General features: G+C 38.8%; 2 protein-coding genes across 5 annotated transcripts; one reads left to right on the top strand and one right to left on the bottom strand.

The window, feature by feature from the left end:
- Positions 1–28,288: 28,288 nt before the first annotated feature.
- Positions 28,289–95,663, bottom strand: PDHX (pyruvate dehydrogenase complex component X). Of its 2 annotated transcripts, none has more exons than XM_032841046.1 (11): positions 95,645–95,663; positions 78,204–78,284; positions 65,838–65,938; positions 60,025–60,224; positions 57,159–57,257; positions 48,663–48,837; positions 46,933–47,080; positions 39,425–39,483; positions 36,001–36,159; positions 32,017–32,081; positions 28,289–29,419 (listed from the first exon to the last, which is right to left on the bottom strand). In XM_032841046.1, the coding sequence occupies exons 2-11, from the start codon at positions 78,262–78,264 to the stop codon at positions 29,161–29,163; spliced, it is 1,326 nt and encodes a 441-aa protein (XP_032696937.1). In that variant the 5' UTR covers positions 78,265–78,284; positions 95,645–95,663; the 3' UTR covers positions 28,289–29,160. The 2 variants fall into 2 exon arrangements, with proteins under 2 accessions (XP_032696937.1, XP_032696936.1); XM_032841045.1 differs by lacking the exon at positions 95,645–95,663 and adding an exon at positions 95,201–95,409.
- APIP (APAF1 interacting protein) lies at positions 95,553–115,058 on the top strand. 3 transcript variants are annotated; one of them, XM_032841047.1, is made up of 7 exons: positions 95,553–95,786; positions 105,142–105,242; positions 109,384–109,432; positions 110,521–110,638; positions 110,988–111,123; positions 113,962–114,129; positions 114,737–115,058. In XM_032841047.1, exons 1-7 carry the CDS (start codon positions 95,730–95,732, stop codon positions 114,834–114,836), a joined length of 729 nt encoding a protein of 242 aa, XP_032696938.1. In that variant the 5' UTR covers positions 95,553–95,729; the 3' UTR covers positions 114,837–115,058. The 3 variants fall into 3 exon arrangements, with proteins under 3 accessions (XP_032696938.1, XP_032696939.1, XP_032696940.1); XM_032841048.1 differs by lacking the exon at positions 95,553–95,786 and adding an exon at positions 96,581–96,674; XM_032841049.1 differs by lacking the exon at positions 95,553–95,786 and having other exon boundaries at positions 105,140–105,242; positions 109,235–109,432.
- Positions 115,059–144,179: the final 29,121 nt, after the last annotated feature.

The following is a 144,179-nucleotide window of genomic DNA, read 5'->3' as shown; positions in this document are numbered from 1 at the left end:
GCTTTGGAGGATAAGAATGAATATATATATATATATATACACACACATACACACACACACGTGTGTATATATATATATAGTAAGTATATATTATATATTATATATATATGTCTATATATGTCTTTATATGTAATATATTTTATATATATGTATTTTTCCCTTTCCTCCCCCTTTCATTTCCCTCCAGTTTCTGGTCTCTTCCAATTTGGTTAGTGTATATTTTTCTGTGGTCGTTGCTACCCTTTTAGTATTTTGTTCTCTCATTCATCTATTCTTATCTGGATAAAATGACAAGGCACATAAACTCACCTCAAAATAAACTAAAAAACAAAAAACAACAGACAGTACTGATGGCTAGACACCTAATCAATATGGACATTAGTAAGATGTCAGAACCAGAGTTCAGAATGATGATTATCAAGGTGCTAGATGGGCTCAAGAAAAGCATGGAAAATATAGAGAATCCCTTTCTGGAGAAATAAAAGAACTAAAATCTAACCAAGTTAAAATTACAAAAAGCTAGTGATGAGATGCAATAAAAAAATGGAGGCTCTTACTGCTAGGATAAATGAAGCAGAAGAGAGAATTAGTGATATACAAGACCAAATGATGGAGAATAAAGAAGCTGAGAAAAAAAGAGGCAAACAACTACTGGACTACAAAGGGGAGAATTTGAGAGATAAGTGATACCCTAAGATGAAACAATATTAGAATAATTGGGATCCCAGAAGAAGAAGAAAGAGGGAGGGGGGCAGAAGGTATGTTGGAGCAAATCATAGCAGAGAATTACCCTAATTTACCATGCTAATGGACATCAAAAGAAAGCTGGGGTGGCAATCCTTATATCAGATAAATTAGATTTTAAACCAAAGACTACAATAAAAGATGAAGAAGGACACTACATCATACTTAAAGGGTCTGTCCAACACGAAGCTCTAACAATTTTAAATATCTATGCCCCTAACATGGGAGCAGCCAACTACATAAACCGATTAATAAAAAAACAAAGAAACACACTGACAATAATATAATAATAGTAGGAGACTTTAACACCTCCCTCACTGAAATGGACAGATCATCTAAGCAAAAGATCAACAAGGAAATAAAGGCTTTAAACGACACACTGGATCAGATGGACATCACAGATATATTCAGAACATTCCATCCCAAAGCAACAGAATACACCTTCTTCTCTAGTGCATATGGAACATTCTCTAGAATAGATCACTTCCTGGGTCACAAATCAGATCTCAACTGGTACCAAAAGACTGGGATCATTCCCTGCATATTTTCAGGCCATAATGCTATGAAACTAGAACTCAACCACAAGAAGAAAATTGGAAAGAACTCAAATACATGGAGGCTAAAGAGCATCCTAATAAAGAATGAATGGGTCAACCAGGAAATTAAAGAAGAATTGAAAAAATTCATGGAAACAAATGAAAATGAAAACACAACTGTTCAAAATCTGTGGGACACAGCAAAGGTGGTCCTGAGAGGAAAGCATATAGAAATACAAGCCTTTCTCAAGAAACAAGAAAGGTCTCAAATACACAACCTAACCCTATACCTAAAGGAGCTGGAGAAAGAACCGCAAAGAAAGCCTAAACCCAGCAGAAGAGAAATAATAAAGATCACAGCAGAAATCAATGAAATAGATACCAAAAAAAAAAACCTGGTAGAACAAATCAACGAAACTAGGAGTTGGTTCTTTGAAAGAATTAATAAGACTGATAAACCTCTGGCCAGACTTATCAAAAAGGAAAGGGAAAGGACCCAAATTAATAAAATCATGAATGAAAGAGGAAAGATCACAACCAACACCAAAGAAATACAAAAATTATAAGAACATATTATGAGCAACTATACACCAGCAAATGTGACAATCTGGAAGAAATGGATGCATTCCTGGAGACATATAAACTACCACAACTGAACCAGGAAGAAATAGAAAACCTGAACAGACCCGTAACCAGTAAGGAGATTGAAGCAGTCATCAAAAATCTCCCAGGCCCAGACGGCTTCCCAGGGGAATTCTACCAAACATTTAAAGAAGAATGAATACCTATTCTCCTGAAACTGTTCCAAAAAATAGAAATGGAAGGAAAACTTCCAAACTCATTGTATGAGGCCAGCACTACCTTGATCCCAAAACCAGACAAAGACCCCATCCAAAAGCAGAATTACAGACAATATACTTGATGAACATGGGTGTAAAAATTCTCACCAAAATTCTAGCCAATAGGATCCAACAGTACATTAAAAGGATTATTCACCACAACCAAGTGGGATTTATTCCAGGGTTGCAAGTTTGGTTCAACACCTGCAAATCAATCAATGTGATACAATACGTTAATAAAAGAAAGAGCAAGAAACATATACTCTCGATGGATGCTGAAAAAGCATTTGGGAAAGTATAGTATACTTTCTTGATCAAAACTCTTCACAGTGTAGGGATAGAGGGTACATACCTCAATATCATCAAAGCCATCTATGAAAAACCCACAGCGAATATCATTTTCAATGGAGAAAAACTGAGAGCTTTTCTGCTAAGGTCAGGAACACGGCAGGGCTGTCCACTCTTACCACTGCTATTCAACATAGTATTAGAAGTCCTAGTCTCAGCAATCAGACAGCAAAAAGAAATTAAAGGCATCTGAATCGGCAAAGAAGAAGTCAAACTCTCACTCTTTGCAGATGATATTATACTTTCTGTAGAAAACCCAAATGACTCCACTCCTAAACTGCTGGAAGTCATAGAGGAATACAGTAAAGTGTTAGGATATAAAATCAATGCACAGAAATCAGTTGCATTTCTATACACCAAGAGCAAGACAGAAGAAAGAGAAGTTAAGGAGTTGATCCCATTTACAATTACTCCTAAAACCATAAGATACCTAGGAATAAACCTAACTGAAGAGGCAAAGAATCTGTACTCAGAAAATTATAAAGTACTCATGAAAGAAATCGAGGATGACACAAAGAAATGGAAAAAATATTCTATGCCCACGGATTGGAAGAACAAATACTGTGAAAATGTCTATGCTACCTAAAGCAATCTACACATTTAATGCAATCCCTATTCTTTTCAAGGCAATGGAACATATAATCCTAAAATTTATATGGAACCAGAAAAGATCCCAAATAGCCAGAGGAATGTTGAAATAGAAAACCAAAGTTGGTGGCATCACAATTCCAGACTTCAATCTCTACTACAAAGCTATCATCATCAAGACAGTAGGGTACTGGCAAAAAAACAGACATATAGGTCAATGGAACAGAATACAGTGCACAGAAATTGACCCTCAACTTTATGGTCAACTAATCTTTGACAAAGCAGGAAAGAATGTCCAATGGAAAAAAGACAGTTTTTTCAACAAATGGTGTTGGGAAAATTGGACAGCAGATGCAGAAGAATGAAACTCAACCATTTCCTTACACCACAGACAAAAATAGACTAAAAATGGATGAAGAACCTCAATGTGAGACAGGAATCCATCAAAATCCTTGAGGAGAACACAAGCAGCAACCTCTTCGACCTCAGTTGCAGCAACCTCTTCCTAGAAACATCACCAAAGGCAAGGGAAACAAGGGAAAAAATGAACTGTTGGGACTTCATCAAGATCAAAAGCTTTTGCACAGCAAAGGAAACAGTCATCAAAACCAAAAGACAACAGAATGGGAGAAGATATTTGTAAACGATGTATCAGATAAAGGGCTAGTTTCCAAAATCTATAAAGAACTTATCAATCTCAACACCCAAAGAACAGATAATCCAATAAAGTAATGGGCAGAAGACATGAACAGACTTTTCTGCAAAGAAGACATCCAGATGGCCAACGGACACATGAAAATGTGCTCTACATTACTTGGCATCACAGAAATACAAATCAAAACCACGGTGAGGTACCACCTCACACCAATCAGAATGGCAAAATTAACAAGTCAGGAAATGATAGGTGTTGGCAGGGATGCAGAAATAGGGGAACCCTCCTACACTGCTGGTGGGAACCCAAGCTGGTGCAGCCACTCTGGAAAACAGTATGGAGGTTCCTCAAAAAGTTGAAAATAGAGCTACCCTATGACCCAGCAATCACACTATTGGGTATTTATCCTAAAGATACAAATGTAGTGATCAAAGTGGCACATGCACCCAAATGTTTATAGCAGCAATGTCCACAATAGCCAAACTATGAAAAGAACCTAGATGTTCATCAACAGATGAATGGATAAAGAAGATATAATGGAATACTATGCAGCCATCAAAAACCTGAAACCTTGCCATTTGCAATGACATGGATGGAACTAAAGGGTATTATGCTAAATGAAATAAGTCAATCAGAGAAAGACAATTATCATATGATCTCTGATATGAGGAATTTGAGACGTAGGGTAGGGGGTCATGGCAGGTAGGGAGGGAATAAATGAAACAAGATAGGACCGGGGAGAGAGACAAATCATAAGAGATGCTTAATCTCAGGAAACAAACTGAGGGTTGCTGGGGGTGGTGGGGGGAGGGATAGGATAGCTGGTTTATGGACTTTGGGGGAGGGTATTGCTATGGTGCTGCTGTGAATTGTGTAAGTCTGATGATTCAAAGACCTGTACCCCTGAAGCAAATAATACATTATATGTTAATAATAATAGTAATAAAACTCTTAAAACAAAACACAGGGGGAAAGCTTTTAAGACATTGAATTTGGCAATGATTTCCTGAATGTGACACTAAAGTCACAGACGACATAAGGAAAAGTAAGTAAGTGGGACTACATCAAAGGAAACACTCAACAGAGTAAGAAGGCAACCCAAAGAATGGGATAAAATATTTGCAAGTTATATAACTGATAAGGGGTTAAGATGGAAAATATACAAAGAATGCCTACAACTCAAAAACAGAGACAAACAATACAATTAAAAAGAGGCAGAGGAGGGGCGCCTGGGTGGCTTGGTGGGGTAGGCCGCTGCCTTCGGCTCAGGTCATGATCTCGGAGTCCTGGGATCAAGCCCCACATCGGGCTCTCTGCTCAGCAGGGAGTCTGCTTCCTCCTCTCTCTCTGCCTGCCTCTCTGCCTGCTTGTGATCTCTCTGTCAAATAAATAAATAAAATCTTTAAAAAAAAAAAAGAGGCAGAGGACAGGAAAGAAGAGATTTCTCTAAAGAAGATGTACAAATGCCCAATAAGCACATGAGAAGATGCTCAGCATCTTTGATCATTAGGGAAATGCCAGTCAAAACTACAATGAGATAATGCTTCATATCCATTAGGATGCTACTATTAAAAAAAAAAAAAGATGACAAGCGTTGGCAAGGATATGGAAACATTGCAACTCTGCACTGTTGGTGGAAATGCAAAGTGGTGCTACCACCGATGAAAACACTATTGCAATTCCTCAAAAAATTCAAAATAGGGGGTGCCTGGGTGGCTCAGTCGGTTAAGTGGCTGCCTTCAGCTTGGGTCATGATCCCAGGATCCTGGGATCGAGCCCCACGTTGGGCTCTCTGCTCGGCGGGGAGTCTGCTTCTCCCTCTCCTTCTGCCTACTGCTCTGCCTACTTGTACTCTCTATCTCCCTGTCAAATAAATAAATAAAATCTTAAAAAAATATATTTAAAAAAATTCAAAATAGAATTACCATATGATCTAGCATTTTCACTTCTGGGTATATACCCCAAAGAACTCAAAGCAGAGAATCAAAGAACTATCTGTACACCCACATTCATAGCAACATTATTCACAAGAGTCAAAAGGTGAAAGCAATGTGTCCATGGAGAGATGAACTGATAAACAAAATATAACAAATGCTTATACAATGGAATATAACTCAGCCTTAAAAAAGGAAGGAAATCCTGACACATGCTCCAACACGGATGAACCTTCAGGAAATAAGGTAAGTGAAGTAAGCAAGTCACAAAAGGACAAATACTGTAGGATTCCACCCACAGGAGGTACCGAGGGTAGTCAAACTCATAGAGACAGAAAGTAAGATGGTGGTTGCAAAGGGCTAGGGGTGGGGAGGGAAAAATGGACAGCTATCTAATCAGCACAGTGTTTCAGTTTTAGATAACGGAAAGAGTCCTGGAGATGGATGGTGATGGGTCGAGATGGATGGAGATGGATGGAGATAGAGGGTGGCGATGTGGCAGAGCACCCTCAATGTGCTTAATGCCACTGAGCTGTACGCTTAAAAATGGTGATATGGTCAACTGTCTGTTATGTGCCTCTTACCACAATTTGAAAAATTATCCAAGTATGCTCCACAGAAAAGTAATTCAAGAGGCAGAGGTTAAATAAAAGATCAACATAAAGTATTTCTACCCAAGTGGGAAAAAAATGTTTGTTTTTATTAAAAAGCATTAAAAATTTTTTTGAAAATTTACAATATGGCACAAGAAACAAGTGTTCAATTTTAGAAAATTTAAAAACATAGGCAAACAAAATAAGAAAATACATAAAAGATCTGTGGTTTGACATCCAAAGGTAGCTGCATCTAACTTTTTTGTATGTCTCCTTTACATATGATGTGTGTGTGTGTATATGTATGTGTATATAAAATATACCAATGAGAGTTGTTATCTGTGTGTACAGATGCAGCTGAACAGACAATGTGGAGTCTTTTCTGTCTTGCAAATGAAAGCTGCTTAATCTCCCAACATTTTATTATGGACATTTTTTAAAATTTATTTATTTGAGAGAGAGATAGAGTAAGAGAGAGAACCTAAGAGCGGGTGTGGGGGGCAGAGGGAGAAGTAGACTCCCTGCTGAGCAAGAAGCCTAATGTGGGGCTCGATCCCAGGACCATGAGATCATGACCTGAGCTGAAGGCAGACACTTAACCAACTGAGCCACCCAGGCACCCCTGAACATTTTCAAACAAATAAGAAGTTGAAATAATTTCATAGTGACCACTGTATATCCACCACTTAATTCTTCCATTAACATTTTATTATGCTTTTTTTCACATATATATCTATTCTCTCCATCCATCAATCAACCTTATTTTGAAAGTTGCAGATGCCAACTTCTATTCTATTACCGCCAAATACTTCTTTGTGCATATTATTGTTTTGATATATAATTTATATGCAATGAACTGCACAAATCTTAAATGTGCATTCACTGAGATTTGACAAATACATATAGCCATTTAATCCAGACTTATCAAGCTATAGTTCATGACCATCACTCGAGAAAGTTCCCTCCTGCCCTTTCTCAGCCACCACTGCCCTCACTCCCCAAAGGAAGCTCATGCTCAGATTTCTTTCCACCATAGGTTAGTTTTATCTGTTGCAGAATTTCATGCAAGTGGAATCAGGCTTCTACACAATATAACTAATATGTCTTATTCAAGAGCTCAGATAGAGGGGGTGAGGGACAATTTAATTCCTCTGGTCTCCAGTGAAGGTGGGACACCCATTTGATGCTGCTGCCATTCCTGCTGGCTACTTGATGTAGCAGCTAGCTGTGCCCGGGACTTACCACAGTCTATGAGATGGATGACAGTGCCAGGCCACCATTCACTGGGGTCAGAGGAAAATGGAAATCATAGGTTAGGTATTTACAAATTATGTGTGGGAAATAGCGGCTGCCCAATTCTACTGGAGAACATCTATGGAGTAGTCATAACGGCCTTGTGCAGTGATTTTATCATTCATTATACAGTATAAATCTACAACCATTTATTTTATTGTTTGGCAATACTTTAATTTTGCAATAAATTCTTTTTTAAAGATTTATTTGAGAGAAAGAGTGTGTGTGTGAGAGAGAGAGAGAGAGAGAGAGCATGAGCAGGAGGAAGAGCAAAGGGAGAGGGAGAAGCAGACTCCCCACTGAGCAGGGCGCCTCATGCAGGACTTGATCCCAGGACCCTGGGATCATGACCTGAGCTGAAGGCAGATGCTTAATGCACTGAGCCACCCAGGTGCCCCTGCAATAAATTCTTCAGGTAACAAGAAGTAATAATTTTTTAACTAAACTGAAAGTGTATATTTAGTGAAAAATTAAATACTAAAATTCTGGGTCTCAAGATAATTGATGATGATAAGGTGCACAAAATACGTTTGGCATCTACTCTCCATGAAGAGTGTCACAGCGAAATCACCAACCACTTGGAAATGGGAAGATACAACCTCTGCTGAAGCCCCAGCTACTACATAATCCTAAGTGGGATTTAAAGAAGAATGTGCCCATGTGGAGAGATAAAAGGCTACTCCTCATCTACACTGCATGTGCAACAACATTGGCTGAGATGTGCCAGCTGCTCTGAAGTCCAGGGGTAGGAATTTGAACTTCACTTATGATTTTCATGGGCTGAGAGTCAAATCAAAGCCCAAACTACTGTGTCACACTGAACTTGGAAGGAAGCATAAGTAAGATATGCCCTGCATTGAACAAAAGCTGCTGGAATCTGGAAGACTCTTCTCCTAAACAAGGATTGCCTTTGAGGTTCACTCCAAAGACCGAACCACCACTGGGCACAGCCGGTCTCATAATTTTGAGTATGTAAAGCACTGCGTTTCCAGTCCATGGGGACTAATGCAATCTGTGAAAACAGTACACCCACAAGGTTTTGGCAAGGAGCTTAAAACTTAACAAGATCTCTTTTCTACTAGATGCATTGTTGGCTAATTGCTCTCAGCCATTACCTGGAAGAGACACACGGGAAGAAGCCTGTGGAGGCACACAAAGAACCAGGTGATTTAATTTTTTCTCACATTTCTCTTTCCTTGGTAGTTAATCAGCCAACACTCCTTTCTCTACCTCATCTCTTTGTTGAGGCCTTATCAGCAAATATCTGGTCCAATTTGTGTAAAACTACCTGATTAATTCATAATGCAGAAGAGCTTATCAGCTTGCTTCTATCTCCCTTTGCCCAAGAATGATTAGCAATGAAGTATTTCAAACACAGAAGAATAGGTCAATAAAATCACCTAGCTTTAACAGATGTTAATACACCACTGTACCTGCTTATTATATTTAATGAAGCTCTTCAGTCATTGCTGCCCTATTTACAAGAATGTTTGGCCTTTTGCTATAACGTGTCATATGAACACATCCTTATGTGAAAGTCAGTCAGATTTCTCTGAAGTACTTGCCTCGCTGTCAGCCCTGTGGTCTTTGCTGTTCCAGTATGGCCCCCTCTCATCTCAGGGATGAGACCAGGTGGTGTAGTGGTTGCAGCATGGCTTTAGGGCCACACAGATCTGATTCCCAATCCCGGCAACCAGATTTCTAATCTGGTGGGCAGATGTCTGTACTTAGTTTCACATTTATAAGATGGGACTAATACTACCTATGTTGTAGAGATGCTGTGAGGTGATGTGAGTAAAGCATGGGAAGAGTACCTAGAACAGGGTAAGTGGCTGTTACCAGCTTGTGTATCTGTTGTATGTGCCAAGCAGCCCCATTCTTCTTGGGTCCATCTCTAACTGAGGTGGTATTTACCAGGAACCAGCCAACCACCATCCAGATAATTAACAACTTCTTATTTGTGGACTAATGGACACCAGCTTTCCACATGAGCCTGGATTTAGCCAATAAGATGGTGGTCCTTTTTTTTCCTTTTCCTTTTTTTTTTTTTTTTTTTTTTAGCAGCTGGAGGTGACTTTGCCCCAGTGGTATGATCTCAAAAATATAATGGAATTTTTTCAAAGATTTTATTTATTTATTTATTTATTTGACAGACAGAGATCACAAGTAGGCAGAGGCAGGCAGAGAGAGAGGAGGAAGCAGGCTCCCTACAGGGCAGAGAGCTCGACATGGGGCTCGATCTCAGGACCCTGGGATCATGTCCTGAGCTGAAGGCAGAGGCTTTAATCCACTGAGCCACCCAGGTGCCCCCAAAATATAATGGAATTTTATAGAGTTTTATAGCACTTGCCTTTGTCAAAATTAGACCACGTAATAAAGGAGCAGTTGGTTATAATCATGAAGCAAGTACCCTCGCGACCATGGGCATTATTTATTTCTGTGAGCATCTTCTCATCTTTTCCTTAGTGTATCTATTATTGTCATTAAAGCGAAATGGCTTTAAAAGACTACATAGTTTGGGTGCTGGGTGGCTCAGCTGGTTAAGCGACAGCCTTCAGCTCAGGTCGTGATCTTGGAGTCCTAGGATCAAGTCCCGCAACTGGCTCTCTGCTTAGCGGGGAGTCTGCTTCTCCCTCTGACCCTCCCCGCTTTCATGTTCTCTCACTCTCTCTCTCTCATTCTCTCGAGTAAATAAAGTCTTTAAGAAAATAAAAGACTACATTGTTTAACATAGTGGTTCTCAACCATAGCTGAGCCTCAAAATCATCAGTTTTTTTTTTTAATCGTTCTATCTATCTATCTATCTATCCACCTATCTATCTATCCACCCCAAGGCCCCCACCTAAAACATACTGGGAGTCTCTGAGAATGAAATCTTCATCTCCTGGATGAAGTGGAAGGGATTAATGTTCCACCCAGGTGAGGATGTTACAAACCCAGGGTTGAGAATCACACTGGGTTAACTACTTGAAGTGGTACCTATTTAAAGGGTAATTGAAAATTTTGGAATAAATCAGGATTTTTTTTTTTTTAAATCTGCAAGCAAGATGCTGCTATTCCAAGTCTTCTGTTGCAAATGACATCTTCCACAGGAACGAAGCATACATATGGTCCATCCAAGAACAATGTAAATCAAAACACATGTCCACAGCTGGAGCAAAAGTCTTAGGGCCACTAACTGGATTCCATTGGAATGAGTCTGCGTGACACCATGTCAAAGTAATTGTGCACAATTCCCCTAAAGAAAGCTACATGAAGGATAGCCAAAGCACAAAAAAAGTTGGATTTAACTCGATTAAAAAAAAAAAGGATAACGCACACACTATCTTTCGCAAACAAAAGCACAACAAATGTCAGAAAGTGATATAAGACCACATCATTTTCCAGACTTATATTGACCAGTGCTTCAAATAGTCACCTTCCCTCCCTCCTTTCCTTATTCCAAATAGCTGTCTGCTCTCTCAAGTAATTGGGCGGAGAAGTGCATCTAAAGATGGAGGCCATTAGGAAATCATGCTTCCCTTTATTTATTAGTTTCCATGGCAAAAACAAAATAAAAGACAATTGTGTTTCAAAGCAACAACAGTAAAAGAAGCAACATCTCGCTCAGGCAGACAAATGTCAGAAGGAAAGTAAAAGCTACATTACCCTCCATGCCTTTCCCCAAACCATGATTTCTAATGGCATGATTTCTAATGGCACTGGCTGCAGGTAGACACTAAATCCAGACACTAAGAAACTACTCCTGGAAGCTACTAACTTTTGTATTTTCCTTGGGGATTCTGTTGCTAAGCTTCTCTTTCATTTGACTCCCAGAAATCTCAGGGGCTTTCCAGGCCACCTAATTCAAAGTAATCAGGAACCAGAGTAGGGTCAGGATGCTGGCTAACTTCTTTCAACAAACAGGGACCTAGAATGCGGGCTACTGAGGTATTTCACAGCTCTGTCCCTCAAGACACAGTCAGCAGGTAAAATGCCCCAGAAGATTGGGTTTTGTAGTACCCGAAGCAGGGAACTCCATGGCTAGATCCCTCTTCCTCTGAGCAGCCAAGGCCACCACATTCAGACACAGTGGTCTACTCCTGCACTGCAACCTCATTCTTATGGGTCCCCTGTGCCTCAAATTCAAGTGCCTGGTCCAGATCAACTGCAGCAGTTTGCTTTCCTTTTCTAATAAAGTCTCCAGTATCAAATCATTAGTTTCCTCAACCACCCAACACAATGACAGTATTCTCCTTGATTAGCCTCCATGGTCCCCTGTTAGAAGAGTGTGATATCAGGCACAGGTAGAATGGTGAAATCAGTAGTTTCTAAACCCCTCCCCTCCTTTTTTTTTTTTTTTTTTTTTTAAAGGGAGGAAATTCCCTCAGTGGATAATCCACTTAGAGCAAAAAATGATTCTCACCCTTGGGCTTGCCCCTACATTCATTCATGTTGGTACTTTTTATTTAAGTTTTTATAGTAGGTAGGTTCCCCTCTGCCTAAAAACCCAAGGGAAAAAACCCAATTCTTTAATTTACTCACACCCCGCTGCTATGCTTTCTCAGGCTACTCATTTCCTTACCCAGCTTCATCTTCAGCTTCAAGAAGCTGGAGTTGGAGGAAAGGGGGAGGCAGGTGAATTGGAGGTTGTCCTGACCTCAGAGGGAGAGGACCCTGGTCATCAACACCAGGGCTGCCCTAGGCTATTTCAAAATGTCAGCAGGCTCAATTCCAGAAGAAAACACCATTTGCTTCCCAACAGGCTGAGGCTCAGTGGGGCATAAAGAATAAATTAAGTAAATTAACCAACAAAATTTGGCAATTGCCACTTCCTGAGAACTTGAGAAAGAAACGGTAAGAGGTATCCTCAACCTTCAGGGCCATGAGGAGACTGTCTTGATGTAGTAAAAATAAAGGAATGATGTACTCTACAGATTTGGAGAGGTCCTCCTCTCTGGTCCTGGGGGTGCCCATGTCCCTGGCTCTAGGAGACCTTCCAACCCGCAACACTGACAGCTCAGAAAAGGAGTGTTGCTCTTGCCCCACTTACCACTCAGGGCTGTGGACTGCTTTTATTCTAGCGGTGATTTTAAATGCTTCTCTTCCTGCCATGGCTATTGTACACTGTGCCCCATCTCGATCTGTATATCCAGGTTTGATTACATGGACATGAATTCTGAGCATCGTCAAGGAGCCACAGATGGGGGAAGGAGGAAGAGGCAGTAAAGGGGGGCCAGAATGCCTACTTTGGTTGACAAGGATAGTCATGATCTTGGGGTGGGCTGGGGGGATTTTGTGTAGACAATATGTGAGACAGGACCATAAAATAAAGGCACCCATGTCACTGGCTGGCTGGAGAAGCCAACTTCACTACTGGGCCACCACACTGTATATGTTCATGAACTATACTGTATATGCACATGAACCACAGGTCTTTTTTTAAGCTCTCGCTGGCAAATCCACTTTTAGCTCCTCCTAGGCAGGCTTCCTTGGTCACTACTGAGCCATCAGTTATCTCCAAAGCAAAGTTCCCTGGCCCTCGAGGTATGGATCTCTGATCACTTGCTATTTGTAATATTGCCCCCTGAAATCTGTCTCCTTCTGAGCTCACAATGCTTGGATTTTGGCATTATATTCTTAAACTCTTAAGTCCCCCACATTATGGCCATTCAGAAAGTCTAACTAGTTCTTTTAGTAAATGGCCAATTTAGTTGATGGAAATCTGTTCCTTTCATTGCCTAGGACCTGTGGATAGCAAGTTCTTAGTCTCTCCCTAATAGCCATTTGACTTCGGGGAAAGACTTGCCTTTTCTCTGGATTTTAGTTTTCTCCTCTTAACAAATGAGAAGCTGGCTAGATAGTATCAGTCATATTTCCATCAGCTGTATATTCTATGCTTTGTAACCCTGAGATTGAAGATTGGAGAATTCACTCATTCCCTAGGAGCGTAAAAAATAATAGTGCCTAACACACACTTACCATGTATTAAGTCATTTAATTCTCTGTAGAATCCTGTAAGTATTATGACTCCTCTATTTGTTGGGTGAGGAAAAGGCCTAAAGAGGTTGAGCAGCTTAAATTGTGTCATGAAGTAGCAGTACAATGGGGTACGAACTCAGTCTGGCTCTAAGGTATGTTCTAGAAACCGTCAGATACAGGGGAATAGGCAGATTTAAGGATCGATCTTCCTTGATGTTTCTGTCATTAGGTGGGAATCATATTTATCTGCCAGTTGGTAGCAGTTACAAGGAGCCAAGAGCAGAGCTAGTCAGCGTCCTCTCTGGCACCTGCTGGATTTTCCTGCATTATTTAGGGCACACATTACCATAGACAAACACAAGCACTTTGTGGCAGTGGTGTAAATTAGGATGATTCTGCCAAGCGAAAGCCTAGAATCATGAAGATAAAATGACCAGCTTGGGATCTCTGCCACCTACTGAACTGTCAGTGTACTGATGCCATTTGGGGTAGAAAATATTCAGAAGACCCTGGATGAGGAGGGAACACAAGAGACCAGGCAAAGAGAGCCACTCCAAAGACTAGTTTAGGGAAATAAGTTGTGTGTCCAGGGGTCTGGAAACACAGCCACTCTGAGGTTCTGACTGCCCTATTCTGATGTCCTAGCTGTCCTCCTCAAAAGCAAGGAGCCTTAGCACCTTTCACGGAGGTCAACCCCAGTCAAGGGAGATCTTTGCACAGGAAAGACAACAGGCTCATTCATTTTAAAAATAGGTCCATTAAGAACCCCAAACTCAACAAGACTATCTACCAGGAGAGTTCTTGCCAGTTCACTATAGAAAGGTAGTAATGAAAATTATAAGGCTATCTTGATTCTAAACTCATTGCCAGTAGGGCCCAAGGTCTTGAATTGGGCCTCTTCTCAATGCTTATTTAAACATTGCTGAGTGTTGAGTGTTGAATGTTATTTAGTTCTGTGCCCTTCAGGTCTTTTCCATCTTTAATCCTCTTGGAGCAGGGTGGGGCTGAGCTGGGAACTAGTGTTAAGTCAGCTTGCAACCATCCTTGTGCAATCCAGCACATCCACAAGCTAACAACGCCTCTTGGGGGAAACCAACACAATGGTGCTGTTTGATACAGCTTCTGGCTGCTCATGGTCACTGATAGGTCTATGGCCAACTGGGAAAGAATTCTATACATTTTTTTTTAAAGATTCTATTTATTTATTTGACAGAGAGTGAGCACAAGTAGGCAGACACACAGACGGGGGTGGGGGGTGGGAAGCAGGCTCCCCGCTGAGCAGAGAGCTCGATGCAGGGCTCCATCCCAGGCCCCTGAGATCATGACCTGAGCCAAAGGCAGAGGCTTATCCCACTGAGCCACCCAGGCACCCCAAGAGTTCTATACATTGATATTTTCTTTGACTTTATCTACCAAATGGCTATGTGGCATACAGGCTATCATGCGGAGTGAAATCCCTTTCTTTCCCTGGAGCTAAAATCACACTATTATAAGAAGCTATGTATTCTTGCCTCCATGTCATGATTTACCTACTGTACTTTGTAACCCAGAACTATGAATCATCCTTCCTAACTTTTCAGCTAACAAAACATGTTCCTTTAGATACAATCTCTTCTTTATCTAGATTTATTTGTTCTGAATCCTGATGCATTCTTAGGGCATTATTTCTCACTGAAGGCAGCCCTCCCTCAGTGTTTGTTTAATGATAATTTTTATTTCAAGTTCTTCATGAGTAGTAGGCTTGTCCTTTCTCAAGGCTTTATATTCCTAGGACTCTCTGAGTCAGTTGTCAGATTTCTGGCATCTGTCAAGAACAGGCAAGGGGGCCGTATTTCCTTGCCTCTCTTTCATGGGTCACTGAACAGTGCTAAAATTCTGAATTCCTTGGGAACAGAACTCAGAAGAGTTTCATTTATTCCCCCCTTCTCTTATTCATTAGTTTTAATTTAATTTCTAAGCAATGGAACAGATCATTTATTTATTCCAACACGATTGAAGAACCATCACGTGTCAGGGACTTTGCTGGGGACACAGAGATGGTCCACTCTCAGGAAGCTCACAATATGGCGAACACGATCAGGTCATGATTAGAAAAGCAGGATGTGCTCCAAGGTCTGCAAGGCATTTATAGGTGTGCAGATCCCAGAAAATCCATCCAAAAGCCAAGAGGTGCAGCTTGACCTGAACTTTGAAGGACAAGTAGCAGTCCTTTTGGAAGTGTCCAAGCAATGGGTAGATTGATATGGATGCAGCAGAGGGACAGAATTAAGGGACTGACTGGAGAGTCACAGCCAGAGCACGAAGGGCTTTGTCCTTTGGGCTAAGAAATTTGAACTTTATCTTAAAAAAGAGAAGGAACTATCAAAGGGGAGAGGCAGCAGAACTGTAACATAGAATGGTATTAGGTATGAAAGAATGAGAGCTCTAAGTTCAAAAAAGTTAGTTAAGAGTCTGTGTCCCCATGTACTTGATCTGACACTGCTCCTTGGCCCCCGGGATGGCATACAGAGCATGTGGAGACTAGTCCGGGCTCAGTGCCAGTTCATGGTGCCAGTCTGCCTCTCCAGGAGATTTACAACCATGACCTTCTTCCCACTCTGAGAGAGCTGTGCTTGTTCTGTCCTCGGCCCTGTACAGTGATCGTCTGGGAAGCCTCACTGGAGCATGGCCTGTTTGCAGAAGGCCACGAAATAAGGAATCCAGACAGTGGACAGCAGTGCTAATGGCACTTGGGGACAGGAAGAGAATGTGTGTGCAGAGGCAGAGACAGTCAGCAAATACAAGGAGGCAGGGGAAGAGGTGGGGAACGTGGGGAAAGGGCCAGAAGATCCACTGGTTCCCTTCCAGGAGAGTGCTGCTGCACAGAATATGAACCCATTTCCAAGTAGGAGAAGCTAAAGTACAAAGAGAGAGAGCCTGAGCTGTCTCCGCACAAAGGTGAAGCAGGAGCAAATGAATAAAACAAATCACATGGGTTTGCTTGCTTCATTTGCCAATCCCTGTTCTCCAGACCCAAAGCAATCTGCCTGTCACATCAGGTTAAATATTCTCCCTGGGAAATCATGCAGTCACAGAGCTTAAGGAAGCCCACAAATGGAAATGTCATTACTTAAAAAAAAAAAAAAAAAAAAGGCCCAAGTGCTGCCCTAATCACCTCCTGTTGCTGTTCCTGTCTGTAGCAGTCCGCGCGTGCTAATGCACTCCAGGCTCACGAGGGGCCTTGGGAAATGCTCAAGGGAACAACCAGATGCCTAATGATCCCTGGAAAATTCTTCTCACGTTTTTCTCTGGACACTGACTTTTTACATTTTCCTTGAGAAATTCTGGGTACGGCTAATGAACATAAATGTGATGGGTGCGCAGAACTTAGTTTAATCTGGTTTCGTGAACGCTGGCTCCCTGTCCACAGCCAGCCATGGTTTTTTTCTTCTCACTTATATGCTTTATGATGGATTTATGATGGATTTAAAAGAAAAGCTTAAAACTTTCACTCGAGCTGAGGTTCCTCAATTTTCATTTGTAAGTTCATTGGCCAGGATGGGACAAGAGCGATTTCAAGATTGCTGGCCCCGTGACTCAGTGTAGCAAAGAAGAAAGTGTTTTGTGTTGTTACTGTCCTCAAATATACCCTTTCTGCTTGGACGTCACCCCCAGTTCCTCTCCTTTGGGCCACATTTCCTATTTCACAGCTATAAAAAGACATGTTCTGGATACTGTCCGATGAAGGCAAGTTTCCTAAATGTAATGAAATAGGCGCACGTCTACAAAACATACGTGAACAAGGGTTTTGTGAGCATATTTAAAACTATGTGAAGGGTATTTTCTAGGGAACTTTCTGTGGATCTTTCCAAAAAAACAAAAAGCCCTATGGAAAAATATCCATCTCTACTTCATGTGAATTTCAGGTTTGCATGGACTAATTTCAAAAAACTGAAGGCCACCCATCTTTCTCCTTTATCAAGCAAGCTCCACATCGACACGAGAGCCAATCATTCTTGGCTGTTAAGCTTTGTTAAACAAAGATATTTGCAATGTGGAGTACTGAAACAGAAAACTTCCCCATGAGTCAGTAGCCAACCCCAGCAAAAGACCTCACGGTTCCAACTAACCAGCCCACAACCTTTCGTATCCAGTTCCGCTTTTTCAGTGGTTTCTACAGTCGAATTTCTAGTTAGGAACTGAAAAACTGGGTTGGTTTCGACTTCCGTAGGATAGATAGTGGTGCTAGCCACGATACACTGGGAGTTCCAGGATCTCAAACACGTGCATACTTCCCCACCTGAGGCCCCTACTCTAACCTCTGCCCCATGGGGTTCCAAAGGGATACCACATATGAGCAGAGAAGAAGGCCAGGCAAGAGAGACATCTTGTTTGTGGGACTCCTGGCTCGAACCCTGGGCAGCTCACTTGGAGAACAAGCACTCTCCCAAAGGAATAGATTCCAGTTCTCCTTAAGCATCTTAATCACCTGGGGAGGTCTGGGTTTTGTGGTTTTAAGTCTCGCCCTGGACTGATCTTCAGGGGTAGGGCCCTGGATTCTGTATTTTAAAAGCCATGTTGGCGTATGTCTCCCCTGTTCCCACCACCACAGGCATGAAGGAAGGACAGGTCAGAGTTGGAAGGTGGAAAGCCAGGGGTGTGGGGAAGCTGCCTTCTACCAGCTTGGGAGAGCTGTTAAAAACAGCAGACTGTTTCAAGAGATTTTGCAAGCCCTTACTAAATGTTAAATTATATAAGCTTAACTATTAAATAATTATCAAAACCAAAAATAATATCCACAGCTCATCACCTCCTACTCATTTCCTATTATCTATGTTCTTGAGGTTTTTCACATCTATTGTATCTGTACTAATGGTGGGAAATGCTACATAATGGTGCACAGCCACGTGCCTCTTCCCTGCTCTACGTTCAATGACATCACATTGGTAGCTTGAGATCAGAGCATTTATATAACAGGTGAAAGCTAGATATCAGGGCTTGACTTATTGTTATGTCCAGGCTTAAGATGGAAAGTGTAAATAATGCAGATTAAACTTAAAAGATATGTCACAGGCAGAAGGTGTCTGGGTAGCACAAAGTGACTGACTCTTGGTTTTGGTCTAGGTTGTGATCTCAGGGTGGTGATACCGAGCTCCTGTCCCACCCCATACTCAGCAGGACATCTGCTTCAGATTCTCTCTTCCCCTCCCTCTGCCCCTCCCACTAGTGTGCACTTCCTCTCTCTCTCTCTAAAATAAATAAATCTTAAAAAAACAAATGTCACACACAAACAAACTGAGGGTTGATGGGGGAAGGGGAGCTGGGAGAGGGGGGTGGGGTTATGGACATTGGGGAAGGTATGTGCTATGGTGAGTGCTGTGAAGTGTGTAAACCTGGCGATTCACAGACTGTAAACCCTGGGGATAAAAATATATGTTTATAAAAAATAAAATTAAAAAAAGTCACATCTATAGCTGGTATATTGTGAATAGTACAAAATTTGAGGAAATGTTCTTCTGGTATCTAAAAATGGTCCGATTTCAGTAAAGAAGTGACTCTCTTCACTGATAAACTAGTGAAATTCCAACATATGTCTGTTGTGCTTTCATCTTAGTCTTTCATGTAAAGGAAAATACCAACCAACATTCATGCTGGGAATCATACTTATTCATCAATTGCAACCACAGCTTGGCTACAGATAAAAGAGTCCATAAAATCAACGAACGCATTCTGTGAGAATCAATGAGCTATATAAATTTACAATAAAGCGGACTGTGTATTCTATTATTATTTTTGAACTGTGTATTTTATTGCACTGTATTATTAATGTATTTATACACTATTCTATTTAACAGTACTACATATTCTATTCAATTTGTTAATTGTATATTTAATTATTTGTACCTTAGTAAAATTTATAATAGACTTACACTGGGTTATATGTAACTATACGTTTTCTCCCAGAGAGCCATTGTTAAACATTTCCCAGTATACCGCTGCCTAAGCCAAGAACAAAAACAGGTTGAACAGCTTCCTTGGCTTCTATCCTATAGGTCCACACCCTTATCTCAGCCGTTTAGTTTACCACCCTCTCATGTCAAGAAAAACACCAAGAACTGTACAAGAACACAAATCAAAAGGTAAAGAGATTTTCCTGAAGACTCAAAGTAGCTAATTTAATCTGCCTAATCCAACGCTTCCTAGGAAGGCTGCCTTCCAAGGAGGGACAGCTTTGGGCTGGTCTGACTACACTTGCCACTGGAAAAAAACAAGCAAGGAACCTAACAGATGGAAGTTTGGGCACTATAGCCTAATAAATATCTTCCCCCTTAAAGCCATATCAGATGGTTCCTTGGGAGCAGAAGTAAGGGGACTACAAAGTCATCCAAGTAGGGAACAAGAGGAATTTGAATCTTCCCATCATCTATGGTACACATTTGGGGTACATAACAAAAGGATCAGTGAGGATTTCCACTTGTCACCAACCGGAGTACACAGGCACACCATAGCTTCTTCCATATTTAAACTGTCATTGCTTGTGATTTAAAAATGTCTTTCTAGGGGCCCCTGGGTGGCTCAGTTGGTTAGGCGGCTGCCTTCGGCTCAGGTCATGATCCTGGAGTCCCGGGATTGGGTACCGCATTGGGCTCCCTGCTCGGCGGGGAGTCTGCTTCTCCCGCTGACCTCTCTCCTCTCATGCTCTCTCTCTCTCTCTCAAATAAATAAATAAAATCTTTAAAAAATAATAAAAAATAAATAATAAATAAAAATGTCTTTCTAAACGTGGAATAAAACCCAATTACCAAACCAAGATGTACAGAAATTTTAAAAGTTCTGTTACTAGGGGCATCTGGGTGGCTCAGTCAGTTGAGCATCTGACTCTTGATTTCAGCTCAGGTCATGATCTTAGGGTCATGGATTGAGCCTCGTGTCTGGCTCCACATCAGGCTCTGTGTTGGGCATGGAGTCTGCTTGAGAGTCTCTCTTTTCTCCCCACCCCCCGCCCCTCCCACCTTCATACATGCTCTTTCTCTCAAAAAAAAAAAAAAAAAAAAAGAATTCTGTTACTTGGTAGTTTTATAACTACCAACATATAGTACATCTTTAGTCTCAGACGTAGTGTTTAACAATTTATCAGTTGCTTCTGAACATCTTGTATATGGTACTGCGGATGTAAATACAGAGACCTTTTTCGACCTTCAAACAGAAGAGGACTCTGCTACCAGATACATATCTATCCACCAGAAAGGGAGACTGGTCTCAGAACTCATCCTCTAGAGAGCATAATATTATGGGTGAGTCTTGCAGAATGTTAACATTTTTACTTCAGTATTTTCTTGAAACCTAGGCACAGAACTGCTCCAACCAGATTCCCCAGGCCCTTAAAAAAAAGGAATGTTTGTTGAAGGTCAGACCACACATTTGGGAATTGGGAGGAGGTAAGACGTGAGAAATCCAACCAGTCAAGAATGCTATAACATGTCTGCCTATGTTTTGAACTAACAGCCTTGAAGGCGATCATAAGTATGAGGGGTGCTGTGATAATACTTCAAACAAAAACATATCCAAGACACTTGCAAAATAATCTGGGAAAAATCAAGAGGCTTCTACTTACCTGGTATCTGGCATCTTATCTGGTATCTGCATTGAAAGAACACATACTTTCAAGTGCAAAGACATTTATTTATTTATTTAAAAAAAAGATTAAATAGTTCTTTTTCCGTAACTTGTTATCTCAGAGAAAAACTGAAGAACTCTGGTCATCACTCAAAAACTTGCCCTGTAAATAAGAAGGTGGAGGTGTCTTCCTGTTTGACCAATTACTAATCCACATCAGCTACCATCCCTTCATGAATCAGAAGATTAAAGGAACACATCACTCATTAATATACAAATCTAGAGGGCACTAAACATCAGAGTACTGTGGCTTTAGCTAGACTCATTTGTATGATATTCCTGTAGGAGATGCTACTGAGTTCAATAAGCTGTCTTCACTATTATCAACACAGAGGCATTTCCGCAACTCGTGTTTTTGTCATGTGCTAAGCTCCAGGATATCCTAATAGATGGATGTTTTTTTAAAAAAGGACTCTTTTGCAAGGCTCTGGGGCCAGACTGCCCGCCTTGACTCCTATCATCACTTCTTGCTAGCTGTCTGCTCTCAGACATGTTACCTAATGTGTCTTCTGTGAAGTACTGATAGGACCAATTCCTATCTCAGGTGGTTGTGAAGATTTAATGAGTTAATAATAGTTAACTTAAGCATTTGGGAGAATGTATGGAACACATTAAGTTACCTATTTGAATCATATTATTATATTTTCATGGTCAGCATATGTGTAGTTGGAAGAATGGAAAAAAGATCTGCACCTACTTAAAGAGTATTAAGTAAATAACTAGAAAAATTACATTAAAATATCCACCTGGAAAATAAAAGTCCTGTAGAGGATTTCCCAAGTAAAAGAATCTCTGGGTTTTACTGATATGTTTCTTTTATCAGTTTTTCCATTTTTAAAACATTTTACGAAGCTATTCTTCCCAATATTTCTCAAAGTCATGAGGATTCCTTCAGGAAATGAGGACACACACATACCAAAGCCCTATCCCCTAAAGAATACTGAGTTTCCAATTTGCCCAATTCATAGGCTCATATATTTTCTGCATAAAGGAATAATGGCTTCTGAAAAATGGCCAATATTGAAATTTTTAAAAGGAGAGTTTGAGTCTGCTTTCAGGAACAAATATATCCATAAAACTTAAAATATTTTCATTCTTCTGAAGTTATATCAAAGCATTAAAAGTGTAAGAGAATACCGGGAAACTTAGTTTTGATTAGCATTTAATTAACAGGTTGAGATAAAATACACTTATTACTTTGCCACTAATTAATAGATGATTCGCTGCCAAAACGAAAATGCCCACAGACTGCATAGTATTAAGTAATGGAATCAAGTTAACTGGGGGAGAGGGAGGGAGGGGGCTTATGGTGCTAGTGGGGAAATGAAGTTGGCTTCAGAACCCACTAATTTGATACTCAGCATCAAAGATACTGAATGGTAGAAATAAAGCTTGATATTCACTTGCACCTATCGTTTTGCTCAGCTAGCTGGAGAGCCCAAAGATGATCATGATTCTCTAAAAATAAATTTAACAGATGGTCCCCTTTGAGATGTGAAACAAGGAGCCTGAAGATACCTGAAGAAGTACGTGTCCTGGCTGGTGACTTACTCCGTTATCAGAAGGCATCTGCACATACATCTTCAAAAAAGCAGAGGCTGGGCAAGAGGTAAGGGAACGGAGGTCATATTAAAATATATTTCAATTAAACAGCACATGAGTGCTTATTCCTAAACTAACCTTTCTTTAGGCATAACGACCTTGGCAAGAACATATTGTAGATAAAGGGGTGTAAAGCTTTCTCTGCCCATGAACTGCCCCCATGGAGTAGCTTTCCTTCCAACTAACTTTCTAAGCAATGTTGGAGTTAACATTACTAGAACAATATGCACAGGTACCTGGGTCAGAGTCATACGAAAATGGACTGCTGACACCCATACATTAGGCATATAAAAGGGGCTAAATATTTAGCTACTGAAATTAGAGAAGTCAGAGACAAAAAGGACATGGGTTAAAACCAGTAAAAACCTGCTTCATATGTTACCTCCTCTACAAAGTCTACCTCTCAACCCAGCCCCTATGCACATACTTTGAATCCAGAAGCAACCAAGTTGCCCATCATTCATCTGGTTTAAGCTGATTGAGCGGAAAGGCCATCAGCTGTAAATCCCGAGTGCTGATGCACAGATGCTCACTGCTACTGAATGAATACTGAATTTCACACTTTACTTCTGTTTCACACTTTAGTAACTGTCTTGCCTAGGAAATAGGAGAACTTATTTGAAATGAAGCAACAATATTTTCAATATTACCTCTCTTTAAGGTAATTTCTACCCACAAAGCAGGTCTACATAGACTGCTATGCCTGCCTAGGCTGTCTTTATTATTCAGTATGATTTCAAGTAATGACATCGCATTTTATTTCCCAGCCTTTCTGGTTGGGATGATTGTGCCAGTTATTAATTCATTGTCTCTCAGCTTCAAACTTACCCTTCAGTGCCTGGTCAAAAACAACAAATGCAATTCTTGTAAGCGTTTCTCCTTTTACAGCAGGAACAATGTTAGGCTTTCTCAGAAGACGCATGAAGGAACGAGTGGGTGTCTTTGCCCCTGACGTATGTCCAGAATGGCCCTCCCAACACCGTGTCCCCATGGCCGTCTCAACATTTACATACCACGTGCTCCAGGCCTCCCACCCACTGTGGTGCTCCGACCCCCTCAGTGGATCAGCCCAGTGGCTAAGGCTTATCTGTGCCCCAGAGGGCCACTTCCTATTTCCCTGGCGCATGTGGACAGATCTGGCCTTGACAACCCAATGGACTCTGCCCAACAATGAACTGCAACCAGGGGTCCCTGACTGATAAGGTCAATACACAAGACTGGACCCTGACGGAGATGGCTGTTAACACAGAAGTCTGGAGCCTCCAGAGGAAAAATGGGTAACTACTTTTGCTTTTGAACTTGGACTAGATTCCAAGGTATTTATTAAAAGTGAAATGCTCTATATATCATGTTTTTATCTCCAGAGGAACTAAGTTCCTAGTTTCTCAAGTTTCTATTTTTCTAAGCCTTCCATTCAGAGAGAGGATATAATACTTAAGGTTGGCATTTCAGGTTAACAGGAGTTGTCCATATTAAAACAAAAATCCCTCAGCACTTTGTGGATACAATCACCAGAAAGACTCCAGGAGAACTACTATAGAAAAACTGTGAACTGATTTTAGAGCGGTCCTGTAGCAAACACATCAGTGTTAGGGCTGAGGAACGGGACCTTCAGTTACTCCAGGTGGAAAATGCTATGTGTTAATGCGGAGCTGTCTCAGCAACAGTACTACACCCTACAGACTCTGTCCTGTGCTGCGGCCGGCTTGAATTTGGGCGCTGCACGGACCTGGGTTCAAATCCCAGTTGTGGCACCTGAGCTGTGTGCCTCTGGCCGAATGACATCCTCTCTGAGTCTGTTGCATTGCGCTGCCTGGCAAGGATGATGCTCAAGTCAGATATATTCACCTTAGAGAATTGAGAAAAGATTAAACAAGATCAGCAACCACCATGGTTAATTTTCCCTCCTGTTTTCTCATTTTCTAGGTAAGAATCCTGAGGTAATACTGAGGTAGGAAACGAAGTTTCTACCAAGAGCACAGTAATTTATAGATAAAGCTGAAAGCAGGCTAAAACTTTCTTGATTTAAGTGTGCAAACTTGGGCAACAAATTATGTACTAAAGACCAGTAATTCTGTTGAGGACAGTAATGTATCAAGTGCTATCCTATACCTTCCTTTACCAGACAGACTGTGGATGAACCACTGAAAAGAAGTATAGAATAAGTGCAATTTATGTGATTAAACATTGAACAACTTACATTTATAGAGTACTCTATGTTTTATGAAGTGCTATGACTAATATTTCACCTGATCACAACAGCCTTCTCTTCAGAAGACTGCTTTTTGGGATTGCCTGGGTAGCTCAGTCGGTTAAACATCTGCCTTTGGCTCAGGTCATGGGTCCTGGGATCGAGTTCCACATCGGGCTCTTTGCTCAGTGGGGAGCCTGCTTCTCCCTCTGCCTTCTGTTCCCCCTTCTTGTGCTCACATACTCTCTCTCTCTCTGACAAATAAATAAATAACACCTTAAAAATAAAATAAAAAAAATAAAAGATTGATTTTTAGTGATAAAAATTCTTTCATAATAAAGATTTAATAAATCAAGAAATTTCAGAAAGAATAAATTTTATGTGTGAGTAAAGACAAACCATGACTAATTCATGATTTTATGAATAATTTCTCAACTTTTAAAAAAAGTCCAGGTTTCCTTTAGTTGTATATGTCATATGTAGTAGAGGGTAAGTTAGAGGTTTTTTGTTTTTTTTTTTTTTAAGATTTTATTTATTTATTTGACAGACAGAGATCACAAGTAGACAGAGAGGCAGGCAGAGAGAGAGGGGGAAGCAAGCTCCCCGTGGAGCAGAGAGCCCGATGTGGGACTCGATCCCAGGACCCCGGGATCATGACCTGAACTGAAGGCAGAGGCTTTAACCCACTGAGCCACCCAGGCGCCCAAGTTAGAGGTTTTAAAGTATCTGCTTTCCTGGGAAGAAGAGGCAGCTTGAACTTGTTGCAAAAAATACAGATGAGTGATAAAAAGTGAAAGTAAGCTTTACATACAATCAAAGAAATAAAAGACTGCTACTAACAGAGTCTAATCATCATTTTTCAAAACACATCTTGATGCCTTATAATTTCATTCAATATTACAAGTGTAGACAAACCACACCTTTCCTCCAACACTGCACCTACCCCCATCTGATGAAACCAATGGAAGCACTAGAAAATACAATGTAAAAGTCCACAAAACTATTTAAACTTATTTTATTGGAAGACCGCTGTTTTTTCCATTTATAAAAAGTTTAGATGGAGATATACCAACTGCTGTAACCTTTGAGACTGGCGATGTGGGCCATGGGGGACTGTGTTCTGGCCTGGGAAATTACATCATTCTTGCTACATCAAACACACCCACCCCATATATTCATAATATACCACAGCAAACTGACATGTACAATATTCTTCGTTCTCTCCCTTCTTTAAAGTCCCCTGACCTAGTGCAGAATCTAGTCAACTCACACTCTCATTAATGCAAAAGCTTCCTGATGGTTCCTGCTGCCTACATCCTCGCACTGTTTTGACCTGCCTTGCACATTGTGGCCAGACTAACCTTACAGCAATTCTGCACTTTTACTTCCTTCTTCAAAAATCAACAGAAGTTTCCCATTAATAAGGTCATATTTAAATTAATGGTTAATTCTTACCTGCAACATACTTGGTTCTTTTACTGATTCTTCACGTCACCTGAGACAAAGTCCATCGTGAGGCAGTGTGTAATGAGGACATATTTCCCTTGAGCACGAAGATTTAAATGCCATGTTAATTTTTCTCCCACACTCTAACTACAATCCATTAACTTACAGCACCACCTATCTTTCAATTAAAAGGCTAGAAAACAAGGTTTACTTTTAACACTATTCTCAAATGTGTGGCCTATATAAATTACTGGGAATTAAGTCCAAAATGCAAAAAAGAAAAAAAATTCTAAAAATAAGTTTCATTTGACACCATTTGTAAGGTACCTATTCCAGTCCATATAAAAGACTTATATATGTTTCAAACAAAGAAGTTGAGCAAGCAATATACTGATGCCACAAAATAGTGAACAAACTCTATCTGTTAATGTCAACTAGAAATTTCAGTTGGAGAAGCAGAACCATTTGACTTATGTCACCTTTTCCTTAGAAGTCTTCCCAATATTTTACCTTTTCCCTGTTTAAATGAGAAAAAAGACCAAATATAAAATTTCATTTTTATATTGTGTGATAACTATCAGCAGTACAAATAAATATTATCTATATATACACACCGTATTTATTTATAAATATATAAAAATAAATACATAAAATGGGGGAGGGAGACTGCCCACGCAGTGCATAGTTTGCTCTCTGCAGCAACCCAAGCCAAGTTTACCATATCTCTTTCTCAAATCAGTGCTATGGCAATTTCTTTACATAATCAGTATAAATATTTGAGAAAATGCTTTTGGTCAGAATCAAAAACCATTTGTACCAAAAGCTGAGAGGTCAACCCATGAAAAATCAAAATGTCTTAAATGTACATGTCATTTCTCCTGTGCAGTTTGCAACTTTATAAGGCAGGCTGTGGTGGGTATCAGCGCCCATTTCACTGACAGGAAAACAGAGGCACTACTGTTGATGCACAACACAACTCGAAGCCAAGGCCTGTTTATGGCTACCCCGCGTTCTGTTCCTCGGATATAAAAACTACGAAAAAACACTGGGGTGCCTGGGTGGCTCAGTTGGTTAAGTGTCCGACTCTTGATTTTGGCTCAGGTCATTATCTCAGGGTCATGAGATCAAGCCCCATGTCAGGTTCTGTGCTCAGCTTGGAGTCTGCTTAGGATTCTTTCTCTCCTCCCTCTGCCCCTCCTTCCTGCTCATACCCTCTAAAAAATAAACAGAATCTTTTTTAAAAATTAGGAAAACACAAATAATTTCAGTTAAAACCAAAAGCATGTAACGTATAAAAGTTATTTTGAAAATAGCACTTGGTTATAATTTTCAGTGTAACTGTTAACTAACATAACAAAAGTTTGGAAGACTACTTTGGAAAAACAGCTTGTTGAAACTGAATAACAAAGTTAAGCATATTCTTAACAGCTGATATACTGGGGCTCTAATTGTTTTAGAAGCTCTTTGTTTCAGGCCTAAGTCATACCACACACTTTATACCACATGGGTCTTTTTTTTCTGGCGATTGCTGGCAGCAGATACCAACACAAGCCTTTCTGGGACTGGTTAATTAAATTACCACCCAATTTCAGTACAGTTAACTTGCCAACTGTAGCAAAGTTGTTAAAAGAGAGAACTAAGCTCTTCTAATTTTTACAATAATTAGTGAAAATTTCATACTGTTGATGGAGTTAAAAGGAGAGCTCTTGCCTACTTCATAAGTTTTCCCTTCCACTCTCTTTCAAAGTTTCACATTCCTTGTCCATTGTTTTCCTAATGTCATATGAAGTTTAAATTCTTTCTCTCCTCCTGTAGAACTTCTTATAAGTTGCTCCAAGCAAATTACTAACCTACTTGAAGGTTTCACTAAACTTCTGTGTCCTAACATTTAAAATACAATAGAAATTTTTATATTTTCTCACATTTTATTGCACAATACAATTGATTAAAACGCACTAAAAAACCCCAACATTTTGTGTTTAAAGTCACACAAATTTAAAATGTTTGGTACGAAATAGCATAATTTATTATATTGCAACTTAATATGAAGGTGAATAGTTTATTTCAGAAAATTTAGATATTTTACCTATAGTTTATTACTGAAACAAATTTTTTGGTCTCTCTCTCTCGCTCTTATTTTTGACTTTTTAATTCTTCCTCTTTATAAGTTCACAGTGTCAGAGAAGTGAAAAATAAGACTGACAGAAACCACTCTAAGACCTATGGCTTTATATACATAAAAAATTCAATAATGTTGCCATAACCCCTAATATAATGTGATCCTTACTTACTATTATCTAGAATAAACTGTACATATTAAATTGTTCAAGTAACAGCAGTGCTTATAAAAAATGAGGTCCCACTAATTAAATTGATGGGCTTCTCTTTGAAGATCATGTCTAATTTCAACATTAATTAGTTCTAACAATTTTTCAATTTTACAATTTATCATACATTCTCCAATAGTCTAAAATGCTCAAATAAGCCAAACATTTAATTTAATTTACATTAGGTTTAACTCCACTTTAGTACAGCACCGGAGGTTAAAAAGGGATCTAACCAAATGTTCTCTTTCATTAGTTACAGTTTGTTATTTATTTCTACACCATTAAACCCAAACTGAAAATGAAGACAACTCGGGCCAAACTCATTCACCTTGAATAAATAAACAACTAACCCACTTCACGCTTATACAGCTATTCGTTTTCCTACAGTGTAAGTTCTGGTAACAGCTATACGATAAACTAAGCCAAAGACCAACTTCGTATCTTGGAGGACTATGCCAGTCGGATAGGATTCTCCAGGTTTGCTTTAAAATTTTCAAGAAACCTGGTAGCCAATTCATCATCCACCACTCGGCTGTCACTTGACATGGTGACTGTTAGAAGCTGGTGCTGCTGCAGCCTGGGATTCCCTTCTTCGTCCTGCTCCAGCTTGAGCACAGGTCGGAATCTCCCAACAGCCAGAATGCAGGCCTGAGGAGGGTTGATCACCGCAGTAAATTCGTCGATGCCAAACATGCCCAAGTTGGAAATACTAGGGGAAAACAAAAGATCTGAGAGTGGCATGTCCTCTATCAAAGAACCCTTTCCCAGAAGTGTATGTTTTGGCCCTACTGAAAAACTGTGACACAGAACCTTATAGCAAGTTATTCAAAGACCAAAGACAAAGATGCCAGGTACAATGGTATCAAAAAAACAACACACATATAAATAGTGTATCTAATATAAACATTCATTCAACATGGACTGGAAGTCCTTGGCAGAGGATTAGGACAAGAAAAAGAAATAATAAAATATAAGAAGAAAAGGAATAAAGAAATAATAGTCATTATTCACAGATTAATGGACTGCATACAGGAAATTTAAGACTCTACAGATAAACTGATAGGATTTATAAGTGAATTTAGCTAAGTCACTAGATAAAAAGGTCAATATAAAAATCCATCTTTTATATATACAGGTTGCTGTAGTTAGAAAATGAAATTATAAAACAAATACCATTTATAGTAGTAGCAAAAACCAAGTATGAAGAATCACATCTAATGAAACAAATTTAAGACCTCTGTATAGAAGCCTATAAAATGGAACTCAAAGAAACCAAAGAACTAAATAAACAATGGTTTATACTATGTACACTGCCTGGAAGACTCAATGCTGTAAAGACTGAATCCTCAAACTGATCAAAAGATTTAATGCAATCCCAATCAAAACTCCGGCAAAGTTTCTTGATTTTGGCTCAGGTCATGATCTCGGGGTTGTGGGATCTGGAGCCCTATGTCGGACTCCGGTACTCCGCACAACGTCTGCCTGAGGTTCTCTCTCTCCCTCTGCCCTTCTCCCCACTCATGCTCCCTGCTCTCTCCATAAATAAATAAATAAAATCTTACACACACACACACACACACACACACGCACACACAAAACTCCAGCAAGGTTTCTGTGTGTCTGTATATGGAAAGTGGTAAGTTGATTCTGAAATTCATTTGGAAAAACAAAGAGCCATAAAAGACAGTCTTGAGTGTGAACTAAACGAGAAGATTTTCCTGACCAGATATTAAAAGTTATAGCTTAGTGGTACTGAGCAAGGGATGGATAAATAGGTCAATTGAAAATTGAAAACAGAACATAGAACAGACCAAACATACATAGTCACTTTCTCAGTGCTATGCAGTAAGCTTTTCAATAAGTGATGCTAGGTCAACGTCATATCCATATGGGGGAAAAAAGAATCTTGACCTTTATCTTCCCACCACACACAAAATCCAGTTTTAGATGGATGGTGATCAACATGTGAAAAGTTATAAAGCTTCTAGGAAATAACACAGAAAAATTACTTCATGATTCTGGGACAGGCAATAATTCCACACATAAAACAAATAGTACCAGCTGTTAAAAAAATACTAATAAATAGAATTTCATTATGATTCAGAACTTGGGTTCATTAAAAACACCATAAACAAAGTTCCAAAGGCAAGGGACAGAGTGGGAAAAGATATCCGAAATAATATGTATGCATATAAAGGTCTGTGTGTCTGGAAATAAGAATCCCTACATATCATTTTTAAAAATGGACACAAGACATCAACAGGTTCTTTATCTGATAAGTTACCAGATATTCAAAAGGTTACTAAATGAAAACAGTATCCAACATCATTAACTTGAATTTCCCTGACCACAAAGAGTACCACTACACACCCCAACAACTGTTACAATTTAAAAAACCCAACATTACTAAGTACTGGTGAGAATATGAAGCAATGAGAATTCTGATACACTGTTGCTAGAAGTATAAATTTGTATAACCATTATGGAAAACTGACAGTATCCATTAACGCTTTTAATTCAGGTCTTTCACTTGCAAGTCTATATAACAAACATATTCTCCATAAGATGCTAATAATAGGAATGTTCACAGTGCCATTATTTGTTAACAGCATCAAACTGTAAACAAAAACAAATGTCCAACAGTAATACGGCATACGTATACAATATACTATAAAATACCATATACTGCAATAATAAACAACTGTTTCATACTGCAACATGGTTAATCTCACCGACATTAATACTGAGTAAAAGAAGTCAGATACTAAGGAATATATATTATTTATATCAAGAAAAAGGTAGCAAAAGAAATCTATGGTGATGATTTTCCGGAGAGTGGTTACCTTAGCAAGGGGGATACTTAGGAAGGGGGAAAGGGAAGCTTCTGGGATGCTGGTTATGGTCTATATCCTGCTTTGGTTGGTTACACAGGTTTCTCCACTTCTTGAAACATTCATACTGTACTCAGTATATTACACCATGTATAAGTGACACTTAAAAATAAAAATAGAGCTGATGATAACTAAAGGCTCTACGTGTTAATATTTTCCTTCGAAGTACCTTTAAATAAGAGATCACAAGTAGAAAAAGTTGAGGTTTATAAATCTATTATATTTATGAATATATTTTTTAAAGCTTCAGAACCTAGAAGTCATTCTGAAAATACCGGAATGGGTTAACTAGCTAATCCTAGTGGGTTCCTACGAGCCCTGACAGGTCGCTTCAATTAAAAAAAGTGTTTCAAAAATGACACAGACTCCTAGATACCTGTTTGATGCTACTGATAACTAAGAGTTTAAATATTACCTAAAAGATCCTCCTTGGTACTCTTCAGGTAACAGTTTTCCATCTCTTGCTTTCTTCGACAGGACCTGGGAAAGAAAACACAAATACAGCAAGATGACCAACACTACGTTACAGGCTGATGTTGTCACTTAAAATATCTGTAGAGGGTTCACACTCATCTCTCCCATGCCTTGATTTGACTTCACTTTCTCTAATACAATAAAAAAATGAACAAGTTAGAGAGCAGATCGTCTTAAGAAGCTAAAGCTGTAAATTGATACTCTACAAAAACTGCTTTCCTTTAAAAATTCTTCCAGTATTAGAATTACTCCGTACATCATCACTATGCAGAATGCTTCAGTGTTTTCTATAGAAACAGTGAAATTTATTGTGTCTATAATTTTTTTTCTTATAAGACATAGTATCACAAGAAGCCATTCTTGTCCACCTGATTGCTTTTAAATAATTGTTCAGTGGCAACAATCCCACAACCGGTGTATTAGTTTTCATCTTTTAGTGTTTTGCTTCTTTTTCACATATAACATATACATAACTACAGACAGTTGTAAACATTCTAAAGACGCTACGTCCGCCACAACTCAGTCACGTCCCCAGTGTTTTAATTTGGTTCGCTGGTTTTTCAATTATTTCATATAAATTTTCAGAAGTGGAATTACAAAGCCCTAGAACATAAACATTTTCTTGGTTCTTAAATTTTACAGCTGAGGCATTTCCTGAATGAGGTAGTCCAATTTGCACTGCCACGAGAAATAGAAGAATGTAGTAATTTTTTATCACTTTAGCAAAACTGATTTCTAAAACTGATAGAGAGAAAGACAGACACTCTGAGAGTGACCTTAAGTAGTTAAATTTTCCTTTACTTGCATTTGCAATTAATCACACTTACGTTAACTTTTATTTTTTAATGCTTCAAAAACAAAGGAACGGAGATTGAGTCATTACATATGAAAAATTAATAATGAACTAATTCATGAGTGGAAGAGAAAAATTAAACTATTGTCATTTTGGGAGATGAAATCAATCTGATGCTTAATTTTCTGTACTATACAGCCAACATAAGTACAATGATAATCACCGTTGAGAACTATTCAATTTTAAACCAGAGAGGACTTAATTTTTGAAAAACGAAAACATTCTTTAAAAGTCTAAAAATGATCTCAACGTATCACTGTGACCTTCTGACAGTTGAGACAGATGTAGTTATCTGGATGCAGTTATTTATAAAACTACTTGGATCCAAAATGAAAACTGAAAAGATGAATTTAGACTTGTGTGGTCCTTGGACTATCAGAAATAGCAGGACAATCTACAAATGTGTTTTTTCTGCCTTAAGCAATGTGACTGCTCACATGATATAAACAGACATGTATCATATGAACTCTGAAAGGCATTTCTTTAAAGGCACATGATCTCAACAATCCTGCTGAGTTACCAGGCTAAAAACAAATAACACAGACATTCTTTAAAAAATGGGATTGCAAGCCCACATTAAAAGAAAAAAAAAAAAGAAAGAAAGAAAAGAAAAGAAAGGAAAAAACAAACAAACAAAACTCTGTAGACCCTAAACACATCAGCAGGATATTCCTACCAATGAATTCTAAAAGCTTAGAATAAGAATAATTCTGAGGAGGATCACTGGTTTTGAAAATTGCTAATTCTCACTGGGATTTCCCAGCAATGCAAACTTAAAATCAAAGCATATGCTATCGGAAGCCTCCAGCTGAAAGGATGTAATACAAGATGACCATCAAATACACATTCTTTATTAATTCGTTTAAAAAATTTACTGTGCAAATAGAGGAAAACTTGGCCTCTGTCTTTTAAGACTGTTATAATTAATGAAGAATTAAGAATAACAGGGGTTCTAAGGCTTGTTACTATTACTTTTTATTTAGGGACTAGAAACTTGAACTCAGCTGAGACATGCCTTTGGCACCACACAATGACATCCTTGAGGCTTATGATGGTCAGGAAGTAAAAACTTAGTGCAAGTATTCTTAACCTGGGTCCACATATGGAGTTTCAGAGACCCACAAACTCCTTAAAAAATTAATCTTAGTAACATTTTTTATTGAAAATTTAAAAAATAAATTCACTGAGCATCTATGATCTTCCTTCCACGTACTCTTGCAGAATTGGTTATACGGCAAGAACAAGGCCCTCAAGGTCAGACAGAAGGGAACAGAGAAGGACCAACAAGGTAACTTCAAAGACTGACCAACTGCATAAAGACAGTAAAAAAACAGGGTAAGGCCAGGAAGCTACTTTAGCTATGGAAGCCACAGAAGACCTCAGAAAGTAGCACCTGAACTGAGAAATACCCAGATTTAAATAAATCCTCCCTTCTACTGTTTTTTAGATGGATTACCTTGGGCAAACTTACTAAAGGCTTTACTAAAACTCCACCTTCTCAACTTCAAATGGGGAAATTAAGGTTTCAACTATAACACGGGGCTAAAAGAATTAAATAAAGTGTTTAGCCTAATGGTTGGTATATCCCAGGAACAAGAAAGAGTGGAGGGTTAAACACCAGCAGTAGGGTGGGAGAGAGAAGCAGAGAGAATGGGAAGCACGGGGTAGCCAGAGCACAGGATTGCTGGGAATTAGAGGAAATCCTCAACGACCACCAGAGGCCCTGGAACATTCCAAAGGGTTAAGACTGCCCTTCCCATCACTCAGAGGCTGCTCACACTGCCTCCTTACCACCTCAACCTAGGTTCTTCCAGAATATAAGGAACAGACTATGCATTATCATATTAAAATTAATAAATTGGTGAAAATCAAAGAAATCATCTTGAAATGGTTAATTTAAAAATTTTATATATGAAATATGCAAATATTAAAAATAAGAAAAATACATATTTAAGAAAATTCTAACTCTATAGTCAAATGTGATCTCATTTGAATTTCACAAAAACACTAAAATACATGAATTCTCATTGTTATTGAAAACTTTTGATGAACAAAAGGCATATAACTATCTTATTAACCAATCTAATTACTTGACTTTTGAATCAGTCAAATCAATACCACCACCCAATTAAGAAAAAGTTACATTTTTATCTATAAAAACACACTGAAAATCTTTTCAAAGAGGAGTGAAGATCTAAAAATGTCTACTTCACTAAGGTCACCCTTAATTATATCTAACCTGAAAATTCAACAGTATGCTTTTAAAAGTAGATTAATTTGTGTTCATGTATTTTGGGCAAGTTCATTGATATGTGTATATACTGTCAGCTCTCCAAAGAAATCTTATCTTCTACTTTTAATTCCTCCTTATAACTTTTCATCCACTATATATACAACTGGTCTTTGGTAAATGAAAGAGAAAAGAATCACTTATCTAAATGAATCTGAAATTTTCAGTTCCAACTCTGTAAGAGCGGATACTTCTGTCAAAAAAGTACCTTTGGAAATTATAGTGTTTGTCAGAGCTGACCTACTGTCTGGTTCCTGCCGATTCAATGGAATATTTTGGGGGAAATCGGACTCCTCCATATTGGGAGCTATAAAAACTGCTTTTAAAGAAACTCGGGAAAAATTCTGTACTTTTGCTTCTATAATATTAAGAACTTTAGTGGTCTCAATTCTAGAGAGGAAATGAATGAAATCAAATTTGAAGAATAAAAAGCTGTGAACAGTGAGGTCTCTCCATTACCACCTTCATAGGAATATGGTTTCAGCTTTAACTTTAAAACCATCTAAAATATCCTTGTTAGAGTTGAATTCTAGACTTTGGGAAATAAAGCATTCACCTATAACTTGAATACAGTTGATCCTCATTTATCTGAATGTTTTTTTTCTGAACTCTTGAAGGTTAAATGTTCTTAAAGTGGGTCATACCTAGGTTAAAACTTAAAAAACCTTCATATATGACTGATTATCATTTGGAAATACATCACAGTGTGACTAGATGATGCCACAACTTCACCAGAAAGTAAATACTAACATTCCAAAAGCATAGTATTTCTTAAGACATACCTTTACAGAGTCAGCGATCTCCTGTATACCCTTAGCAGCAGCATCTTTTATGATTGGTGTAATTAAACCTTTATCTGTTGCCACAGCCACTGAAATATCAATAAAGGGCAGTTGCTTTGGGCCCTCTCCATCCCAGCTTACATTAACATCCGGCATTTGCTAGGAAACAAACAGAAAAAACATGTCATTCTAAAGACGCAGATTTATTTGTTTGTTTGTTTGTTTTAAAAAGCAGCTTTAGACCAAGGTGGTTACAGAGAAATAGCATTATTACACATTTCTGAAAGTGAGCATAGGTAGACAGAAGCAAATAAATGAAGATTTGGTTAACAATGGTTCGTTGTTAAAAAGCTTCTATGTTTGGGAAGAATAGGCACACCATGTTTTTTGAAGCAAGGCTGAGGAAACGCTGATGTACATGTTTTGATCTCTTTACAATAAATAATGGTTAAAAAAAGGTCTCCCTTTGTTCAACCTGATTGCTAAAAAGCATTCAACATTTGTTATACTTCCTGTCTCGTATGCTGACCGAGATGGCCTTGAGGAGAAGAGGGGAGGGAACGGGGTAACAATTCAACCACATTATTCCTTTGGGAAGGTAGAAAGCCCAAGTTTCTAGTATAGCAATGGGAGATCCATCTGGCCCTTACTAAGTGACTTCCCTCTTGAAGAAAGACTTCCTAGGCTTCATGAACATATGATAAATGTATGAGCATGCTTGTATGGAACACACACAAAACTACACCGAGGATGAAAAGAGCAGAAGAAATCGGTAAACGCCTGGAGACGGTATGTACTGATACCGTTGCCAAAGATTGTAGAAAAAATGATGGCGAAAAACAGAAAGCACAAACTAATTTCTCTTCTCAAAAATTCTTTGCTTTGATAACAGCCTACCTAACTGTACACTGACACTCCCTGGAGATGCATTCCCCACCGTACTCCGGCTTCTCATCATCCTGCTATGCTCGCTCTCATTGCAGGTTTTGTTTTTGTTTTTTTTGGGAGAGCACACACACGAGTCAGGGGCGGGGGTGAAGGCAGAGGGAGAGACTCTTAAGCGGGCTCCACACCCAGTATAGAGTCCGACATGGGGCTCAATCTCACAACCTGAGGTCATGATTGGAGCCAAAATCAAGAGTCTTGACGCTCAGCCAACTGAGCCACCCAGGCCCTCCTCCACTGCACTGCTTTTAGCTGCTCTGTGCACGGAGCTCTCCATCTCTCAAGGCTCAGCTGGTTCATTCAAAGTACTCAAAGCTCATTTATGTCAGAATAATAAACAGTGGAGTCCCAAACCCCGAGAAGATTTTAAGTTCTTCACGGAGAGTACTATAGTAAAAGAGGAAAAAAAACCCTTCCAAGTGAGGAATATCTGGCAAATAAATGTAATTTCAGAGCTATGCAACAAAAACCTATGGAATCTGGCCTCAGTTGTGGTCAGAGGAACATTCATACTCTTAAAACCTCTTTTTCATATTCAAAATTATAATTACACATTCCCATTTCCTAAAAAAATATTTTCAACCAAAGTCTAAAATAATTCCGATCTAAAGCTGAAGGAAATAATGGAAGGAATACATAAGGCAACAATACAAATGGAATGAGAACACAAATACGCAATAATAAGAGCAAGACAGAGTTGAGAACAATGTGAGCGCTGAGGATTATTATATTAAAATATTGTAAGAAGCATATTTAAATGACTCTGGGCTAGCAAGTTTTTGGGAATCCAGATGAAATGAGTGATTTTTCTGGGAATATGTGTTTCCAAAATTGATTCAAGAAAAAGCTGAAAATTAAAAGCTCAATAATTATGGGGAAAAAATGAGACTGTTGTCAAGGATCCCTCCTCAAAACAGAACTAGGCTTCAGATATTTTTACTGGTGGATTCTATGAAGCTTCAAGAAATAAAAACCTTTATAATACTGAAATATGCACAGAGAAAGGGAAGGGAGGAAGTACCCAAATTCACTTTAAGAAGACACTGATTTTAAAAAAGAAAAGCACAAAACGTAAATTATAATTGCTTACAGCTCCTGATACAAAATTATGAAATGAAATGTAATAACCACTAGAGATTTACTTAGGGAGGGCAAGAATGATTCATAATTAGAAAATCATTAATATAATTCAAAATATTATTTGCTCAAAAGACAAAAGCCATATGAACACTTAGATATGAAAGGCTAAGAAAATGCAGGACTTTAAAATTCTCTATTACTGCACTGTTCAAGAAATAATAAATTCCTTATAAATATATATATATTAAATATAGCATCTAACATGCAGTGATCCAGAAAAATAGCCTAGTCATAGAGAGAAAGGACAGAAAATGGAGAAGAGCAAGAAGGCAGGAAGCCCGGGTTTCAGATCCAAATCCAACTCTAGACTCCTATCTAACCCTGCTCCTCTCCCACTTTCCCCTCGTCAGCATGCGGGACTCCATCCCTCCTACTGCTTGGGCCAAAGTCCTGGCACCCCACAGCCAACCCATCAGCATATCGTTTTGGCTCTACCTCTGAAATGTATCCTAAATCTTGCCTTCACTCCAGCTTCACCACTAGCTGCTGTCTTAGCCCAAACCACTGTCGCCATCCCTGGCCTCCCAGGAGAGCGCACTGCTGCCCCCTGGCCTCCTGCAGGCTGTGTTCCACAAACCACCAGAACAGTCCCTCCTTTTTCTTTTTCAAGTTTAAGTAGGATGTCAATCCTTTCTCTAAACCCTCCAAAGGCTCCCCTCTCCTTCGTAATAAAATCCCTAGTCCTTATCATGGCCTCCAAGGCTTTACCAGCTTCTGGCAGCACAACTCCTCCCTCTTTCTTCTGTTTAATCCCATCAGCTACTTCCTCTCCTCCAGAAACAGTATCCCCTGCTGGCCGCCAGGTCTGAAAGGCAGTGGCCCCTCCCCCCAGCCTTCCTCGGGCACACTCTTCTGATAGCTCTCTCTTCCAGGCCTTGACTCAGTTACCACTGTGACAGAGAGGCCTATCTTGCCTGTGTGCACCATGACACCCTGACTTATTCTGCAGCGGGGTCTGCTTTCTCCTCCTCCACAACACTTTCACTATCTGACAAATACTGGTCTCTCCCAACTACAAAAAGCTCCAGGAAAACAGAGAACATGTCCACTTTTGTTCACTACCGTTTCTCTAAATGCCTATAATGTACTCAGCACGCAACAGGGGATCAGTTAGTATTTGCTGAATAAATGGTCTTTATTCTGCTATAGTTAGTTATAACCCCTTTGATTCTCAGTTTCGTGTATAAAACTGAGGGAGTAAGATTAAATGGTATAATATTTTTAGCAATGAAATTACATAATTTTCGTGACTTAAAAATGACAGTTCTATTTATCATATAAAAATCCCAAGACATGAGACCATTGTAGAAGCCAAAATGACTTAGGGTCTGCTACTTACTTTAAGGGTAATGGCTGCTGCCTTGATGATAAAATCATTCACTGATACTTTAATGTCATCTGAAAGAAAAACAAGCATATCAAAATTAGCATTCATAATGAAACTTTAACAATGGCCATTATGATTTCCAACTTGTTCATTAACGAATTATAGTGAAAAATATTGTAGGTTTTTGTTTGCTTAGTCAGTTAAGAGCCCCCTCATTAGGGGTGCCTGTGTGGCTCAGTTACGTGTCTGCTTTCCGCTCAGGTCATGATCTCAGGGTCCTGGGATGGAGCCCCACATTGGGATCCCTGTTCAACGGGAAGCCTGCTTCTCCCACTCCCCCAGCTTGTGTTCCCTCTCCTGCTGTATCTCTGTCAAATAAATAAATAGAATCTTTAAAAAAAAAAGTCCCCTGATTAGAAAAAATTTTACGAGATTCTGCATAAGTAATATTAACCATAAATGTAAAAGATTACTTCTGTATTACAAGTCTTTTAAACTGCTCAGATATACACGAGAACTTGACACATTATAACCAATTAGAAAGAAAAGAACCACTTCTATGTCTCTAAAAACACAAATGGTCTCTACGGTGATTCAATTGTCTTCTCACCCTTTCCAAATGTCTTTATTCTGCATATGCTTTATAATACACTGATTATAGTAGAACAGTGGTAACATACAGTCATTTTAAAGATATCTGTATCTATCTATGTATCTACCTATATCTAGAGAGAGATTTTTTACTAATGAAGTGTGTACCAAAAAAATTTAAGACCACCGAGCTGTTTTTTCACTTAACAAAACAGGATATATAGCAAAAGCCAAAGATGAAGCAATGTTGGCACAGATCCTAGTGCAATGAACAAGACAAAGTTTTCTGTCTACTTGAATGGTGATTCCATCTGAATCAATTTCCTTCCAGTATACATAATTATTTCAAGATAAAGCTAAGGTACCCTCCCTTCCCACAGAGCTGATCATAATGAAAGCATCTGATACACACTTCTGCTTTTCCCAATGGGTAGGAAAGTGTTGAAAAATGTAAACTACACTTGATTTTCTATTGCAAAAGCTTCTAGAAAAAGAATTTTTAAGATCAAGATCTAGTCAATGGTATGTGGCAAGATACACAAATCCTGTTACTATAGTATCATGGAATTTTACATGAACAATAGCTCATTACAAAGGCATGCTGGGGATTTTAGAAAGACATTAGATGAATTACCATAAACCCAAATACTGCCAAACAGTCATGGTAACCACCACCTGCTCATCTAATTCATAGCTCTTTTAATTCAGATTTCCAGAGATATAAATATTTTTGTTTGCTTGTTTAAAACCCTTTTAGGAGTAGAAAGAGAAGTAGTTTCCCAGAGCTTACAGAATTTTAATGATAACATAAAAAAGACATGGCCTGCATAAATTCAAATATGTGGACATATTTTATGACCTCATTATGCCTACCTCTTGTGTCTCCCTCAACCTCCCTCGTACTTTATCTATATCTATAGGTAACTACAGTGAAGACTTCCCAAACCACCTCCCAGTTAATGATTCCCTATCTACTGCTGGAGTCCCCATGCTCACCTAAATTCTCTGCCCTCATCATATCCAACATTTTGTACTTTGGAGCTGATCACTTTCTTCATTGTGGAACACTTTTTCTTACTGTCTTCTATGTCACTATACCCTCCTGGGTTTTCTTTCACTCTACCACTCACTCATTTTCTGTCCCTTCCTCTTAATGGTGGCATATTCCCAAGAAAGAACCTTCTGTTCCAAGGTTTTGATACCATCCATATGCTGATTATTCCTCCAAATGCTACCTCTTATCCTCATGCATCAGGAGCTTGACTTATATGTCCAATTTCTCACATGACATTTCTAACAGGCATTGGAAATCAAAAGAGTACAAAGGAGATTTTTTTCAAGATCTTTTACTTTCAACTCTTTATTATGGAAATTTCCAAATAGTAAGGAGACTGTTGGTGACATGATTGAGAAGAATAGGAAGTAGTTTCTAAGGGAATATTAAATATTTTCATTTGCAAATCATTACAAAACATTATAAACATACTTATCGAATGTTACATAACTATATAAGAAAGAAGATTGCAGACAAATAATGTGGGCTCTTTGAAGACCCCCTAGAAACTTCCTAGCTACAAGGACATACCAAACTTGAATCATTAAAAGATACTAAACTAATCCATCTCTCCACTGAAATAGTACTGTTTCCTGCCTCATGAAAGGAAGAAAACAGAAAAATTATTCCCTCAATGATCTCTATATCATGACTAAAGCAAGTATGCTTAAATTCTGTAAGGGGAGCTTCTAGGATTAACAATTTGAATATTGTTAATTTTCTGTGAGGCAAGCTTTCCATTCATTTCCTTTAACTTTTAAAAGCTCTCAGGTTGTCTTCATGTGACTTCTTCAACGTCTGTATTTAAATTGAAATATCAGTCCTGTTGTCACTTAAGATGTAGACAGCCACAAAAGAATGTTTTTCCCACCCTAATAGGGTAGGGGAAAAAAGCAGGAGAAGCTACAAAATTGTAACTTCTCTTGAGTCTGTTAGGGAGCCGAGGTTACAAAACCAACAAGTGACTGAACATCAAGGGTGATGATTCCCCTCTGAAGAAGGATAAACACATGACAGTGTACAGGAGTATGGGACAAAGTATGGGACAAAGCATGGAACAATGCCCATGAACAGATGGGGATATCAGCAGAGAGATGGAAACTCTAAAAAACATTCAAATGGACAGTTAGGGGGAAAAAATACGCAATCAAAGATAAATCATTTTTTGTTAGGCTTCACAGACTAAACATAGCTGAGAAAAGAGTCAGTGACACTGAAATTAGGTCAACGAAAATTATTCAAACAGAAACACAAAGAAAAAAAAAAGGATGAACCAAAAAAGAACAGGGGATCTAAGAGCTTTGGACAATTCAAACAGTTGAACATTTATAATCAAGAGTTCCAAAAAGAAAACACATGGAGCAGAAGATACAGTAAAAACTAATGGCTCGGAGTTTTCCGAAATTAATGAAAGACAACAAATCACAAATCCAAGAAGCTGAGAGAAACCCAAACAGGATAAACGCTGTTTGTTTGTTTGTTTGTTTGTTTTTGAGAGAGAGAGAGAACACATGGAAGCAAGTGCACAAGCCAGTGGGGAAGGGCAGAAGGAGAGAGAGAATCCCAAGCAGGCTCCATGCTCAGTATAGAGCTGGACTTGGGGCTTGATCTCAAGACACTGAGATCATGACCTGAGCTGAAATCAAGAGTCAGATGCTCAACCTACTGATGCACCCAGGTGCCCCTCATTTTTAAAATTCTTTAAAACAGCTAATTTGCTAAAGAAAAAAAAAATCAAACATATATGCTGGTGCTTACACCATAAGTAGACATAAAACATGATAACAAGAACACGAAGGACAGAAGGAGGAAAATGTAATGTCCTGTTGTAAAGTTCTTACATTATACATGAAGGGATGTGATAAAAATGTGAAGGTAAATCATGATGAGTTAAAGAATTATATTGTAAACCTTAAGGAAACCACCACAAGAGAAAGAGAGAAAGTAAGACAGAAATAAAGTGGAATCAAAATTAAAAAATAATCAAACTAAAAAAGGCAAGAAAATAGGGAAAAAATTGAAGAGATGGGACAAATAAAAACAAAGGACAAATGGTACAAAGGATAATAGTACAAAGCAAAGAAAGGATGAAATTATTAAATGTGAATGGTCTAAATATTTAATTAAAAGACAGTACAGGATTAGACAAAAACAAAGAAAAATTATATGTTATCTGCAAGGAGTCAATTTAAATGTAAAGACACAGGTAAGTTAGGAGTAAAAAGATGTAAGATATAAAAACATTAAGCAAAGAAAGTTGGAGTAATTGTAGCAATACCAGATAAGGAAGGCTTTGGGGTAAAAAAGATTACACCAGGAGTGGACAGGGATATTCCACAACAGATCTATTCATCAGGAACACACCAAAACCCTAACGGTGTGATGTGCCCCAAAACAGATCTCCCAAATGATGTAAAAACTGACAACACTCAAAGGGGAATTAGACAAATCCACTGGGGGTTTCAACACTCTTCTAAGAATTGATAGAACAGATAGGAAGTCAGTAAGGATATAAAAGACATGAACACTACTACCAGCCAACTTCACCTGACATTCAAAGAACACTCCTGAAAAGTAGAACACACACTCTTTTCAGGCGACCTGGGTGACTCAGTTGGTTATGCACTGACTCAATTTCAGTGCCGGTCATAATCTCAGGGTCGTGAGTTCAAACTCCATGTTGGGCTTTGCACTCAGTGCACAGTCCGCTTCAGATTCTTTCTCTTTCTCTCTCTCTCCCTTTCCCCGTCTCCCTGCTTGTCGGTACTCTCTCTCAAAATAAATAAGATCTTAAAAAAAAAAAAAAAAAAAAGTAGAGGGGTGCCTAGGTGGCTCAGTTGGTTAAGCATCTGCTCTCGGCTCAGGTCATGATCCCAGGGTTCTGGGTTTGAGCCCCGAATAGGGCTCCCTGCTCCAGGGAGCCCGCTTCTCGCTCTCCTTCTGCCCTTCTCCCTGACTCACGTTCTCTCGTTCTTGCTCTGTTTTCTCTCTCTCAAATAAACAAATAAGTAAATAATCTTAAAAATAAAAAGTAGAGCACACATTCTTTTCGACTACACATAAAACATTCATCAAGATAGACCATATTACGATTATAAAATCTCAAAAAATTTAAAAAGATTTCAATCATAAATACAGTGTTCTCTAAGCAAAATGGAGCCAAGCAAGAAATCACATAAAAGAAAGGCTGAAAAGTCCCCAAATATTTGGAAATTATACTTACACCTCTAAATGATTCATGGATCAAAAAAGATATCACAAGGAAAAATGGCAAACATCTTGAACTGAATGAAAAGAAAAATAAAACACATCAAATTTTGTGGCATTCATCTAAAGTACTGCCAAGAGGGACCCTGAAAGCCTTACATGCTTATGTTAGGAATAAGGTTTATTATATCATATTGATATCCGCTTTCCCCTTAAGAAACCAGAAAACCAAAGAGCAAATTAAACCGAAAGCAAACAGAAAAAAGGAATAAAGGTTAAGAGCAGAAATCAATGAGAAGAAAATTATAAAAACAATAGAGAAAGTTAATGAAATCAAATGCAGATTATTTGAACAGATCAATAAAACTGAGCAATTTCCAGCCAGATTGATCAAGAAAGTAAGAAGATACAAATTACTAACATTGAAAACGAGGACCTTACTTCAGATGATATAGACATAGAAGTATAATAAGGTACTGTTATGAACAGCTTTATGTCAATACTGCAGACCCCCTTATTATGGTTCTGCTTTCCACAGTTTTAGTCATTCATGGTCAACAGCAGCCGAGAAGCAGATGATCCTCCTGACTTACGACCAGCTGGCCAGCAGTAGCCTAATGCTATGTCACAATGCCTACGACATGTGATCTCATCACACGGGCACGTAATCTCACAGAATCATGAAAACAGTGAGTACAATACAATATTTAGAGACGGAGAGACCACATTCACTTAACTTTTACTACAGCATATCATTAAAATTGTTCTATTTTATTATTGTTGTTAATCTCTCACTGTGTCTAACTTTTAAGTATGTAAGCAGAGGAGGAAACAGAGTATATACAGGGTTTTGTACCATCAGGGGTTACAGGCCTCCACTGGGGGTCCTGGACTGTACTCCCTGCGGATGAGGGGAGACTACTGTAAATTTCATTACTTAGATAACATAAACAAATTCCTTGGAAGACAAAAACTACTAAAGCTCATTCAAGAAGAAACAGATAACTTACACCTATTTTTAAAAATTCATAGTTAAAAATCTCCCCACAAAGAAAATCACTGGCCTAGAGAGCTTCAATGGTGAAATCTACCGAACAGTTAAAAAGAAAATAAACCAATTCTACCCAAACTCTTCCAGAAAATAAAAGAGAAGGGAACATTTCCAAATTCATTCTGGGAGACCTGGTAAGAAATACAGAAAAAAAAGTCTTCAGGGGGTGCCTGGGTGGTTTAGTCATTAAGCATCTGCCTTCTGCTCAGTTCATGATCCCAGAATCCTGGGATCAAGCCCCACATCAGGCTCCCTGCTCAGCGGGAAGCCAGCTTCTCCCTTTCCCACTCTCCCTGCTTGTGTTCCCTCTCTTGCTGTGTCTCTGTCAAATAAATAAAAAAAATCTTAAACAAAATTCTTTAAGAAAAGAAAACTACAGGTTTTCTCATGTACACAGATATAATGATTCTCAGCAAAATTTTATTTTTTAAAAAGGATTTTTATTTATTTATTTGAGAGAGAGAAAGAAAAAGTGAGCATAGGCAGGGGGAGTGGGAGCAGGAGCAGCAGGCTCCCCACTGAGCCGGGAACCAACTGAGCCACCTGGGTGCCCCAATTCTTAGCAAACTTTTAGAAAATGAGATCAAGAAATAGGTGAGAAAATTAATGATTATTGAGTTTTATATGGGGAATACAAGGTTAATTCAACATCTGGAAATTAACCAATATAACTGACCAAAATAACAGAGTGAAAAAGAAAGATTATTTCAAAAGATGCACAAAAGTGACAAAATTCAACATCCACTTATGCTTAAAATTCTCAGCAAATTAGGAATATAAATTTCCTCAACCTAAAATAAGGAATCTACAGAAACCTACAACTGACATTAAAGAATGAATGTTTTTCCTAAGATCAAGAACAAGGCGGGGCACCTGGGTGGCTCAGTGGGTTAAGCTTCTGCCTTCAGCTCAGGTCATGATCTCAGGGTCCTGGGATCGAGCCCCACATCGGGCTCTCTGCTTAGCAGGGAGCCTGCTTCCTCCTCTCTCTCTCTGCCTGCCTCTCTGCCTACTTGTGATCTCTGTCAAATAAATAAATAAAATATTTAAAAAAAAAAAAAAAGAACAAGGCAAAAAGTCTGCTTTCACCATTGACATTCATTAATGTACCAGAGGTCTTAGTCAGTACAATAAACTAAGAAAATGAAATAAAAGCCATACCGATTGGAAAGAAAGAAAACATCAGTTCGTGCTAAAAATTTGTATGTCTCCCAGCAACCTTAGTTTTAACTGACTGCTGGGAGATACATTGCAAATCTCATAACCTGGAAGTTCACTTTGAAGAAGAAATAAAAAATTAAAACTTGTATAAAGCACAGGAATATCTAAGATCTATGTAAAATCTAAAGCATTCTTCAATCAGTTGGGATTTTATACTTTCTAAAATGTTAATAAGTACTGCTTTGTTCAGATATCATACCAAAAAGCATGATTTACTCAATACTATGGAACCAGTTTGTTTCTCATAGGAAAAGTGAGCCAATTCTTTTCTCTAGCACTAAAGTACACCCAGATGATGAAACTGAAATAAAAAGTTATACGATGTACCTTTATAAAGTAAAGGACTTCACGACAGTTAGCACATGTATTGTATTAAGTAAATGTAACTTTACTAACCTCTGACCAGACTTTGTCTAGCTTTTAAAACAGCTCCAAGGTCACAGTCAGCAGTAGCGTATGAATGAGGTACAGTACTCTTAGATTCAGTTAACCTCTTGGCAATAACTCTTCGAATATTGCTAGCAGGGATTTCAGTGAATGTGCCCTGCAAAGAAATTGCAATCTGTCCATTAAACCATAAATATGGAAATGGAAAAAACAAACTCCATAATTAAAATCTAGTCTCAGTGACTTAGCTTTCAGTAATAATTAAAGATTACTATAGGAAAAGTACAAGCATAAATTCGTAGTATACGGAGGAATATAAGAAAGCCAAAGAGTTTTAATTTTATAGTACATGACTGTAGAAAATAGTGCAATTCATGTTCTGGTTATAAATGGATCATCTTATGTTACTATGTTTAAGATGATCAAAAAGAAATCTCCCAAGTCGTGAATAATTCTCCCGTGGGTGTCTGTGTGAAACAGAGACAGAGAGATAGACACACACACATACCACCTGTAAGCAGCTTCTGTTACAAATATCACTTCTTAATAAACTCAAAGCATACAATAATTCAACAAACCAACAACAGACAAATCTTACTTATAAATGGCATGCAGTAGAAAAAGGGAATTCAATATACTGGATAATCTGCCAAACTATTTCTACTTTGGTTTGTTAATTTAAAAAGAAACTACATGAGTATCATATTTCCTAAAAATTCACAAAATAAAGTATAGGTGAGATAATAAAATCTTCCTGTAACTCTACTGTAGCTTTTCCTCTCTGTTCCTTGAAGCTTTACCAAAAACAGGATGGACCTTAAACCACATGTGATTCCTTCCTTGCCCTTCACGCCATTCTGGGACCAGATCAAAATCACTTCAGAATAATAACTACGCAGCTAAAAATACACCTGATTTTCAAAACTAAACATTTTAGGTTGGCAGAGAACTTGTCTAAACAGAATAAATGCTCTCTATATACCATAAAAATTTCAAAGTCAGGTTTATCTTCTTAATTTGAATAATCTACTTCTTAAAAATAGAAGATTTGATTACACATAAATGTTTTGTATGTGCTGTCATGAATCATGAATTTACACTAAAGAATTTTGTTCCCATGAAATTTATACTGTTTGCAACTATTCTGTAATTTACTGGGATATCCTTTTCCAGAAGAAAGAGGAGGATACATTTGTGTGTTTAGTTCCAAAGTGCCCATTCAGTTTTTCACAAACCTGATTATCCTGCATTTCTTCTGACTGGAAGCAAATGACATGAAAGACACTAAGAGAAGGAGGTAAAAAGAGGCAAAAATGGAATATTTTGACAATAAAAAAGGGTTGTTACACTGCCTGTATCTGAAAAAGAATGTCTAGCAGTGCAGTCTCTAGCAGTGTCTAGCAGTGAGACCATCCATTCTCTCAGTCAGAATCAAACAGCCACAGAAGAGGGCTAGTGGCAGCTACACATTAATAGTGCCACACCCAAGAAAAGCTACATGAAAAGTATCATATATGGCACACATTATATGGCAATGAATTTGGAAGTCAGCACCATACAAACAAATCGGGTTTGCGCTAGGAGTGTGCAAAACAAAACATCTGCAGTATTTCCTCTTTATCACTTTCAGGTACTAGTAAAATGGATTGGTAGAATCGCTTGTAAAAGAGATAGTAATGGCTCTTGTTTTCTTTCTCACTGAAATCTGGAAAAAACCAAGTCTACTCAAATGGTATTACCGCTGCATTAGGTTGTCCAGGAGTTGAGAGTGGTGGGATCATTGGCCGTGGATACGGTGGCGTGGCTGGGGCCTGTGTGGGTAGAGGCACTGTGGGAGTGGCTGGAGGGGCTGGGGTGGGCCTGGATTCAGTAATCTTGCCCGTTTCTTTCAACTGGACCAGTTTGAGAGCATCCCTTAAGATAAGAGACACAGAACAGGATTAGCAACAAGGAACAGAGTGTTTAGAAAGCAGACATGAGCTGTGGAGAGAAGGTACTGAACTAGAGAGATGTCAAGGCCAAAATAATGCAAAATGAATGGCTTGAGTTAAGCAAGCAAATCTTATCTGGTCTACTGATTCATATAATTCACCTGCTACAATATTTGGACATTTTCAAAAACCAAACAACCATTCAAATTTATCAAAGTACTGGGAGTAGGTATCTTTAAGAAGGAAATTAATCTTTTTTTGAGGGGGGCTATCATCTGATAGATGAACAATTCATAAATTAAACCATACTCTTCTTCTTTATACTTGTCAAATAACTTTCACATGGCATTTAGAAAACGTCAAATTTATCACAACTTTTATTAGGATATTTACTAAATTATTAGATTTTCTAGTGCAGATTACCTTGTTTATAGCCAGGATATCACACCATTTTGTATTGCTCAATATGTTGTCAGCACCATCTAATGAAATAAGCCTAACCCAGAGCATCATTCAGAATGAAAGATAACTAAACTAGTAGTAGACTTAACTTGCATTAAAGGTATCTTTGGTTTTTAAAGGGATTTAATTAGATTGCTATATATATATATATATATATATATGTATGTGTGTGTGTGTGTGTGTATCAAGCTTTCAATCTATGCTAAGTTATAGTGGGTATGAAGTAATACATTCTCTTAAACAAAATGGCTTTTACAAAAATTATAATATTTGACAATTCAAAAGAACCCTTTCCAAAAACAAAATTTTACAGATTAAAAACGTTTTTAATCTAAGAAAAATTTTAAAAAGGTATTACATAATCTAAAAACAACATCACGGTGACACAATTTAAAGGCAAATTACATTCCTTAAACTTCTCAAACACAGTTAACTTATTATTGTTTATCAAAAGAATTATGAGGGGGAAAACCTAGCAAGCTGGGCATATTTGAAATGACAATCAACCTCCCCTAAACAAAACCTTTTACTTAATATCTTATGGCAACATGGTAGGCAGAATTCTGAGATGGACAGCTCCAATATTCTTGTATACATAGAATTTTACCTGGTGTACACAGCCCACATAATCCCTTATGAGTATGGGTGGGCTTGAGTATGATGGATAGGCTCCTGATTAGGTTACATTACAAGACAAAGGTGATGGACTTTGTAGACATAATTAAGGTCCTCAATCAGCTGGCATTAAGTTCATCAAAAAGCAAAAAGTAAAATTACCCTGGCGGGATCAGACATATCAGATAAGCCCTTTAAAAGGAACGAGGGGGGCGCCTGGGTGGCTCAGTGGGTTAGGCCGCTGCCTTCGGCTCGGGTCATGATCTCGGAGTCCTGGGATCGAGCCCCGCATCGGGCTCTCTGCTCGGCAGGGAGCCTGCTTCCTCCTCTCTCTCTGCCTGCCTCTCTGCCTGCTTGTGATCTCTCTATCAAATAAATAAATAAAATCTTTAAAAAAAAAAAAATAAATAAAAGGAACGAGGAATTCCTGGAAGAAGAGACCTGAATGGAGAAAGATTCTCCCGCTGGCGCTGGAGGAGTGTACGGGCATTTGTGGAGATAAGTACATGGTAAGGACCTGAAGGAGGCCTCTAGGAACTGGGACCAGTCCTTGGCTAAGACCCAACCAGCGGCCAGAGTGTAAAAGACTGGATTCTGATAGTTAGACTGAGTTCTGATAGATAGAACTGAATTCTGCCAACAACCATGTGCCTAAAAGAAGACTCCAATAGATGAGACCCTAGCCCTGGCCAAAACCTTGATTTTATCCTTGTGACCAGAAGCTGAGAACCCAGCCATCCTGGGCCCCAATTTCTGACCTACAGAATTGTTAGATAAACAGGTGCTGTTTTAAGCTGGTAAGTGTGTAGTAATTTGTTATGCAGTAATAGAAAGTTGACCCAGGCAGGCATGTTTCAACCGGGGGCACATTATTAGAGGAATCCCCCCATGTGTACTCATACCATTTTTAGGAAGGAGAGTCCATGCTTTATACCTGGTCCAAAAAGGGGCACATGGAGTTAACACTAAGTACAACTAACTTATTTGTTTCAAAATTAATAGCTGACATTTAACAAGAGAGGTCAGATTGACAAAGAACTCTTAAACGTTTTACCATCCTGGATCCCTAATAAGCATTGAAAGGGGAGTAAAAGTGAGAAAATAATCCTATTATGCTTGTATTGTGCTTATGTATCTTACATGAGCCCTGTAAGGGAGGTATTATTACTCCCAATCCACTGGTGACTAAGCAGGCTCAGAGAGGTTAAATTCCAAGTATAAGTTAGTATTTCTCAAGCACCTACTCTACTCTAGGTGTTGAGGATACAGGGTTTAAACAAGACACTTTATTCTACAGGAGAGTCTATATTAATCAGGCAAACAAACGACAGATAATGACACACTATGAAGAAAATAAAGCAGAATAACAACATGAGTGACAGGTGAGAGGAGGGGTTCTTTGAAAATAGGATGGATGGTCAGGGAAGACCCGAGGACATGGTATTTGTGTGGAATGATTTGAAGGAGCAAGACGCAAGAAGACCTAGGAAAGCATGTATCTAGACAGGGAAAATACAGCTGCTTCTAACAATAGAAGGCAGGCCAGTGTGGAAAGAGCAGTGCAGAAGAAGGAGAAGGGTCAAAGATGAAGCCAGGACTGGCATCAAACTCAGGTGTGGCCAACTCCAGAGCCTGTGCATTTTCTACTACTTTTCTCATACCTGTGCACACAGCATGCAAATATAAACCAAGGCAGAGTCAGAACAATTTTTTTTTCACATGAACAGACTGGGATAGAATGCAGTACATCTCAGATTAACAGTAAGTCTGAGATTGAGCGACAAAATGTGATTTACCTCATCTAAAGCCAAATGTAGGATCTCCTGACCACGGCCTCCAACCCATCACACAAAAATCAGCATAGGCATAATTGGAGGCAGTGCTGGTTCTCAGAGCATGTGCCACAACACAGTGATGGGAACGCAAAGAATGAGGGCAAAGAGGAGGTACGTAGCCTAGGAGGGAATGACCTTATGTACTGCTAAGGCTTTTGACAATTTTGGAAGTCAACTTTTAATTTACTCATATTCACAACTGAAAGCACCATTTTCCAGTTAATTATAACATTTACATGTGAAATAAATGGCTGCTAATAACATTTCTGGGGATTTATGCCATAAGCTAAAACCCTAGCCAGATAAACAAAAATATGAGCACTGAGAGGCAACTGGGTGACTCAGTGAACTGGGCAACCAACTCTTGATTTCGGCTCAGGTCATGATCTCAGGGTGGTGGGATGGAGCCCCATGTTGGGTTCCACGCTCAGCAGAGAATCTGATCGACGATTCTCTCCCTCTGCCACCTCCCCACCTGCTTGCTTGAGTGCTCTTTAAAATAAAATAAATAAAATCCTTAAAAAATAAGCATTGATATATAAAAAATAGCATTGATATATTCTGTTGATTCAGAAAAAAAATGCCTTCAACAAAAGGTATCTAGCTTTTAAGAGCTCTTACATGTCATAGCCTAACATTACTAGTCTCTTTCCATTATATAAGGTAATTAAATACATCTAACAAAACCTATTACTAATCTGGGTTTTAAATCAAATTAAAGTTTAGCGTAAGAATGACATGCCTAAAACACACCCATTTCTTTTTTTTTTTTAGATTTATTTATTTATTTGACAGACAGAGATCATAAGTAGGCAGAGAGGCAGGCAGCGAGAGAAGGGGAGGGAAGCAGGCTCCCTGCTGAGCAGAGAGCTCCATGGGGGGGCTCGATCCCAGGACCCTGGGATCATGACCTGAGCTGAAGGCAGAGGCTTTAACCCACTGAGCCACCGAGGCACCCCCGCCCCCACCCCATTTCTTTATATGGGGATCACCAATTTACTCTCAGGCATGAGTTAAAAATAAACAATAATAACAGTTCTCTGAATAAGTCTATTTAAGAAAAGATTGGTCACACTAAACTGACACATTTTTATTTCACTAACAGCATAACTACTATTTGTCAAGATATAGGCAATTTGGCTTCATTCTTGTAGTAATTAAGATTCCTGGGTATAAAGGCTCTTGGTAAAGAATAAAAGTAAGGAGAAGTCAATAATCATAACCAAGTAAACAGGAAATCAATTCTGGCCACTGCTTCACAGTAAACTTTCACTGCTGATTTTACATTTACATACATCATAAAGTATAAATGTTCATTATTGTTTAGTAACAGCCAACAATTTAGTTTCTATAATGCAGAGAATGCTTTTAATGATTTCTGTCCATGAAATAATGAATAAGATTCTACATGAAGAATTAGGTGGGCACTGAAAGTTGTAAAAATTAGGGGAAAAACAAATATGCCACACACTTCTGTACAAAGGCAGAAGAAACCCTGGTAGTTCATTCAGGGTAGAACCTTTTCTATGAGGATCCCTTAGAGAGTAATTCATTTGGGTGGGCTATGACTTAGTTTTAAAAAGAAACACCACTGAAAACATGCTATACACTTCCCTGTCACACCTATCAGAGTTTTTCATGCTATGATATGAATACAAACATTAGCTACAGCTATGACTTAAGACATAGATATACGAAAGATACTAGGTTACAGGCAAGGAACTTAAATGTATTCTAATTGTGGACCCCGCACTAGCTTTCCTAAAATAATCACATACAAAGGCAAAGTCAAGTCTGTATGCCTTTGTGCAACATACATTCTAAGCAATATGTTTCAGCAATATGTTTGCTCTGCTGCAACATTTAAAATAGCAACCGTAACACTGAGTTTACTTCATAAACACAATGGATCAGAGGCACTTCCACAGCAGTTGGAACTGATTTTTCTATTCTGCTTGCATTTTTAGTTGACAGTGGAAGAAGCAAAAATGTCCCTCCAAATTTCAAGAATTTGTGCTGAGGTATTTTGGGGGAAGCTTAGCCTACGATTTTTCAGTCTTATCAGAAGATGATTTTTCTGTAGGTGACAGCAAGCCAAAGTTTTTTCCGAAGTCCACCTTAATATTAAACTTAAAACACAGGCATCTTCAGCAGTATACAAAGCAAAAATCCTAAATAATGCATGCCTTCAGGATCAATTTTTCTCATGAAATCTTTTGTAATGTGTCAGATTTTGAAGACCAAAGGCTGACTCTTTCCTGGTGCAAAGTTAAAGAATAAGAACAGGAAAGAAAACTGGAAATTAGGAGGAGAAAGATGGCAAAAATATTAAAAAATATAACTCTACTTTAATAGTGCTTCCTTTGGGTATACAGCAAGACAGTACCATTTTGTTTTCCTTAATAAATATTACATTACTATTATAACTTCAATTCAGGTTTTAAAAAAAAGCGCTATTTGTTCGTCATATATATATATAGGAAACACATGTGGAAAGAGAAGGATGAAAGGAAGAAAGGGCTATCGCATTCCTCTGCTGTCACACCACTGCACTGCCTTCTAAAATATCACCTAATAACCGACTTCAAGATCTTTCTCGGATTATACCTTAACTTTTTATCCAACTCCTAGATATCCTCCAACGCAAGAAAAGTTGCCTTCTAAATGTTTACCTCCTGATTATTTCAATTATAACTACTGCTCTACTACCTACCAAACCTCCCTCTTGAGTCCCGAAATATTGCCTGCAAATAACCTTCACCTCACTGATCCCTATGCCTGTGGGCTTGTCTGCTCTGATGACAGGCTTCAGAGGTAACACATCACTCACTCCACCAAGACAAACAGTTTCCCAAAGCCCTTACTTGCACTTATGGAGCCAAAATTTCATTATCAGGACCAAAATCCCAAATTCATTCCTTGATTTGCTGCTATCCTGGTCTAGGCTCCCCATCTGATCCTTTACGAAAGTTTCTGGATTCTGTCCTTATAACACTGTCTAGATCAATAATCTCCCTTCTACTTCTTTTACCTACATTCAAGCATTTTTTATCTTTCACCTGAATTACTTTATAAGCCTATTAATTTATCTCCTAACCTCAAGGTTTTTTCTGTTACAATGTATCTTCTACAAATCTGTGGAATTAATCCAAGGTACAGCTATGATTACTATGATTACTTTACCAAAGATTTCACCAAATCTTGATCAATGATTAATGAATTAAATACAGACTCTCGGTCCTATCCCTCAGAAATACACGTAAGTCTACTTGGTTACAAAAAAAGTTGCTTTATCCCATTTTTATGGAAAGCTTACTAAAACACAGACTGGTAGATTAATAAAATCAAGGGACAAATAATAGGATGGATATGGGAGAAAAACTAGGCTTAACTGGCTATGAAGATACTTAATTTTAATATTTTATGGCTAAGTGAAACTTTTTAACTCCTTTAAAACTTCACAGTCTAGGATACTACTTTTCAGTCATGGGTCAGGACAGCTGATTTACGCCGCATGTAGTATGGCAGAACTCATGGTATGCATTTAAGAGAACCGCATACACATGTCTGATGAACATATCAATACAGCTGTAACACAGGTAAATGAGGCTACCTAAGAATCAAGCCTGGATTGCTCACCATAAAAGAAATGCCCCCAAATAAACCAATGTTTTATTTTTCTTTTGAAGATTTTTTATTTATTTATTTGAGAGACAGAGAATGAGTATGAGTAGGGGTAAGGGGCAGAGGGAGAGGAACCAGCAGACTCCCCACTGAGCAGGAAGCACTATGCAATGCTGGATTCCATCTCAGGACCCTAAGATCATGACCTGAGCCGAAGGCAAACACTTAACCCACTGAGCCACCACCTTAGGCGCCCTAAATCAATGCCTTAATGAAGAGTAAAATAATCTAGTGAAAAAAAAAAGTAATGTCCCTTGGTCCAGCACTGCCACTTAATTTCATAACTTTTCTCAACTTAAGAAATGTTAGCTGATATTACTGAACACTTTTTATCAATAGTAAATGGGGAATAAGCATACTGCTTTAAAATGTTAACTCAATTTGAGTTACTACCACCAATAGAAATGTAACAGAGGGGCACCTGGGTGGTGCAGATGGTTTAGGCATCCAACTCTTGGTTTCAGCTTAAGTCATGATCTCAGGGTGATGATCTCAGCGTCTCAGCGATCTCAGCGATCTCAGCGTTGCTCTGGGCTCTGCGCTCAGTGCAGAGTCTGCTTAAGACTTTCTCTTCTTCTCCCTCTGCCCCCTCCTCACACTCTCTCTTTCTAAAATAACACACACCACTATAGCAATTTTACATCGATCATATGTCTAAAGGAGTAATCTTTGTCTTCACTGCTAGACTAAGTTTCAATAGAGCAGGGACCATCTGCTCTCATACACTTTTTTTTTTTTTTAAGATTTTATTTATTCATCTGACAGAGATCACAAGTAGGCAGAGAGGCAGGCAGCGAGAGATGAAGGGAAGCAGGCTCCCCACTGAGCAGAGAGCCTGATGCGGGGCTTGATCCCAGGACCCTGGGATCATGACCTGTGCCGAAGGCACCCACTGAACCACCCAGGCACCCCTGTTCTCATACATTCTTAAAAGAAACAAAATGTAAACAAATAGAAAAACGTATCAGTATTCTTGAATAGGAAGACTCAGGATCATCAAGACATCAATCCCTCCCCAAGTTAATTGTAAAATGTGATACAATCCCAATAAAAACACCATCATTCCCCTGTACCATCAGGGCAAATTAATTGTTTAAAATTCATTTGGAAAGATAATAAAGTACGAATAAACCAAGAAAAGTAGTCTATTGAAAAAGAACAAGGAAAAACTCTATCAAATTTTAAACCTTACTATAAAGTATTTATAATTAAGAGTGTGGTACTGAACAAATTAGGTGCAACTCATGGACAGTGGAATTGAAAAGAAAATCCAAAAAGAGCCAACCACATATGGAAATCACTTTGATCATACAAGTGACTAAAATCCAAACAGGTAAGAATGAAACTGTTTTTAAAAGGATATTTCCAGGTTTTAAAAATTTAAATGTGATTTAAGCTTATTTCAAACAAATGTAAAACAATATAAAGTTTCATCACTCTGCACTCTATAATTTTCTGCATTTATCACTATTTCTAAGGATCTGGCTTAGTTACTGAATCAGAACCATTTTTCACTAATGCTGTAATTACTCTGAAATAAGTCTTGCATAGAATACAAGTCTGCACTCACAAAAGCAATTGAAAATACAAAAGAACAGTGTATGTCCTTTTAAATCCTAACACTGAATAAACTCTTCTTTAAATACTTCCAGAAAAAGATGATCATGATAACTAATGGAATTGGTTATTAGAAAAAGCACAAACATACTCTTTGGTGAATATCCCCCACGGGCCAGTGGCTGTCCCCTGGCAGGCATCCAGGGCATGTTTTTCCAGAATATTACGGGCAGCTGGACTTAAACGGAACCTAAGAAGAAAATGTGATGATTAAGAAAACCAATAAACACTCATAATTTGAACCAAATATACCTAAACATCAACAGTTTTACTGATAATTAGAAAAATAAAAATTTATAATAAAGTTAAAATGATTCCCATAGTCACAGTCAAATAAACTAATCCCTACTAATTTGGTTTATTTTACCACCCAAACATTTTCATACAAATTTAATTAGTTACTATTTCAAAATATTCTTTTAATAAGAGTATATATTCAAAAGGAGAGAGCTTCTATTTTGACTAATAACTTTTCACATGGCCCCTCATCAAACACATCAATAAGGAACTAACTACACTGCTCCTTCATTTTTTTCTGTGTGGTAAAAATTTACAGAAAATTTACAATTTACATACAATTGAGTGGCATTAAGTACAATTACCCTGTTGTGCAACCATCGCCACCATCCATTTCCAGAATTTTCATTCTCTCAAACTGAAACTCTGTACCTGGTAAATAGTAACTCCCCGTTCCTGCCCCACCCCCTTGCCCCAAGCAGCTGTCATTCTACTGTCTTTACTAATTTGACTAGTCTAGGTAACTCATAAAAGTGGAATCATACAGTATTTGTTCTTTCGTAATTGGCTTATTTTACTTTAATGTCTTTAAGGTTCATCCACATCATCGTATGTTTGTCAGTATTTCCTTCCTTTTCAAAGCTGAGTAACATTAACATTCCATTGTATGTATATAGCACATTTTGGACACCAGGGTTGTTCTCACCTTCTGGCCTCTGTGCATAAGGCTGCTATCCACAGCTGTACAATTATCAACGTGAGTTCCTGCTTTCAATTCTTTTGAGTGTGTACCCAGAGAAGGAATTGCTGGGTCATATGGTAATTCTATTCTTAGTTTTCTGAGGAACTGCTGTACTGTTTTCCACAGTGACTGCACCATTTCACACTCCCACCAACAGTGCCCAAGGGTTCATCCTCTATATTCCCATCAATACATTATTACTATTTTTAACAGGAGCTAATCCAGTAAATGTGGAGTGGTAGCTCACTGTGGCACTGACTGGCAATTCCCTCATGACTAGTGACACTGAGCATCTTTTTGCATGTTTATTGGCCATTCACGCATCTTCTTTGGATGAAATGTACATTTGAGTACTTTGCCTATTCTAATTGGGTTGTTCGTTTTGTGTTGCTGAATTTTATCACTCATGTATTTTTAAAAGTCATTATTATTTACATGAAAGCATTTTTATTTCACATATACTCCAGGAGAGTAAGTGGCAAAAACTTATGTTGATTGTTAGACACGGAAACAGATACACCAAGCAGTGACACAACTACTAAGTATCTACTTTTCAGGTAAGACGTTTAGATAAAGCAGCAAACACAAAAGACTATACAGTCAGATAAAGAAAATGAGTCAAAGGGGCTAAGTCCCGAACTTTATAACCAAGAAATGGAGAAGAACAAATGTTGTGCTTGCTGTATTTCAGAGAAATAGCTCTCAGTGATATGGGCGCAGTGCTATCAACCTTCAGATTTTTTAAAAGAAATTGAAATTTTAGATTTCTTAATGTAAGATTAACTACAACTCATTCAAAAATTTATTTAAAAAAAAAATCACTGTGTGGGCCAACACTGAGACTCTGAGGTCTGAGGAGGTTTTTTTTGTTTGTTTTGTTTTGTTTTTTTAAGTAGGCTCCACACTGGATGGGGCTTCAATTCAGGAGGCCTGAACTCACCACCCTGGCACCAAAACCTGAACTGAGATCAAGAGCCTGATGCTTAACGACTGAGCCACCCAGGTGCCCCAGGTCTGCTGGTTTTTCTATACCTCGGGGCTGCACATTCATTAAGTCTCTAGTGATGGATCTTCACAGAATGATGGAGGAAACGCCATGATCTCTGCCTAAGGAGAAGAGCAATTAAGTACCTCCCTGATTCTACCTTCTGATTTCCATGATAAATGAAAGAGAAAATAAAGGGAAATTAAAGCAACACAGGGAGAAATGCTGTGTGGGGGGATGGAAATTTACAACTCAGCACTTCAAAATCACTGACAAGAACTGATACTGGTAATTTAAGGAAAAACATTTTAAAATGCTGAAGGATCTGTGTTTTAAGTTCAAAAGCGGTTCTTAAGAGGACCTTTCTTAAGAACTTTTTCTTATAAAGAAAAAGTAATCTTGTACAGAGAATATTCAATAAATGAACCTGTTAAATTTTTCCGAATCCATCAATTAAAGCTGTGTAAGGCTGAAGTGAAATGGTGCTTACTAAGTCTGTGTGTTATACAGGGCCAAAACTGGGCTCCAGTCTGTCAGATATTCAAATGCAGTATAGTTGTAAAGGAATGCATGTTAGGATGCCAATTCCACTTTACGTTAGTTATACATTTAGAACTGGAATTCCCATTACGGTAACTAGAATTCCATGGACAGAAACACAGTATGAAGCCTGGGGTACTGAATTCCATCTTATAATCCTAAAACCTACTTCAAGTTCAACATGGACACAGACTATCTGCTTTGTTCTCCACCAGGTGCGCAGGGTTTTCATACTACCTGGAAAGTGACAGGTATTCAATAACTATTTCTTTGTTGAATGAATAATGAGAGTAAAAGAATCATCCTAGGCCTCAGTCACCTAAGAGAAAAAGGGAAGATCACCTACTTCCTATGTAAGGCGCAGAAATGTTTTAAATATGACAAAAATTAAATATCCTAAAAGCTGCTGTAATTTTTTTTTTTAAACATCAGCATCCAAATAAACATACTCACTGCAGTTTTTCCAGTGTGTGTTCCTTTTCGACAGGAGGAGAAATTTGTGGTTCGGGTGGAGGACAAGGCACTGATGGTTTTGAAGCTGGTGATGGAGGACCTATATCTTTGGGGATTTCAACATGTTTCCAATCTTCTCCTTCTTCAACTAGCAAACCAATTAGTGAACCTAGTCGTATATTTTTAGATCCTTCTTCAACCTGTATTTTAAAAAGAAAATAATTGCAGAGATGGAAAGGCTATGATCATATGAAGTAGTTTAGGTAATTCTGTACTGATTAGAAAGATCTCTTAATTTGAGCTAAAATCTGCTTCTAAGTCAGCCTGCCTCCTCCTTCCACCCAACACTGTCCTTTCTTACTGCTCCCCAGTATAACTTCCTTCACCGCTCTTCCCATCCCAGTTATTAATGTTACATCCTGGAAAAAAAAAAAAAAAAAACACTAGAATTTCTCCTCTGACAGCTTTCAAATATGTAAGAGTAATCATTACCATCTTCCTTTTGATGTCAAGCTGTACAAATCCAAACCAGAAGACTGTGGTTTACTTCAACTATTTTTTTCTTTCCCAGATAGCTTCTTGTTACAATAGCTTAGGAATCCCAAGAGCTCACAATGAATTAAGTACCCTAAATCAGTCCTATTACTAACATGAATCTAATGTAAAATGTATTCTATAAACTTAGTCTCTGGAAAAAAGCATATCCCATCATAGAAACAGAATAGGTTAACTACTCTGGTTAATGCTGGTTTCTGTCTTTCCTTACACTTAATTTTTCCCAAACGTATCTATTTACAAAACCTGAGAAATAAAATAAAATCCCATGAATTTTTACAAGTACATCAGAAACACGGTGGTGTCTCAGCTAAATCAATCCTTCATAGCTAATGTCAAAAGGATAAGTAAGATTGAATTCTAAAAAAACTTATATGTATTTCAAACATTTCAACACATTAACTTATAAAGAAAGGGCTGATTTTTATTTACTTAGTAAGAGAAGTTCCTAGGGAAACTTCAGATGACAATGTTTTTAAAGTTCAGTACTGGAAGAAAATGTCATTCTTTTAACATTTTTATTATTCTCTTTCAATTACATTAAATAACGTTCATTACAGATGTAATTTAATGAATAATAGAATGAGAGGCTGTAGGCTGTTCACTAATATAGTAATTATAACTAAGAACCTAACTCTAAAATGGGCTTGACGTTTCTGATTAACATTAAATTTGATGCTTATTAGTATGTACGCTATTCTAAAAATAAATAAGGCATAAACCATGGGATTTTGGAAGCTTTTTAAGTTTACTAATTACTGATGGAGAACAGAAATAATGCTTCGGTGAAGCAAAAAACATATATATAAGAAAAGAGTATAGAATATAGGGGTATCTAATGAATTTCAAGCTGTGAAAAAATAATAAACAGCTCAAGAACAATTTGTTTAGCTATCTGTCAACACACTAAAATATAAAGTTTTAGTTCTGTGTACTACTTGGAGTTTTTGTACTATTATGTCAAAAAGATGAGTTAATATGATGTTAAATACAAATTTTAAAACAAAAACCAAACTCAACACGGGTCAGGAATGAACTTCAGAGGAGTGCCCTTTGGTAAGCGTTGGAAAGTCTCACCTCAAGGCCCACCCCAACTCCCCAGGCTGGCGGGACTGGGGAGTGGACAGCAACATGGGACAGTAGGTGGGAAGCCTGGGGCACCTACTTCTCCAAACACCCATACATGGGCTGAACTCCATCCCAAGGGACAGACGCCTAGGATGGAGCCTCTTTCTTTACAAGAGACATTCCATTAGGCTGACACGAATCACCTGCAAATGTGCTAAAGCCGGCCCAAGCTCACCAGCGTCCCCGAGGATGTGAGATGGGGAAGTCGAGAGACAAGATCTGTACAGCAGAAATTCCCAACAGAGAAATTATTTGAAGGAGTTCACTCCATTAAAGGTGGTGGTAAAAACTGTGTTTTGATGTGAAGTTAAAAAATAATCAGTAAGTTAAATATTTTCTTCTGTAAAATCGAATAGTGTGAGAGATGCTGAGCGCAGAAGGAGTGTGCACTGTGGAGAGGGGAGAGAAGCAGTCATATGACTGACTGATCGGGTCTGAAACCTTAGTAGGTATTTTCCATCATGGCTTCAACCATCGTATAGTTTGAAACTGTCTATATCCTTTAAGATAAACATTTTAACTTACATGCACAATGAATTTCGGTCTCAAAGGAAAATACATAAGAAACACTGAAGCTGAAAACAAATCAATGACAAGTTAAAAATGGAGAGGGGGAGAAAAAACACTCATTAAGTCCTTGACTAACAGTTTGGCAGTCAAGTGCCAGGCACTGTTCTAGCACTGTGTCAACTCATTTAACTCTCCTAACAACCTTAGGAGGTAAGTGATGTTAATATTCAAGTAGAGATAAGGAAACTGAAGCACAGAAAGGTTAAAACGACTTGTTCAAAATCGTAAGACCAGTAGGTATCCAAGCCAAAATTCAAATGTAATCTGACATTACAGGTAGCATTTAACACGCCAAGTACCAAATCCATAAACTGCATTCACAGGACCAAAATTATCATACAGCAGTTCAAGATCATGCTCCTACTTTAAAAAACAAGCTTAACAGAGAGGAAGATATAGACCGGATTACAATTCAGTTAGCTTTTAATTCAGAGGGAACACAGACTCATCTACCACTTTAATATGTCATTTATCCATTTCAACATGAAAAAATTAGAACTGAGACTCTCATTTAGTAGAATTTGCTTTGAACTTTGAGGTTATTTTCTCAATTAAAAATGCTATTGTCTACAGAGAAGAATCAATTGAAGGTCTCACAATGTCCAATTTCAATCATAAACTTTCAAACAATGAAATGCAACTTTGAAGTTGACTCAGGCAATTTAATGAAAAATAAAGGGTGAAAGGGACCTAATAATAAAATCATACTGAAAAAATACATTAAAAAAAAAGAAAAAAATAGATTCTTTAGAAAAACACCAGTGACACAGTATTAGAGTGAGATGCAGCTAAGAAACTGAAGAACATGAATAGTACCAAAAATATTCTTTGTTACTTTTTAATTTTAGGATGATCAACAAAAAGAAGCATTTCTTTTCCTTTTTAAGTAAACTCTCCCGACATGGGGCTTGAACTCATGACCCAGAGATCAAGAGTTGCATGCTCCACCAACTCAGCCAGCCTGGCGTCCCTAAAAGAAGGACTTTTTAAAATTTTGCTTTAATATTCGTGGATTTTAGTTTTCAGAAAGAATTCTGTTCTTGAAAATGATTTTGAAAAATAATGGTCTATCAATGTTATAAAAATCAATGAATGTTTTGACAGTCAATACATTAAAATGTCAAAAAATTATGTACATTTAAATAATCTTAAGATCATACAACCTTTTCATCCCCAAAAGTATCCTGGCTTGTAATAAATTATATAATAACCTTAAAATGTTAGAAGCCAAACAGGACAATCTTTAATAAATTCTTCAAATAGGAGTTCCTGGGTGGCTCAGTCAGTTATGCACCTGACTCTTGATTTTAGCTCAGGTCATGATCTCAGGGTTGTGAGATGGAGCCCCATATTAGGCTCCACACTAGGCATGGAGCCTGCTGAAGATTCTCTCCCTCTCCATCTGCCCTCCCCCACCCACCCTCTAAAACAAACAAACAAACAAAAAACCAAATATGTCATCCTAATATTCTACTTTATTAACATCACTTAAAATGCCTGCTGAATTAATTTAAGACTAAGCTTATGAACTGATACATGTGTAAAAATTTAAGGTTTTCTGTACAATTTACTAGTAATTAAGTAAGAATTTAACAACTTTCTCATTAGCTGAACTAAACTGGAAATAAATCCTAAAATTATCTACACTGACAGCAATTATTCTTTATTAACATTATTAAAAGCTTCTAAGCTTTTTTCTGAATCTAACTGAAACATAATAAATATTATTTCATATAAAATGAAAATCGGATGCAAAACTTACGAATGAGAACAAAGATATGAAACTGGGCAGGGGGAGGGGAAGAATACAAAATCCTTTCAAACACTAGGCAAACAAATCTCTATGAAGAACATGATAGTTAAAATTCCTAATGGTTTAAAAAATGTGTGCAAGCTAAAAACTAGAGCTTTCTATCATCACTTGCCTTTTAATTAATCTCCAACTCCTTGATTCTGAAAGTAAAGATCTCGTATAAGTATTCTAATTAAAATCAGTTTATATGTACTCATATGAGAACTGTTCCACAATGAAAGACAAAGGTGCAACCTGCATGGAGGTGGGAGGGCTGAGAGTAGAGAGGGGTGAAAGACTAAAAACCCCAGGGATATCACCTAGTATCACTTTGATTTTTTTTCTCCATAAAACTGTTACATTCTGACATGCATATACTCCCATTCCTATTATTCAAAACGCATGTGGAATAATAATAAAGCCATAAAGCCCTAAAATACACATACAATCTTTTCTTTGGCAAGGAAGTAGCCATTTGTGCAGCTAAAGCCCTTATTAATCATACCCTCCCCTCAGCCCCCTACCTTTTTAGAGCATTAGGGCCCAGATGAACAGGCACTACTGACCTCTGACACTGCTAGCAATTTGAAATGCATTACTAAGCAGCTAAGTGGGAAAAGCTATCAATTCTGGAAGCCTTTCATAGTCAAACAATCCAGAGCCAGGGCCAAGAACACAGCTTGCCAAAAGCATACACAATAAAATGTAGCTGGGTTTATTACATATGGTAATTCAAACAATCTTTCCCTTTTCTAAAACGCTGCATAAATTAGTTGAAGAAACTATTCTTGGTATGAATATTTATATTTTCCTCATTAATTTTAGCTTTTCATTCATATTTCCTCCAAGGAAGTATTTTCAACACTGTTAATAATGTAGATGACAAGTAAAGGAAGTTTGATAATTAGAATGTAAAAAGCAGCATATAAATGATGAAAAGAGGGAAAAGGATTTTCTAGTAAGAAACACAAGTGAAAAACCATTTCTAGATCTACATCTAATTAGATTATATAACATCTGGGTGAAATGTACAAAGGAAGGTGCTGTATCCATTCCCAAAACAGAGGAGAGCCGGTATCTCAGAATTAAAAACGTATCAACAATGGACTTCGAGCAGATGTGCAAACCAAACTACAGAGGCATGAATGGATATTTACTGTTCAGTTGCAAACAACCAATACAAATTATTAGATAAACATACAGATTGACATAGGGGCTAATGGTCACCAAGAGCTGAGTGAGTAATTACAATAATAATGAAAGTAGCAATATTTATTGATGCTTGGTGGGTGACAAGTCTTGTAATGAGTATATATGTATTATCTCAATCTCTACTACTGCTCCATGGTGCATATATTATTATTAGCTCTACTTTATTATGAAGAAAAAGGCACAGAGAGGTTAAAGAATTTGCCAATCACGGGGCACCCGGGTGCCTCAGTCAGTTGAGCGTCTGACTTTTGGTTTCAGCTCAGGTCATGATGTCAGGTTTGTGAGATCAAGCCCCAGGCTGGGTTCCACGCTCAGCATGGAATCTGTTTGAGATTCTCTGTCTCCCTCTGCTCCTCCCCCTGCTTGTGCTTTCTCTTTCTCTCCCTCAAATAAACAAAATTTTTAAAAATAAATTTAAAAAATACAATTAAAAATGATAAAAACATACTATGTAGATACAGATAATACAACACTACAGATACAGTGGTAAAAATAAAGGGAACTTCACACTTAAGAGATCTTCATCCCGTTGAAGACAATCAAAATAAAAACTTACCACTATTTTGGCCAAGATGCCATCATCACTTGCATCTAAGGTAACCACAGCCTTGTCAGTCTCTATTTCACATAAGGCATCTCCAGCACTCACAGCTTCACCTACAAAACAAGACTGGGTTTGTTTTGTTTTTTAAAATACGAATGTTAATTATGTGGGCTGGAGTGTGTGCTAAGAGCATAAAACATGAATAATGAATACCAAAATATCTGGTAGCTAGCTCTGGGCTGTAGAACTACAAGTAATTTTCACTGTGTATGTGAGTGGGTTTGCATGTGTGTATGGTTTGTTGTATTTTCCAAAAGCTCTATAATAGACATAAACTACATTTGTTATAATAAAAATAGCAATTACAAAAGATTATTAACAGATATTAAAAATGAAATCACATTTTAGAAACAATAGCAATGAATGCATAGACTCTTCAAACAAATCAATTCCAGACCTATTCCTTTCTTTTTAATATATTTTGACTATTATTCCACGAGGAGAAAAGTTTTACAATTAATACCACTTCTGGGTTAACACTGTAGCATAAATTCAGAAACCCTGTTGGCACTGCAGAGCATAAATAAATAAAGCATATTAAACAAAAAGAGACGTCAAAGACACAACTGAGGTCAAATAAGAAACATTTCTGTACAACAGAAACAATATGGAAACTCAAAAATGTTGAGCAAGACCTGACTTGCTGTTTCTGGATCTAGAAGCAGGTGAGGGTGGAGGGGCTAGGGAGGGGGAAAGGTTAGCAGGGAGAATGCAGTGGTTTCCTTTGGAATAAAGAAAACAAAAAGTGATTTGCTGCAGACATGGTTGCAGATGAGAATGTCCCCTTAAAGCTTGGGGTGGGTCAGTTTTTCTACTCATAGTAGAAGCCAATAAAGGGGGCAATCAAGACCTGTAGAGTAGGATTATGGCTTTAATCAGAACTGTAGGTCTAGGAAGGTAGGGAATAAAACACTACCTCAATACCAGGATCTGAGCCAAGCCACTCTCTGGCTCCATTACTGCAACTACTGATATCTCCAGTATCAACAGCAAAATTCCTAGACTGGGGGTGGGGAAAGGAAGAGTGGGGGGCAGGTGGAAAGACACTGAAACACAAACAAAGAGTCTTTTTAAAGAAAAAGGAAGGAAGGAAGGAAGGAAAGATAGTTCCAAAACATTTTAAGAAATTTAATGCTAAGAAAGAAAACCACAAAACCAATAATGGAAACAGAAATTTATTTCAGATGTAATTCATTCAGTGCAACCTGCCAGAGATTTTTAAGTAAGTATTCTGAGGATGTTCAGAAATACAAATGAAGGTAAAAGATCCATCACGAGAACAAGAGATAAAAAACAATGTATAGAAACGAAACAAAATGACATCACATATGAAGGAAAAACCTAATTAGAAATCTTGGAAATGAAAAATACAGTCATTGACATAAAGAGAAAAAATCAATGGGATGTATTCTAGACTGGACATAGTAAAGTGAATTAGTAAATTGAAGGCAGCATTAAGGAACTACCTGGAATTTACTACATGCAGAGAAGAAGATTAAAAATAGAAGAAAGCAGTAAGAGACACAGATTGAGGCTGCAATGTTTGTCTAATGGATTTTCCAAGAGAAGACTGGAGGGAATAATGGAAAAGCAATACACGAGAAGATAATTGCTGAGAATTTTCTACAATGGAAAATACATATCCTCAACATGAAAGAGCTCTGAATGAGTTTAGAGCATTGTAAACTACACTGTATTGACTAGGAAGGTGCACTGGGAGCCTTGTAGCTTGCTGGCAATATTATGAATCTTGACTAGGTGGTGGTAACCTGGTTATACATGCATGTAAAAATTAATTGAGTTCATATTTCCTAAAATTTATACCTCATTAAAAAAATTAAGCAGAAAAAAGTATTAGACTGTATGAATCCACAGTACATACACTGCAGTGAAATGCCATACAATAATTCTATACAATAAAAACAACCTTAAAATCTATCAGAGGAAAATTAAGCCAGATTACGTCAATGGAAATGACAGAGAGCATACTTCTCAGAAGCTGTAATAAAGATCAGAAGACAATGGAGTAATATCTTCAAAAAGCTGAGGAAAACTAACTTTCTAGAATGTTATACGCAACCAAACCATCATTCAAGAATAAAGGAAAAGTGGGGCGCCTCGGTGGCTCAGCCAGTTATGTGTCTCACTCTAGATTTCGGCAGGTCATAATCTCAGGGTTGTGGGCTGTGCTATTGAGCCCTGTGTCAGGCTCTGCTCTGAGTGTGGAGCCTGCTTAATATTCTCTGTCTCTCTCTCTCTCTCTCTCCTCCTCTGCCCTTACCCCATTCTCTCTTTCATTAAAAAAAAAAAAGAGAGAGAGACTAAAGGAAAAGGGTTCTTTAGACATAAAAGGCTAAGAAATACCACCTATTGATGAGCTATTAAAAAATGCAGTTCATCAAGAAGAAAAATGGACACAGGAGGGGACCAATGGACTACATGAAACAAGTTACTACAGAAATTGATAGAATGGTAACTATGAATCATTTAAAAGCTAATTTCCGAGGGTTTAAAAAATGTAAAACTCAAACTCTTACAAACAGTGAGCTGGATAAGAAAATATTTAGTTGATGGTTAAAGCATGCAAAGAACTTTTGATATAAATAGGCAGGAAAAATGCTAAATAACTCTAGATTTTATTACCAAGACTTAAATATGCATCCAAAATACTTAATGATGTACACCCTCAAGTAGAAATATAATCTACAGCATTCCGCAAAGCAGAGGAAAAATGAAATAAAAACTATCACCCAACTGAAGACAGACACGTGGAAAAGAAAAAAAATTAAAAATACACCGAAATTGTAGAAATAAGTCCAAATGTATCAGTAATTGTAATAAATAGATTAAAACAGCCTACTAAAAGCAGCAGCAATTACCAAAATGAATACAAAAAAATAAAATCTGGATAAACGTGGCTTACAGAGACAGACCTAAAACAAAACCAGAATAAAAATATAGGTACAGAAAAACATGTAATAGGCAAGTACACTCCTTCCCACACATACCAAAAAACAGCTAATACAGCAGTATTCATAGGCAAACTCAATAAAAGAACATGAAGAAAAATCGAAAACATTACAATAAATATGCTCTGGAAGGAAGTTCACTGTACAGAAACTACACTGTATACCAAGATGGTCACATAGATGGTTCTATTATCTTCGGTTAAAAGAGTTTGGAACTGCCTATATAAACTATTTTAATGGAATCAACATTATCTGTTAGATGATATTTATGAAACACCTAAAAGGAGATTATTGGCCTAACCCCCAAAGAGATTTTTCTACTCAAAAAATATTTATTAAAAATGCTTTAGGGTGGGCGCCTGGGTGGCTCAGTGGGTTAAGCCTCTGCCTTCGGCTCAAGTCATGATCCCACGGTCCTAGGTTGAGCACCGCATCGGGCTCTCTGCTCAGCAGGGAGCCTGCTTCCTCCTCTCTGCCTGCCTCTGCCTACTTGTGATCTCGTCTGTCAAATAATAAATAAATAAAATTTTAAAAAAATTCTGTAGGGCACTGAGGATACAGCAGTGGTGGGGGGAGGTTAAGATTCTAACCTCAAGCTTGCTTACTATCTAGTGACAATTAACTGGAGATTATGGTGGGATTAGGTCAAGTTAGGATGCTATAGGAACATCCAGGAGGGATATCTAATTTAGTTTTTGCAAGGTGAAAAGCTTCCTAAAAAAAGAATATTTATTTACTTACAGAATTATGTGTATTATATACATACTATTTATACATATAGATAATCTGAGCCTGAAAAGATGAGAAGACAATCAAGTAAAGCAGTGATCCAAGCAGAAGGCACAACATACCCAAAGCCCAGGAAGCAAAAGAGAACAGGAAACTTTGGAGGAGCTGGCTAATAGTACCTGAGAGAAGCAATGAGAGGTTAGGCTGGTGAGGTAAGCACAAATCAGACCCAAACGGAACCCTGTATGTCACACAGAGAAAGCAGATTATATCATCTTATACACTTCACAGATGTTTTCATAGTTAAAATAGATTGTATTTCAAAAAGAAAAAAAAAATCATACCCTTATGATTCTGCAGTAACCATGGAAAAAACAATTGAACTAGGCAACGTAGCAATTAAATACATCTTCTAGACACCTAGAAATTCTCCCCATAAGAAAACAGTAGAATGTTTTATCAATTATGCTCACCTACTGCAAATTCCAAACACCCTTTAAGAACCACAGATAAACACACACACACACACACACACACACAGAAACAAACCATTGATCAGCCATCAATCAATCTAGATGACTTTGTTCCTATTCCAAAACTCCCACAACAGTTGTAATTAATTTGAAATGAATCACAAATTGCATTCTAAAATGTCATGTTGCTACTGTTACTTTCTGTTTTCAATTGAGTTTTTCTCTGTTTACCTTGCTATGAGCTTCCTCACAATATGAATAGGATACATCTTAAGTGTTTTACATTCTACCTCATTACCCTGGACTCTAGTTAGGGTTTCATACATAATGAGCTTGCGATTAAAACACCTGAAGAAAAAAAAAACTGCAGTAATTTCACAAATCCTCATGTCATCATAAAGTATACACCAAACTATCATTTATATTTCATTTGGTTCTAACATTTGATTTGCGGCATGCTCCTAACAGTTAATAGCTCAGGTAGCCTATTTCCTTTTTATGGTGTTTTAACTGTATATACACCTAATTCATGTTAACATACATGTAGCTGCTATATGAGAATGGCAAGAGAGAGAAAATGGAAAGAAACATAGAGAAGGATCAATCCTTTACACAGTGAACTTTCCCCAGAAACCACAGCAAAGTCTGAAATGTCGCGTTACTATATAAGGGCACATTATCCCTAATTTTATGAAACTAAGGTACTAGCTATCAATAAGCGAACATAACGTAAATACCAAAAGAAAATTTTGAGACTAATAAAAAGCCATGATGATTCTAAATATCCTCAGTTTTGGCCTCGATTAACAAGTTAGTGCTATAATTGAGAAAAGCTGCGGAGCAGAGTAGTTACACGGAACTTTTCCAACTCAGACACAGGTCTGATTCCGCGCTCTGACACGTACAAGTAATCTTGACCAAATTACTTAAGGTCTCTCTCAGGAAGGTTTTGAAAGCCTCACTGTTAAAAAAAAGATCATGGAACTGGAAATGTTAGGTTAACTCTTCATATACATCTTCAAACACTCCACAACATCTTTAGATAAAAACATTTGGTATGTTATTGAGAACCATTAAGAACCAGGACTCATTCTCACTCCCTATCCCATACTGTCCTTTCAAACAGATCATCCAACGCCCATTAGTATATAAGGCATCATACTAAGCACTGGTTATCAACATGAGAAGACATGGTTCTGTCCACAAAGAGTTTGTAGTCCAAAGGAGAAGGCCGAGAAGCCGACAGAACATCATGGATGGTGCGAGGTGATAGACGGCTCCTCAGCTGCCATGTTGCAGGAGATGGCAGCTTTGCAGTGTCCCCGCCCCATCTCCTCGTGGCGCATGTCAGCAGCCGAGGTGGAGCGGGCCCGGAGCGAGAGTGCGGGCCCCAGGAGGGGCCAGAGCAGAGGCCCGCCCGGGGGCCGCTCCCCAGCACCGAAGCCAGCATCATCGTTGGATCCTCTGTCCAGATGGGCAGCTGCCGGAGCTGAGGCCTGGAGTTCCAGAGGTTTCCCTTTCTCTTTTTAAATTCTGGGTATGAAGTATAGTCTTGATCAAACACAACGGTCATGCTTAAGAAGTAAATAACAGCCTGTGACTTTAACAAAATAATTTTGTCCTGCCAAAAATTAAGAATAAAAGTCTTTCTTCAAAAGGTGTAAAGGTGTATATGGTTGTGGTAATGGGGGAGAAGCTAGCTTTTATCTTAAGACCAAGTAAATCACATCTCCGTAAGAAAAAAACCTCTTCTCAGTACTAAGCTGAAGCATAATGACAGCTATGATTTGAGAAAAATAATTCAATGGTTTACACAACAAATACTAGTTGAGTATGTAAATGACATTGTACAAGACAGTATGGTAAAAAAAATAATAAAATCGGACAAACCAGCTTCAAGAAGTTCTTAATGTGACCAAAGAGTACAAACAAGCAGGCCATGGCCATCCCACCCAATCAGGGCTTACAGCAATGTGGGAAGACAAAGGAGGGGCCTCTAGTCAGTGTTTGTCAACCCTGTTCACCTCATCACACACACACAAAATATTATTTGCATGACCAAAGACCCCAGACAACTATGCTCCTAGGCTATCTGAGGCCCTGCCCTGAGAGCTAAAGGCAGGAATAGCAGTTACCAGAAGGAAATGGCTGGGCCAAGTCAACCTCCCTTACATCCTCCTGACCCTTTACATGTTATTATGTTGCCTTTCAAGTGCTCAACACACAGGTAGCCAGGGGTCACCCACTATATGGGACGGGGCAGACACAGAACATTTCCATCGCCATACAAAGTTCTATTAAAGCGGCAATCAGTAACTGCATCCACCAATTCTAAAATCCTGACATGATAGCAACATTAACAATAAATGTAGAAGAGCACAGAAGGAGTGCTGTTCAACACTGAAAGGAAGACATTGCTGACAAGTGCTATGGCATGGATGAACCCCAACATCATGCTAAACGGAAGAAGCCAGTCACAAAAGACAACACCTTATAGGAGTCTATTACATGAAATGCCCAGGAAAGGCAAAACTGTAGAGCCAGAAAGCAGATCACACTACGGATGGGAGAAAGAAGTGACTGCAGTCAGGCACCCGAGGTCTTGCAGGTGACAGAAATGTTCTGAGAAACTGGACGGTGATGTCGCACAACTCTTTCTACCTAACTAAAAACCATGGAATTGTGCACTTAAAATGAGCAAAATCTATGGTATGTAAACTATACCTCAATAAAGCTGCTAAAATGTAACAGACTGAAAAAAATGGTGAAGCTATTTATGAAACACATGTTTCAACAGTTTTCCATTCTAGTACCACAAACATGGATACAAATCCCCAGAAATAACAGACATGGGAGCTCTTCTTCAGTAGAATTCAGAGACCCATGTGACTCCCCAATGGTACCTTGTGATTACACTTTCAAATGGGAAGAACTCCTTCAACGCAGTTTTACTTCAGAATTATACACTCCACATAATGAGATGTTGTCTAAAGACTTATACCAAAGCTATTTGAGAGTCGCAGTTTCCAGTCACATGACAAGAGCAATGTCCACATAACATGACAGTCTCTGAGGGCAGCAGCAGCAGCCAACATCACTGAGGAAGCCCGCGCTATGTTCCAGACACCGTGACTAAGGAAGAATTTTGTGGGACTACCTCCACCAACTTTTCTTCCAGTATTTCATGGTATGCCCTGAAATACCCAAGAGAGAAAACAGTGCTTTTCATACCCTCAAATATTCTCTCACAAAAGGGCGGACACACGAATATTTTCTTCCTTTTGTTATTTTAACAGATTTGATTTCAATTGATGAAAAAATAAGCTATATCCATGCTCATTAAACTGAAAATATCTGAAGCACATTTTTCCCTCCAAATAACAAACTTATAAAAAAAGATGTGGAATTAGAGTTCCGTTTACCTTTCAAGAGATTCTGACATTGTACATGTTACCTATCACTTTTGAAGTATCTTCTCCACCAATTTTAAAATGCATATTCTTTACTTAATCCCAGACTAAAATTGTTATAACATTCATTAGAAAACTGCTTTGTTAACATTCACTAGATCAACAAAAATGGGAAAAATTTATATATTACTGTATATTTCCAAGACTGACAAAACAAAGTGAAATTGAGTTATCATAGAATTCTAAAGCTAGGAATATTACCTTAGATTTTAACTAGTTCGACTCCTGGATATTTCATGGCAAAGTGGGAACCCCAAAAGACAAACTGTGATTCCCAAGCCCAAGTTCCTTTCATTGAACCTTTATCACCTTAGCTGAAAACACACACCCTCCCAACACCCCTCAAAGCATCAGTAATAGTAGTTGTGAATTAAAGGATCTCAAAGTTTCAAGAAATCATTAAAAGTTTCTAAGGCTGAACTGCTATCCATTAAAGGTTATCAGATCATTAGCCTTAAAAATAAACTAGATTTATAATTAGGTAAACACTATTCTTTTTTTTGGAAAAAAAAATTCAATCCTCTTAACATTTGAAGGTCTAAACTCATTTTTTCAAATAACAGTGACCATGCATTAAAAAGATCTCAAGATCAAATTTTTTTAAAACACAGCTAATAAGACAAAATGGTATACATAAAGTTTGATTCAAGAACTGAAATGTTTTTAATACAGAATGACTGAACCAAGTTATCATAAATGTATCAAGCCCCACACATACTCAAACGTATAGTCACATGTGTACTGTACATAAATGTTAATGAAAAGTAAGATGGTGAATTACTAAAGACTAAAGATTAAGATAACCCTCAATTATTTATAGTATATTAGTATGCTTAAAAGATCATTAAAGAAAGAAGACGGTGAATTACTAAAGACTAAAGATTAAGATTACTCTCAATTATTTATAGTATATTAGTAAAGGAACATTTCTCTTCAGTTGGCAGAACACAATTTGAAGAGCAACCTTCAGGGAAACATGTTCCAGGGGCTTATAGCATATCCTGGCTTGTCCTATGTGAAAATAGCACATTGTCATCAAAAGGAAAAAAGAACAGAATGATGAGACCATGTGTCTCCTGGCTCTTCATCATACTCTCTGTATTCTAATGGATGTGAATAAGTTATCAGGTTGCCAGTGAGCTGGAAGCCTGAAAGATAAATGTGGTCCAAAGAATCCTTCTTATCTACTTGCCTCAAAATGTGAAAAAATTTAATCTTTTTATAATAACTCTAAAAGGCTGTTCTGTGTCTGAATCATTATGTAATGACAGCAACACTCTGTCATACTGAATGTGGAAACAGCCAAAGCTCTGTAATTCATCAGGAAAAAGACACCTAAAAATAGATTCCAATTGATTACATTATTTATAAAGGTGAAACTTCCTTAGATACTGGTAATTATTTTAAAAGATAGCAGCCATGCAGAGCCAATTGCTCAGAGTACTTCCTAATGAAGTGCTGGCTCTTTCATTTATGTGATCTATGTCCTCCTCAAATTCTAGAAAATTCTCTGCCACTTTTGCCTTGAATATTACCTTTTCCTCATTCAATTTTTTCTCCTCCTAGAATTACTGCTATTGGATTACTGGGTGATTTTCATTTTATTCCTCATGTCTCAACTTCTAGTTCATATTTTCTACTGCTTTATCTCTCTGGGTTGCATGCAAACTTATTTTCTCAGGTTGAACTTCTGAACTTCTTTGCTCAGTTACACTTTAACCCAACCTTAAGTTTTTTGTTTTCTAATTTTAGAGACAGTATTTTTCATTCTTAGAAGTTCTGTTTGTCCTCTTCAAATCTGCTTGAACTTTTTGGAAAATGTCTCTTTTCAGATTTTTTTTTTCTTTTCAGATTTCCAATTCCTTCTCTTACATGTGTAGTCATTTCAAACAGTTTTATGTATCTAGTAATTCTAATTAACTGAAGTTCTTGTAGGTCTGGACCTGCTGCTTATTATGCCTCATGCCCTTTGCTCCTAAAAGACTGCTTCCATGCATATTATTAAATTAAAGACTGTGAACTCTTCATAAGTGGCACTTTATCTAGTAATCTTGTACGGCTTGGACTGGACACTGTGTCTTTCCAAAATAATGGCTTCTGCCAGGTAATCCAGAAAGATTATCAGCCCAGAACGACTTTACCTCCGCTTGTGGGTTCCCAGAAAATGCAAGAATTATAAATGTGGACCTCACAGCCTCATGAGGCAGGATACGAAAGCAAATTTTCAAGGGAGTAAGCATTCTTTATTCCATAGAGATCTCAAGTCAAATAAATGAATTCACCTGTTATCTATGATATGGCATTAAATTCCATCCATATAATACTGATGACGCTCAAATTTCTATCTCTAAGTCAGTCTTCACTCATGAACTGCAAATCCTACAACCAATCATCTATTCAATACCTTGGCTTCAATGTCTAATAAGCATCTCAAATTTACCATATCAAAGCCTAAACCTAACTTCTTGATTTCCCCTCCTCCTGCTCTCTCCTTCTTCCCTCAAAAACACCTGTGCCCAATCTCATTTATTCTTTCCACCTCCGGCCACCATAGGGCACATGGCTCCTATTCCTACTCACAACTGTGGGTGCTGCTAGCATTTGATGATTCCCCTTTCTTGTATTTAAGCACCATCTACCATTAAGAAATTTGCTTTATAATTTTCTACTTAGTAGTGAGCAGAAGCCTTACCCCATTGCTTAGATGGTTATAGTGACTGAAAGTCCTCAGGGTTGACCTTTCCAATGTGAGTGGGAAAAGGGGGCTATTAAATGACTTAGAGTTTGCTCTTGACACTAGATTGCCGTTAGGGCCTCTCCATTCCGTGTAATGCCACAAACAAGGCTCAAGAAAGCACACAGAAACCACTTCCTATAAAATAACCATGAGTGTGGCTATATCTTGGCTTTAGGATAAAGACCCTCACAGACTGATGACTAGTATTTAATATCCTTCCTATAATCTATATGACCTCACACACACTATGCCCTTAATGCAGCCTGAACTACTTACTATTGCCAAAACATATGTCATGATATCTCACTTCCAACACTTTGCCAAAATGTTAACATTACCCAGGATGGCCTTTCATACCTTTTTTTTTAAAAAAAAAAACAAAAACAAAACCCCTACAAGGGCCAGGTCAAACAGTACCTCATCTCCAAAGCTTAGATCCCTGTCACATTTCCTGCTTTTGGCTTATTCTTCCCCTGCCAATATATTTACTAATCAACCACTTACTGTGTTGCTGGGTGTGTTCCAATTACATGCTAGTCATAGAAGGAAAAGGAGACATATCAAGACATTCCCCACTGAGCAATAGAATTAAGTAGTGTTTCCAACCAGATGTGGTATCTAGCACAGCAAGAACCAGTCATAGCCATCTGCACAGCCTCACTGTACCACACCTCCTAACCTCCATATTGGTCTAATATCTAGTCCCAAATTCCTGCTGTGAGGTCCATTTTGTAATCTATCTTGGTGCATTACCTAGCACCCCAGTCTCCCTCAAAGAACTGAGGCCTCCTCCTAAACTCTCAAGCTTATTTGGCTACCGTTCAGACGTAAATACTTGTAGCCTTCTTCCCAATCCCCACATCTGTCATCATTGGCAAAAGTGAAACCATGAATGGCTCTATCTCCTGGAATCACAGGATAACTGTCAGACTGAATTCTCATCTACTGCCAAAACTCTCAATGTTATTTTATAAGTGCTAGACTGGACTACTCAATACCAGCATTTGCCTGGATAACATCTGTGTCCACCAAGTCACATACAAGTCCTTGCCAGGGCTAGTCTCTGGAATCAGAAAAGGCATCCCAAGTCATGTCATACTAAGCTTTCCTCTTTCAGTTTTTAACACTTGTTTCATCATTTTTCAAGCTGAAGCATAATAACGGCTGTGCGAACTCATATGGTCCATTTCTCTGCATATCTAACAACCTCTTTCCTTCACAAAAGTTAAACATGTTGCAGAATGAGTAAAGCAGAGGGAAACACAGCTACATCAAGTGCGGAAGGAAGCTGTCCCAGTCAATACCTGCACCGGGGAAGGTTACTCTATTGCCACACGTGGCAATGACCAGAGGCAGTGGATGGGGAGAAAGCATCAACCAGAAATACAAAGTCTCCTTCTCCAGATGCCTTCACATTAATCATTACTTTGTCCCTCTGTATGATGGAGGCATAGTAATACATTTCACAATCTAGTAGGGCTAGAATCCTCTACTGCTCTTGAGAGTTTTCTCTATTATTCTTATTTGTTCTTGCCAATGAAGTTTATAATCAACTTGCTTAGCTTCAGGAAACACACACACACACACACACACACACACACACACACAAACACACACAGATAGCATCGTCATAAAATCACAAATTAACTTAAGGGGATCAACAAATTTATGATGCTGACACTAAAAACTAAGTATAAAAACTAAAATTCAGAAAAACATGTCTCAAAATATTTAACCATTCTCTGCTTATGAAAAGATAATAGGTTGAACCCAGAAAACATTCCCTACATTATACATTACCATGGGAAAAGTTTATTTAAACAAACTTAAAATAACTAGCGGAGGATGTGATTTATTTAACATGTGTTGGATAATATAGCGGATTAGAAAAGAACCCAAAACAACGAAATAACAAGGGCATTAGTAGTGTACTTGCTCACCTTCCTTTTTCAGCCATTTCACAATGTTTCCTTCTTCCATTGTAGGAGACAGCGAAGGCATCAGTATCTTAATGGGATCAGCTGAAAATGAAAAAGGAAAGATTAGCCACAAAAAAATACTGCACCTCATGAGGCATCAATGAAAAGTTCAAATATGCTAAAATCAAACTCAATTTGAGAAAGAAAATACTCTAAAACCTAAAAGACTCCCAAGTGGTCAAACTAAGTGTCTAGTAAACAGTATGGAAACATAAAGCTGTCATTTTTTTAACAACATAAAACTCTTATTGGAATACTTCCAATTCCTTTTTCATAGTTCCCCAGTCATGTATATTTTCAAGCCAGATGCATGCAAGATTTAAAAAAAAAAAAAAAAAAGCTAATTTATGTTTCATCTCCTTCACATTCATCACCATAAAAAAATATTTACAAGTAAAATGACCAAAGGAAAAGACAAATAAGAAAGAAAGAAAAAAAAAATACTAGGGTTCTGACAACCTACAATAAAGTAATCAAATTAGACTTTTAAGAAATTGATTATAGGGGTGCTTGGGTGGCTCAGTAGGTTAAAGCCACTGCATTCAGCTCGGGTCATGATCTCAGGGTCCTGGGATGGAGCCCTGCATCAGACTCTCTGCTCATCAGGGAGCCTGCTTCCCTCTCTCCCTTTGCCTGCCTCTCTGTCTACTTGTGATCTGTCAAATAAATAAATAAAATCTTTAAAAAAAAAAAAAGAAACTGATTATATTTTTTATTTTCCTCTACAATTACACTATTCAAGAATCAAAGGTTCTTGCTGGTAAGCATGAAAAGAAAAGATTTGCTTTGTCAAAGAGGACCAGGAAAGAACCTGCATGGTTAAATTAATCTCAGACTGTGTTCCATACAACATTTCAATTAGGGATCCAAAAAGGTAGACTCAACCTAGGGTGACCCCTCAGGGAAACAAAGCTACTTTCTCCTTGGATATCAAAAAGGACACACTCTTCTGTATTTGTCCAGATGTGCTTCCCAATAGTCATCCAGCGTCAAGGACCATACCCGAGGAGTACCCAGCTGGTACATTAAATTCATAATCCTAGATGAATATATATATTCATATATATATTAATGGGTATATATGAATATATTGAATATATATTCATGTATATGAAAATTCAAATCCTATAAAGCAGTTAATAGCATATACCAACTCCTAGCAGTAGCCTTGGTAAGAAATTACATTCCCTGAAACCTTCCACAGAACCTATCCTCTCAGATCATTCACTCTCTGACCCCCAAAAGCAAAACACTATAAAAGCACATCTAATACATTTCAAATGTGAAAGAGTACAGGATAGGGTTTCTTTTTTTCCATTGACATTTTAGGGTTAAAAACAAGGGATCTGAACACTAATGTTAAAGGAGGTAAAATATTTCTTTCAGGAAAATGAACTAATTCACTGTGACTTCAAGCACAGAGTTCCTACAGCTTCATGGTAAAGGAGTTTCATATCGGAAGCATTTAGAGAGAAACTTCTATCTTCTCTCTCCACCAAGCACACACACCTGCCTCAGCCTCTTCCTCATTTTCTCAAGAAATGGTGCCTCAGTCAGTCAGTAAAGTGTCAGCCTTCAACTCAGATCATGATCCCTGGATCCTGGGAATCCCTGTTCAGCGGGGAGTCTGCTTCTCCCTCTGTCCCTAACCCCCAACCTGTGCATGCTCGCTCTCTCTAGCTTGCTCACTCTCTCTTGCTCTCTCAGGTAAGTAGATTAAATCTTAAAAAAACAAAAAACAAAAAACAAAAAACGGGGTACCTGGGTGACTCAATGGGTTAAAGCCTCTGCCTTTGGCTCAGATCATGATCCCAGGGTCCTGGGATCAAGCCCCCTGTTGGGCTCTCTGCTCAGCGGGGAGCCTGCTTTCTCCTCTCTCTCTGCCTGCCTCTCTGCCCACTTGTGAACTTTGTCTGTCAAATAAATAAATAAAATCTTCAAAAAAATAAATAATAAATAAAAAGAGAGAGAGAGAGAGAGAATTGCCTGCCATAAGGAACATGCATCTCCCCTTCAACTCTTTCACTTGCAAGGTGTAACTGGCCCTGCCTTTCAATGGCAGATAGCAGGCCTACCTCTCTTTGGGTCATCAGGCCCCACTGGGTGTGAGGAGCAATCCAGGTATCTGTGTTTGCTTTATACACAGGAACACTCCTCAAACAAAAGCCCAAAGTCTCAATATGGGGTTACACTGGGAAGCCCAACTTGCAAAAGGCCACAGATAGAAGTCACATCCTCTAATCCAATAAAACCACCACACTGAAACTGGTACTTTGATCTCCATCTGACTTTTCTGCCTCTCTCTCAATAGGTACCAAACTCAAAGAAGGACAGAAAAGCAGAATTTTTCACTCTTCTAATACCCCAACCATGGTGGGGCCCAAACTAAACTCTAAGTCAATGCACCCATTTCATCCACCAGACAACTACAAACCACTGCTTAAGGGATTTGAATTCCTCCTGCCTAACTCTCAAGGCTATACTCGACTACACTACACAGATAATTCTCATCATTAATTGATGATCCTTACAAACACAGATCATCAATTAATCACTGGTTATTCATAGTCTACTCACCCAGAAATCCAAACACAGCAAATCAGACATCTCAAATCCATGTGAACATATCTTCGGTCAAATTTCCCAACAAGCCCTTTCCCTACCTTGGGCTTAAAAAAATTCCTGTATCAAAAAACCATTTTTACTACTGACACTGAATATTTTAAATGTAGAAGAAAGCAGGTAATCATTAAGTGCATTATATCTTGAAAATAAGGGAGGAAAAACAGCCACAACTGACTATCCTAATTCCTGATAAATCCTTATTATATATTATTAATGTATTATTATTAACACATGTATTTATTATTAAAATGTGATTTATTGTTAAAACACATTTATCACAGAAGAGACTGGCAAACGCGGGTCATCAACTCCTGTGTACTACATTTCTCTAAAACTTTTACCACCACAGTTTCATTTAATTTCCCAGCTCTGTCTAGTTAAGATTCAAACCACGAATGTAATACAGCTTAAAAACATCTGCACATTTTTTTCTTTAGTAAAATAAGTCCTCGTGGACTAAAATAGACATATTAAGATACTGAATGGGTGGAAAAGAATGCAAACTACTACACCCGACCTTAGCGCAGTGCCGTCTATAGAACACACCAGAGCACCAGATTTTTAAGTGAATTAGAATTCAGGGACATGCACTTAGAGAAAACACAACACACACAAGGCAAACTTAACATTAGCAAATGTTAAGGCAAACAACATTAGTGGTACATCTCCAAATCCAAACTGTAACAAGCCTATGCTTAATTCCAAGTGCTCGAAGCTGATAAACTAACCCTATTTAAAAACAATAAAATGAGCTTTCTTATCCCTTATATTACATTGCACGTGCCTCTTTCATTTTCTCATGGCTTGATGTAGAAAACAAATAAAAACAGTTGCCTTCAAAATGTTTGGAGAGTCTAAGCCTCCAGTTTTAATTTTTTTAAGTTCACAGTGACAAATGGGGTTTTTAAAAAAAAAAGCAAATAAAAAATTTACCTTCTAATAGCACCATGGTAAGAGATCAGCCTCTTCTTGAAAAACACAGCTTCCAAAAAAGGCCCAATATATTGCTTCCTTCAAAAAGTTCAAGGCTGGTATTATGAGACAGACTATTTCATAATCACATACATATGAAATTTATATCAAATAGAGTTCCATTTCAAAGCAACAAAATAAATGGACTTCAGTGATTCTACGTCCAGATTCCAATTTCTGACAAACACTAAATCAAGTTTCCAAAACAAAATCTTGCTCGGTTCCAGTTGCCAAGATAGAATTCATATTTATTTTATGATTCTATCTCTTATTATAATCTCTCACCTATGAGACATTCACATTTCCATTATTCCTGACATTAAGGACTATATTATGAAACTTTTGTATTTATTAAGTATTATTTTCCAAATTACCACATCACAGACTCAAAAATTTTCATACTTTAAAAATAAAAAGAACATAATCATTCTTCATGCAGCCACCCTTCAAGGATGAATTGAAATTGCTTCTCTGAATAATGACCGTAAAATAGAAAAATTCTGTAATAGTTCACTATCCGGACTCTGAAATGAAGGTGACAAAAACCAAAGAAAGACATTTTGGACATCTCTCTTATTTGGTAGTACCTCCTGATTGATTACACTAGTTTACTACAGAAATAAAACGTGCAATGTATTTTCTGATTAATCCAGCCAATCTACCCTTAATACCAGAAAATCACTTCAAAACATAAACATCAATTTACTCATAATGGTACATATTTCACTCTAGTATATTCTCTTTTGACTGGAACATTATATATATCTTTTCCAAATGTATTTTTCCAGTGGAAAATAAGTATACAAGCACATCGGCTTTGAATGACAGGCTGCACATTATTAATATCTGCCCTTTACGGCTGTTGTCAATTTTATTCAGATAGTTTGGGATTTTTTCTAGACTTCTTGGAATTTTGGCCTATACTTAATATTTTTAATTTCATTAGATAAACTAAATATAGCTTCCCTTTTCATCCCAGTAAGCAGTGCATCCCACTACCTTCTTCCCGTCAAGTTGAGGAGGCCTTGAAATGAGCACCAACTATATTTCCTACGAGTAACTGGGCACAACTATGAATAAGAATAAAGGAAATGTGTTTTCTTCTCCAAGGGTAATATCAGTTATTTCAACTAATACTCAAAAATACACCCAAATTTTAGTTAGAGTTTAACTCCTTGGTAGTTATTTTAGCCTTAGCCTTTTACTCCTTTCTAGCAAACTAACAAGTTATAGCTAATCGCTTATAAAGTCTGTACTTCTGCAGTTAAAAACATATGTAAAAAGTTTTAAGATGACTACAGCAATGTACATTTCCAGTTTATATTTAAAATCTAATGATTTTTAAAAGTAGAGTCTCAAAAATCACTAGAACTGTCCTAATCTTTTTTTCCTTCGACAGAATGACACAATAAATTAAAATTTTTTGCTTAGTGTATTGTTGTTTTACTTGTCCTATCAAGCACACAAGCAATCTACCAATCACTGAATTTTATAAGCTTCTCTAAGCAATTCCTGCATTTCCTCAAATCTGCTCTTCTAATCTTTCTGCAGAATAATTCTGTCTTCAACTTTAAATATGGTATACTAATCTAATTCTACTTCTTGTTCCCTAAAGAACTTCTTTTATGCTAAGAACAAAACACTCATACTTCACATAAAATTGATTATATCAAACCTTTAAACTAATGTTCTATACATCACTTCAAAGAGATCTCCAGATTAAAATAACAACAACAACAATATATGCAAACTCTTAAAATATAAAAGCAGACCAAATTGCTTTGTGGTTAATATGAAGCAGATCTGAGTTCCATTACTGCGCCTAAGGAAATTAAGGAAAAATAGCAGTTTACATATGATAACGCTTCAGCATCAGGCTCTAGTCCATTTATAGTACCATAATGCAAATACATAAAAAATCGTGAAGATAGACCAAGTGAAGAAGTAAATTATCCAATACTTTCTTAATGTGCCTCCCTGTTCTTCACATTAATCTGCTTCTTCTCTAATAGCGAGAGATGCTGCCCATTTAATCACCTCTCTTTCTAATGCAGGAACTCATTACATATAATTAGCCTTTAAAATATCTGTTAAAAATAAAACAATTCTGCCATCTGCAGGCTGGATGAAATAAAGCACAATGAAGAAGTACAGGTAATTTAAAAATCAACACCAGGGCACAAAACAGTATTAACACTGAGCTTTGAATAAAGGAGGCTAAAGCAAATTTTTTTAAAAAATGAGTGCTTGTCCTATATATCATCTTTATTCAAACAGTGATTTTGGTGTACTACCAGTGTAAGAATAAACTGAAAAGGCCAAAGGACAATAGAAGATGCACGAATAACTTGTAAAAATGGCATTTACAGGTCTTGCCATGGTAAAAGATGGCCCACAAACACTATGTATGGCATAACCCATTTCCTACCCGCTTAGCTTGTACACACACACAGACTGAAAGGATATACTCCAAAATGGCAGAAGTGGTTCTCTGGTTGGTGATACTACATAAGCACTTTTTATTTCTTTTGTTTCTTATAATCTACATTTTAGCAGTTTTCTCCCATTACGTTTATTCAATCTTACTCCCTGCCCAATACTAATCTAACCTAAGTAAAGAAAAAAAAAAAAGGTAGTTTTGTTTTTGTTATTTTTAGATACAAACCCACAAGGACAGAGAGAAAGGAAGGAATAACAGCACACAACTTTGGAAGTAGGAAAGTAAATGGATGAGTAATAACTGACTGAAGAGATTCTAGAAAGCTGAATCCTAAGCGAGAAGTGAGGAAAGCCAGGCTAATCACCTGTTCATACAACAGAATCCCCCAAAGGCCCAGGAACTGGCAGTCCTGAGGATCTTTGGAGCTGGGGAATGGGGGTGGGCGTTTGGGTAAATGCTATTTGAGATGCGGATACGTGGATCCCCTCGATCCCCTTCTGCAGTCCAGTGCTAGGTAACAGCTCACCCTCCTTCAACAGAACACTGGGACACTGGAGACTGTTTCTCTGAAGAAGGTAAAAGACCTTTAGAATGGAGGTTCTCTAAACCTTTAGAATGGAGGTTCAACTAACACATCTGGAGGCATGCAGAAACTGCAAAAAATAAATTAACTGAGAAATTATCTGATATGACTGACAATAAAGTCACGCTGAGAAGCTATTAGATGGCGTGGGATGAATCAGCAATAGTGACAGAGGAAACTAGAGTAAAAATTTAAAAGGCAATAATGTCAGGAAAAGAAAAAAGTCAGAAAGGTAACGATCATAATTTGGGACAATATGGAGTTGTGTGTAACATTTATTGGGTGTAAATACTAAATATGGATTTAACCAAGAATTGCAAAAATAATTACATTGGTGGAACAAAAGCCTAGGGGATGGCCCTGTCCAGCACTCATCCAAAGATAATATGTAAAACAGAAATAGGAAGATGAGCAAATGCTGAAACGAAGCTAAGAGATGAAACTTGGTGCTTATAAGAAAGAAAATGGGGAAGCACTGATAATAAGCATTATCAGTGCTTATTAGAAAGAAGTAGGGAGAGATCCACTGTATTGCTATAAACCTCTTAGTACTCTTTGAGTACTAAGTACTAAACTATAGGCATCTATTACTGTGTTAAGGTAAATATTTTATTATTTAATAAAATGGTTCGTTAATTTTATAAAAATCCTAGTAAGCAGCAGCATACCGTGGTGATTCAGAGAACAGGCACTGGAACCAAACTGCCTAGGTTCAATTACAGATCCACTACTTACAAGTCACTCAATCACTCTGTGCCTCAGTCACCTCTTCTGTAAAATACAGACTTTGTAAGGATTAAAGGAGAAGTGGGGCGAAAAGTCAGTCAGTCTCAAAAACATTCGCTACTTATTACTAATAGGTAGCACAGAAATGGTTAACAGGGAGGACTCTGCGGACATCCAGAATTAGCTAGATGTATCACAATATCCTGCCTTACGCCTCCTTCCTCAAGTAATAGAAGATGGAATCACAGTTCCTTTCACATCCCTGGCCTAAAGGTGAAGGTTTCCTTTCTACTCTCTCCTTTACCTAATCTGGCCTTTGTTCTCACAGTTACAGTCTACTAATTCTTGACCTCTATTTTAACTGAAGTGCACATCTGAAAACCAAACTCTCATTAAAATCATCAGTAAATGTTTTATTTTCAGTGGTGCTGCCCATAACATTCTCTACCAAAAGCTAATGAGCCAATTAGGCCCTCAGTAAGTGCCTCTTGAGCTCCTGTTATCCTGGCCCTGGACCAATACAAGACCAGAATCTTGACCTCAAAAGGATTATGGTTTAATTGGGCAGTCGAGATACATATACCTAAGTACTAGAGGATCTAGTACCACTTCACTTCATACGCATTAGAACGGCTATTATCAAAAACCGAGAAAACAAGTGTTGGCAAGATGAGGAAATTGGAATCGTTGTGCATTGCTTGTGGGAAAGTAAAATGGTGTGGCTGCGAGGGAAAAATAAAATGATTCCTCAAAGAATTAAACACACAATTACCATTTCATCCAGGCCTCCTATGTCTAGGTATACACCCGAAAGAAGGGAAAGCAGGAGCTGGAACATATCCGTACACCCATGTTTATAGCAGCATCATTCGCATTAGCCAAAAGGTGGAAGCAACCCCAGCGTCCAACAACAGATGAACGGATAAACAAAATGTGGTAGAGACATACACTAAAACATGACTCAGCCTTAAAAAGGAATGAAATTTGAATACCCGCAAGGAAACAGACGAAACCTAAGCCATTATGCTAAGTGAAATAAGCTAAACACAAAAAGACCAATGTTGTAGGATTCTGCCCTTGGGAGATACTCAGAACAGGCAAACTCACAGTGACAGAAAGTAGAATGGTGGTCACCTGGGGCTGGGGAGAGAGGGGAAAGGGGATGTATCAAGGAACACGGGGTTTCAGTTTGGGATGATGAGAAAGTTCTAGACATGGATGGTGGTGATGGTTTCACAACAATGTAGATGTATATTTAATGCCATGGAACTGAATGCATAAAAATAATTAAAATGGTGAATTTTACATATTTTTACCACAATTTTTTTAACTTAAAAAAATGTATGCCAGGCAAAGAAGAAAAGGTGAGGGAATGAGCAGATATTTCAGATGAGGGGAACATCATTTGCAAAGAAGGTGGGAATTACAGCTTAGTTTGGCTGGAGTGCAAAATATAATGAAAATGAAAAATAAGCATGTGAATTAAAAAAGTATGTTGGGACTATTACCTTATGGTTGTCTACAGTACCTTAGAGTACTATTGTAACTTAACTTTAATACCTCATTAATGGGTTTGATGTTATTTAAACACCAATGGAAAACCCTGAAAAAAAATTCTGAGCAAGAGAAATAACCACAGTTAAAAACAGCTTGGTTACAGTTCCACATAAACGGCTTATGTTCACAAATTTGTATCATTTACAGAAAAAAAAATAAAACTGCATATGCTTGGAGATGGTAGCAACTACAAATGTTGCAGAAAATTTAAAATAATAGAATTTTAAGTACAAAGTGAAGCTACCCATGAATTTGTCACCTATTCTCCTTTATCCATTTAGACCATTTGACGTGAGACACTGAAAAGGCACCCAGAATCTTCCATTAGATCTTCCAAATGTTTGGCCTTCATTCTAGCAGTGGTAGAAAGAAATGAGAGGCATTTCTGAAGATAGGGCCTTGTATACCAGAGTCAGGACTTTAGACCTCATTCTGAGTTTAAAGAGAAGTGCTGGAGGTTTTCAGCAGAGAACTGACATGATCTGATTTATAATTTAAAAGAACTCTGGGGGCGCCTAGGTGGCTCAGCTGTTTAAGCATCCAACTCTTGATCTCAGCTCAGATTTTGAACTTAGGGTCATGAGTTCTCAGGTCATGAGTAGGCCCAGCGTGAAGCCTACTTTGAAAAAAGGTTGGGGGCACCTGGGTGGCTCAGTCAGTTAAGCATCTGCCTTCAGCTCAGGACATGATCCCAGGGTCCCAGGATGGAGCCCCACACTGGGCTCCCGGCTCAGTGGGGAGCCTGCTTCTCCCACTCTCTCTGCAGCTCTGCCTTCTTGTGCTCTTTCTCTCTGTCAAATAAATAAATAAAATCTCTAAAAAAAGAAAGACAGAAAGAAAGAGGGAAAGGAAGCAGCCTGGAAAGAGTATGGAGAACAGTCTATACTGGACCAAGAGTGATGGTAGGGCTATGTCCTGGGACACTCCCCCAATAATTCAGAGTAGAGATAGTGGTAGCCTGGACCAGGCTAGCTGGAGAGGAGTGGCCAGGTTACATACAAAAGCTAGAGCCAACAGGAATTTCTGATAGACTGGATGTGCCATACGAAAGTCAGGAGTCAGGGATGACTCTAATCATGAGTACAAGTGAAATAACAAAAATGAAAATTAGATGCCATGGCTCCAAAAAGAAAATCTTTCTTCATATAAAAAGTGCCCCAAGAGCCCTATAAACTACATAGATTTGGTTTCTATTCAGCTGTTCAAATGCCTATAGAAAAACAGGAACATCAGGTCAGTTATATAGACCCTGTGCTTACCCCCTTGTGCCTGGCCCTGGCCTTGGGCCACAATCCAGGGAAACTGCACTTGGCTTCTTCCAAGTCTAACAACTAGTTCTTTTCCTCCCTCGTAGCATGAGAACCACCATATTTATAAACAATACAGTACCTGGTAGTCTCAGTGTTCACCTGAAGTGTAAAGTGTAATGACTGACAGGGGTCAGTCAGGAGGGCACGGGAGAGATCTCCCATTCGCCCCTCTAGATCTACTTGTCAGCTTTGCCCATACCATTGTGTGTTTCATTAGGCTTCCCTGGGCGCAGGCTTCCGCTTGGGTTCAGCCAAGGGGCAGCATAAGCAGGAGATGAAGGGAGAAAGGAGAGCAAGGTCAGGGTATTTATTTCCCCAGCTCCCGCCCTACCGGGTCACGTGGGCTGGTTGGCTCCTTTAACTTAAGGACTGCACACCTACCACAGATCCTCCCCTCAGGGATCCTCCCCTCAGGCTTCATCCCTTCTAGTCTGGCAACTGCTCTCTCCCCAAGCCTCTCCATGCTAAGGAGTGGGGAGAGCATCTCGCTTTAAATAGCCCCTTAGTATAGCACCATCTCTAAACCCTGAATTCACAGAAATCACTTAGTAAACTCTCCTCAAATCAGCCATTTTTAGATTGCTATCTAGTCCCTGCCGGGACCCTACATAAAGATTTAGGAGGCTGGCACTCAAGTAATGAGAAAAATTTCAAACCACAGGGAAGGTCACCCCATTTGAATAGTATGAATCAAGATTTCCAAATTACTCGCTTTCTATAAAGGTATTCTCTAGCCATTTGTTTATAATGGGAACTCCTATAAAAAACATATATTTCCTGTTCTCCGAGAGGGTAAATATCCTTGCAAAGTAGCACCATTCTCTACAGGAAATGACAGACTTGTTTATGGAAATAGGCTGGAGACTAGGTAGTGTTTATAGATAAATTACAGGGAGATCCATGGGCTTCCAGGAAGCACACAGAAAATTTTGAATGTACACATTTGTCTCAAAAAGTGGTAGAGCTTTATCATTTTTCAAATAGATTTGCACCCCCCTAAAAACCAAGACTAGGAGATTCCCAAGGACGCTCTCCTGAATTATACATAAGTCAACCTTAATTCTCCCCTAAAATTTTTCATGTAATACAAGAATGCCCTTGATTGCAGCAAAGTATTGAGTAGATCACTAGCTAGAGTAAATGTACTGCCTACCAAGTACAAAAATAAAATAAAATTAAATTAAATTAAATCAAATCACCATTGCCCCCATTTTGTTTAAGGGCTTTGCTGATTCTTTCATACACGTAGTATCCAATGGTGTATCTGTAAGGAAGATGGCCAGAACTGTAGTCAGTCAGTCCGTGGCTGCAGAACTACCTCCCCTGAACAGGAAAAACCAAACGCCACACAAGCGGTTTCAGCTTGCAACACTGGTCTTGCAATTAAATTATAAAATTAAAATTCTACTTGAATCTATTTATTTTGCAATCTTGGAACGGGACAAAAGAAATCACCACTCACACGAGTCTCGCAAAAAAAGGAACACGTGTAAGTTTGGGCATTTATGCATTTTACTGTAAAAGGCAAATGAAATGAAGCCAGAGACAAAAAGAAACACTTAAGAGTATAGGTGACCCTTGAACAGAGTACAGGAAACCCTTGAGTTTGAACTCTGTAGGCCTACTTATACACAGGTTTTTAAAAAGTAAGTATACTGGGAAATTTTTTGGAGATTTGCAAAAATTTGAAAAATCACACAGATGAATCATGTAGATAGAAATACCAAAACATTTTTTTAAAAAATATTTATTTATTTGAGAGAGAGAGAGAGAGAGAGAATGAGAGAGAGAGAGCATGAGAGGAGAGAGGTCAGGGGGAGAAGCAGACTCCCTGCCGAGCAGGGAGCCTGATGCAGGACTCAGTCTCTGGTCTCCAGGATCACGACCTGATCCGAAGGCAGTCGCTAAACCAACTGAGCCACCCAGGTGCCCAAATACCAAAACATTTGAAGAAAAAGTTACGTATATAAGAATATAGTATATAATACATATAACACACAAAATATGTGTTCATCCACTGTTTATGTTATTGGTAAGGCTTTTGTCAACAGTGGGCTATTAGTACTTAAGTTGGGGCAGTCAAAAATTATACATGAATTTTCAACTGTATGGGGGGGGGTCAATGCCTCTAATCCCCATGTTGTTCAAGGATCAACTGTACATCAATTATCAATTAGAAACTTAGAAATGGGAGGACATTAACATACACTCTTAACTCTCTTAAAATGGTTCTGCCACCCTTTATATACAGTCTAGACTTGTAACTGTTAGACTGTATGATTATCAGGACTATTGCTGAAATACTATTTCACAGTGTAGCTATTACTAAAATATGTCTCACTTTATTAAAAAAAAAAAAAGGATAGGTGTTCACACAGAATACACACCTGGTAAACACAGCTTCAGCGTGCAGGCACTGCTCTGCTGATGGCTAAGGCCAAGCCACCACAGACACTGAGGTAGGCTGTGGTTACGGAAACAGGCTTTGGTGTCAGGCAGAGCTGGGCTGAAATCATTCTATCCCCAGAGCACAGCATTAACTGCTGTGAGGACTAAATGAGTTAAGTCATGTCAAGTGCTGAGAAGGGTACATGGTACATAGTAAGCTATCGGTGCTACTTGTTATACTCAAACCCACTCCCCCAACTTCTTTCCTGCTGGAAGAGACCAAATTTTATTCACTTGTATGCCTTTCTTGTGAACATATGCTCTGAGTAAAGGACCCCACTGCTCGGTGTCTCAGTCCCTTCAGACTGCTATAACAAAATACCTGGGACTGGTGGCTTACTAGCAACATTTATTTTTTCACAGCCCTGGAGGCTGGGAAGTGCAAGATCATGATGCTGACAGATGTGTGACGGCTGACGAGGGTCCACTTCCCAATCCATAGACAGTGCTAAGCACGGGGCATAGGTCATGACTCATAAAAATGCTGCCAACAAACACCACTTAAGGAAACCAAAACTCCCAAGTGTGACTTCCATGGACTTTAAGATCCTGGTTGATGTATGAGTGTGGAAATTATTCAGGAAGTGTACTTAATTCATATAGTTTATATATTACCAAATAGTTGCTTTGCTTTATGAAACTACAATTTCTACCAAGCTCAGTGAAAAATGAGGCAATACCATGTAATTCATGCTTTGTAAAACAAATAGTTCAAGGACTGCCACGTGCATTCACCACGGCAAAACAAAAAAAAATCTGTATGTGAAAAGTCAGGAGACAAATTTGGGCTCAGTATTAGGGAAAAAAAATACACCCCAAGATTTCCAAATAACTTAAAGCTACCCAATTAACAGTTAGCTACTGGAGTAGCAGAATAATACCCTTGCCTCTCTCCCACCTTCCTTCCCTCCTCGATGTCCCACATCCCAACATCCAGAACCTGTGAATATGTTAAGGAGAAATTAAGGTTGAAGGAGGAAAGAAGGTTGCTGAAGAGTTGGCCTTGAGATAGGGAAAGAATCCTGGTGGGACCAATGTAATCACCAGGATCCTTATACAGGAGAGGAGGAGGAACTAGGAAACAAAGATGGCTTTCTTGGGATATAGTGTTCTCTCTCTTATGGATGACATTCAGGCTGAGTTAGACATGTTGTTCAAGGTACACAGTGGAGTGGGTAAAATGTCATGATGCTTCAGATGAGGATTGTCTAAGTGAGTTTCCAGAGGCAGGAGTCCTTAAACAGGGTCTAAAGAAAACCCCTAAGAGAAGATATTTGCAAATGACATATCAGATAAAGGACTAGTATCCAAAATCTATAAAGAACCTACCAAACTCAGCAACCAAAGAACAAATAATCCAATCAAGAAATGGACAGAAAACATGAGCAGATATTTCTCCAAAGGAGACATTCAAGTGGCCAACAGACGCATGAAAAACTGCTCCACAACACTTGGCATCAGGGAAACAACAAATAACATAAAAACCATAGTGAGATACCACCTCACCCCAGTCAGAATGTATAAAATTAACAAGTCGGGAAATGACAGATGTTGGTAAGGATGCGAAGAAAGGGGAACCCTCCTATCCTGTTGGTGGGAATGCAAGCTGGTGTAGCCACTCTGGAAAACAGAATGGAGGTTCCTCAAAAAGCTGAAAATAGAGCTACCTTACAAGCCAGCAATTGCCCTATTGGGTATTTACCCCAAAGATACAAATGTAGTGATCTGAAGAGGCACCTGCATTCCAATGATTATAGCAGCAATGTCCACAAGAGCCAAACTATGGAAAGAGCCCAGATGTCCATCAACAGATGAATGATAAAGAAGATACGGTGTATACATACACACACACACACACACACACACACACAGGAATATTATGCAGCCATCAAAAAACCCCCTGAAATCTTGCCATTTGCAATGGCAATGACATGGATGGAACTAGAGGGTATTATGCTAAGCAAAATAAGTCAATCAGAGAAAAACAATTATCATCTGATTTCACTGATATGTGGCATTTAAAAAACAAAACAGAGGATCACAGGGGAAGAGAGGAAAGAATAAAACAAAACGAGACGAGAGGGGGACACAAATCATAAGAGACCCTTAATGGTAGAAAACAAACCGAGGGCTGCTGGAGGGGAGGGGAATGGACAAATGGGGTAACTGGGCAATGGACATTAAGGAGGGCATGTGATATAATGAGCACTGGGTATTATATTAAGACTGATGAATCACAGGTCTGTACCTCTGAAACCAGTAATACATTGTATGCTAATTAATTGAATTTAAATTTAAAAATGTTTAAAAAATAAATATAGGAGAACTGTAAGAGGCAGAAAAGAAAAAAGAAGACCCCTGAAACTGCATGCACTTTTTTGTCCCTTTTTCTGTAGAGTAGGTCTAAAGCTTTCAAAGATTCTCTAAAGAATCTGTTTTACAAACAAGGTTAAGAACATTCTTCCTAATGCAAGCTGGTGCAGCCACTCTGGAAAACAATATGGAGGTTCCTCAAAAAGTTAAAAATAGAACTACCCTATTACCCAGCAATTGCACTACTGTGTACTTACCCAAAGGATAAAAAAAATACAGATTCTAAGGGGTACATGCATACTGTTGTTTATAGTGGCAATATCCACAATAGCCAAAATATGGAAAGAGCCCAAATGTCCAATGACTGATGGATAAAGAAGATGTGGTTTATATACACTATGGAATATTACTCAGCCATCAAAAAGAAAGAAATCTTGTCATTTCCAACAATGTGGATGGAGCTAGAGTATATTATGATAAATGAAATAAATCAGTAAGAGAAAGATAAGTTCCATATTATTTCACTCATATGTGGAATTTAAGAATTAAAACAGATGAATACACAGGAAGGAAAAAAAAAAAGAGAGAAAGGGAAACTAACCATAATTGACTCTAACCTATAGAAAACAAACTCAGGGTTGATGGAAGGAGATGGGTGGGGGATAGGCTCAGTGGGTGACAGGTATTAAGGGCAATTGTGACGATGATCACTGAGTGTTATATGTAAGTGATGAATCACTAAATTCCACTCCTGAAACCAATATTACACTGTATGTTAATTAGCTAAAATTTAAATAAGAATTAAAAAAAAAAAACCAACACTCTTCCTAAATTATTTCCAACACTGAGCTTTTACTGTTTCATGATTTTTGAAGGTAGTGAGTGTCAAAGTGCAGCCCATCAAACACTAACATAAAACACAATTCACCAAAGGTAGTTTGTAAAATGAAGATGGCTGAGCTCCACCCCAGATGGAATATCTGGGGGCTATAGGAAAGTTTAATATTTAACAAAATGAGGAAAGGGAAAACAGGGAATTCTATACACAGTTAAAGTACTACTACTCCAAGAGGTATTTTATTAAATATTAAGCCGAAGAAACTGAAATAAATTGTTCTCGTTACCAAATCTTAAAATCTCAGTGCACTCATCTTGTGACTCTTCGTAACTTACTTTTTTTCTGAGTCTCAGGTAGCTCAGAATATTTAAGCACTGCCTACTGCACCTAGTTTCATACCGTGGAGTGCCAGGATGACTGGCAGGTAATACATCACACACACAAAATGTTAGCCATATCCCCCCCACCCCCGTAAAGAAAAAACAATGCCTGGCATACTATATTGCATCCTGTTAAATACTAAAAGAATTGCGTGAACAGTGTTAATGTCATTACTTAACGCCAGTTTTTTTTCTAATAACTTCTTGGTATGATTCCCCTCCTAAATTGCCACTCTTTTAAGCGCATATTTTGCTTAAAATATTCTTGTGCACCAAGTCTGTGATGCCGTAGGTATGTCTTCTGCGAGTCGTCGCGCGGGGCAACCCGAGGGGCCTGGAAGAAAAGACCTCCCCATAGAGATGGGCCCAGAGAATGAATACGAACTGCTACCAGAGGCTTTTGAATTTCAGCAACCTTGGGCAGCTTGACAGCTCTAGGGGAACCTGAGATATAACTGAGAAGTGGCCTGAAGAAAAGCGTTTAGGACCTGTCGCTGCGCGTCACAAATAACCCAAATTCCAAGGCAAGGTCACAGAGAAGCCATACCAACCAGGGGCCCAGGAAAGGAGTCAGGTTCTTCCAGCTCCCAAGAAAACCCTCCGCGGCATACACTAGGCCAAGTCGGCGGACCCCTCCCCAAGAAAAGGTCTCAAGAACAGAGAGCCCCGGGCACCTTCAGACCCAGATGGGCCCTGAATCAAAAAGCCCCTGGCCCAGGCCCATTACTCAGCTACACACAGAAGCTGAGCGACCCCGACCACTCACCCCGCAGCCGCTGCGTACTGTGAAGCCATCTCCAACTAGCTCCGCGCCCGACAGACCACCCGGAAGCGCCGTTCACCAGCTCTAGTCTTCGGCACCCGCCGAAGGCCAAGAGATAGCGCAGCACCCGATGGTCACAGCCTAGCCTCCAGGAGGCCGCCATCTTCCCGGCCTTGTCACGGGCTGCCCGCAGCACAGCCTGATGGCCCCGTCAGCAAGACGGGCCCCGCCTCCTGTCATGTTGGCCACGCCCCCGAACTCCCTGGGCATCTCAGAGGCAAGAAGCCCTCCTTAGTCCCGCCTCCAACCTCGTTCGCCCCACCTCCCGGCCAGGAGGCCGCACCTCCGGATCTCGCGTCTGCGAGGCCCTCCGAGACCCGCTTTCCGCCTGGTCCGCCCAGCCCTCGGGCTGCCCTCAGCGCCGCCCGTTTGCAGTTGCGGCCTCACCACAGACGGGTCTTGCTTAACCCAGACTGAGCGCGGGTTCCGAAGCCCGCGAGGATAGGAGGTCGTGGTTCTCCTCATCCGGGCCATGTCGGGCTGTCACGCTCCTGAGGGAGACTGCGGCTCGCGGCGCTGCGGCGCGCAGGTAGGGGCGGGGCCACGCTGCGGTATTAGCCCAGAGGTGAGGCGCTGGTGGCACGCGGCGGCGGGAGCGCGGAACGCAGACCCGCGGGGCCTGGGACCAGTGCGGACGCGACCACGCTCTCCGCCACTTCGGCTCCCCGGGCCGACCCGAGGCCATGGCCCCCCGCGGTCCCTGCTCCCGGAGCTGGGCTCCGACGGCGGGCACCGGGCGCCAGACACCTTAAAGGGAAAATAATGGAGGAGAGCGTCGGGTGTCTTGAGTGTGTTTTGAAACAACTTTGGGGACTTACAGGCCAGACAAGGCAACGGGAAACACTGGAGTGCAGATGGAGTAAGACTGTTTGCTCGCGAGCTTATTTTCTGCGCCCTTGGCGACCAGCCCGACGTTTGGCAGGCAGTGGGCGCACTGGAAACGGTGGCCAAATCGCGGCTGTGCTCCAGGAGCCAGCGCTTTCCCTCTCTGCCTGCCTCAGTTTAGAGTGATTAGGGATGATCGCAGAAGCTTGCTTCCTTGAGCAGGAGTCATAGGAAAATCCACCCTCGGGCTGCATCTGCTTTTTGTTCACTGGGTATACTCCCAACAGTTTTATGGAACACCTACGTGCTTAGGGATACGGCAGTGATTAAGACAAATGGCCTGGGGTCTGGAGGAAAACTAGACGGATAAATAATTGCAATACACCCTGCTTCAGAGGCAGGGAAAGAGCCTCCCTAAAATTAGCCTCCTTTTTCCCCATGTTATTCTTTTTTAGGACTGAAGGTTCCAATTAAAAAGTAATAACACGTGGGAGATTTTATTGCGAAATACTTGTCAATCTCGTATGAATAAGTAACTCCCCAGATGAGCAGAAACGACTGTGAGGATGGAATGCTGGACAGGGAAAATTGGGTGAGAAGGGGGTAAGACGTTGGATACAGGTCAGATGGCCAGGCAGGTGTGTGTGGAAAGTGAGGAAAGCAACCTGTTAGAATCGTTGCTAAGATGTTTCAATAACACATATGTTAATGCCAGTAGATAAATCTTGGTGAAATATAATCTAAATGAGCATCAGGGAGAACCTTTATCAAGGGGGATGAGAATAAACGAGAATTCTCAAACCAAACCTGGCAAGTTTAGTTCACTTCATTGCTCATAAAAAATTTGAGCCGACCTTTCAAAATGGAGAACTCTTCAGGCTTCTCTTAAAACCTTAGAACATCTGACGGCTCGGGATCTAGAGCGAGCTGATCAGTGAGTACCACCTAAATGTGCTCTCCAGGTTACCATAGCTCCATACTCAACAGATTTGGATATGCACTTCAGTAAACCACTTCCTGTAAGTCTGGTTCAGGCTGTGGGCCACCAGTTTGTAACCTGTGACATAGGACTTTTCTTAATGTAGATGTGATCTTAAACCAGTGTTCTTTGAGCAAAGCGCTGTGGTAGGTATATTGATATATCAAGAGCATGTTCCCTGCCCTCAGGGAGCTATGCGTAGCTCGGAAGTAAACCAGGAACTACTTGTATTTTTTAATTATACTTTACCTATCACAGTGTCCTGTATGTGTTCACCCTGAATAATTCTTGTTCTTTGATATTACGATAACACAAGGTTCTTCAATACCCTTCCCCCTGTTTTCCTTGACCTCATCAGATCTCCACCCTCCCCTCTCCTTCCCTGCCCAACCACTGCCCCTTTAGTCCATACTTTTTTGGGTGAAGGATTTTTCTTTCTTTACTCATACAGGTCTCTCTGTGTAGCCTCTATCATAGGATCCTCCATCCCATATTATAAATGATTGCCTTTACTTAAATGCCTTCCACTCAGAACTCCCAAGGGATAGACGATACACATTTGTTTCTCTACAACTATTACTGTGTCCTACTGCAGCTAGCTCCTGATCCCCTCATGATAGTCCCCTGAGGGGCTTCCCTTCACATTACCTTAAGTGACTATCCCAAAACCTCACCATCTCACCTCGTCCTCTCCTCTAAGCCTGTTTTGAGGAGGACTTTGCCTCCAAAATCACAAAGAAAATGAAGCTATTATGTGTGAACTTCTTCAGTTTCTTCCTGTTCCCACCTACATTATAATGTAAAGGTTAAGAACAAGACATCCACGTTATAATGTAAGGGTTAAGAATAAGACATCCAGAATCTGACCGCCTGTGCAATCTTGGTTCTGCCAGTTGCCATCCGAGTGCTCTTGGACATTAATCTTTTTAGCATAATACAGTTATTAGGAGTAAGTTAAATTGTGCATACAAAGCCTTTGGTATGTGGTATAAAATAAATATTCAGTGAATGTTAACTATTTTTGTTATTAATTATATTATTACATATTTTCCTGCATCTTCCTTCCTCCTCCTGTCTAAGGTAAATACCTCCCTGGTCTTAATTCCAGCTGCTCTGTCTCGACAAAAATTGACCTATTTTAGGCTTTGCTTTCCTATGTCATTAATCTCTCCCTCTTTCCTAATTTTACCTTTTAGCCTGTAAAGAAAACTCTGTATTAACCAGTTTCCCTATCCAGCCTTTCACAGCCACACTATCGAGAGAGTCCTTAGAATTCTCAGCCTCTAAGTTTTATTCACTACTTCATCCACTGAGATCTGACTTCTACACCCAGTCTATTGAAACAATTCTTACTTAAGGTCATGGTTGACCTAATTTACAAATACAGTCGGCCTAACGAAACCCCAGCCTAAGATGAACCCTACTGACTATCGTTTTTGTGATTGCACTGAGCCACTTTCCTGGAGAAAACTACACAACTACACGGACTGACCTCACTTCATCTTCAACGTTTCCGCCTCAGATTGGCACTTACCACTGCCCAACAACCATCCTGGGTTTCCCTAGTGCTTTACTGTCCCACTCCCTGAAATTACTAGTTTACACCTTTTCAAGGTATTTATCTTTTATCTTTTTTACCTTTTCAAGCCTCCCATACATACCCTGTCCTCACATTGTTACTCAGCTGATGACTTTGTTCATACTTGAGAAAATAGAAGACATTGGATGTGAACTTACTCACCTTCCTCCCACAAAACCCACTGCTCTGTCTAAACATGAACCCATCTTCTCATTTCTCAAGGTGGAAGAAGCCCAATCCCTCCACTCAGGATTTCCCTGCACTCTCACATCCAGAAGTTGTTTCTCCCCTCTCCCTGTCTCTCCGACCTGAATGCCTTCCCTCTTAGTGAGACTGTTCTGATCAGCATGGCTTCCAGGCCCCTTTGTGATGTGGCCCCTGCAAACTCATCTGCACTTTCCTCATCAGTACTCTGCTCTGGCCACCTGGCCTTTTTCCTATTCCTTAAACATGTCAAGCACTGTCTCATTCCACGGCCTTCACATTCGCTGTGTTCTTGGCCTGGAGTGCTTGCCATTCCCCAGCATAAAACCTTGTGTGAGAGGGGCGCCTGGGTGGCTCAGTCCGATAAACATCTGCCTGCTCAGGTCATGATCTCTGGGTCCTGGGATTGAGCCCCTCAGTGGGGGTCCGCTTCTCCCTCTGCCCATCTCCTCTGCTTCTGTTGGTGTGTGCTCTCTATCTCACAAATAAAACATTTAAGAAAAAAAAACCTTGCATGTACAAACACATTCATTACACTGGTTTTTTTCACACTTTGTAGGCTTTAGATCCTCATGTGCTCAGAGAGGCTATCCTTAACCACCTCAATCAAAGTTCATCTTTGCTATGTTTCTCTAAGTTCCTAGTTTGTTTCCTTCTTCCTATGTAAATTTCTTTAGGGCAGGGACTTTGTGAAGTGTTCATGGCTGAGTTGCCAGGAAATGCTTGGCATACTCAGACTATGCCTCATTAAGACTTAGTTCAACCATCCCCTTCCCTGTGAAGCTTTCCCAGCTCCTGCTCCCTCCCACCACTAGCTCTCCCCGCCCCCCCCACCACCAGTAGCTACCTTGGACTATCTTGTATTATGTATTGCTTTGTCTTTTCATAACTTCTTTACTGGATTGTGAGCTTCTCAAGAGTAAGGATTTTTATCTTACTCATATTCATTTCTTCAGGGCTTACAGTAAAAACTTGCTGAAAGAATGAATGAGAAGAAGGCTCTATAATACCAAAGGAGAGATACATAGAGCGAATGTTGTGGCACAGGATTAAAGGAGGGCGTGATCACTTCCTGCTGGGATGAAGAGAGAAGGAATCCCAGGTGAAGTGGGTAGGAAGTCTGGTATAAAGGCCAATAAGCAGGAGTCTGACAGCTCGAGTTGGGATAATTGAAAATCCAGCATGAGCAATAACAGTGCAAATTTAAAAAGATGCACTTGGTTAGCAAGAAAAGATGTCTTAGTTAACTGGTGCTCCATAACAAATACCCCAAAACTTAGGCTTAAAACACAAGCACGTACCGTCTCACAGAGCTGCTGAGGATTAGGAATCCAGGAGCATTTGGCTCAAGGTTCTGGCTCAGGGTTTCTCATATGGTGACCATGAAACCATCTGCTGGAACTGCTGTCCTCTTAAGGCCTGACTGCAGCTGGAGGTCTGCTTCCAAGCTTACCCGTGTAGTTGTGGGCAGGCCTCCATTCCTCACTGACTTTTGCCCATACACCTCTTCACCACATGGCCTTCGGCATAGGCCGAGTACCCTTACTACTTAGCAGCTGGCTCGCTCCCCTGGAGCAAGCGAGCCAAGAGAGAGCAACCAAGCTCAGTGTTTTATAGGCTAATGTCAGAAGTGACCTACCATCTCTTCTGCCCTGCTACTGCAGTCCCTGGTCACACAGCCCCACCCCGGTACGCGGTGAGAAGGACTGTGCACCAGGGTGTAAATACTAGAAGGCAGCGACCACCGAGAGTCATCCTGGAGGCTGACTACCACAACTAGGTTGAACACCAACTAAGAGATTTATATAAACATAAACTGAAAGAAAATATTTGAAAAGGTAAACTGGGGTAAGAAAGCAGAAGGACTTAAGTAACAGACCAAGGATGTAGCATTTGAGCTTTCTGTGGTTGGAGAGATAGGGGTTCAGTGATCAAAGTAGTGTATCCTTTTAGTACCAACAGGAGAGTGGAGGGTAAGCCAGAGAAGAAGGAGTGGAAGAAGAAATTGTAGACAAGGAGACCAAATAGGAAAAGATCACCCTATTCCTCCCCCAAGTAGGAGTTCCTGAAAGAGTTTTCACTCAATTACAGCAAAATAGAAAAATCAGGATAATGAAAAAGTGAATTTCACAAAATTAATGCATTCAATTTAAAGGACTACCTTTTATTCTGAGATGATTCTACTTTTTTTATGTTAAAAATGCCCTTTCTTTTTGGAGGAAGGTGATAATAGATGATTAAATGACATAAATGCTATAACTTGGCAACCTTATGTCAGTCCCTGAAATTTAAAAAACAAATTGCTGGCCTATCTAGGGAAGTCTGGGAATCAAGGATTCAAGTATTAACATAAGGAAACTGATACCCAGAAAGTGTCACTGACTTGCTTGAGGGCACTCAGCTAGTGGGAGGTCAAAGCTGAAGCCGGCTTCAGGTCTTCTCATTTCTTCTATTCAGTGTTCAGCTGACCTGAAGAAGTACGGTAAAGGTAAAAGGGAGAAATAGGGCTCTGAGGGGAGGTGAAGTTGCAAAGAAAACTCATACGCATAGAGAGGAGAATGAGACCGAGACTGCAAGCCCAGAGACAGAGAAAATGCTGACAACTTGGCTCTGCCCGCATCCAGTCCGTGTCTTAGGCCAGTGTCAAGAATTATAAAAGACTGAAATGAGAAAAAAAAAAAAAAAATCAGTAGGTGTCTTAGGGCTATTGTGCAGCTCTGTAAACTGTAGAATGCCGATAACAGTGCAGATGATTATTGATCAGAGAAATGTGACCTGTATTCTGGACATTGGATTTGTTGCTGCCTGGAGGATATTGTCCAGTTTTTCCTTGTTTGTAAATCAAGGATTCCTGATTATTTTATAAGGATGTGTGTTTTGCATTGTCTTTGGACATAGTTGTATCATCTTTCTGGTTCTGTCATTAGTTGATGGGTTAAATAGTATCTTTGACATGTTTATTTTATAGTTGTGGGAGAGTCCTCCAGGAAAACCTCTGTCCCAGCAGTACAAGTCTCTCTTATGCTTAAATTGAAAGAAGTGGAGAGGGGCAGGTTTAGAGTCATTGTTGGCTGGGACCACGTATCTCAGTGACAGTAGAGCTGATTTCCTTAAAACAACTGGATTGGAAAATTTTTAAAAGTATTGATTCAACAACTTTTTAGGCTTTAATATTTTTAATATACACAAAGTACTGTTAAATCTTTCTCCTTCATGGAATAGGACCTCTACTATAAGAAGCTGATTGTAATCAGCTTAGAAATGACTTTCAACATTCTTACTCTAATTGAAAACCAGACATAACAGTAACAGACAAGTAATATTACTGACATTCCAGGGAGAAGTAAATATTAACCTTTTTCCTTCTTGTCTGTTCTTACTGAAATATATGTTCTAATATTTATTTCCTTACCATTCTGAACAATTTAGATGACTGCATTTTACCCAATATATTTGTTAGTTCCCACTGCTCCATGATTATTTTCCCTGAAATTGTAATTTTGCGGGTTTGAATGGTTGAATGAAACTTTATTAACAACAGCTGCCTTATCATTGTTATTCCTGTAGCACGAAGCGGGCTAATTGCTTTAATAACGCAATACTGGAAAAGACAAAAGGAAAAGGGGAGAGACCCATAATAACAGACCATTTGCTATAATGTTTGCAACTTGCTATGCAAATTGATGGTTTTAAGGATTGGAGACTGCAGGAGTCTTCTCATTAGCTGTACTTTAATATATAATTAAAATATCATTTGTATCACCAAAAAAGGAAATAGTAAATTATATAGGGCATGGATAATTCTGGCTAGATTTTGTAAGGACAGATATAAGGAAAGGCAACACAGTGTTCTTATTATTTTTAATTCAAGAATTTTTAACACGTTAGAATAGGAAAGAAAGTAAAACTTTCAGTTATAAAATAAATAAGTCACAGGGATGAAAAGTACAACATATGGAATACAGTCAATAATACTGTGATAACATTATATGGTAACAATGGCAACTATATTTATTGTGGTAAGCATTGGGTAATATATAGAACTGTCAAATACAGTATATTGTACACCTGAACTAACATAACACTGAAAAAAAAATGGGAGGGAAGCTAACCCTCTGTCACATATTGTCCTGGTGGATGCTTTATCTTCATTATTTTCTCTCTTTAAAAAAAAAACTTTTTCATCCCATACCTATAATCCTGTAGCACTATATCTCCTTTTAATCCTCAGAATGTTTTCATTTTATGGATTAAAGTGAAATCCAAAGTCACATAAGCAGTAAATGCTATAATGTCAGTTTCACTTTATGTCCATTAACTCCTAAGCCTATGCTAACTCAGAACTTCAAAAATTTTTAACATTCCCATGTTCTTAATTTTATATTTTGAAGTCTACTCCATCAAATTATCATTTATACCAAAATAAAGTGTATGTGTAAAATATTAACAGTGAATTTTGGAAAACACCATAATTTCCAAAAGCCAGTTAAATAGCTGAAAATTTGGTCTGTTCAGTAATTCTCTTTGGACTCAAAGATGTTTTTCCCCTTTACTCACTGCCAATATTTAGCTAGGCAAGCTTCCTTGCTGTGCTTTTATGCACAAGCACTATGTCTTGTTCACCCTTACCTGGAGGGTGTAGCTCCATGTCTGGTCACAAGCCTATGGAGGGATTTTCTATCAGGTACCCCATTCTGAGGCCATCCTAGGTTTTATCTCACGTTTCTAGTGGATTATAGAGCTATCAAAATTGAAGCTTAAGCTCACCAGAGTTCTGCAAATACCTTCAGGGAAATTATGACTTCAGAGCTTCCCTCCCAGGTAGACTCACCCTGGTTTCTTTTATGGCTACTGTGAAACCTTACTTTCTTGCTAGCTTAGCAATTTGAAATGCTTTAAAAAGGGGCGCCTGGGTGGCTCAGTGGGTTAAGCAAGCCTCTGCTTTTGGCTTACGTCATAATCTCAGGGTCCTGAGATCAAGCGCTGTATCAGGCTCTCTGCCCAGGGGGGAGCCTACACCCCCTTCTCTCTCTGCCTGCCTCTCTGCCTACTTGTGATCTCTCTCTCTGCCAAATAAATAAATAAAATCTTTAAAAAAAAAAAAGAAAGAAATGCTTTTAAAAAAACTTACCTAGCATTTTTAGTTGTTTTCAAGTTAAGGGTTGTATTTCATACTGCCAAAAGTAGAATTCATTGTATTTCTTTATTATTTTCATTTTCTTTAATTTTATTTTTTAAAAATGGGGGAAACATTGATTTTTTTTCCTAAAAAAGTAATCATTAGACTTAATAAAAATAAGCTCTTATTTTAACTAGACTTATTGTGCTCATCATTTCACAATGTATACGAATATCTACTCTTTATGTTATCCACTATTATAATGCCAAATGTCAATTCTACTTCAATAAAAATACATAAAGCTTGAAATTTATCCCAACCTGCATACATTTGTTCCCAGACACACATACCTTCATCAGAATGGGCCCAGAAAGTGTTTATGGTGATTGCTTCTTAGTGAGTCCTTTCCATGTTATTTTCTTGACTTTATAATCCATAGTGAGTAGATATTGCTTTTGTAATAAGAGAAAACAGTGTAATCACTGGAAAAAAGATTTTAGAAAAAAAAATAAAATTGAACCAACACAATATGAACACATAACTGTCATATGTATATCATGACTTAATTGAGTAAGATGTTTTGTGTAAAAAAAATTCGCTGGACAGACAGAAGCATGTTCCTCTCAGCACTAGATTCTGTCTTATTTCAGCCATTATAGTAGACACTTACATATACTGGGCATCTCCCCACCTTGTTATTGCAGCTTGTCCCATGGTGTTGTACTAAATGCTCCTATTCTGAATAATTCCACATTGCCAAATAACAGTAGGAGATCCACCTTCTAAGCATTAAAAACAAAGCATGTCTTCTAATAGTTTTCCTCCCTCGTGGTACCTTTTCTATGGTAGATTTTCTTAAACTTCCTTCAGTCTTTTTTTTTTTTAAGATTTTATTTATCTATTTGAGAGAGAGAGCACAAGTGGGGATGGGGGAGGGGCAGAGGGAGAGGGAGAAGCAGACTCCCTGCTGAGCAGTTGGGGGGATCCCACCCCACCCCTGCCTACCACAGGGGACTCCAGCAATCCCAGGACCCTGGGATCATGACCTGAGCCGAAGGCAGATGCTAAACTGAGCCCCCCAAGCACCCCCTTATATAGGCTTCTTAACAGAGTTGTCAGCTAGAAAAGTCACTTGATAATATAATGTCTCTTGGAAAAATCATTATCTTCTTTTTAAGGACAAGGAACATCCAAGATACCTGATTCCAGAGCTTTGCAAACAGTTTTACCATTTGGGTTGGGTCACTGGGACTGGAGGAGGAATTAGCTTGAAACACGGGTAAGTTTGGGGCTGATTTCACTTCTGGGAATTATCCGTTTAAGTCATCCAGTGAAAAGCCTAATAAGTGTTATGTCAAAAGAACACCTGGTGCCAGTTTTTTGTGATACTAGAAATATTTAGTTTCTAAATGAAGAAATGAATATTTGCATAACTGAATAGTAAGTGTGCAGAAGTTGTAGACACAAAAAATACCTAAGGATTTAAGAACCACAATTTCTAATCAGAATAATTTGGTCCTCAGTGTTTGGAGTACCAAAGTTAAATAACATGCTGCAAATATGTTTATATGGCTAGAATTAGAAAAGGTCCCGGACCTCTAAGTGAACAGGATTTGTTTTAAAGGTTCAGATACATATTTTAAAAGTCACTTAAATACAGATGACAAGCCATCAAAAATACTAAAAAATACATTTTATTAAGTCAAAAGACGGGCAATATGCCTTTCTAAATGCATCATATGTCATCATCAATGGACAGCACCTGCTGATCTTTGTTGCTCAGAGGACAAAACGCGAGGCACTGGCTGAAACAGAAGGAATGAATAGTATTTCATTGTTCATGAGATTTATTCAGCATCTTTCCTCCAAGAAGATGAAGTGGTACATAACCTACTAACGATGAAAATGCAGGTTGTGGAATCTCGTTCTTTCCAGTGTTTTAGAAGAGGATGAATTTTTTTCTCCTGAAATGTTTTAGGAATAGTATTGTCTGGAGGCTGAATGTTAAACTAAGTAACTTGATTTATTTCTTTATCCTAATTCACTTTCTTTAGCAAAATTAAGTTACTATAACACTTGTATAATCTCGAATATATATAGTAACACCCCCTAGGAGGCTGCATTTCCTAGAAAGGAAAGGAATGTAAAACTTAATTAGAACATCTAGAACAAAAGGGGTTTTTCGGCATACTACAAGATGATGCCAGTGAAATTTCACCTGTTTCAAATTGTCAAGTTACTCATAGAATATTAATTGAACTATGGGGCCTTAACTGTCACAGTTACGTGTGTAGGGATATGCTCTGTCTGGAAGGGTCCTGTTCCTCATGGGACATTGCACGTCCTCTGTGCCTCCCCTCTTAACATCACCCCGTGCTCCTGTCAGTTCAGCACTTTGCAGGTTTTCAGGTGATTTTGCCAGAACCTCCCAAGTTGACCTGTTCAGAGCAAAGCCCTATGATAACAACGTTTGTCATTATTGTTTTCATTTATCCACTCATTTCATGGAGTTCTCAGTAATTTGGTTTCTCAGCTGTATTTATGATAAATTATACTCTAAACATTGCCTTTAGTTAACTGCTTTTTATTCACATATGCAGAAAGTTTATGCGTGTACAAAATAGAGCTTTCTACCCAGCTCAGTTACAATAACTGTTTTCTAAGTGGCTTTTTTAAAGAAACAGCCACATTTTTTTTAATCATAAAGACATAAAAGACTGTGTTCTTTCTAGAAGAATTTTGTTAACCCATGCACTGAAATTGTGGGTGGTCACTCTAAAACACTCACTGTCACCTTTTAAAATTAAATGGTTTTTATAGCACTACAATCAATTAATGGGGACATTGCATCATAAGCATAAAATGCTTTGCCCTTAGTTAGATTCTTAATAGGTGAGGAGCTCCTCCTGGAGGTCACAGGTGGAAGCAGCCACAATTATATGGCATTGTTTGGAATCTCACTAAATTTGTGCTTTACAAAGTAAGATGGATAATTTGTATTAAACGTCCAGTTTTTTCCTTACTATTTAAATGACTTCGTAAGTCCCCATCATTAACTTTGTCCACTATGTTATACCCATGCTGTTAGTAAAACTTCACTTTTCTTTGCCCGAAGCTTAAAGCAAATAAATTTGGAATGAAGGATAAACCCAATAAATAGATTGTGTTTGGGAACATAAAATTATTTACTGATTCCAAGGTTTGGCCGATGTGATCCTAGATTATGCTACTTGTGTGTAATCTGTGTAATCCCAAAAGATGTATATAAAAGACAGCTTAAGATCCGTACGAGTGTCAAATCCGAAGGAGGAAATGGAAGACCAAGAAAATGGCAGTAATCATAAGCAATTCCAGGATACTCAGCAGCCACTGTGTTTAGGTTGGGTCACTGTCATTCGCATTTAACATTTCCTGTTTTCATGTTATGATGCCGTCATGTGTCAGAGACACTAATCCTGTGGCATGTTATTAGAATTAAAATTAATCAACTCATACTGTAGACAAGATAACTGAGGTTTAAGATTTATTTATTTTTTTAAAATAACTAGACAGTAAATAAAAATAGAAGCAACTGAAAACAAATGTATTGGGAACTCTTGAATTTTGTCCCCTTCCTTACTAAACAGTGAAAGAGCAGGGAGTATGAAGAAATAAATCCCAAAATTTAATGCCTTCAAATTCCAAAATGCTTTTTGTTTGCAGCTTACAGCACCAAGTAAAGACTTCACTTTTAGTCTTTGGCATATTTCCCTCCTAAAATAAAGGCTCTATCATCTTCCTATTTTGATCCAGATAGCTCCTTCTTTATAGGTGTAAGTATGTTTTTTCCACAACCTATTTAGCTAATCTTTTAATTACCTGAAGTTGATCAGTCTAAACTGATTTGTTTTCAGAAAGGCAGCAGTAAAAACAGATTCAGATTTTCAAATCATTTGAATAACAGAATACCCTGGGTTTCCCCACTTTGTAGGTGGATTTTATTTACCAGCAGGCTGTTTTGAACTTTATTTGAGTCTCTTCCCAGCATAAATTTCTCCTCACACAAGAAGACTTACTCTACAAATCCACTGGCTTCGTGCCACACATGATTCTAGAATTGCTTCCATGTTACCCAAGGACAAAAGATTTGGATCCCTGTTATTTGCAAAGGGCCCTTTTTCAACAATATGACCCCTACCAATTCCACTGATTCTAGAGGAATGCCACTCCATGTTTTCTTATGGAACAAAGCCTTAAATTGAGCTGTGTCGTGAAAACAAATGATTGAGATAGCTTGCTGTGCTTTGGATTTCTCTCCCATTTTCAGGCATTTATTTTGTAGACCTTAGATTATTTAAGTGGACCCTTAAAGGAACTTTCATTTCTGTCAGTTACAAGTCTATAGGTTTATTAAAAACCCCAGCTGGATTGATAGCTTGATTCAATAGAGACCATCATCCTCATTTTCACTAGGACAGTTAATATTCAGTGTCCCTCTATCCATGGCTCAGTGGCAGAAGCTGGAGTGGGCAGGTGCTGGGATTTCTTTCATTTGCATGTACATAGCAGCTCTTTAATACCCTCTGGCAAGAGCTGAAACTGACAAAGGAGCCAAAGGACCTTGTTGAGAGCAGAGAGAATTTAGCGAAGGTTTTGAAATTGATTTCCAAATCAAATTTGAGAGTACTTTCTGTTAAGTGGAATATATAGCATCTCCCTTAGGACCACAACATTCTGTAACAGGAAGATCTCAAGATGTAAGCATGCCTTTTATATTTTTAACTTTCTGCTGTTGTTTTAGCTTTATTACCAAATATTTTCACAAGAAAGATGTGCTTTTCAAATAGGAAGTGTGTGTTCCACCCAGAAAGTAGACCTGTTAATGCTGTAATTTAACAAGCTGTCCAGCAGGGGTCCCCGAACTTCATGTTTTATAAGAAGAGCTTTTGAAGCAATAAAATTAAACTTGATCCCTTGTAAGACAGAGATCTACTCCTCATGAGTATATTTTCTTCTGAATGGACTTTATAATAAGTACTGAATGTGTAATAAGATAAACTGCTTACTCACGCTTAAAGATGCTAAAGACTTGTGTTTTTAGAATTGTATTTCCCCTAACCAGATAGTTCTGATGACCATTGATTTTGCACTGTAAAAAGAAATATATGTGAAAAACTATATCTATTATAATAATATATATAATATATATGTTATATATGAAAACTATCAACATTTTGCTGCATCACCAGCATTATAAAGGCATTACAGTAATTTGATATTCTTTCTGTACAGCATATGCCATTAATTAAATCAAGCAGCTTTCTGTGTGACTTGATTTATAAAGAATATTGATGATTGGACTGCAAGAATACACTTGTCTTTGGTCAAAAGCAGAACAGTAGAGTTAAATAAATGCCAATTTCTATATTTTGTGTTACCAGCAATGAAATCTACATTGCTCCTTCAGGAGTGCAAAAGGAACGGATTCAGGTATGTTAAAGGGATCCTTCTTAACACCAAATGACATGTCTTGTCTACTCGACTATTGTTTTGTGAAATGGAATTAATTTCAAAAGAAGTTTTGAAGGGGGTAATATTGTTATAGTTTAAATAATCAATAAACATTTGTTAAGTGACTATTAACAATTTTTTAAGGTGCTTCATCTCCATGCAACTAATATGTTTTGAATTCTCATTCAACCTCTAGAGGGCACAAGTGAATAGGGCAATCTTTACAAAGCGATTCTAATTTTGCAGCATTATACCACCATCTTTATCAGGCTAGTAGGGGAATCACACTGATAGTCTCAAATGGACCAAACTGGCTCATATTTAGCAATAGCCAGGCTATTCCAATCTAAAGTTATAAAACTTTATTTCAAATCTTTGAGAAGTCTCATTCCATATTCATGCTTAGAAGACTCAAAATCTAGTTAGAACAAACATATAGCACTTAACGTCTAGCTAAGGCATAATGCTTCATTAATAAAACATTTAGACTATAGTTTGTAATAAACTCTGGCAAATGAAAGCCACAAGTCGGAAGTATGCCTGCCCTACTAGGAAAAATCCATGCATCTGCTTAGCTGCTTGAACTTTAAAATAATATGCTTTATTGAGGTGAACATGGTTGTGATTACCAGGGAAGTTTCTCAAGAGATTAGAAATTCTACTCTAGATTTTTCCTCGTGTCATGAAATATAAAAAAAGAACTGTAGCACCCATCTCAGAATGATGACTTCTTTGTATAGCTTCCCTGAAATATAGTTGTGAAATTGCAGGGAAAATCTAAGAAGCTACGTTAATGAAAACAGCAATATCATTACAAACATATGAAATTTTCCACATCAATTGTTTCTTCAAATTCTAAAGGAAGAATTTTAGCTCTTGAGAATAGTTCATCAGTAGAAACATTTTTTTATTTCTCAAAATGGCTAAAACATTTTCAAAGAGAAACTGTATATGGATATTTAAAATATGAGTTAAGTATGCTCACATATATAAGCACACACAAGAAAAGGGACACTTCTAACGGATACCATATAAGCCTTTTTTTTTTTCCCCTACTCTATAAACAGCCTGAAGATATGTTTGTTTGTGACATCAATGAACAGGACATAAGTGGACCTCAGCCATGTAAGAATCTTAAAAAAAGCCAGTGTACTCCTCTTTTCATGAATGCTTACACAATGAGAGGTAGGCAGAAAATGGTACCATTTTGACTATGACCTCCATGATTATTACAGCTGTACTTCAGACCATCTAAAGCTATTTCTTGAGCCATATGTAAAGTATTGAGCATTGTCCCAAGGTAGATTAAAGTTAAATGCCTTTTGCTTTCCAGCTTGTCTGTTACTATTTCTCTCTTCCTCCTTCCCTTCCTATCTTTCTGTCTGCTGCCAACTTATGATTCCATGCCAAGAAAAACAAGTTCAAAATCACATATAAATAAGTATATGTGTTGTATATATACATATATAGATATTTCTCTAAAAGGTAACATTTTGTTTTCACTGGGTATGTGACTTTTTTCTTTCTCCTCCAGGAGCAGGTGCAGTGATTCATACCCACTCAAAAGCTGCTGTCATGGTCACCCTTCTCTTTCCAGGACAAGAGTTTAAAATTACCCATCAAGAGATGATCAAAGGAATAAGGAAATGTACTTCGGGAGGGTATTACAGGTATTTTTTTTTCTATTTTTGCTTAAATAATTTGAAAAGTATTTTTCTTTCTTCTGATAAAGAGGGCTGCTGATCTTTTTATGCCTTTAATGAGATATTGTGGGATCTATGTTAAATAATAGCCCACTTACTATTATACTATTACACAGATCTGTTCTCAGTGACACAAATCAGACACTTTTCCTCCTCCTTCCCTACTCCTGCCCCAACCTTGGTAAATTATTAGCAACATGAATCATGAAACATTTGTCAGAATAAAGTGAAAAACCTTTGGCTGAGCTTTCTGTAGAGATGGAAAGATTATGTTCCATATGAAGTCACCCAGAGAGCAAGATCCCCTTACTTTCACTTGGTCTCCAGGAAGCTTCAGCCCTACTGAAGTTTCTACTTCATCCTGATTTAATTAGGAATTTCCAGAACATTTTAGTATTTATAAACATTGTGCAATTATTTCAATTAAGTAGATCTCTGTATTCTTATAATTTTTCAGAATGGAAAGAGGCATAGATGGTTTAATAGAACCTTCTAGATAAAATCAAATCCACCAGCCCACAAAAATGTAATAATTATTTGCCAATCTAGAATACAGGGACAGGAAGAAACGTGTTCTCAGTGCTCAGGTACAAGCTAAGCATTTCTTTTGAATGTATTGGCATTCTATTTCTGAGCTTATTAATTTGCTAAAGGGCCTGATTCTACCTTATCTTGCTTAGAGGAAATGGGTGCCAGTTTTTCTAAAGTGTTCTGATGGCAATATCTTATTGTTACTCCACGTTGTAGAATGTACAAGTTTAAACTAGTGTGCCAAGAACTTACTATGATTTGATTTTAGTTAATATTTATTGTATGCCTATAGCATTCCTTGGCACTGTGAAAAACCTATTTACAAAAGTTAAAGTTTAAATTATGGAAGTGTACATACTAAAGAAAGTATAGCTCCACATTGCCTTTTCCATTCTGGGTCTTGAAAGAGAAGCAATATGTGTGCTTTTAATTTCCTCAGCATTTGATTGCTTTGGTGAAGAAATAAAAGTAGGTCAGAAGAAGGTATAACAGGGTGCATAGAGGAACACCACAGTAGAATTCCACAGCCTTTGGAATTCTTTGGGGAAAAGAATGTCATGAATGAAAAGATACCATTTCTTATACACCATAACATAGACATTTCATATATTATTTTAAATGTTTTGGAACTTGAAGTATACAAACTTTTTTGAAATGTCCTTTGCAATTCTCTTTGAGCCTGGAAACCAGAAACAGGCTCATTATCACCACTCAGGGGGCAGAGATACGTCTTTTTTTTTTTTTTTTTTTTAAATTCCATCTTGAAAAACAAAAACTTTCAAATACATACCTAATTCTCCTCAGGGGAGGTTCCCACATGTAAGTGTAATTGTCCTCTCTCCTGGCAACAACACGCCTGTGGTAGAGTGAAAAGAACACTGTTTAATGATCAAAGGACCGTCCTGGCTCTGTTCCTCATTTACCTCAGAAGAATTAGTTTTCTCTCTGTAAAGTGGGTGATTCGGATTGAATTTCAGGTCTTATTGCGCTGTAATATTATTTTACCCCCGAAAAGATGTCTGACTATTCAGTATAGGTTCAAGGAAGATATATGTTTGTGATTCTCTTGGCCAAAATTAGGAAATGTTTGGGATTAGCAATTCATTCCTTCTATATTTAAGAATATTCTTTAATTGGGGCGCCTTAGCATCTCAGTCAGTTGGGCAACTGCCTTCAGCTCAGGTCATGATCCGGGAGTCCCAGGATCGAGTCCGGCATCAGGCTCTCTGCTCAGCAGAGAGCCTGCTTCCCCCTCTCTCTCTCTCTGCCTGCCTCTCTGCCTGCTTGTGATCTCTGTCTGTCAAATAAATAAATAAAATTAAAAAAAAAAAAGAATATTCTTTGATTACTTCTATTTTACCTAAATGAAATAGTAAACATCTCCTTACATGACAGCTACTTAACCTATTCCTGTCCTAAAGTTTCAGGTTGTGGTAAAACTATACCTAGAACTTCTTTGTTGTTTAGTTTGGCCATTACAGAGGTAGTGAAAAAGCAGATGTTATATTAACAAGGCAAGAGAAATTCATGTAAAAGGGAAAACATGTCCAAATTTGACTGGGTATAAACAACCTCAGAAATAGACTTAATTTTACCAGTAACTAAGTTATTCCCTTAAAATATTATCTTACACAAACAGAAAGGAAACACATGTGCCAATTTTATCACATGGATTTCCTGAAAACAAGGTGGAAGCTAAAAAAGTTCTAATGCCACAGACTTGAGACTGTTCTGAAAATATTATCACATCATATACAGAGTTATTTCCAGAAGATTCTAGCTATCCCAGTGCCACAAACCACACCTGTATTTATTTGCCTGAAATACTTTGGGGTCTTGCAGAGATAAAAGGAATGGATTTTGTATCTTTGGAAAATTCATACTTAATAAGCAGTTAAATTGTTAATCCTTTCTATGCTTCTGGTTATCCGATCTATCATGTCTCATCACCTGTTGAAAATATTATGGTTGTCTCTGCTTCAAGGAAATACATGTATGATCTTGATCATTTCTTTGTTAGGTTTTGGTATCCTGTACAAATTTCTGCCACTTATACTTAGAATAATACCTGCCAAACTCCCAAGGCGTCGTTTGATACAGCTGTTTATGCAAGATATACAGAATAACGTGCAACATCTTGTCTGTAATTTGGAGTGGCTTTCAGATATAAAGAGAATGTCTAACTGCTTACTTGAAAAAAAAAAATTATAAACTTAACATATGAATACCTTTATTTGTTTTAATGGGGAAAAAATGGCTTGTTTTGTCCTGTAGGTATGATGATATGTTAGTGGTACCCATTATTGAGAATACACCTGAGGAGAAAGACCTCAAAGAACGAATGGCTCGTGCAATAAATGAATACCCCGACTCCTGCGCAGTCCTGGTCAGGCGTCATGGCGTGTATGTCTGGGGAGAAAGCTGGGAGAAGGCCAAAACCATGTAAGTATCAATCATAGGACATTTGGGACAAGTCGCCACACTTGAAATGTGAAAGGGAATGAAGTATGTTTTGTGATCTGAAAGGAAGTGGATGATTGGTCAGATTGGTTTAAATTTAAGTAGCTTACTATTTCTAGGTATTTGATTTGTATTATGTATTCACTTATTAAGAAATATTTATTGGACAAGCTATTTGGCAAGGCGCCATCATGCACTTGACAAAGAAGAAGGAAACAGAGATCTCATTCTCCCAAGTTTAAGGCTAGAAGGAAGAATAAAGCTAACCCAAGTTATATAATGATTTGCTACACCTTTTTTCAAAAAGTGACACATGGTAAAAACAACAACAACTTAAATTTATTTAAGTAGTATATTTTAAACTCCCTTTATGTCCTGGGAAGCATGTAATATGATTGCATGATTCAGTAGGATTCCTTTCCATGTTTTAATAATGCTGGGGACAAAATGAGAAAAATTTGACCTGGAATTGAGGGGAAAAAAATGCACGAGAAACAAGGTTGGCTTTAGGGAGAGGAGAAATGTGACTGGTAGGATTGGAGAACTCTGTTTCACTGAGACCTTCAGTTCTTTGCTTTTTCTTTTATAGGTGTGAGTGTTACGACTATTTGTTTGATATTGCCGTATCGATGAAGAGAGTCGGCCTGGATCCTACACAGCTTCCAGTTGGAGAAAATGGAATTGTATAAGCCAAATGAAAGTTTAACGATATACACAAAGTTTATCTTAATTATGACTCAAATGAAACTTGACTATTCTTTTTAATGAATTAAACATTTCTGTGATACTGTTAATTTGTCACTAAATACAAGATGGCCACCCTGAATCTCTTCTGACATTGGATGATATTTGCTTATATTTTTGTAATTTTAAATGACACTGCAGTGGAATAAAAATTATTTCATAATGAATTTTTTTATGTTTACTTTAAAATCCTTAACAGCAAAATATTCCCCTCTCAATTACTTCCTTTCTTACATATACTCCCAGAGAATTCCTCTTGTTCTTTAAAGTTACTGATAACATAGACATCATGAGAAAATTTCCATTCATTATGAAATGAGCATTTTTCTTATTTTAGTATTGGTATCGTAACATTGATGTGAAGAGTTAAAATCAAACGCATCTCTCAATATTGATGTCAAAGCAATTTATAGATTTCCCCTCTATGCTGTATTGCTTACCTGTGATAAAAGGCACTCATTTTATATTGGAACCGACTGTGAGGTTCCCATTAACTCCCACTCTCCTAGCCAAACAAAGCCCAACCAAACCAGTGATATAATCAGAAAGTGCTTTCTTTAGGGCAGCCAAAAGCAACATCAGCTTGATCATAAAGGTTTCACTTGGTTAAGGCTCTTTTCAGTTGGGGGAGAAAAATAAGTAACGCACCATCTCCACAGTCTGAACCTCATGCACCCCCTCTCAGTTTCCTGTCCTCTACCCTTTGAGTTCATTTACCCCAGTTCTTTCACTCCAGCCCTTGTATCTGTCCAGACCCCATTCCTATCCTTGCCCCCTCCCTTATGACGCTTAGGTGGCACTTCATGGCAAACATCCTAACTGTGCTCCCTCCATCACGCTCACCTGGACAGCCCTCAGTCCTTGTGAAGCCACTTACTTGGCACCTGCACCCACACATCAAGGTCTGATGGGGGAAAATTTCACAACTCTGTTGACTGATCTCATTTCAGAGTTAGAACCACAAATCTCAGGTGGGCACTCGATCCTGCCAAACAAACTTCCTATAATTCCTTAGTAAATTCATTTTCCCAACCTCGTGACTGTTTCTCCTCACCCTTGTCTTTCCTCAGATCTCCACCATTTCCCCCCACCCCGCTGCACCAGATGACAACCTCTCATACTTGAAGAGAGAAAATAGATTCATTGCAAAGAGAACTAACCTTACAGCTGTTTCTACCAATCTTCCTACCTACAGCCTTCTTTGCCACCTTCCTTGTACAGAGTTGGTTCTAAGGCCAATTCTCCCACTTCTCCCTTGAATCCAATGCCCTCTGACCTTCTCAAGGACTTTGCTTCTACAAGGATGCCCACATGCCAGTTTTCTCTTGTATTGGCATTTTTTCACCCTGTTAACTGGATCTCTTCTATTGGTATAAAAACCTACTAAAATATCATCTATCTTAAAACACACACACACACACACACACACACACACAACTTTGCCTTCAACCTTCAGCTCTTTTCAGCACCTTCAGAGCAAACATTTCTTAAAGAGTTGTCCATTTTTCTGTCAGCTGTTCTCTCACTTCTTCTTGACCCACTCCTTCCAATCGGGCCACACCACTCCACCGAAACAGATTTACCAAGAGTAACAACCCCCCAGCCTCCTTGAATGCTTCTTTTACTTCTTTGCTTAGAATGAAACTTGTCTCTCCCAAAGACACAGTTTCCCCTGAGGCTAGCCTCTCAACTGATGGTAGTTTTCACTTCCTGTACCCTCAGGCATGGGGTGAGTGAATTCCTTGAACATTAAAAGTCTTTCCCCTTCTCATTCCATTGTATTCAGCAAACCTTTGGTCACAGCTAATTCCAGCTCTTCTGACTCCACACCCACACCTGTGTGCCTTAAGGTGGCTGAAGAAAAACTCATAACCACGTTGAGGTCACAAGGTTGAGTGGGATTTTAATGCTGCCTGCGAATTTTACTTCACTACCTCATCCATTCATTCCCTCACTCTCTTGACAAGTGTCTCTGCAAACTTCAAACTCCTCCTCCCTGCATATGCACTCTTGGCTGACCCTGAGTGCTATTTCACTGAAAAAATAGAAGCCATCAGGAAAGAGCGTAGCATAATGTATAAAGTTATTGAATGGCTGTGTTGTACACCTGAAACTAATGCAACATTTTGTGTCAATTATACTTCAATTAGAAAAATAATAATTAAACAAAAGAGCTTGCATGGGCTTGTACGTCTCTGCTGGGATTCTGATGATGAACTGTCCATGCTTCCCACTAAGGCTAGCCTCTTCACGTAAAGAAATCTCCACCCCCTTCTCATGTAAGGACAATATCCGTGGCAGAATTTCCAATTTCCTTTAGTCCTCCCCAACGCAGTTAATGGTAACGGTCTTCCCAGTTGCTCAAGTTCATAATCTTGCTATCATGTTTGGTGGTTTCTTCAACAGGCTATACATCCAGCTAATCAGCAAATCCTATATGCTTCGGATTCCAAGCCTATCCAGAATCTCTCAACTTCTCACCAGGTTCACTGTTAACCCCCTGGCCCAAGGGCCACCATTTCTCACCTAAACTCTTGCAGTTGCCTCTTAAACAACTTCTCCACTTCAGTCTTTGCTCAGCTCCCCACTACTGTGCCCATTCATCTATCTATTCTCAACACAGCAGCCTGCACAATCAACACGGAAGTCAGCCAGTGTCACTCCTCTGTTCAAAACCCTGGCTTCCGGTCTCACAGTAAAGGCTCCACAGAGCCTCTCCTCCGCCCCATCCCCATTGCCTTATTCAATTTCTCTCCTCCCCACTTACTCTGCTCCAGTCGCACTAGTATCCTAGTGAGTCTTTAAACTTTTCAGGCAATTTCTTTGGCAGGTGTTCTTCCCCTCCTTAAATGTTCTTCCTCCAGAACACCTGCATAGATCATTCATGCCCTCTGCTCAGGGAGGTCTTCAAATTCACCTCTGTGGTTTTCCCTGACCACCCTATTGTAATCACAACACTTCTCTATTCCCCTCATCCGGAACTCTCTTCTACCTTGTTTTAGTTTTAGTTGTAAAGCCCTTATAACCAACTAGCATGCTATTGTGAAAATTAGTAAGGGGGATAAATAAAGTCAGGCGCTTTCCACAGGGCGAGCGATCACACCTACCACTCAGTAGTCAACTGCAGACCCAACAGGAAGAGATGGACTTGACCTTGCACGTAGGTGGTGCTCAAGCTGGAGGAGGACAAGCTTTCCTTCTGCCCTAGCAACAGCTCAACCAATGTGAAGCCAACACGCTTTGAACTCCCAGTTTACTCCGGTGGACTTTTAGTTCCTAACAGCCTTTTCAAATTACCCCTTTTCTCCTTAAACCCACGTGCCTATGGTTTGCTGCAGCTTGTTTGTCCCAGATTGCGATTCTTTTTTACTCCCTAACAAACTTATGTTTTGCAGGTAAAATCACTGGCAGTTTTTACTTTTATGGTTAACACTATGATTTAACTGTTCACCTTTCCCCCCTCACCAGAATGATCCCCATGAGGACAAGGACTTTTGTCTGTTTTGTTCACCGGTCCCTTGAGCATATCTAGTACAGAGTTGGTACTAAATAAATATTTGTTGAATGAAAGAGCAACTTTTTGCCAAAACTCGTGATTAGTTCTCTGTATTTGCGAGACTTTACAGTAGCATGACTAGTGATTATTTCCCCTTGAAACGTTTTTCTCTAGGCTTCCACGACCCCAGACTCAGGTCATTTTCCACTCACCTCATTGGCCATGTCTGCAGTTCTTTTCCTGAGTATATGTCCTCTTTCAGACCACAATGTTGGGGGGCCCCAGCGCTGTCCACCCTTAACCATGTTCTCAATCTTTACTTTTTTCCTGGGAAATCTCATTCAGTGCCACAGCTTTAAATATTATCTACATGCTGATGACTCAGTGTTCTATCTCCAGCCCAGACCTCTCCTTTACATTCCAGACTTGTCTCTACCTCCTACTCCTCACCACTTGGATGTCTAACAGGCATCTAAAACCCATTGTGGCCCAAAACAGTGCTATTGATTTTTCTTCCCTATAAACCACTCTCCCCTCCCCACTTCCAAACATTTTCTGGAGGCTTATGCTAAAATCTCTTTGAGACTGACCTGTCTTGTTCTTTACAACAAGAAAAATGCCTGACACATTTTAAGCACCCAATAACTATTTGGTTTTCTAGGTTCTATAGTTTTGGTTACCTCAGCTTCATTTCATTCTCTTCATTTTTAAATGAGTTAATGAATGAGATAAAGTACATAGAAGAACAGACCACAGTGCTCGACCTTTGGCAGGTATTCAATATTTCAATAAATATTAATTAACCTTCTTTCTGTAAGTCCCATCAAATTCTCATAAGAGTGTTTGGAGGTAGGTATTGTCCATTTTTTTTTTTTTTGGATGAGGAAATTGAAGCTCAGATAAGAATAATAACATGTAGAATATAAGAAGTATATACATGTCTTCCTGCGGTGCCTCAAACTAGAAATGCACCCAAGGCATTCAACTCAACCTCTTCAATTTCTCTCCTAAACAGCCCTCACTTAGCTATCCTGGAGATAGTTGTAATGCAAGAAGTCATTGACGTCTGGCTGCACTGTAGCACCTCTCCGTTCGTGTGTTTCTTACCCCTGGAAATGCAGAAAAGATTTGCAAAACCTGAGGTGGAGAAATGGTTGCTGAAAATCTGTATCACCCAGTAAATTTTTTTTTTTTTTTTTAAAGATCCTTACAATGTGGATTCTAGGAGTTGAGGTCCAAAAGTGAATGCAAATACAGCTGTGGGAGGGTTTATTCTCAGTGTCTGACACATGGGTGTTGAGTGAAGATTTGGGGGCTTGGGGTGAATGGGCATTCTTCAGTTGCCCTTATGACTATTATCTCAATTATTCCTACTTCTTTAAATAAGGAGGGGAAAGGTTTGTTACCAATGAAGGATTAAACTGGTAAGAGATCTAGATCAAACACTTTTATTTCATTAAGTGCAGGACATTCCATTCATGTTCAGATTGAATAAGGGATTAACATAGTTTAGTCAAGAGTATGGCATCTGTTTCTCAACTGATTTTAGAGCTGTTTTGTCCCACCCCCTCTCTTTTGTGAGAAGTACCTCAAAAAATATAGTTCCCCAGAGAACGGCCCAAACAAGGAGAAAGATAAAGTTTCATCTTGTGTTTCAATTTGCTCAAATACTTCCCCTTGCATGAAGAAAACGGGTATCTCATCAGGAATTCTAGTCAAGGTGGAGAGATGTGGGAGTCACGATTGGTTGCACTTTTCAAGAAGCAATTAGAATTCTCCCTCCAAGTTTAAGACAGAAAGAGAATTTGGCTTTATTTCATTGATCTATAATCTATAAGCATTGAATCATCACATTTTGGATGATAATCACTGAAATAAGTAACTTCTTATGTGGTTATAAGTTACAAGCAGTGTTCCTCTCTTACTCTGTCACAATTCTTTTTTTAAAAAAATATTTTATTTATTTGTTGGGGCACCTGGGTGGCTCAGTGGGTTAAGCCTCTGCCTTTGGCTCAGGTCATGATTTCAGGGTCCTGGGATTGAGCCTCTCTGCCTACTTGTGATCTCTCTCTCTGTCAAACAAATTTTTTAAAATATTTTTAAAAATACTTTATTTATTTGTTTGATGGAGAGAGAGAGAGCACAACCCAGGGTGTGGGGGATGGCAGAGAGAGAGAGAAGCAAGCTCCCTGCTGAGCAAGGACCACCCCCACCCCAATGTGGAACTCCATCCCAGGACCCTGGGATCTCAACCTGAGCTGAAGGCAGATGTTTAGCCAACTGAGCCACCCAGGCGCCCTGTCATAGTTCTAATTGTGTAATTTTTCTCTTTCCATAGTTTGGCTATTGTTCATAATGCTGTTATAAATATTAGGGTGCATGTGCCCCTTTGAATCACTATTTTTGTATACTTTACATATATACTTAGTATTGCAGTTGCTGGGTCATAAGGTAGCTCTATTTTTAACTTTTTAAGGAAACTCCATACTGTCTTCCAGAGTGGCTAAACCTGTCTGAATTCCCACCAACAGTGTAAGAGGGTTCCCCTTTCTCTACATCCTCACCAACATCTGTGCTTTCTGTGTTGTTAATTTTAGCCATTCTGATAGGTATGAAATAGTTTTGATTTGCATTCCCTTGATTATTAGTAATGCTGAGCATCTTTCCATGTGCCTGTTAGTCATCTGAATGTCTTCTTTAGAAAATTTTTATTTATGTCTTCTGCCCATTTCTTAACTGGATTACTTGTTTTTCAAGTGTTGAGTTTGATAAGTTCTTTATAGATTTTGGCTCCTATCCTGTTATCACATGTGTCATTTGCAAATATCTTCTCCCATTATGAAGGCTGCTTTTTAGTTTTGTTGATTGATTCTTTCTCTGTGCAGAAGCTTTTTATCTTGATGAAGTCCTAATAGTTCATTTTTGCCTTTGTTTCCCTTTCCTTCAGTGATATGTCTAGTGAGAAGTTGCTGTAGCTGAAGCCAAACAGATCTGCCTGTGTTCTCCTCTAGGATTTTGATGGACTCCTGTCTCACATTTAAGTCTTTCATCCATTTTGAATTTGTTTTTGTGTATGGAAGGAAGTGGTTCAGTTTCATTTTTTTTGAGTTTGCTGTTCAGTTTTCCCAACACCATTTGTTGAAGAAAATGTCTTTTCCTTTGGATATTCTTTCCTGATTTGTCAAAGAAGATTAGTTGACAATATAATTATGGGTCCATTTCTGGGTTCTCTGTTCTGTTCCACTGATCTATGTGTCTGTTTTGGTGCCAGCACCATATTGGGTTGATGGTTACAGATTTGTAATAGAGCTTGAAATTTGGAATCATGATGCCGCCAACGTTGCTTTCCTTTTTCAGGATTGCTTTGTCTATTCAGGGTCTTTTGTGTTTCCATACAAATTTTAGGATTGTTCGTTCTAGCACTGTGAAAAATGCCGATGGTATTTTGACAGTGATTGCATTAGATGTGTAGATTGTTTTGGATAGTATAGACATTTTGACAATGTCCTTCCAGTCCATGAGCATGGAATGTCTTTCCATCTCTTTGTGCCCTCTTCAATTTCTTTCATAAATGTTCTATAGTCTTCAGAGTACAGATCCTTTCCCCCTTTGGATAAAGGTTTATTCCCAGGTATCATACTGTTTTTGGTGCAATTATAAATGGGATTGATACCTTGATTTCTCTTTCTGCTACTTCATTATGATATATAGAAATGCAACAGATTTCTGTACTTTGATTTTATATCCTGCAACTTTGTTAAATTCATATATGAGTTCTAGCAATTTTTTGGTGGAATCTTTTGGGTTTTCTACATAGAGTATCGTGTCATCTACAAATAGTGAAAGTTTGATTTCTTTCTTGCTGATTTGGATGCCTTTTATTTCTGTTGTCTGATTGCAGAAGCTAAGACTTCCAATACTATGTTAAATAGTAAGGGTGAGAGTCAACATCCTTGTCATGTTCCTGACTGTAGAGGAAAATCTCTCAGTTTTTCCCCACTGAGGATGATAGTAGCTAGGGGCCTTTTATATATGGCCTTTATGATGTTGAGGTATGTTCAATTTATCCCTACTTTGTTGAAGGTGTTTTTTTTTTAAGTAAGAAAGGATGCAGTGTTTTGTCAAATGATTTTTTTGCATCTATTGAGAGGATCATATGGTTCTTATCCTTTCTTTTATTAATGTGGTATATCACAATGATTGATTTACAAATACTGAACCACCCCTGCAGCTAAGGAATAAATTCCACTTGATCGTGGTGAATAATTCTTAATGTACTGTTGGATTTTATTTCATAGGATCTTGTTGAGCATTTTTGTATCCATGTTCATCAGAGATACTGGCCCATAATTCTCCTTTTTTAGTGGGGTCTTAGGTTTGGGAATCAAGGTAATGCTGGACTTGTAGAAGGAGTTTGGACATCTTCCTTCCATTTTTATTTTTTGAAACAACTTGAGGAGAATAACTATTGACTCTTCTTTAAATGTCTGGGAGATGGGTGCTTCGGTGGCTCAGTCAAATAAGTGTCTGACTCTTGATTTTGGCTCGGGTCATGATCTAAGGGTTATGGAATCAAACCCCACGTCAGGCTTTGAGCCCCAGCTTGGACTCCATGCCCCAGAGAGAATCTGCTCAAGATTCTATCTTTCCCTCTACCTCTGCCCCTCCCCCTCCTCTCTTTCTCTCTCTCTTTTTCTCAAATAAATTAAAAAATATATAAATGTCTGGTAAAATTCCCCTGGGAAGCCATCTGGCCCTGGACTTTTGTTTGTTGGGGATTTGTTGTTGTTGTTCAGGGTTTTTGATTACTGATTCAATTTCTCTCCTGGTTATGGGTCTGTTCAAGTGTCCCATTTCTTCCTATTTCAGTTTTGGTAGTTTGTATGTTTCTAGGAATTTGTCCATTTTCTTCCAGATTTCCCAGTTTGTTGGCATATATGGTAAGAACCTTTAAATACATTATATTCAATTTTTATAGTAACTCTTGAAGATATTATTACCCCTCATTTAACAGATGACGAAAATAAAATCCAGAGGTTAAATTACCAAAATAAAAAATCTACCAAGCTCATTCAGTAAGCTCTCTGTACTTTCTACATTAACTAACTTTATCTTGTCAGTGCAATATAATTTTACTCTTATGGCTATAAAAAGAGCTTGCCTCTTAAAGTATATGTGGCTTCTGAGATAGGCCTTAGGGACTTAGGACATTAAGAACTTTTAATATGTTCACAAAGAAGCATCTTTGGTGTTACTGACTTAATACTTTCCAAAATTTCTTTGGGGACCATTTATTGATGGTACATTGAGTTTCCATTTATTATTCAGCTGTATGATTAATTTTTATTCCTTTAAATATAAATATAGCTTTCTATTCCTTCTATTAGTTTACTTATACTTTTATTAAGTACCTTTTACTTTCCTACTTGATATTATTTTTATCTCAAGAGGGGCCACATCTTTGACAACAAAACTAAGGAATCAATTTCTTAATGTACAGTAGAGTTACATCTTAGGTTTGAAAGTTAATGATTAAGTGAAAACTTCCAATAGTCAAAATTACCTTAAAAATTCTTTCATTCACTTGTAAAGTATAACATTATATATGTGATTTGTGAATTTAGCCTAGTTTTTTTCATTCTTTCAATGCTAAGTATTCACATATGGCCCTCAGTCATAACTATTTCCCATCTTGAGGATATGGACTAAATCATTACCAACAATTTTTCTTCTATTTGAATAATGTGTTTTAAAATCACTCAAAAATGTTTTCTATTGATTTCACAAATGTTCATTGTTGATTTCAAGTTTCATTGCATCCATCAATTTTAATATAAGAAAAAAGGGATCTTGTCCTGGTATACAACCTCTTTAATTACCTTGAACATGATAAAATACTACTGTAACAGGAACTCACTAGCTAGTTAAGGTTCCTTCTCTTTCTGGTATGAATGAACTATTCAGTTGATAAACTTTTCTTTCCTATGTTCTAAATATAAAAAGATGTATGTGTGTGTGTGTGTGTGTGTGTAATCTTATGCTCATTTTGGCTTCCATTATTTTATAAAAACTGGGTAAAAAGCAAAATATCCTATCCCAAGGAAATACAATATATTAGTGTAATAAGTTCTCTCTGGAAGCAGGCAGTTCTTTTGGTGTCCAATATAAGGCTTTCCCAGTTGAAGTACTTATGGCCATCTGTCAACTTACCAGTTTGATATAAATGAACTAAAAGAAACCACAAGAAGGATACAGCAAAGGAATGAAATAGATCAACATCCCCAGGGCACTGAATGTTCCTGTCCAATACTGGGTGGGAAATCTTGATCCTTCAAGTGATATGGCTGCAAGCCTAAGATAGTAAGTGGATGTCAATAGATGTTGAGTGAATGACTCTTGGGTCCCCACCCCATAAATATTAAAGCAGCTAGGAATTAGGAATGAAATGAAATATTAGCCTCACTTCCTCCTCCCAATTCCATTGGGAGAGAAATGAGCCTAAGAAGAATAAATGCTGTATTAGCTTTTTTATTATGGACAAAATTGGCCATGGTAGTTAATGGAGTAGGACTGGGAAAGTCTTAAATCCCTGCTTGGGACAGCACTGGAAGGAGGAGTTATAGGTAAACAAATCAGTCATATATTACATCACAAAAGAAGAGATTAGAAAGAATAGGATTCTAAAATCTTGAAGCAATAAAGTTTATCTAATATCTCTTTATTGAAAGGTCTTTAAATTTTATGAGTCTTCCCATTAGCAAACTATGAGTCACTTTAGTCGTTAACTATGTTTAATAACAATAATTGCATAAAATCTTGTAGTTTAGCAAACTCTTCCACTCTCCTAGTCATCTTCTTGACATCCCTGTGATTGCACTGTTATCACCATCTTCCCACACACAGAAGCTTCTGGGGAACTGGCACCCTGTCCCACTGATTCCCATAGCCCTGTTCTTACACATAGCAGACAATCAAAAAGGTTTTGTTTTGTTTTGTTTTTTTAAGATTTTAGGTATTTATTTAATTTATTTATTTATTTATTAAAGATTTTATTTATTTATTTGACAGAGATCACAAGTAGGCAGAGAGGCAGGCAGAGAGAGAGAGAGAGAGAGAGAGAGAGGAGGAAGCAGTCTCCCTGCTGAGCCAGAGAGCCCAATGCGGGGCTGGATCCCAGGTCCCTGGAATCATGACCCAAGCTGAAGGTAGAGGCTTTAACCCACTGAGCCACCCAGGAGCCCCAGGTATTTATTTTAGAGATTGGGAGAGAGAGTGAGTAGGGGGAGGGGCAGAGGAAGAGGGAGAGAAAATCCTCAAGTAAGCCCAATGCTGGGCTCCATCCTAAGACCCTGAGATCATGACCTGAGCTGAAACCAAAAGTTGGCCGCTCAACCAACTGAGCCCCCCAAAAGCTTGTTGTCTTTTTTTAAAATTAATTAATTTATTTATTTGACAGAGATCACAAGTAGGCAGAGAGGCAGGCAGAGAGAGAGGGGGAAGCAGGCTCCCTGCTGAGCAGAGAGCCCGATGCAGGGCTCGATCCCAGGACCCTGGGATCATGACCTGAGCCAAAGGCAGAGGCTTTAACCCACTGAGCCATCCAGGCACCCCCAAAAGCTTGTTTTTTTTAATGTAAACCTCGATATTACAAATAAAAACATAGGTTTCCCAAAAGGTTAACTTGCTCAATACCTGTGAGTGGCAGGGGTGAGAATTTGTCCCAAGCCTTTGCCTCTAAAGTCTGTGACATTTGTCCAAACTAGATGAACAGTGATCTCTCAGCAAATACAGCAATATGCATTTGATGTGTAACATTTTTAAACTGTTCAAGACTTAAAATGCAATAGGGACATTTTTTGGTTGCCATCTGTTTTTGTTCCTTACATAGATTTCAGGTATATTCTCTCTGACATTTTAGTAAAACTGCATGCATATTTTAACAATATTCATAGACGTGATAAACATCACAATATTAGAATATTAGGATGTTATTACAGAAACAATTATATTCCTTTCTCTACAATTCCTAATAATGAACTTACACTAACTGATAAGTCTGCACATTTCTGTTCTTCCTGCTTTGTTCCAGTATTTTTTAAGGGATATGAGGATCTTGATAAGCCTCTGTCTCGTGTAAGTTAGAAATAAATGTGTTGATTCTGTTTTAAATTCAGACTTCTAAGGGTGCTGCACACAAGAGATACTTCCCAAAGGTACTTTCAAAGCCATTCGTTTTACAGGATGCCAAATCGAATTCTGCCCTTTAAGTTCTCTTCACAGCCATTACTGCAGTTATTTTAATCACGTGGGATCTCTAACTGATGATCTTATCACATAGTGGAATGAATGAACTCGTTTTAGTCTGCTCCTCAATGTCACAGCAGCAATCACTGGGTGCTTTTTATAGAAATTCTCTGAAAAAGACTTCTTTCCTCCATTCTCCTAAATTTCAGAACCTCCTATCATCTTCTCCTTGATGCCTTTTTATCTAGAAAGCAAAAATTGAGCTCTTACTTCGTGTTGCTGATTTCCCTTCCCAGCCAAGAATGATTGTTAAAAACCCCGTTCTGTTGTGAAAACTGGCTGCTGTGAAGGAGACTCCTTTGGCCTCGGGTGACTTCCTAAGAATTACCTTTTCGCATTTACAATGATTCTGACTCACTACGCTTACAAGTAAGTGTGATTTTTAACCCGGGCCTTAACTACTTCTAGCTGTTCATCTTCAATCATTCAATGCCATTCACATAATCTTCAGGCATTTTTCCAATTTACTTACAAAACACACCACCACCTGATATGAAGTCCCAATATGAAATGAAAACTTTACCCTTAACCCCAAATCCACAAAACACAAAAGTATGTATTATCACTTCGAATATTTCACAATGCTTTCACGTCCTGAGAATGAGGCTTTCCTGCATGTTCTCCTTTTCTTTAGTTTCTTCTGCTCATCCACTATCAAGACGGGAGGCTTTATTTGTTGCTTTATTCCCCCACACACACTTTTTTGGGAGGCCTTTTTCTTGTTTGTCTTCTTTTTTATTCATTGAACATATATCTTTTATTCTATTCCTTTCATCTTCTGTCTTGACGTATACTGTCTCTCCTGACACTTATATTCTCAGCCTATAATGCTAGCTAGCATATAGGTATCTCAACGATACCATGTGTGACTAATAGCAGAAGCTAAGCAGTCATGTGAGAGGAATGGCTAACTCACATGAAGACTGAGGAGACACAGACTTCTGTGTGCATGATTTTGGAGAGAATTAACAAACAGAGAAATGTTGTTGGTGTCCCAGTGTGGCTTGGAAGCTGGGTTGGTTCAGACACAGTTTTTCTCTGCACATTGTTTTAAAGCAACCAGGGCAAGCTTTCACAACTAATGAGAATGTTTTAGAAATACATGGAAACCTTGGGGAAAAACTGAAAATCCTGCAGAAGTTCATTCTTGAAGTCAAAGGATAAAAGTGGTGCAGTGGGGTGGGGACTTAGAGTGGGGCTGATCTAATGATCTCACAAGCTGTCACCGTTTTCACTTCATTGCACTGACTGAGCCAGGTGTGCATGAAGACCCAAGAAATTTCTCCCAACATAAAACAGTGGATTCATGAGGAAGGCCTCAGACAGGATCAGATTCTAAATTTGATGAAAATAGAGTCTTCTAGAAGCAAATGCCTCACATCTTAAAGGAATTCTGAGGAAATAAATGATTAGCTAATGGTGATGCTCACTTGAACACTGAAGAGAGTTAACCATGCTGGTGTTTTTATTAGTGATATTATTATTTTTATTTGTGCTCTGGTGTCATAGTCCCATAAATATGGTAACAGGTTTGGTGGTCTGCCTCAGCCCTATAGATTCCATATGCCATTTATATATCACCTACCTATACTCATTCTGAAAAAGATTGAGGACCATATACAAATTTACATCATAAGAAGATTTGTGGGAAAAGGGGTGGGAAAGGAAGAAATATAGATATAAATATTAACATTGAAGGCTAACGTTAAGGCTAAAAAAAAAAGAATGTTTAAAGCCTAGTGTTGGTGGATATACTGTTCAGATTTTGTGAAAAATCAGGTGGCAGTTCCTTAACACCTCAGTTTAATATCATCATTCATCTTGTGCTGCTCAGCACACGTAGCTATCATGGTTTAGCTTGAAAAACAAGAACATTCACATTCAACTACGTTGGTTTAGATTGAAAAATAAGAACTGAAATATTTTTACCCATTTGGTTATCAAGAGGTATGGTAGACTTTTAGATCTGTAAATATGGAGGTTTTATCTAGCTTTACCTTTACTCAATAAATATTTGATAAATGAGTGCATTTTTTAAAAAGACATGAGGTGCCTGGGTGGCTCAGTAGGTTAAGTGTCTGCCTTTGGCTCAGGTCATGATCCCAGGGTCCTGGGATTGAGCCCCATGTTGGACCTTTAAATTTCCCCCTGTGTCAAGCCCCAGAATCTAGTTTATCTCCCATCTGCCCAAGCAGAAGCTAGTTTCTTTTTGCCCCTTCAGCTCATTCAGCATAATGTCATCAAAGCAGTGGATCAATATCATGCTCTGTAAGATACACAGGAAGTCAAAATCTCTCTGGACTCTATGATGGGAGTGAGAGCTAACACAGCCCTGGAGGAGAGCTCTAACTATTGCCCATTGCGCATGAAGGCAAAGTCTTTGTGACCCTCTTTTCTGTTAGAGAAATCAATGTCTCCATAGTATCGAGGCCATGTCAATCCTTTCTAGCAAAGATGTTGTATCTGATATGGCAACTGAATTTGTGTTTGTGATGATCTATTATCATCCTCTAAGAGATCTGTCTAATTTTTGTAAGGGCCTAAACTGGTGAGTTTAGTGGAGATAAAATGGAGATCTCCACCTCTGCCTTAGGGTAGCATTAATTTCTGTTATCTGTCCAAGGATATGAATTTGTTTTTTATTTAGTATCCTGGCTGGGGGCAGGGCAGGAGTAGGAATCAGTTTCAAAGACTTCTACTTGGCCTTCTGTACTCTGATGGATAGATTTTACCTTACAGGCCAAGGATCCTATGTGGGGGTTATGCCACAACCAACTCTATCTATTCCAATTATACATTTGCAAATGACCAGTAGGTGGGTCCATGGACCCTGTGGGCCCTCAGTGAACCAGAACTTGGTCAACGGTCCATTTATAACTTTGTTCCCTCTGACCTCACTCTAACAGAGGTTCATGATGACACTTTGGGTCACCAGCTATCAATGTCACCTCAGACCCTGTGTCTAACAGTTTTTGAACACTTGGATATATCTTCCTTTGCCAAGGAAAGTAAATTAACTCCCCTATAACCAGCTTTATGTCTCAGCCTTACATCCTTAGAATTCATTCCCACATCATTCCCCTGGCTCCTGCCTATACCTGTAGATGGGTGTTGTGACTCCCTAAGGGTCTCTTTCCTTTCTTCTGGGGCCCAGTACAACCTTGGCTGGATTATTTAAAAGTCCAATAGTTAGGGGCATGTTAGTATATCTCATCCAAAGTGAAAGACAACTTATTACATCTTGTACTTCCCACTAAAAAGAAGGAGGCACAATGCCTAGTAGATTCCTTTGGGTTCTAGAGGCAACATATTCCACACACGGAAATACTATTCCAGTCTATATGCTGAATATCTTGGAAGGTGCCAGCTTTGAGTGGGATCCAGAGCAGGAAAGAATTCTGCCACAGCTCTAGGTTGTGGTGCAGGCAGACCTGGTGCTTGGGCCACATGACCCAGAAGACCCTCTGATATTGAGAATCTGTGGTGAAAAAGATGTCTTGAATAGTTTATGGCAAGTCTCATTGCGAGAGTCACAGTGCAAGTCCTGGGCTTTTACAATGGAAAATTATTTGCCTTTTGAAAAACTTTAGTGTACTTCTGGGCCTTTGTAGACATGTAGAACTTGGGACACTGATAGTGATGGTTAATTTTATGTGTCAACTTGGCCAGGCTCTGGTGCCAAGACGTCTGCTCAAACATCAGCCTAGATGTTTCTCTGAAGATATTTCTTTTAGATATAACTAACATCTAAATCAGTAGACTTTGAGTAAAGCAGATTACTTTCCATAATATGAGTGGGCCTCATCCAATCAGTCAAAGGCTTTAAAGGAAAAAATTGTGGTGCTCTGATGAGGAAAGAATACTGCCTCTGGATTGCTTTCAGTGTCAAGATTGCAATATTAATATTTCCTTGTATCTCCAGGCGGTTGGCCCATTCTGCAGATCATCACAGGAACCAGGTTCCTTAAAATAAATCTCTCCATGTGTGTGTGTGTGTGTGCGTGTGTGTGTGTGTGTGTGTGTAAAATATACAATATATAACCAATGTTTCTGTCTTATTGGTTCTGTTTTTCTGGAGAACCTTGACTAGTATGTCACATGATCATGCATCCAGAACAACCATCATCTATCATCATGCTGGGTTTTTTAGACCCACCCACAATTCACAAGATAGTGGTGGAACACCTGGGGTCAAGCATGGGCTGGGCCAGAGGTCACAAGAAATCTGCCATAGCAGATAGCTCTGCCTTTCATGCCATGTGTTATTGTCACATGAACACTTCTGGCTTAGCTCACACCTATAGTCTCATGGTGGTTTCCTTACAACCAACTGACAGAGAAGGAACAAGCCTGGGTTTGTGTCATACATAGGTCATCTCAGCATATGGATATAATCCAAAAAGGACAAGAAGCTGCACTCTATTCCCACCCAGGAGTGGCCTTGAAAGACAGTGGTGAGGTAAAAATTCTTCCAGTTAGCAGAGTATCCAGTGATGAATTTGTTACCCACTTGGCAAGGACAGAAGAAGTGGCTCAGCATTAACATATATACAGGCAAATGGCCTGACTGGCTGATCAGGTGTCTGGAAGAAGGAACATGGGAAAATTGGGATCAAATTGGTCTGGGATGGAAGCATGAGAACAAATACATAATAGCAGGCATGAAGTGTGCAGATTTTTGGATCACATGGTAATGCCCACCAGAAGCATGTAACATAGAAAAGTCATGAAACAAGTGGACAGCATGACTCAGCCAGTAGATGTCATCCAGCCTCTAAGTCTCTCTCTCTCTGATTATACCTCCCACAAATTGTTTGATTAATTATTTAAGAATGAACAAATCTTCAGTGGACCACACCCTTAGTAACTAAGGCTAGCCACCAATTTTGGCATTCACAGCCAAATTTTATGGGAATATTTGAAGATATTACAGGGATACTGTATTACAGGGATATTACAGGGATACTTTTGAATATTTGAAGATATTACAGGATTACTGATATTACAGGGATACAGCCATAACTCCCTGTACAGATACAGGGAGTTATGGCTGTGCTGCTGTCAACTTCAGCAAGCTTAAGACCAATTAGTTAAGTCCTCTTTGATGAGCTGGTTTCTCAAATAAGCAGTTTGTCTCAGCTATTTCCCAGGACCTGACTTTCTTGTGTTCCATAAGCAGAGAAGATCATAATCCTTACTGAGATGTCAGTGGAGAAGACTCTACTTTTCGGTATGCCCACTCTGCAGATAATGATCTTGCCCAGAAGACTGCCAGTAAGAGCAGCGAGGGTGCCAGAACACACTGTCTTTATTCCAGCTGGGGGAGGACCATTCTTTCTATGCCTTTGCTTAGGCAAATAAAACAATCACTGAAAGTCCCATTTCCTACAGTGACACCAGGTTTCAGGTCAGCTCCCACTCTGGAATGTAGGTAGAACAGCATCTAGGTCATCTCCGTATTTGGCCTTCCAAATCATTGATGGACTATGGATCAACTCTATGGTCAGATCATTTTCTCAAAGAAGTTCTGGTCAGTGAAGGAGGATGAAGACTATAGTTTGACACAAAATTCCCAAGACCTCCCTCCCATCCCAAATCTACTCCAGAGCATCTTCTACTACATTCTGGTTGGTCCTAACTCTGACCCTAATGAACAGGGAGAGACTGAAACTTCCATTTCTGTCCTCATTTATGGAAGTGGCACTACCAGCCCAGGTTCACATGGCTAGATTAGCCACCGGGGCTACCTTTGACCTGCTGTGTGTACATCTATGCCAGCCATGGCAGTGAAGGGGGAACTACCAGAATGTTCCCCCCAATAGTTAGAAAGTACAAGGAATAAGAGTTTATAGGGATGTCTGGCTAGGTGATTTGAAAGCCCCTTATGGCTTATGGTCCAAATTATATGTAAATCTTCATATTAGCCTCATGGCCATACAAAGAAATTTCAAGTCCTTGCCAGGGTTTCCTTCTGAGTACATTGATACCTGGTATAGGTCATGGGCTGACATAGGACAGTCCGGTCTATCACGGTGATAAAATGGTATGTTTCTACAGATTTCCATTGTTGGAATTAAATTTAAATAAAAAATTTTGACATTAGGTTGCTGGATGGTGAGGACAGGAATAAAACAAAGCATTGCATTTTAATTTTTGTCCATTCATTCATTCAGCATGTATTTCTTGACCCTTTGCTATGTGCTGGATACGGAGCTAAGTGCTGGAGATGCAGAGCGAGCAACACCAGTCAGGCTCCCAGCCTCAAAGAGCTGGAAGGATTTAGGTAAATCATTTAATAAGTAAATAGAAAAGCTCAATGCTACAAAAGAGAGCTATGGGGTATATGGGAATGTATGAGAAGGAAGTTTGACCTGGTTTTGGTGGGAATGATGGTGGAATTAAGGCATATCTTAAAGTTTAATTGCTAAGAACACAGAGGCCATGAATAGCTCATCCCACTTGGTAATCTTGGGAAAGTCTTAGATATGGCCTCCTTCCTCTATTCTTCTCAGGTTGTTCCATGTTTCTTTCTGAGTGGAAAGTGAAGATGATAAAATATCCACACAGGTTTAGGGGGATACATTTGGATAAATAAGTAATCCGGTTAAAGAACATGATTTCTTATTTACTAAATTCAAGACCTACTATGCTAGTTGCTACTTTCTAAATGAAAACCTATCAGGTAGAATCCCAAGACAATGACCATACTCAATCTTTTTTGAAACACAATCACAGCAAAATCATACGGTTTGGACTAAATGTATAAAGACTTCAGATAAAGAACTTTAAAGTGTTGACATTAGAGAGGAGGGCTGAGCTTAAAGCACGCAATGAGGAACAGTGCCCCAGTGGTATTTTGCAATACAGTGTTCAGGGAAACTCTGCAGTAACAAAATGGTGTAAAAGACTACTAGACTGGGTCAGGAGACTTTGGTTCTAACTCCAGAAAGGCCACAATATTTCCTCTGCGACTTTGCCTCAGTTGCTTTCTGTCTTGGAAATGATAGCTCACTATCTGTGAAATTAGGGGTTTGAGCTATAATGGTTAAGGTTCCGTCCTTCAAGACTCTTTTCTACTCCTTGCTACTGTAAGACAGTAAGACTCACAGTAACAAGTTTTTAGAATCCCCAGCTCAGAGTACAACCATCTCTCATTTCCTATGCCTCCCTCTATGGACAGGTGCAGACAAACGGCAATACAGCCCATATCTCTCTGCCCATTACATGTGTTCCATGTGGACCAACCAAGATGGGAATGGAATCACTTTTCTTGGTCAGATGATTTGTGAGTTAAGAACTCAGATTTGGATCCAAGTGAGCTAGGCAGAGCCATTCACTACCTGTGTGACCTGGGTAGCTGGTTTCAGCTCTCAAAGACTCTATTTGCCTATATGTAAAATGGGGATGACAATCATCATGTCTCAGAGTTTTCTTGTGTCTGGAATACAATAAATACAGAAAGATAATTTTCTGGTTATGTGCTAAGATGCTGGACTCATCTACCCGGGTTTGAATCCCACATGTACTACTTATCATCCCTGTGTCCTTGGTCAGCTTACTTAACTTGTCCTGAATTTCACTTCCCAATCTGTAAAATGGACATGATAATCACAGTGGTGTGTATCAGATGCAATAACCCATGTAAGCACATAGAACAGTCCCTGGCGCTTGTTGGAACTCGGGAAAAGTTAACCATTATTATTGATAAGTGGTAGGTAATACCTTTTAGATCAGAATCCACACTGTACATCAAAGTGCAAACACTGAGCAGGAAACCATTATTGAGAACACTATCCAAGGAATCAGAAAAATAACTAACTACTAGCTAAAGCAAACACAAATTAATTATCGAGCATTTTACTTTTCCACCCTTGATGAAAACAGAGACACTATTGCTCAGCCCTTCGGAGTTAAATCTGAAGGAATCAGACAGGAAATGCTTTCTGAAGGCCAGGCAGGGGCCCCGGCGGCTCGCATCACCTCCACTCTGCTAACTGGCATGACCATGTGCCGGCGCGCAAACCCTCACATCTGCAGGCGGAAGTCCCACACGGGACTTAGGCCTGCCGAGAGTGAGGTCATGATTCAGGGTTTTGACTCTGTCAACCAGTGCTGACAAAGACACACTGTTTTCTCTGCCAGGACAGAATCGTATTACTGCACACACAAGTGCCTCACACCTGGGAAAGATGAAATTACACTGCGCTTAATCCTCCGAAACCAGCTCAACAAGAAGTCACTTAAACATTTAGGTTAGGAGTTGTCTCCTGGCAAAGAAAATATTGCCAGGCCACTGGGAAGTTTTCACTAATTAGAAGGGCCTGGCTTTGTCAGTTGAAATAATCTTTGATCCTTTATTCTCTTTATTAATTATACCTTGAGAGGTCTAAACACAGTCTCTCTTAAATGGACACTTGGGTCTTCTGTACTCGTCCTTATTAAGGGAAGAAATCTGTCCTTCGGTGGTTACATAAGCGCATTGATATATTTCACTAAAAATAGATGCACAGATTCATCTCTTTCAGTAAAACTGAGCTTTGCTTCGAGTAGGGCCAGTGACGACTGTTTACATGCTAGAAAGCATTCATGAATACAAACCCAGGGTTGTAACCAAAACTGTGGTGAGACAGAAGTTTCACAATCTTTATCTCTGGGTTCAAGTCAGAGAAAGCCAACATTTGGAAGGGTGTTCAAACAAATCTTCCAACGAGCTCCGCTGCACACCTTTGCCCAGACACATGATCTCTCCCACCTGCCCGTCCTGCAGGAAGGCTGATTGTCCTGGCATTGCCCGAAGAGGGGGACTGATGCGGTCTCCTCCCCAGGCCACCTTCAGCCTGTAGCTCCAGCTCATGGTGGTCAAGCTCCTCCTTCTTCACTCTCCCAGAGGAAGATAATTTAGTGTGGAATTTTATGGAACATTAAATCCATGGAACACCTATTGGTTGATCTTCCTACCAAATGCAAAAAAGGCAATGGGGTGCATATGTGTGTGTATATGGGGGGGTGGCCAACCAACATTTTAAAACTTAACAACTAAGAATCAGATAATACAAAGTAAAACATAATAATTAAAAAAAGGGAAATACAGGGCAAAAACTCAGAAGGCACCAGACTTGTACAATAAAAAAATAGATCTTTATAATCCCTCTCTCCCAAGCTGCCCCATCTCCTTCCCAAGAAGCACCCAGCGTTACCAGCTTCTTTCGATTCTTCCAGAAGTGTTGAATGCATATTCAAGCCTATATGTATTCACTTCCTGAAATAAACATGCACATAAAATGGCAAAAACCTAAACCATTATTCTGTACGATGCCTTTGCCACTGTATCTGAGAGATTCAACCACATCAGTAAGTACAGGACAGATTTGCTCTTTCTAATGACAGTGAAGAATTCTATGGCATGATGGTGCCATGATGGACTCAACCAATTTCTTAACAAAAAAGATTTAGATTTTTTCCCTCAATTGTCTGCTATCACAAATAATGTTGTAACATACATGTCCTTGTATGTACAACACCATATCCATGCTTGAATATGCTTGCAGAATAAATTCACAGGAGTGGAAATGTCAGGTGGAAAAAAACTGCACATGTGTAGTTTTGAGAGATGCTGCCCAATTACCCTCATAAAGTTTGTGCCAAATTATCCTCCTACCAACAGTGTATGAAAGCAGCTGTTTCCCAAACCCTGGCCGGGCCAGTGTGTTACCAAACATTTCGATCCTTGCTAGATCAACAGTGACAATTATATCTTACTCTGATTTGCCTTTGCATTTCTCTTTTAAGAAGGCAGAGTGCCTTCACAAATGTTTAGATACCTTTGCTTTAAACTCTCTGTTCATGTCCTTTGTCCTTGATGTGTTGGTCTTTTTTCCCCTTATCTTTAATTTTTTTTTTTAGTTTTTTTAATTTTTAAGATTTATTTTTTATTTTTTTATTTTTCATTAATGTCCACACCCAACGTGGGGCTTGAACTTACATTCCCGAGATCAAGAGTCACAGGCTCCACTGACTGAGCCAACCAGGTGCCCCTTCCCTTATTTTTTTTAAATTGACAATGTAACATTGCATTAGTTTCAGGTGTACAACATAATGCCCTGATATGTGTCTAGGTTGCAAAATGGTCACCACAGTAATTCTAGGTAACATCCGTCGCCACACGGAGTTCCCTTATTGATTTGTAAACACACTTAGTACATTAAGCAAAAGGACTGTGCCGTGCGGTGCAAATATTTCATCCTCGTGTATTGTTTGACTTTTGACTTGGTGTCATTTCCTTCCATGCACATTGAAAATTTTTGTTCTGCATGACTGAGTTATCAAGCTCTTCTTTTGTGGTTTGGGAGGGATGGAAGTTGGGGGGGTAGCCCACCAACATTCAATGGGACCAAAGTCCAAAATGACCAAAAGCCAAACTCCTCAAAATGACCCACACATTTATGTCTTCCCTGCTTCCCTTTCAGGTCCCATCTCTACACCTCCTCCCCTGCACATTGAATCCCAACCCTATAAACTATCTGCATCACCCAAAACAAATCATTTTATGGGCTTGTTTGTTTTATATGTACAGATGATGGCATAGGCTATTTCTTCTACTTGGAACATATTTCTTAATCCTGTACTCCAAATTTATCTGCTGGGTGAATTCCTGTTTGATACAAAACAATTCAAATATCATCTCTTTTGTGAGATTTCTTTTCATCTGACCTGTGCATAATTAGTGATGTAGCTTTTTCTATGAACCCTTCTGGTTCTGGTCATATGGGTTAGTTTGGACCTTAAAAATGCCAGAGTGTGGGCTCTTAAGCTAGGCTGTCTGGGTTCATATTGTGCCTCTACTACTTATTTGCTGTGTGACTGACCTTGAGCAAATTCCTTATCTGTCAAGTGCGACTCATAATAATACACCCTAGGATTACTTTGGGAATTAAATGAGTTAATATTTGTAAAACTGTTAAAAAGCATCTGTGTTGAGAACAGCCCCTGATGCACAGAAAATGCTCATTCAGTAAAAACATATTGAGCCCATTGCTTCTCAAACAATAGACAGGAAGCCTCCAGAAGGCAGCTGTGCTCGAATTTATCTCTTTTCCTGTCCATCTTCCTTTCTCGACTGTGAACATCTTGAAGGAAAGGGCCAAATACTATGCTTTACTTGGGAAGTCCTTCCATGCACGATTGCTATGGGAATGGTAGAGGAGAGAAGTAGAGTAGAACAAAACAAGGTCCTTGGGAACATTTCCTGTAAAGGTTTAAGTGCGTGGAAGAATATGGATTGTAGATACAATTCGAAAGGATCCCAGAAAAGAGATATGACCCCCACAAGGCGGGGATGTCACTTGAGCTTCATAAGTCCAAGGCAGCTCTCATCCAACATATTAATATATACCCATGTCCATCGCAATTTGGGGGCAAAAACATTTGAAAGGCATTTTCTAATTTGGCTTTCAAAAAATTCTTTTCTAGGGTAACTTCTTTGATTCACATTCATTATGATTTCTTAGCAATTGCTGGGAACCCAGGAGACATTTTCATTCAGAAAACCCAATGTGCACACCGTTTTTCATTGTAATGAGATCCTTAATGAATATCAAATTCAGTAGTCAATGAAATTGACATATGCTGTAATTTGTAGCAACGTCAGTAAACATTTTAAGATTCTGATTTCACAATTTCCAGAGTTTGGAAGCATAACCTTTTTTTTTTTTTCCCCCAGGTCTCAGATATTTTGATTGGCTCTTGAAATGTTCTTGCTGCTAACCTGGGCTTTCTGTGCACAGAGCAGCCCGGCTTGCTCAGAGTCCTAGAGGCAAGTGCAATCAAGCTTTACGCTGAACATGGCAAACGTATTTTTTTCTGTTGAAGCCAAGTATTTATGTGGAGGATTAGTTGGGTACATCCTTCCTAAGGGCAGCAGCTGTTCTTGTAAGTAACTGCCTGTTGCAGAAAGAATAAAAAAAATCTATTTCGATCGGGAGATGGGGCTGCAGAGGAGACTTCGCTCTTGTCCTCATCTCCCAGGGACGCCATATGCCCTCATTTCAACTCAAAGTCTATTAACACTCAACACCAGATACAAGATTCAGGATCAAAACTATTTTCTGTCACAAGCAAGTTCTCACACCTTTTCCAGAGCAATGTCCCAGCCTTTTCGCACGTACCTGGGACTCTTCTTTTTCACCCCCTAGGTCTCCCTCGTGTCAGATGGCACATACCACCACCCTTTGGACTGCCTGAAAGGTCTTATCTTTGAAGGATGAACAGGAAAAGGTAAAAACAGACCGAGCTGGAAAACATCGCTTAACCTGAACCAGGTAGTGGGAAAAAAATGCTAGAAGGTAATATCCAGCTGGATAGGAACTTCATTTTTGGCAGCCAGTGATACAAACGGCCCCATTCGAAAGGAAGAAGGATTGGTGTTTTGCACAACTTGGGGGGCCAACTTTCACATGCGGGGTTGTGCAAACTTGCGGGCCTGAGAGCAATGATTACATGCCACTCATTCCCAGGGAAATGAGATGCAAAATTGTCCAGGAGAAGAGCAAGAATATGCCACCAACTTGCCTGTACGCTACAAGCATTCCAAAACTGCCAACTGATTTCATGCCCAACTCTTGCTACACCTAAGATTTGCATAAGCCGGTCCTGGGGAGGTTTGGGGGGAAAACCAAAATTCCACCCCTGAACCCACGCCAAGCCTTCAATGACTGGAGACTGGGAAAACTGCCTTTTTTTTCCCCCCTTCAATTTTAATCTAGTTTCTCTTTCCCAACAGCATTTAAAGGACAAACATGTTCTGTTCTGCAGCCCTAAACTCACTATTCATGGGTAAGTCATTACCTGCGAGGACTTTAAAAGGGTTATTGGAAGCTGAGCTTTACCGTAAATGGAGTGTAATTTACACAATAAAATGCAGTCCCTTGCTTAATTACTTACCTCACCTATTGGGAGTTTTAACTTGTTTCTCAGGTCAAGGTTTTTACTTTGGGCCATAACTATGGAGTTGACATGGCCATGAAACGCTTCTGAACCCCTCCGAATAAGACTTCTTGACTACACCTAAAGAGTAACTCGCCAAAAACAATGAGTGGTGTTTCACAATCTGAGTGGGTGTACTTCATCTAACTAACGTGTAAACAAAGGAGTGGTGAGTTAACAGCTCAATCCTGGGGGCGCCTTGCAAGCAAGCTCAGCTGCTGGAAATTAAGGGCAACTTCCCTCCAGTCCTGTGACACGGCAGGATGTAGGCATAGCTGGGTGGCTGGGTCTGGACCAAGAGGAGGACAAAAGCCTCCTTTCTCTCTCTGGAGCTCACCCATGTCCATATGGATGTGATGCCAAGAGGTGGGACTCCAGAGCGCGTTCTGAGTCCTCCCATGTAGTTTTTATTCCAGCCTTTTTTTGTTTTCTGTTTAAAACTATTGGAGAATGACAGGTGGACCCAGGGAGGAGAGGATCAATGTTGCACTTGGAGCTTGTCCTCTGGTTAACTTCAGGGGAGAGCCAGGAGGCTACCATGACTTAAGGGAGCAGAACCACCCAGGACCAATCAGACAAAGGAAAACAGAAATCTTGGAAGAAGAAAAATAATATTTGAAGGTACTAATGGAGTCACTGTAACAATAACGATTCCTGTGTCTGTAGCTCGCCCTTGCCCACACTTGCTTAAACGGGGACCTCAGACCCTAGCAAATGCTGCCCACCTTCCAACATGTTCCAGGAGTCCCCTGCTGACATTCCGTAGGCATTTGTTTTCCATTCCAGCCTCTGGGTCGATGATGTCCAGTTCCCAAGATTCCCTCTATGGTTTCTGTGACAATTCTGGTGTCTTGGCTGAGGCTGTCCCATGCTACTACCAGAGCCGCTAACCTGAAAGGGGCCAGACTGGGCGCCATCTTTTCACCTTGGCCTCAAAGTATCGCAGGTCTTCCAGAGCCCCCTATGAAAACGGCTCCTTCCATTTCTCCTGCATCCCTTCTCTCTTGAAGAATTCAGACAGGACCCCCAAGAGGTCACACTGGTCCTTGTGGGAACTGATATCTCAGACAGACATGATTCTTTTCTCTGCCTTTGCTTACTTGTTCTTCTCCCCCAGCCCTCCCTCCACTCATTTCAATATATCGGAGTGAACGCCAGTCATCTGCATTTTAATGAGTTCCCATATAGGCCAGAGATGACCTTCTGAGAAGCAACACTTGGGTTCATTAAAAGGCAGGAGAGCCTGGTAGCTAAAGATGAGTCAGTCATACCTAGATATGAATACAGGCTCTACTACTTACTACATCCTTCAGCAAGTGACTTAATCTCTTTGTGACCCAGTCTCCTCAGTTATCAAATGGAGCTAATAATAGGACTTAGCTCATAGGGTTGTGGTTAGAATTCCACGAGATCATTCATTGGTGTATTCCTTGTATAAATACTTTATTGAGGGCTTGCACTGTTCTGAGCCCTGTTTTAGATATTAAGAATACCACACAGAAAAAACAAAACAAAACAAAACAAAACCCAAAACCTCTGTCCTCATGGAGCTTAAATTCTAGTTGGGGACACAAACATTAAGCAGAAAAATAAATTCTATAAAGCATAGAGCCTGATTGGGGTATGAAGCGTGACGGGGGCTATCTGAGATAGAATAGTCAGGAAAGGCCTCTCTGGGGAGGTAACATGTGAACAAGGATCAGAATGTGAAATATTTAGCATAGATTGAGCATAGAGTACTCAATAAATGGGACAATTCACAATATTACTTTCCAGTTTCTTATCCTCAAGAAGCTTATGGACTACGTGCCTGAAGTGTGACAGGTAAGAACTACATCTCTAAACAACATTAAAAACGTGTCAACTCATTTCATGAACACAACCACTTGTATTTTAATTATTTTAGGTCATCTTCCTATTAGGTGCCACAGCAAGGTCCAGAACTGGACGTCTTGACCACTGGTCCACACTCTCCAACAAAAATCTGTCAGTGCCTGAGAGGGGTAGCAATACACTTTTCAGAATGGAGCCACTGTTGGCTTTTGTGGAATCTGGACTAAAGATGAGGAAAGAAGGAATGGGGAAGGAAGTGAGGGACATTTAGGACACAGCTCTATCACTTAGGAGTATAATTCTGTTGGTGGCGAATAAGCCAGCATGGATGGTGTCACTGCGGTATTATCTCAAATTACTTGGGAAACTTTGAAACCTTGTATTGCGGACTTTTCCAAAGTATGTTCCTGGAAACATTTGTTCTACGGGGTTCCATGTTCAAAGTCTTTGGCAAACACTGCAGACCAAATTTCTCTCCTGGAGATTCATAAGACATATAAACAGAGTAAACTAAAGCACTGGCGAAGGGCTGTAGTAAAGAAATACATTTTTTAAAGATTTTATTTATGTATTTGACACAGAGAGAGAGAGAGTGCACACGCCAGGGAGCAGCAGAGGGAGAGAGAGAGAAGCAGGCTCTCTGTTGAGCAGGGAGCCGGAAGAAGGACTTGATCTCAGGACCATGGGATTATGACCTGAGCTGAAGGGAGAAGCTCAACTGACTGAGCCACCCAGGCACCCCTATAGTAAAGAAAGTTCTCTGGCCACAGAACCCCTTTCTTTCTCATTAAGCTGCACTTTTTGAAAGGATAAAATAAAACAAAGGCAGTGAATTTTAAACAACTTCTCCTAACTTACCCTTCTAAAATCTTAGCTATAGCACAAGAGTAGGCATCAGTAAATATCAGTAAGTATAGGGGCCATGATAGCTGAGGCTGAATGAAATACACATGCAACCTACATTCAAACTTATGTTTACAGAGCAGTGCTCTTGCCTCAAGTATCACAGGGACATTTGATATTATACAAAGGTTTTGGAAGTCCTTTTGGGGGGACCCATTCTCAGAATTTAAAAATTTGGAGGTGAAGAGTAACCTTAAAGAGCATTCAAAGCCACCAGTTCTGAACCATGTTGTCAAGACACTGTGAAATTTGTTAAAATTTTAAAACACACAGTAGTAGTATAGATCATGAATGATGTTTCAAAAAACAAACTAGAATGGTTCCAAGGCTATTTCTACCATATTACCCCCGAGTTAACAGCCAGACTGCTGGGAATTGCCCGTAACCTGTAGCCTCTCTTACTGGTGAGAGGGACACACCTGTGGGAGTGTGTCATGCACATAAATCTTATCTGTTATCTGATGGCAAGAGCTGAAAAAATGCTGAACTAACACAAACCCTACACTTTACCTATAAGAACATGGAGGCCTAGAGAGGCAGAAAACATGCCTAGACCATTCAGTCAGGAGAAAAGTCTATAGCACCAGGAGCTAGGTGTTCTATCTACTGGCCCTGGACAACTCTTTGGAAGAAGCTGTCTTGTGTCAGGTTCCTTAGAAGGAAAGCCTGAAATGGGAAAGAAAGTATTAGAGATTTATTGATTTATGTTATATGTTCCATAATATAAATATCTTGTTCACTCAATCTCCATGGGATCCTTCTGTGTCACCCAGTAAATGGCCCAGTATTCCCATGTGGAATATACTACTTCCTAAATCCAGAGAGGCCTATCAAGCACTATGCCCCTTTCTTTGTTATATAAGGTACAAAGCACAAAAACTTGACCTTTACCTTAGATAGGATAATCCAACATGGGTTTGATATTATATCCAAATCACTGGATCCCTAAAAACTTCACCAGTGTGGCAAGTCCCTGAATTCTTGAAGCACTTGTATCTTGCCAAGTTATCCAAAGAATTTGTCATCTCTCCTCAGGTTTGGTTAATATGATGTCAATATAGTGGACAAAGGTGATGTTTTGTGTAATCATCAGATGGTCTACAACCCTTTGGACTACACTGGGACAGAGAGGAGGAAAATGAATGTGGTCTTAAGGTAAAACTGTGAATGGATATTGTTGTTTAGCACATATTCATGTCATCTGCTTCAGATCCTCATTTCTGATGGGTATTGAAAACCACATATTTGCCAGGAAGAGTTGAATATCATGCACATGAAGATCTGTTAATCTGCTCTAGTGAAAAATGGCTGAAGTTGGGGGTATTCTCAGTTTTCCGCAGTACACAGTTATACCCCATGATTCAATTTTTCAGGGGCCAGACTAGAAAATTAAATGATAATATAATGGGGACTACCACCCCTACATCCTTTACGTCTTCAAGGGTGGCAGCAATCCGCCATTCTCCCTATGGGGCAGACTGTCTGGATATACTAAATTCACCAAAGGGTGTCATTTAGGAGACTGACACACAGCCTTTCCTACTACAATTGCCTTTACTCTACAGGTCTAAGGATAAGTATAAATATTCTGCAAATTGCTAAGAATGTCCATTCCATTTATACATTTGGGAGCTGGAAAAATGATCACTGGGTGGATTCATGGATTCAGTTTACCAGCTATGAGACAAACCTGGGTCGGGGCTCCACTTATTGCCTGGCTTGCCTATGTCTCTACTCTAGAAGGGGTCCTGATGACACTTCGGGTTCTCTA

The sequence above is a fragment of the Lontra canadensis genome, unplaced genomic scaffold (genome assembly GCF_010015895.1).
Source record: "Lontra canadensis isolate GAN:19392208 unplaced genomic scaffold, GSC_riverotter_1.0 scaffold118, whole genome shotgun sequence".
In the NCBI taxonomy this organism is placed as follows: domain Eukaryota; kingdom Metazoa; phylum Chordata; class Mammalia; order Carnivora; family Mustelidae; genus Lontra; species Lontra canadensis.
The sequence above is the reverse complement of the archived record's forward strand: the minus strand, read 5'-3'. Positions and strand labels throughout refer to the sequence as shown.

What these genes read in the sequence shown, in the direction of transcription:
- PDHX (XM_032841045.1), bottom strand. Translation starts at nt 95,360, where the DNA reads ATGGCGGCCTCCTGGAGGCTAGGCTGTGACCATCGGGTGCTGCGCTAT. An exon ending in CTGGACAACCTAATGCAGCG is followed by an intron (nt 47,081 to 48,662) that starts GTAATACCATTT and finishes ATTTCTTTGCAG; the next exon opens with GGCACATTCACTGAAATCCC. An exon ending in CAGCAGCCATTACCCTTAAA is followed by an intron (nt 36,160 to 39,424) that starts GTAAGTAGCAGA and finishes TTTGTTTCCTAG; the next exon opens with CAAATGCCGGATGTTAATGT.
- APIP (XM_032841047.1), top strand. Translation starts at nt 95,730, where the DNA reads ATGTCGGGCTGTCACGCTCCTGAGGGAGACTGCGGCTCGCGGCGCTGC. An exon ending in CGCGGCGCTGCGGCGCGCAG is followed by an intron (nt 95,787 to 105,141) that starts GTAGGGGCGGGG and finishes CTTCTTTTTAAG; the next exon opens with GACAAGGAACATCCAAGATA. An exon ending in TGCAAAAGGAACGGATTCAG is followed by an intron (nt 109,433 to 110,520) that starts GTATGTTAAAGG and finishes CTCTATAAACAG; the next exon opens with CCTGAAGATATGTTTGTTTG.